We start from the raw sequence: 136,516 nt of genomic DNA on the forward strand, positions 1-136,516 counted from the left end.
CAATTTTCAACCAATGAGTTTTAATTATTGTACATATTTTTAAACCGGAATTTAAGGACAATAAACACAAGCAGAGGATGAGTCAACATGCCAGTGAGCCTCTTTTTCAATGATAGGAAGGGATTGGTCTTGTATCAATGTTTAACACAAATCTTGCCTATGGTGCCTTTCAAGGTGATAGACTCTATTGCAATGTCATACACTTTGTTTCACTTCTAATCTAATATGTTGGAGTACAGAGGCAAAACAGTAATTGTACCACTGTACAAATGCTGTCGGACTGGACAGTAGGTTGGTATGTTGTCGTAATATTGAACACCGCGACTATTAATCTCCTTGCAGTTTTTTTCTTGATTAAACGGAAGGGTTTAGCGCAGTCAGCTTTTTCTGTTCAGAATTCGGCCACTCCGTGTTCGGAGTGTAGAATTTGGGAACGGGAAACCAGAAGAGAAATAGAAACCGAAAGCGGAAATGTCACATGCATTACGTTGTATGTGGCTAATTTGATTTCAAAATTAACATTTTTGATGGCAACACTCGATTCGTTGGCTACTTGTTCTCTAATTGCCATTTCATGTTTTGTAATTTGTTGCCGTGATGTATTTTGGCAAAAATATGTGTGCATTGCTCTTGCGTTTCCCCCACGTGCTTTTTTAAAAGATATGGACAGAAGATTTACCCAAATTCAAAGAATCGGAGCGAGTTGACTCCCTCTTCGCAACTTCATGGAGAGTTGTGCGCGACAGCATCAATTTTCAGTCCTTATGGTTTTCATTCATATTTCCCCAAAAAGTATCTGCATTTGAAGTGACCCATCCTTTTCTGCAGAATCGAGGGTTCTCCGGCATAGAAGAGTAGATGGCAACTAAAATATGACGTGTGTAGCTTTGTTCCTGTAAGCTGTTCATCGTGCTGAAACTTAGCTCCCGTACGAAGAGACTTATGTTATTTCATTGATCTTTTTTTTTTTCTATTATGAGTATCTGAAATGAATTATATGATGGAAAAATGAGTGATAATTTGAGAATGTCCTTCCGCTCTCAAAATGGCATCTCTAGGCTGTCATACAGGCATGAGCTCATGTTTCCGCTCTGCAGGCAACCGCACACCGTGAGAACAATGACAAAGCAGGCTCTTCACAATGAAATTCATGCACTTTATTAAGTTTAGGAAAAATAAAAGATTTTGCAAATAAATAAGAAATAAATAAATACAGTAGAAAACACGTTTTACATTAATGGAAATAAATATATGAATTCAGAAGAAAATATGTTTCGCATGTTTGTACGAATAAATAAAATAATAGATAAATCAATAAATAAATTCATGAATATTCAAATTAATACTGAAGGCACTGTCGATGTCAGATCCATGGAGCTCATGTTCTTTTCGGCCAAAGCAAGCTGTCTGACTTTTTTTCGAGGATGAAAAGCAGGGTGCGGACAAGCTCCTTCCGCACGACTTCCCACGCGCAGAAAGAGTTCTGAGGAGAGAGGAGAGACCGTTAATATTTTCTGTATCACTGAAAACTCGAATTGGACTCAACTTAGTTAAATTGAATCAAAAAAATGAACGAGTATACGTACTTAAATGGAAGCTAGTTGTCTCGGATGAAAGATTTTAAATGTGGCCATTGAACACTCTCAAAATGCATTTTCTACACACTTGTTGTGTTTCTATACTCTTCTGCTCCTTGAAACACATTTTCTGTTAAAGTTACTACTTGTATGATACAAATATACAATTCACGTGTTACAAATTGAATTTTTAACAGACTGTGTTGAAAGCAACAGAAAATGTGTTGTCCTCATGTCTAGACACGGACGGGTGTTAAAAAATCCCACGTTAATCTGTTGAGTGAATTCGGTTTTTTCAAGTTGATCTAACGTCTCACTTTTTTCACTGTAACAAGAATGGTTTAATTGGAAATGAAGTCAAATGTTTGGTGAATGTATGATTTTGTGGTGTTCTCTTATTCTTTCGACCATACCTTCTCTTGTAAAACCGCTGCCAGTCTCTCAAAATAATCTCTGAGTGTCGCAGTTCTGGCAGAGACGTCGGCGTGGTCAGAACCGTCACTCTCTGGCTTGCTTCGTCCCACCTGAAATAATCATCCATGACCCACCGAACACAATCATTATTATTTTTATCCTTATTTCATACAGATTATAGCAGACTTAAGTGCCTATTGTATTTTCACTATCAACCTTCAAATACAATCGTGGATCTGGACCCAGATAAATTATTAAAGAGGGCAAATTTCCTATTGAACCTCAAACGAGGATTAAAAGTAAAATATATATTATGATTGCATCCAAGAAACTTGTATTATGTATTTTTTTCCTCCTCCTGCATTGGTCTCAGGAGGTTAATGGCAATTTCAAGAATGATCAAAATATGTGACGCCTACAGCTAACAAATGTAGCCTATATATATACGGAATAGCTATAGTTAATACATTTCAGTATTTTTTACATTACATTACGTTACATTACATTATTGGCATTTGGCAGACGCTCTTATCCAGAGCGACGTACAACAAAGTGCATACCCATAACCAGGGATAAGTTCGCTGAAAGACCCTAGAGGGAAGTACAATTTCAACTGCTACCTGTACAACAAAGATAAGGACAAGGGCCATTTTTTTTTTTTTTTTTTTTTTTTTTGAACAAACAAACAGAGCAAAAGTGACCAAAGTTAACTATCCAAACACTGCTTACCTAGCCAACTAAAAATACCGATACACAAAGCAAGTCACAGAGACAACAATTAAGGTTCACAGGGAGGTAGGGAGGGATGGGGAGAGGTGCTGCTTGAAGAGGTGTGTCTTCAGCTTGCGCTTGAAGGTGGGGAGAGATTCTATAGTTCTGACCTCAACGGGGAGTTCGTTCCACCACCGTGGAGCCAGAACAGACAGTAGTCGTGAGCGTGAGGTGGAGGTTCTGAGAGGGGGAGGTGCCAAGCGGCCTGTGGAGGCTGAACGAAGAGGTCTGGCAGGGGTGTAGGGTCTGATGATTTTTTGCAGATAAGCTGGGGAAGACCCTTTAACTGCTTGGAAGGCTAGCACCAATGTTTTGAATTTGATGCGAGCCATGACAGGCAGCCAGTGGAGGGAAGTAAGCAGGGGGGTGACGTGTGAGTATTTGGGAAGGTTGAAGACCAGACGAGCTGCTGCATTCTGGATGAGTTGGAGGGGTCTGATGGCGGACGCTGGGAGGCCAGCCAAGAGGGAATTGCAGTAGTCCAGGCGGGACAGAACCATCGCTTGGACCAGGAGCTGGGTCGAGTAGGGGGTAAGAAAGGGGCGGATTCTCCGTATGTTGTATAGGAAGAACCTGCAAGACCGGGTCACCGCCCCAATGTTCTCGGAAAGGGACAGTCTGCTGTCCATCACCACGCCGAGGTTCCTTGCACTGGGTGACGGCGCGAGTGTGGTATCCCCGAGAGAAATGGAGAGATCCAGATGGGGAGAGGTATTAGCAGGGATGAATATCATTTCAGTTTTACCTGGGTTGAGCTTTAGATGGTGGTTGTCCATCCAGCTCTGGATGTCCCTCAGGCAAGCAGAGATACGGGCTGAAACCTGCGTATCAGATGGCGGGAACGAGACGAAGAGTTGGGTATCGTCCGCATAGCAGTGGTAGGATAGCCCATGTGTAGTGATCACAGGGCCAAGGGAGCGAGTGTAGAGAGAAAAAAGAAGTGGGCCAAGGACTGAGCCCTGGGGAACTCCTGTGGCGAGGGACCGAGGTGTCGATACCGAACCAGCCCAGGCAACCTGGAAGGAGCGACCAGAGAGGTAGGACTCAATCCAGTCCAGGGCTGTGCCACAGATGCCCGTTGCTGACAGGGCAGACAGGAGGATGGAGTGATCCACAGTGTCGAAGGCAGCAGAGAGATCTAGAAGAATGAGGATAGAGGAGAGGGAGGCTGCTCGTGCGGCATGAAGTGACTCACTGACGGAGAGGAGCGCAGTCTCTGTCGAGTGGCCCGATCTGAAGCCAGACTGATGGGGGTCTAGCAGGTTGTTGTTAGAAAAGAAGGAAGAAAGTTGAGTAGAAGCGGCTCGTTCTATAATTTTAGAAAGGAAAGGAAGAAGAGATACCGGGCGGTAGTTCTGGATGATGGAGGGATCCAGGGTAGGCTTTTTTAGCAGCGGAGTGATGTGGGCCCTCTTGGAGGATGCCGGAAAACAGCCGGAAGACAGGGAGGAGTTGACAAGGGAGGTGACAAATGGGAGAATGTCAGGTGTGATAGTTTGGAGAAGAGAAGAGGGGATAGGGTCAAGGGCACAGGTTGTAGGGCGGTGGCAGAGCAGGAGTTGAGAAACATCAGAGTCCGTAAGGGGGGAGAAAGTGGAAAAGGAAGGGATGGGCCTAGAGGGGGGGAAGGGCACAGTGAGGGGGGCGGTGGTTGTAAAGGATCTGCGGATGACTGTGACCTTCTCATCGAAGAAATCAGCAAAGTCATCAGCAGCGAAGGAGGACTGAGGAGGAGGAGGCGGTGCGTTGAGGAGAGAGGAGAAAATGGAGAAAAGTTTCCGGGGGTTAGAAGCAGAGTTCTGAATTTGCGTTTGATAGTATTTTGCTTTGGCGGCAGTGACATCGGAAGAGAATGCCGCCAGGAGAGACTGGTAAGTCATGAGGTCGGAAGCGTCTCTGGATTTCCCCCACTTCCTCTCCGCTGCGCGGAGGCTGGCCCTGGAGGTACGGAGGGTGTCAGATATCCAAGGACTGGGAGGGGATGTGCGAGGTGGTTTTGAGACAGGGGGACAGAGAGAGTCAAAGGCGGAGGAGAGAGATGAAAGGAGGGTGGCAGATGCAGAGTCAGCGGGGAGTTTGGAGAAGGATTCGAGAGGGGGGAGTGAGGCGGTGACGGTGCTGGCAAAGGAAGAGGGTGAGAGGGAGCGGAGGTTACGGCGGGCTGAGGAAGTGTGGGTGGGAGGAGGGGGAGGAGGATGGGGAGGAAGAGGGAGGGAGAATGAGATGAAGTGGTGATCAGATGTATGCAGAGGGGTAACCGTGAAATCGGAGCATGAGCAGTTCCTTACAAAGACAAGGTCTAGGACATTGCCCGCCTTGTGGGTTGGAGGAGAGTGTTGCAGGGAGAGGCCGAAGGAGTGGATTAGCGGTAGGAAGGCAGCAGACTGGGAGGCTTCTAGGTGGATGTTGAAGTCTCCAAGGAGAATCAGTGGGGTGCCATCCTCGGGGAAGGAGCTGAGAAGGGTGTCTAGCTCATCAAGGAAGTTTCCCAGGGCCCTGGAGGATGGTAGATAACTGCAATGAAAAGGTTAGTAGGGTAGGATACTGCAACAGAATGGAATTCAAAAGTGGATATGGACAGGTCAGAGAGGGGGAGAACAGAAAATTTCCACGAGGGGGAAATTAAAAGACCAGTACCACCGCCACGGCCGGAAGGCCGGGGAGTGTGCGAGAAGGAGAAGTAGGATGAGAGGGCAGCGGGAGTGGCGGTGTTGTCAGGTGTGATCCAGGTCTCAGTTAGGGCAAGGAATTGTAGGGACTGGAGGGAGGCATGCGCAGGGATGAAGTCAGCCTTCCGAGTGGCAGACTGGCAGTTCCATAGTCCCCCTGTGACAGCAAAGTCCTCAAAGGGGGTCAGCGGGGGATAGCTGAGGTTTGAGGGGTTCCGACGGAGGCCCACGTCGCAGGGGGGGTCTTCGAGGCAGAGAGCAGACTGGGATGGGGTGAAACATAACATCACAAACGGGGATGGAGCGATGCTAGCGTCGCTCTGACACGCCTATTTAAATGGCCTACAATTGCTCACAAGCAATACCAAATCAAAGCTAATCTACTGATAAATTCCACAGCTATTTAAGTTACTTAAGACGAATGTTCAATCACTCTACGGGTATGCAACCAGTAGAAGTGATTAACAGGTAATAGACAAACAACGTGGCTCAAGCCCTAACGTATTTTAGTGGTCACTTACACATTTGTTTTTTTCAACCAGGCCGTTGATGATATTTTGGAAGTTGTTTAACTTAGATTCATCCCACTCCGTCGGTAAGTCGTGGTTTTCAAACAGGGAGTTGATGCTGTGCAGAGTTTGATAAACGGCAGTCCGGACGCTGTCGTTCTGCTGTGGTGGGGAAAGGGATCATCATGATGGAAGAGCGCGGTGCAGGTGGACTTAAATGCGACATGTTCGTTCCCTCAGCCTCAGGTGAAGGCCGCAGGTTTGAGAGCGCGCTCCTACCTCAGCGGTTCCATTGGACGCAAAAGCGGACCCTGGAAAAGTTATGAGGACATTCTCATTGATGCATTCTCCTGGGAAAGTGCCCCCCTAAAATAGAAAGATGGGGAAAGGATGACCAATAAGTCTTTCTTCATGTCAGCAAACTTCAGAGAGGATATGAAAATACATGTTTTAAAATGTACCATGTCTTTTAGAAGATTGTGGCAGGTCTGAATTCGGGTTCCATCCAGACGACAATTTATCGGCGCACTCAAAACCTGTGACACACAGAGCAGGGCGCACAGCCAGGCGATGTTCTCGGGTGTCATGTTCATGATGTGATGGAAGACCTGTATCAAAAGAATATCAACACATTCAAATATTGGGCCCTGGAAAATGAAGCGCAATGACTATGAAGCATATAAAACAATAATTCGTTACCTTTGTGGTAGACTGTCCTTGATCTTCCCGCAATGTGGTCTGACTCCCGAACTCATGTCCTCTTGCGGGTTTTGTACTTTAAAGATACATGTGTATGAAAAGTGAAAGAATTCAACACATATTTCATGAAAGTGAACGTAACTGGGAAGGTTCACCAAAGAAACCGGAGGGCATCCCTTTTCGAGTTGTTCAGTTCCTCTTCTTAAGCGTAAAATAGATAGAAGGTGCATCTGGTGCAGTTTGTTTTATTTTTGGTCATTATTTCCATGAAATATTTGATTGATAAAACGTTCTTGTGCTTCACGTAGCGGAGGGAAACTTTGTTTCATTAACTGGTTCCACTACGTAACCAGGCCGTCACTAACAGGAACCGTGTAAGCCCATGAACCGTTGGAGAAGGTTTCTCGAGTCGAATTTGAAGGGCCAAGGATCCCATGAAAGAACTGGGAGAGGTGAAGATGCACCGGAGATGATATGCTACAGTTGGAGAGATGGGTGTTTGTGGCCTATATCTAATGTCATGGCATGTAAATATGAACTATTAATGTGGTATTGTCCTTGTTTGTGCGACATTGCGATTGAAGATGTATGCTGATAAAGTCCGTTCTCCAATATCCGATACATATCATGAACCTTAAGAGAAGAAAAAACATTCTCTATTAAGGAAAGATAAATTATGATTAGACTGGACCTTTCAGCAATATGTCTGGTAGCGTATCTTACTCAACGCAAACCGAATAATGAATTGGTGTTAGTGTCCACCTCCGTTTGCGGACTTTAACCTGATGATTTGGAGAGCAGTGTGCAAGTGTCCACCGAAGGATATAAATGGTCTTTAATGATGATGAGTGTGGAGGATTGATCAGTTCCTCCGATATGTTTTCCAGTCCCATTAAACACAATATAAGATGACCCCGTCGTGTTGTCGTTGCAAAAGGAGGATGCCCCAAGTACCATAACTAGGGTTGTGCATATGTGTGACATGTCCGGTAATATATTCATGACAAAAGTTCAATTTCTGTTCATTCTAGATAATCATTCACGTAGAATATTTCACATTCCACAGAGCTGAAATACAGCTCCGTACTTTCGTTGTTTTTTCTTCGTTTTTGTCGAGGATGTGAATCATTTTGGAGGATACTATATACGCAGGAAATATGCGTTCGTGTATAATATGCAGCAAAATCCCACAGTTTGAAAAAGTATTCATAATTTATTTGCAAAACAGATTATATAAGATAATTTTCACATAAATAACAAAATAAATTAATATAAATACATAAATAAATCAGTGATCAAATAATGTTTTCCCAAAACGAATTTTGTTCAGATGCAGTCCCATGTGTTCTGTGGATCAGTCCGTGGTTCTCCGGTGAGTAGCTTCGCTCACTGTTTCTTTCTTCTTTCCAAAAACAGTTGGAGCTTCTCCAAGCTGTGACGAACTTCCTTCCTCACAACCTCCCATGCGCATGCGCTCTGGCTCTAGGAAACGTTGGATGAAAACAGGTCCAGCTTCAATATTAATGCGTAATTGAATTTATTTTTCATGAAAATAAAATGGTATTGCGCATTGACAGTTATTAGTATATATATTTGCGTAAATTACCACAGGAACAGTTAAACAGGCCACATTTCTAGGATAATGCAGTTGACATTTGTATGTTAGGATGAACATGTTTGGATACCTTTTCTTTTAAAAGCGTATTCAGCCTTTCAAAGTATGGCTTCAGCCTCCCGTTGTCGTCTGAGGGACGCGATCCATCCCCGGATGATGTAATCTTGCTTCCAACCTTCATGAAACAAAGAAGATAATGAATGCAGGAAGGCGTGTAGGATGTGTATACAATACACCGTGAGAACCGCATACTTAGGCATTGCTCCAAGTTTTCAGTTTGACGGGACAGCAGATTTTTCAAGAGCTCAAGCTTTTCAGCATCCCAAGATGTGGAAGACAGGTCATTGTGGAAGATCTCTTCCACGTCTCTCAGAGCATCATGTGCTACTGATGCAGCATCAGAATTCTGGAAAACAAATAATGGATTTGCGCAAAACAAATTACAACAATAAACAGTTTCGACAGCGGTATAATTCTTCACACACTTTCAAAATAAAATTTGTTAAAATAATAATTGTCCCAATTGAAATACAAATAAACGTACTGAGAGTCTGTGCTCCTAAGTAGCTGAGCGAATTGTGCCATTGCAACGTTTAACGCGTTAAACATCATCAATAAAAAATAGTTGTCTTCTTGAATTTCTTTTTTGGCCTATTCGTCAAAGTTAAGGATGAGTGTTGATTGAATCCTGGCTTGCATCGGATCATATTCACATAATCATATATTGCATTTATATAATTCCTGAGAATGCCAAACTACCTGAGGCTCGCTGGTGGTGTCGTAGGCACCCTCTGGAAACATGAGTTTGACGTTTTCTTTCAGGCACTCGGCTGGAAAACTTCCGCCCTGTAAGGGAATTGTGTCCATTATAGGCACAGAAAAGCTCAGAGAAGTAGAATAGAATCGAATATTAAATTGTCCTCACCATGTCGGTCAGAAGCTGAATGCACTCTGCATTTAGTTTCCCCAGTTTATACTGCGTCCATTTGCATTGCAGTGAGACGGAGTGGTCCAAGAAGAGCAGAACCGCACAGATGCTCCAGAACTTCAGCATACACATTTTCAGTGATTAAATGAGCGCTTGTGTGCAGTAGAGGAGATCAAGGAAATGCGATTGTTTCTGTTGCAACTATTGCTGATTGGCACCACATATCGAGCTCTTTTGGACATTTTTTTAACCACTTTATTTAATGCGGTTTAGTAGCTTACTGCGTAGGAACTTTGGGGTTAAAAGTGGGTTTTTATTTCATTTTTATGAATAGAGTAGTATTAATTATTTATTAAAACATTCCCGTGAGGAAATTACTTTCTCTTTTGTCTGCTGTAATGGGATTCGAATTAACGTTAGGTAACGTTTGTTTAAGTGTCAGTTGATTAAAGTGGTTAGTTTCATTACGCGAGGATTCTGATGAAGTCCTGCCCAAAATATTGTGGTAAAATGCAGACCACGCGTTAATGCTTTAAATGTCTGTTAAATCGTGATATATTTTCGATGGTAAATTTGATGTTGGAAAACTGAACAGGCCGGAACTGCTATGAACTGCCACATGTTACAAATATGAATTTATGTTATCGACTTACGAATGGGAACACAATTTCTCATAACTTGTCAAATGAAGAGGTATATTTTTTTATGAGAATTTCTCTTGAATTTGTATTTCATGCAGGTAAAGGACAACTCAGAAAGCTGTCTCTCCAACAAAAACTGTGCAGTTCATCATTAATTATGTTAATAATATTTCTACTATATATGAATAGACACACGACGTTGAACGAATCTTTAAGAATTCCTTCAAAAAGGTCATTTAAATAATCATTTCTTTTCGACGTTAAATTAGATGTTGGAAAACTGAACAGGCTGGATCTTCTATGAATTGCCAAATGTAACTCAGATGAATGTAAGTTGTCGTCTTACGAATGAGAACACAATTTCTCATAGCTCATCTATGTTTGAGGTATATTTTTATGAGATTTGTATTTAAAACAAGTATAGGACAACTTTTTCTCCAGCAGAAATTGCGCAGGTTGTCATTGTATTATCATTTTATTGATAATATTCATCCTATTTATACAGTTATTATAATAAGAAAAGTTATTTATTCTGGTGGTGTAAATTACAATGCAGATGTGCGAGGAAAAGGCCGTTTCTATTGAAGAAGGAAAGTGCCTAACATGAGTAAATACCCCCCAGGAAATTACTTTCTCTTTTGACTGCTATAATGGGATTCGAATTTACGTTAGGTAACGTTTGAGTAAGTATCAGTTGATTAAACTAATAGGTAACTAATATTACCTTAGCGTTCAGATGAAGTTCTGCCCAAAATATTGTGGTAAAATGCAGACCACACGAAAATGTTTAAACTTTTCTTGAGATTTCATATTTTGCGATCATATCACCGATCATAGATTTCAAAGACAATCAGACGCCAAGAATCAAGGCTAGATACAGAATGCGTTCTTATACCTGCACCAAGGAAGCTATTGAATTCACCTGACTAATCAGAAACGGCTGAGAAGCCAACTGTCCAATTACTTTTCGTTACGTTATTGGCATTTGGCAAACGCTCTTATCCAGAGCGACGTACAGTTGATTAGACTAAGCAGGAGACAATCCTCCCCTGGAGCAATGCAGGGTTAAGGGCCTTGCTCAAGGGCCCAACGGCTGTGCAGATATTATTGTGGCTACACCGGGATTAGAACCACCGACCTTGAGTGTCCCAGTCATTTACCTTAACCACTATGCTACAGGCCGCCCTGTTTCGTCCTTTCAATGTATGAATAAGTAATGTAATTCCCACACGGATCACCCGATATGGCTGTAAATACGCTCGAATTAAAGGTACAATTGGTAATTTCGAACATCCAATGGTAAAGAGAGGAATTGCAGTAGCAACAGCGCCCTCAAACAACAACACTGTTTATCCCTCCCCCTTCTCTGTGAACGCGCTGACGTGCCACCCCATTGGCTGTGGCAATTAGAACCAATTTTCAACCAATGAATTTTAATTATTGTACATATTTTTAAACCGGAATTTAAGGACAATAAACACAAGCAGAGGATGAGTCAACATGCCAGTGAGCCTCTTTTTCGTTGATAGGAAGGGATTGGTCTTGTATCAATGTTTTACACAAATCTTGCCTCTGGTGCCTTTAAAGGTGATAGACTCTATTGCAATCTCATATACTTTGTTTCACTTCAAATCTAATATGTTGGAGTACAGAGGCAAAAAAGTAATTGTACCACTACAAATGCTGTTGGACTGGACAGTAGGTTGGTATGTTGTCGTAATATTGAACAGCGCCACTATTAATCTCCTTGCAGTTTTTTAATTGATTAAACGGAAGGGTTTAGCGCAGTCAGCTTTTTCCATTCAGAATTCGGCCACTCCGTGTTCGGAGTGTAGAATTTGGAAACGGGAAACCAGAAGAGAAATAGAAACCGAAAGCGGAAATGTCACATGCATTACGTTGTATGTGGCTTATTTGATTTCAAAATTAACATTTTTGATGGCAACACTCGATTCGTTGGCTACTTGTTCTCTAATTGCCATTTCATGTTTTGTAATTTGTTGCCGTGAAAAAATATTTGTGCATTGCTCTTGCGTTTCCCCCACGTGCTTTTTTAAAAGATATGGACAGAAGATTTACCCAAATTCAAGGAATCGGAGCGAGTTGACTCCCTCTTCGCAACTTAATGGAGAGTTGTGCGCGACAGCATCAATTTTTAGTCCTTATGGTTTTCATTCATATTTCCCCCAAAAATATTTGCATTTGAAGTGACCCATCCTTTTCTGCATATTCGAAGAATAGACGGCATCTAAAATGTAGGTTTGTTCCTGTAAACTGTTCATCGTGCTGAAACTTAGCTCCCGTACGAAGAGACTTATGTTATTTCATTGATCTTTTTTATCGACCGCTGATTATGAGTATCTGAAATGAATTATATGATCATGACATTGGAAAAATGAGTGACAATTTGAGAATGTCTTTCTGCTCTCAAAATGGCATCTCTAGGCTGAGCTCATGTTTCCGCTCTGCAGGCAACCGCACACCGTGAGAACAATGACAAAGCCGGCTCTTCACAATGAAATTCATGCACTTTATTAAGTTTAGGAAATATAAAAGATTTTGCAAATAAATAAGAAATAAATAAATACAGTAGTACGTTTTTCATTTATGTAAATAAATATATTAATACAGAAGAAAATATATGTTTCGCATGTTTGTACGAATAAATAAAATAATACATAAATCAATAAATAAATTCATGAATATTCAGATTAATACTGAAGGCACTGTCGATATCAGATCCATGGAGCTCATGTTCTTTTCGGCCAAAGCAAGCTGTCTGACTTGTGTTCGAGGATGAAAAGCAGGGTGCGGACAAGCTCCTTCCGCACGACTTCCCACGCGCAGAAAGAGTTCTGAGGAGAGAGGAGAGACCGTTAATATTTTCTGTATCACTGAAAAACCTGAAACGTTGGATTGACGTTATTTTTCGTGTGCTCACATCTTAAAACTCGAATTGGACTCAAGTTAGTTAAATTGAATTTAAAAAATGAACGAGTATACGTACTTAAATGGAAGCTAGTTGTCTCGGATGAAAGATTTTAAATGTGGCCATTGAACACTCTCAAAATGCATTTTCTACACACTTGTTGTGTTACTATACTCTTCTGCTCCTTGAAACACATTTTGTGTTAAAGTTACTACTTGTATGATACGAATATACAATTCACGTGTTACAAATGGAATTTTTAACAGACTGTGTTGAAAGCAACAGAAAATGTGTTGTACTTATGTCTAGACACGGACGTGTGTTACAAAATCCCACGTTGTTCTGTTTTCAGAGTGAATTCGGTTTTTTCAAGTTGATCTAGCGCAGGGGTCTCCAACCCTGGTCCTGGAGGGCTACTGGGTCTGCTGGTTTTTGTTTTCACCTTAAAATCAGCACCCGTTGACACCCAGGTAACCAGGTGAGGTGAGTTAATTAATCCATTAGAGCAGTTGATCACAGTTAAGTGCAGGGTAACAAGAAAAACCAGCAGACCCAGTAGCCCTACAGAACCAGGGTTGGAGACCCCTGATCTAACGTCTCACTTTTTTCAGTGTAACAGACTGGTTTAATTGGAAATGAAGTCAAATGTTTGGTGAATGTATGATTTTGTGGTGTTCTCTTATTCTTTCGACCATACCTTCTCTTGTAAAACCGCTGCCAGTCTCTCAAAATAATTTCTGAGTGTCGCACTTCTGGCAGAGACGTCCGTGTCGTCAGAACCGTCACTCCCTGGCTTGCTTCGTCCCACCTGAAATAATCATCCATGACCCACCGAACACAATCATTATTATTTTTATCCTTATTTCATACAGATTACAGCAGACTTAAGTGCCTATTGTATTTTCACTATCAACCTTCAAATACAATCGTGGATCTGACCCAGATAAATTATTAAAGATGGCAAATTTCCTATTGAACCTCAAACGAGGACTAAAAGTAAAATATATATTGTGATTGCATCCAAGAAACTCGTATTATGTATTTTTTTCCCTCCTGCATTGGTCTCAGGAGGTTATTGGCAATTTCACGAATGATGAAAATATGTGACGGCTACAGCTGACAAATGCAGCCTAAATATATACGGAATATCTATAGTTAAAACATTTCATTATTTTTGTGGTCACTTACACATTTGTTTTTTTCAACCAGGCCGTTGATGATATTTTGGAAGTTGTTTAACTTAGATTCATCCCACTCCGTCGGTAAGTCGTGGTTTTCAAACAGGGAGTTGATGCTGTGCAGAGTTTGATAAACGGCAGTCCGGACGCTGTCGTTCTGCTGTGGTGGGGAAAGGGATCATCATGATGGAAGAGCGCGGTGCAGGTGGACTTAAATGCGACATGTTCGTTCCGTCAGCCTCAGGTGAAGGCCGCAGGTTTGAGAGCGCGCTCTTACCTCAGCGGTTCCATTGGACGCAAAAGCGGACCCTGGAAAAGTTATGAGGACATTCTCATTGATGCATTCTCCTGGGAAAGTGCCCCCCTAAAATAGAAAGATGGGGAAAGGATGACCAATAAGTCTTTCTTCATGTCAGCAAACTTCAGAGAGGATATGAAAATACATGTTTTAAAATGTACCATGTCTTTTAGAAGATTGTAGCAGGTTTGAATTCGGGTTCCATCCAGACGACAATTTATCGGCGCACTCAAAACCTGTGACACACAGAGCAGGGCGCACAGCCAGGCGCTGTTCTCGGGTGTCATGTTCATGGTGTGATGGATGACCTGTATCAAAAGAATATCGACACATTCAAATATTGGGCCCTGGAAAATGAAGCGCAATGACTATGAAGCATATTAAACAATAATTCGTTACCTTTGTGGTAGACTGTCCTTGATCTTCCCGCAATGTGGTCTGACTCCCGAATTCATGTCCTCCTGCGGTTTTTATACTTTAAAGATACATGTGTATGAAAAGTGAAAGAATTCAACACATATTTCATGAAAGTGAACGTAACTGGGAAGGTTCACCAAAGAAACCGCAGGGCATCCCTTTTCGAGTTGTTCAGTTCCCCTTCTTAACGTTAAAATAGATAGACGGTGCATCTGGTGCAGTTTGCTTTATTTTTGGTCATTATTTCCATGAAATATTTTATTGATAAAACGTTCTTGTGCTTCAGGTAGCGGAGGGAAACTTTGTTTCATTAAATGGTTCCTCTACGTAACCAGGCCGTCACCAGCAGGAACCGTGGAAGCCCAGAAAATCAATTGAGTCGGAAATGAAGGGCCAATGATACAACTAAAGAACTGGGAGAGGTGGAGATGCATCGGAGATGAAGTGCTACTGTTGGAGAGATGGGTGTTTGTGGCCTATATCTAATGCCATGGCATGTAAATATGAACTTGGTGGTATTGTCCCTTTGTCCTTTGTGGGACATTGCGATAGAATATGTATGCTGATGAAGTCAGTTTTCTCATAGCAGGTGAATATCATGAACCTTAATCGAGAAAAAATATTCTCGATTAAGGAAAGATAAATTATCATTAGGCTGGACCTTTCGGCAATATGTCTGGTAACCGCATCATTTATTCGTGTTTTCCAATCTCCACCTCTGTTTGCGGACTTGAACCTGGTGAATAGTCGGGAGAGACTTGAATTGGAGAGCAGTGTGCAAGTGTACACCGAAGGATATAAATGGTCTTGGATGATGATGTGTGGAGGATTGATCAGTGCCTCCGATATGTTTTCCAGTCCCATTAAACACAACATAAGATGACCCCGTCGTGTTGTCGTTGCAAAGGGAGGATGCCCCAAGTACCATAACCAGGGTTGTGCATATGTGTGACATGTCTGCTAATATATTCATGACAAAGGTTCAATTTCTGTTCATTCTAGATACTCATTCACGTAGAATATTTCACATTCCACAGAGCTGAAATACAGCTCCCTACTTTCGTTGTTTTTTCTTAGTTTTTGTCGAGGATGTGAATCATTTTGGAGGATACTATATACGCAGGAAATATGCATTGGTGTATAATATGCCGCAAAATCCCACAGTTTGAAAAAGTATTCATAATTTATTTGCAAAACAGATATCAGAGAATTTTCACATAAATAACAAAATAAATTAATATAAATACATAAATAAATCGGTGATCAAATAATGTTTTCCCAAAACGAATTGTGTTCAGATGCAGTCCCAAGTGTTCTGTGGATCAGTCCGTGGTTCTCCGGTGAGTAGCTCGCTCACTGTTTCTTTCTTCTTTCCAAAAACAGTTGGAGCTTCTCCAAGCTGTGACGAACTTCCTTCCTCACAACCTCCCATGCGCATGCGCTCTGGCTCTAGGAAACGTTGGATGAAAACAGGTCCAGCTTCAATATTAATGCGTAATTGAATTCATTTTTCATGAAAATAAAATGGTATTGCGCATTGACAGTTATTTGTATATATATTGGCGTAAAAAAAACAGTTAAACAGGCCACATTTCTAGGATAATGCAGTTGACATTTGTAGGTTAGGATGAACATGTTTGGATACCTTTTCTTTTAAAAGCGTATTCAGCCTTTCAAAGTATGACTTCAGCCTCCCGTTGTCGTCTGAGGGACGCGTTCCATCCCCGGTGGATGTCATCTTGCTTCCAACCTTAATGAGACAAAGAAGATAATGAAAGCAGGAAGGCGTGTTGGATGTGTATACAATACACCGTGAGGACCGCGTACTTACGCATTGCTCCAAGTTTTCAGTTTGACGAGACAGCAGATTTTTCAAGAGCTCAAGCTTTTCAGGATCCCAAGATGTGGAAGACAGGTCATTGTAGAAGATCTTTTCCACGTCTCTCAGAGCATCATATGCTACTGATGCAACAACAGAATTCTAGAAAACAAATGATGGATATGCGTAAAACAAATTACAGCTAATAAACAGTTTCGACAGCGATATAATTCTTCACACACTTTCAAAATAAAATATCCTAAGGCTTTGTTGAAATAATAATTTCTCCTAACAGAAATACAAATAAACGTACTTGGAGTCTGTGCTCCTAAGTCGCTGATTGTGGCATCGGAACGTTTTACGCGTTACACATCATCAATATAAATGGTTGCCTTCTTGAATTTGTTTTTTGGCCTATTCGTCAAAGTTAAGGATGAGTGTTGATTGAATCCTGGCTTGCATCGGATCATATTCACATAATCATATATTGCATTTATATAATTACTGAGATTGCCAAACTACCTGAGGCTCGCTCGTGGTGTCGTAGGCACCCTCTGGAAACATGAGTTTGACGTTTTCTTTCAGGCACTCGGGTGGAAAACTTCCGCCCTGTAAGGGAATTGTTTTCATTATTGGCACAGAAAAGCTCAGAGTTGACCATGAATACACAACAATATTAAATTGTCCTCACCAGGTCGGTCAGAAGCTGAATGCATTCTGCATTTAGTTTCCCCAGTTTATACTGCGTCCATTTGCATTGCAGTGAGAGGGAGTGGTCCAAGAAGAGCAGAACCGCGCAGATGCTCCAGAACTTCAGCATACACATTTTCAGTGATTAAATGAGCGCTTGTGTGTATCTGTTGCAACTGATGCCTAGTGCTGATTGGCACCATATTTATCGAGCTCTTTTGGACTTTTTTAACCACTTTCTTTAATGTGGTTTAGTAGCTTACTGCATAGGAACTTTGGGGTTAAAAGTGGGTTTTTATTTTATTTTTTTGAATAGAGTAGTATTAATTCTTTATGAAAACATTCCCGTCAGGAAATTACCTCCTCTTTTGTCTGCTATAATGGGATTCGAATTAACGTTAGGTAACGTTTGCTTAAGTGTCAGTTGATTAAAGTGGTTAGTTTCATTACGCGAGGATTCTGATGAAGTCCTGCCCAAAATATTGTGGTAAAATGCACACCACGCGTTAATGCTTTAAATGTCTGTTAAATCATGATATATTTTCGATGTTGGAAAACTGAGCAGGCCGGAACTGCTATGAACTGCCACATGTTACAAATATGAATTTATGTTATCGACTTACGAATGGGAACACAATTTCTCATAACTTGTCAAATGAAGAGGTATATTTTTTTATGAGAATTTCTTTTGAATTTGTATTTAATGCAGGTATAGGACAACTCAGAAAGCTGTCTCTCCAACAAAAACTGTGCAGTTCATCATTAATTATGTTAATAATATTTCTACTATTATTATTGTATTTTTTTGCATTTGATATGCGGAATCAAAAAGTAAAAGTAAAGTAGTTTATTCTGGTGGTCTAAATTGGAATGCAGGTGTGCGAGGAAAATGTATTTTTCTTTTGAAGGAGGAAAGTGCCCAACATGAGTAAATTCCCCCCAGGACATTTCTTTCTCTTTTGTCTGTTACAATGGAATTCGAATTAACGTTAGGTTAAGTGTCAGTTGATTAAACTTGTTAGTTTCATTTCGCGAGCATTCTGATGAAGTCCTGCCCAAAATATTGTGGTAAAATGCAGACCACACGTAAATGTTTAAACTTCTCTTGAGATTTCATATTTTGCGATCATATCCTGTAATTTCAGTAATACTCTACCCGGATGACAACGGGCTTCCTTGACTGTCATTGGCGCAACTCTGGCCCTCATTCTGACAATCTCCAATCACAGACTTCAAAGACAATCAGAAGCCAAGAATCAAGAATAGATACAGAAAGCGTTCTTATACCTGCACCAAGGAAGCTATTGAATTCATCTAATGAGAAACGGCTGAGAAGCCAACTGTCCAATGACTTTTCGTCCTTTCAATGTATAAAAAGGCTTTCCCAATCCGGTCACCGATATGACTGTAAATACTCTCAAATTAAAGGTACGATAGGTCATTTCGGACATCCAAAGGTAGAGAGAGGAATTGCAGTTGCAACAGCGCCCTCATACAACAACACTGTTTATCCCTCCCCCTTCTCTGTGAACGCGCTGACGTGTGGCAATTGACTGTGACAATTATAATTGACTGTGGCAATTATAACGAATTTTCAACCAATGAGTTTTAATTATTGTACATATTTTTAAACCGGAATTTAAGGACAGTTCACACAGGCTCTGAGTCATGTGAGTGAGCTTCTTTTTCAATGATAAGAAGGGATTTACAATGGTATTGTATCAATGTTTAACACATATTGCGTATGGTACCTTTAAAGGTAATAGACTCTATTTCAATCTCATATCCTTTTTTTTCATTTAAAATCTAATATGCTGGAGTACAGAGGCAATGCAGTAATTGTACCACTGTACAAATGCTTTCGGACTGGACTGTAGGTTGGTATGTTGTCATAATATTGAACACCGCGACTTTTAATCTCCTAGCAGTTTTATTATTTTTAAAAATCTTTTTATTATTATTTTTTTCTTGATTAAACGGAAGGGTTTAGCGCAGTCAGCTTTTTCCATTCAGAATTCGGACACTCTGTGTCTGGAGTGTAGAATTTGTAAACAGGAAACCAGAAGAGAAATGAAAACCGAAAGCGGAAATGTCACATGCATTACGTTGTATGCGGGTTATTTCACTTAAAAATGAAAAATTTTGATGGCAACAACTCAATTCGTTGGCTACTAATTCTCTAATTGCCATTTCTTGTTTTTTAATGAGTTGCCGTGAAATGTTTTGGAAAAAAAAATATGTGGGTATTGCTCTTGCGTTTCCGCCACGTGCTTTTTTAAAAGATATGGACAGAAGATTTACCCAAATTCACGGAAACGAGGCGAGTTGACTCCCTCTTCGCAACTTCATGGAGAGTTGTGCGCGACAGCATCAATTTTCAGTCCTTATGGTTTTCAATCATATTTCCCCCAAAGGTATCTGCATTTGAAGTGACCCATCCTATTCTGCAGATTCAAGGGTTCTATTTTTACGCATGGCAATAAGATTTACCGTCAAATGGGAGCTAAAATATGACTTGTGTTTTGTTCTAGTGGACTGTTCATAGTGCTGAACCTAATAGGTGACGTACAGACATATATTATTTCTTGGATATTTTCTATCGACCCCTGATGAATATCTGAAATCAATTATGTGATCATGCCATTGGAAAAATGAGTGACAATTTGAGAATGTGCTTCCGCTCTCAAAATGTTATCTCTAGCCTGTACTCCAAGCATGAGCTCATGTTTCCGCTCTGCAGGCAACCGCACACCGTGAGAACAATGACAAAGCCGGCTCTTCACAATGAAATTCATGCACTTTATTAAGTTTAGTAAATATAAAAGATTTTGCAAATAAATAATAAATAAATAAATACTGTCGAAAACACGTTTTACATTAATGTAAATAAATACATGAAAACTGAAGAAAATATATGTTTCGCATGTTTGTACGAATAAATAAAATAATACATAAATCTATAAATAAATTCATAAATATTCAAATGAATACTGAAGGCACTGTCGATGTCAGATCCATGGAGCTCATGTTCTTTTCGGCCAAAGCAAGCTGTCTGACTTGTGTTCGAGGATGAAAAGCAGGGTGCGGACAAGCTCCTTCCGCACGACTTCCCACGCGCAGAAAGAGTTCTGAGGAGAGAGGAGAGACCGTTAATATTTTCTGTATCCCTGAAAAACCTCAAACGTTGGATTGACGTTATTTTTCGTGTGCTCACATCTACAAACTCGAATTGGACTCAACTTAGTTAAATTGAATTAAAAAAATGAACGAGTATACGTACTTAAATGTATCCAAGTTGTCTCGGGTGAAAGATTTTAAATGTGGCCATTGAACTCTCTCAAAATGCATTTTCGACACACTTGTGTTACTGTACTCTTCTGCTCCTTGAAACACATTTTGTGTTAAAGTTACTACTTGTATGATATAAATATACAATTAACGTGTTACCAATATAATTTTTAACAGACTGTGTTGAAAGCAACAGAAAATGTGTTGTCCTTATAACTTGACGTGGACGTGTGTTACAAAAATTACACACGCTGATCTGTTTTCAGAGTGTTTACGTTTTTTTCAAGGTGATCTAACGTCTCACTTTTTTCACTGTAACAAGACTGGTTTAATTGGAAATGATGTCAAATGTTTGGTGAATGTATGATTTTGAGCATACCTTCTCTTGTAAAACCGCTGTCAGTCTCTCAAAATAGTTTTTGAGTGTCGCAGTTCTGGCAGAGACGTCGGTGTGGTCAGAACCGTCACTCTCTGGCTTGCTTCGTTCCAGCTGAATTAGCATCCACGACCCACCGAACAGACGCATTATTTTTTTTTATCGTTTTTTAATTCAGATAACAGCAGACTTAACTGCCTGTTGTATTTTCACCATCAAACTTCAAATACAATCGTGGATCTGACCCAGATAAACTATTAAAGATGGCAAATTTCCTATTTTACCTCAAATTAAAACTGAAAAAAAAAAAAATATATATATATATGTTGACTGCATCCAAAACTTGTTTTATGTAAAATACTCTTTTTTTTCTCCTGCATGGGTCTCAGGAGGTTCATGGCAATTTCACGAATATGTGACGCCTACAGCTGACAAATGTAGCCTAAACATATACGGAATAGCTATAATTAATACATTTCAGTATTTTAGTGGGCACTTACACATTTGTTTTTCTCAACAAGGTCGTTGATGATATTTTGAAAGTCGTCTAACTTCATTTCATCCCACTCCGTCGGTAAGTCGTGGTTTTCAAACAGGGAGTTGATGCTGTGCAGAGTCTGATAAACGGCAGTCCGGACGCTGTCGTTCTGCTGTGGTGGGGAAAGCGATCATCATGATGGAAGAGCGCGGTGCAGGTGGACTTAAATGCGACGTTCCGTCAGCCTCAGGTGAAGGCCGCAGGTTTGAGAGAGCGCTCTTACCTCAGCGGTTCCATTGGACGCAAAAGCGGACCCTGGAAAAGTTATGAGGACATTCTCATTGATGCATTCTCCTGGGAAAGTGCCCCCCTAAAATAGAAAGATGAGGAAAGGATGACCAATAAGTCTTTCTTCACGTCAGCGTGGTTAAGAGAGGATATGAGAATACATGTTTTAAAATGTACCATGTCTTTTAGAAGATTGTAGCACGTCTTAATACGGGTTCCATCCAGACGACAATTTATCGGCGCACTCAAAACCTGTGATACACAGAGCAGGGCGCACAGCCAGGCGCTGTTCTCGGGTGTCATGTTCATGGTGTGATGGATGACCTGTAGCCAAAGAATACTGACACATTCAAACATTTGTCCTTTGAAAAAAGCGCAATGAATATGATCATTAAACAATGATTCGTTACCTTTGTGATAGACTGTCCTTGATCTTCCCGCAATGTGGTCTGACTCCCGAACTCATGTCCTCCTGCGGTTTTTATACGATAAAGATACATGTGTATGAAAAGTGAAAATTATTCGCCAAATATGTAACCTAAGTGAACGAATCTGGGAAAGTTCACCAGAGAAGAAACCGCAGGGATTCCGTTTTCGAGTCCCCCTCCACATCCTTTTGATATATACAAGACGCATCTGAGGGAGTTTTTTTTTAAATTCATTTATTTTCTCGGTACTTCCATGGAATAATTCCATGAGGAAGGCCTATCCTTTTGGGCCCATGCCATGATATCCCCAACCAGGGTTATTGCCGCTTGAAGACCGGCAGGTTAAATCCACAGACTGCGATGAACGCCGCGCTTCGGAACTCACTTTCATGTCATTGTCATTTGGACGCCTCCGCTTGGCGCGATTACCGAAGGGCGCGCGCCTCAGGAAACGTCCCACAGTTGCATTTTCCAGTGACGTAATTGAGGTGCGACTTCAGAGAGAACGTTATCTCCTATTTTGTTGCCCAATAATAATGTTGTCTAATGCATATTTCGCTCGCAACGTGTGAAGGTAAACATCAGTAGAGTCTCCCTGTACCAATGGACACCTGTGTTGAAATATGGTACTGGAGCCTTGATTTGATCCCATGGGTGAATTGGCACCGATTGATCCTGGCGCTGTTTTTAACCTGAATAAATTCTAAGGAATTGCACTCTTGGAAAGAGTTGGACCTTTCACCAACATGTCTGGTAGCGTATCTTAGACTCAACGAAGACCGCGTCATTCATTCGTGTTTTCCAATGTCCACCTCTGTTTGCGGACTTGAACCTGATGAGAAGTCTGCAGAGACTTGAATAGGAGAGCAGTGTGCAAGTGTACACCGAAGGTTATAAATGGTCTTGGATGATGATGTGTGGAGGATTGATCAGTGCCTCCGATATGTTTTCCAGTCCCATTAAACACAACGTAAGATGACCCCGTCGTGTTGTCGTTGCAAAGGCAGGATGCCCCAAGTACCATAACCAGGGTTGTGCATATCTGTGACATGTCTGGTAATATATTCATGACAAAAGTTTCATTTCTGTTCATTCTAGATAATCATTCACGTAGAATATTTCACATTCCACAGAGCTGAAATACAGCTGCGTACTTTTGTTGTTTTTTCTTCGTTTCTGTCGAGGATGTGAATCATTTTGGAGGATACTATATACACAGGAAATATGCATTAGTTTATAATATGCCGCAAAATCCCACAGTTAGAAAAAAGTATTCAAAATTTATTTGCAAAATGAGTTGTATAAGAGCATTTTCACATAAATAACAAAATAAATTTATATAAATACATAAATAAATCAGTGATCAAATAATGTTTTCCCAAAACGGATTTTGTTCAGATGCAGTCCCATATGTTCTGTGGATCAGTCCGTGGTTCTCCGGTGAGTAGCTTCGCTCACTGTTTCTTTCTTCTTTCCAAAAACTGTTGGAGCTTCTCCAAGCTGTGACGAACTTCCTTCCTCACAACCTCCCATGCGCATGCGCTCTGGCCCTAGGGAACGTTGGATGAAAACAAGTCCAGCTTCAATATTAATGCGTAATTGAATTTATTCATTCACTCATTCATTCATTCATTTTCCGAACCCGCTTATCCTGAACAGGGTCGCAGGGGGTTGGACCACCATCCGTGCCGCCCGTAAATGAATTTTTTTCTCATTAAAATAATATGGTCTTGCGCATTGACAGTTATTGGTATAGTTGCATACAAATTTGCATAAGAAGAGTTAAACATGCCTCATTTCAAGGATTTTACAGTTTACATTTCGAGTTGTGTGTCAGGCTGAACATGGTTGGATACCTTTTCTTTTAAAAGCGTATTCAGCCTTTCAAAGTATGACTTCAGCCTCCCGTTGTCGTCTGAGGGACGCGTTCCATCCCCGGATGATGTAATCTTGCTTCCAACCTTCATGAAACAAAGAAGATAATGAATGCAGGAAGGCGTATAGAATGTGTATACAATACACCTTGAGAACCGCAAACTTACGCATTGCTCCAAGTTTTCAGTTTGACGGGACAGCAGATTTTTCAAGAGCTCAAGCTTTTCAGGATCCCAAGTTGTGGAAGACAGGTCATTGTGGAAGATCTTTTCCACGTCTCTCAGAGCATCATAAGCTACTGATGCAGCATCAGAATTCTGGAAAACAAATGATGGATTTGCGTAAACCAAATTACAGCAATTAACAGTTTCGACAGTGGTATAATTCTTCACACACTTTCAAAATAAAATAGCCTAAGGCTTTGTTAAAATAATAATTGTCCCAACTGAAATACAAATAAACGTACTTGGAGTCTGTGGTCCTAAGTAGCTTCGCGAATTGTGCCATTGCAACGTTTAACGCGTTAAACATCATCAATAAAAAATAGTTGCCTTCTTGAATTTCTTTTTTGGCCTATTCGTCAAAGTTAAGCATGAGTGTTGATTGAATCCTGGCTTGCATCGGATCATATTCACATAATCATATATTGCATTTATATAATTACTGAGATTGCCAAACTACCTGAGGCTCGCTCGTGGTGTCGTAGGCACCCTCTGGAAACATGAGTTTGACGTTTTCTTTCAGGCACTCGGCTGGAAAACTTCCGCCCTGTAAGGGAATTGTGTCCATTATAGGCACAGAAAAGCTCAGAGAAGTCCATTGAGACAATAGAATATTAAATTGTCCTCACCATGTCGGTCAGAAGCTGAATGCATTCTGCATTTAGTTTCCCCAGTTTATACTGCGTCCATTTGCATTGCAGTGAGACGGAGTGGTCCAAGAAGAGCAGAACCGCGCAGATGCTCCAGAACTTCAGCAAACACATTTTCAGTGATTAAATGAGCGCCTTTGTGCAGTAGAGCAGATCAATGAAATGCGATCGTTTCTGTTGCAACTGATGCCTAGTGCTGATTGGCACCATATTTATCGAGCTCTTTTGGACTTTTTTAACCACTTTCTTTAATGTGGTTTAGTAGCTTACTGCGTAGGAACTTTGGGGTTAAAAGTGGAAAATTCTTAATTTTTAAAAAATGAATAGAGTCGTATTAATTATTTATTAAAACATTCCCGTGAGGAAATTACTTTCTCTTTTGTCTGCTATAATGGGATTCGAATTAACGTTAGGTAACGTTTGCTTAAGTGTCAGTTGATTAAAGTGGTTAGTTTCATTACGCGAGGATTCTGATGAAGTCCTGCCCAAAATATTGTGGTAAAATGCAGACCACGCGTCACTGCTTTAAATGTCTGTTAAATAATGATCTTTTTTCGATATTAAATTTGATGTTGGAAAACTGAACAGGCCGGATCTGCTATGAACTGCCACATGTAACTAATATGAATTTATGTTATCGACTTACGAATGGGAACACAATTTCTCATAACTTTTCAAATTAAGAGGTATATTATTTTATGAGAATTTCTTTTGAATTTGTATTTAATGCACGTATAGGACAACTCAGAAAGCTGTCTCTCCAACACAAACTGTGTAGTTTATCATTAATTCTGTTAATATTACGTTGAATGAATTTTCAAGAATCCCTTTGAATTCCTTCAATAAGGTCATTTAAATAATCATTTCTTTTCGACGTTAAATTAGATGTTGGAAAACTGAACAGCCTGGATCTTCTATGAATTGCCAAATGTAACTCATATGAATGCAAGTTATCGTCTTACGAATGAGAACACAATTTCTCATAGCTTGTATATGTTGGAAGTATATTTTTATGAGATCTGTATTTAAAACAAGTATAGGACAACTATTCTATTGAAGAAGGAAAGTGCCCAACATGAGTAAATTCCCCCAAGGAAATTACTTTCTCTTTTGACTGCTATAATTGGATTCAAATTAACTTTAGGTAACGTTTGATTCAGTGTCAGTTGATTGAAGTTGTTAGTTTCATTACGCGAGAATTCTGATGAAGTCCTACCCAAAATATTGTGGTAAAATGCAGACCACGCGTAAATGTTTAAACTTCTCTTGAGATTTCATATTTTGCGATCATATCCTGTAATTTGAGTAATACTCTACCCGGATGACAACGGGCTTCCTTGACTGTCATTGGCACAACTCTGGACCTCATTCTGATAATCTCCGATCACAGACCTCAAAGGCAATCAGAACCCAAGAATCAAGGCTAGATACAGAAAGCGTTCTTATGACTGCACCAAGGAAGCTATTGAATTCACCTGACTGATCAGAAACGGCTGAGAAGCCAACTGTTCAACAATTACTTTTCGGCCTTTCAATGTATGAAAAAGGCATGTAATTCCCACACTGATCACCCGATATGGCTGTAAATACGCTCAAATTAAAGGTACAATTGGTAATTTCGGACATCCAATGGTAAAGAGAGGAATTGCAGTAGCAACAGCGCCCTCAGAAAACAACACTGATTATCCCTGCCCCTTCTCTATGAACGCGCTGAAGTGCCACCCCATTGGCTGTGGCAATTAAAAACCAATTTTCAACCATTCAACCATTCATTCATTAATTCATTCATTCATCATCCTAACCCACTTATCCTGAACAGGGTCGCAGGGGGGCTGCCTATCCCAGCATGCATTGGGGGAAGGGCAGGAATACACCCTGGACAGGTCGCCAGTCCATTGCAGGGCACACACACACACCATTCACTCACACACTCATACCCACGGGCAATTTAGACTCTCCAATCAGCCTAACCTGCATGTCTTTGGACTGTGGGAGGAAACCCACGTGAACACGCGGAGAACATGCAAACTCCACACAGAGAGGCCCCGGGCGACGGGGATTTGAACCCAGGACCTACTTGCTGTGAGGCGGCAGTGCTACCCATTGCGCCAATTTTCAACCAATGACTTTTAATTATTGTACTTATTTTTAAACCGGAATTTAAGCACAATAAACACAAGCAGAGGGTGAGTCAACATATGTTGAGGAAATATTTTTTGTCTCTTTTCCTCCTCGTCCCTTTTACGTGGGTGAATTTGTATTGGCAGCAATGATGTTGAAGAAATATTCAGAGTCAATAGTTGCTCATTAAAAAATCTTTAGTTTAAAATAAAACAGATTAATCTGGGGAGTCTGTGTTCTCTGTGCAAGAACACCTGATTATGTGTCCTCTGCACTTTCATAAAACAAACTGTACTTTGCAGCTCAATGTGTTTTAACAGACACACAGTGAGGACTGACTTAATCATTTTAACATCATTAAAAATGATTCTTCAAACATTACGGTGTATCATTGTAGTACTAAACAGCATTTGAAATATAGTATATAGATATATAGTAACATTTAGGAAAAGGAATTTTTGCACATGATTCTATATTCTAACCATTTCACAGTTTTAATGAAAGTATTTAAATCAAACTTCATCATTCCTGGTTTTCAATAAGGGCCTTTTGATCAAAGTTCAACACATGCCAGTGGCCTCTTTTTAAGTGATAGGAAGGGATTGGTCTTGTATCAATGTTTAACACAAATCATGCCTATGGTGCGTTTAAAGGTGATAGACTCTTGCAATCTCATATATTTTGTTTCATTTAAAATCAAATATGCTGGAGTACAGAGGCAAAACAGTAATTGTACCACTGTACAAATGCTGTCGGACTGGACAGTAGGTTGGTATGTTGTCGTAATATTGAACACCGCCACTATTAATCTCCTTGCAGTTTTTTTCTTGATTAAACGGAAGGGTTTAGCGCAGTCAGCTTTTTCCATTCAGAATTCGGTCACTCTCTGTTCGGAGGGTAGAATTTGGAAACGGGAAACCAGAAGAGAAATAGAAACCGAAAGCGGAAATGTCACATGCATTACGGTGTATGTGGCTTATTTGACTTCAAAATTCACATTTTTGACGGCAACACTCGATTCGTTGGCTACTTGTTCTCTAATTGCCATTTCATGTTTTGTAATTTGTTGCCGTGATGTATTTTGGAAAAAATATTTGTGCATTGCTCTTGCATTTCCCCCACGTGCCTTTTTCAAAGATATGGGCAGAAGGTTTACCCAAATTCAAGGAAACGGAGCGAGTTGACTCCCTCTTCGCAACTTCATGGAGAGTTGTGCGCGACAGCAACAATTTTCAGTCCTTATGGTTTTCATTCATATTTCCCCAAAAAATATCTGCATTTGAAGTCACCCATCCTTTTCTGCAGATTCGAGGGTTCTCTATGCCAATCTTCTTCCCATAGAGAAACCTCTGAGAATAGATGGCAGCTAAAATGGCAGCTAAAATATGACGTGTGTAGCTTTGTTCCTGTAAACTGTTCGTCGTGCTGGAACTTAGCTCCCGTATGAAGAGACTTATGTTATTTCATTGATCTTTTTTATCGACCGCTGATTATGAGTATCTGAAATGAATTGTATGATCATGACATTGAAAAAAATGAGTGTCAATTTGAGAATGTCCTTCCGCTCTCAAAATGGCATCTCTAGGCTGAGCTCATGTTTCCGCTCTGCAGGCAACCGCACACCGTGAGAACAATGACAAAGCAGGCTCTTCACAATGAAATTCATGCACTTTATTAAGTTTAGTAAATATAAAAGATTTTAAATTAAATAATAAATAAATAAATAAATAAATAAATAAATAAATAAATAAATAAATACAGTAGAAAACACGTTTTACATTCATGTAAAAAAATATATGAATACAGAAAAAATATGTTTCGCATGTTTGTACGAATAAATAAAATACATAAATCTATAAATAAATTCATAAATATTCAGATTAATACTGAAGGCACTGTCGATGTCAGATCCATGGAGCTCATGTTCTTTTCGGCCAAAGCAAGCTGTCTGACTTGTGTTCGAGGATGAAAAGCAGGGTGCGGACAAGCTCCTTCCGCACGACTTCCCACGCGCAGAAAGAGTTCTGAGGAGAGAGGAGAGACCGTTAATATTTTCTGTCTCACTGAAAAACCTGAAACGTTGGATTGACGTTATTTTTCGTGTGCTCACTAAAAACTCGAATTGGACTCAACTTAGTTAAATTGAATTTAAAAAATGAACGAGTATACGTACTTAAATGTATCCTAGTTGTCTCGGGTGAAAGATTTTAAATGTGGCCATTGAACACTCTCAAAATGTATTTTCTACACACTTGTTGTGTTACTATACTCTTCTGCTCCTTGAAACACATTTTGTGTTAAAGTTACTACTTGTATGATACCAATATACAATACACGTGTTACAAATGGAATTTTTAACAGACTGTGTTGAATGTGTTGTCCTTATGTCTAGACACGGACGTGTGTTACAAAAATTACACAGTCTGATCTGTTTTCAGAGTGAATTCGGTTTTTTCAAGTTGATCTAACGTCTCACTTTTTTCACTGTAACAAGACTGGTTTAATTGGAAATGAAGTCAAATGTTTGGTGAATGTATGATTTTGTGGTGGTTTCTTATTCTTTCGACCATACCTTCTCTTGTAAAACCGCTGCCAGTCTCTCAAAATAATTTCTGAGTGTCGCAGTTCTGGCAGAGACGTCGGTGTGGTCAGAACCGTCACTCTCTGGCTTGCTTCGTCCCACCTGAAATAATCATCCATGACCCACCGAACACAATTATTATTTTTATCCTTATTTCATACAGATTACAGCAGACTTAAGTGCCTATTGTATTTTCACTATCAACCTTCAAATACAATCGTGGATCTGGACCCAGATAAATGATTAAAGATGGCAAATTTCTTATTGAATCTCAAACGAGGATTAAAGTAAAATATATATTTTAATTGCATCCAAGACACTTGTATTATCTAAAATACTTTTTTTCCCCTCCTGCATTGGTCTCAGGAGGTTAATGACAATTTCACGAATGATCAAAATATGTGACGCCTACAGCTGACAAATGTAGCCTCAATATATACGGAATAGCTATAGTTAATACATTTCAGTATTTTATTGGTCACTTACACATTTGTTTTTTTCAACCAGGCCGTTGATGATATTTTGGAAGTTGTTTAATTTAGATTCATCCCACTCCGTCGGTAAGTCGTGGTTTTCAAACAGGGAGTTGATGCTGTGCAGAGTTTGATAAACGGCAGTCCGGACGCTGTCGTTCTGCTGTGGTGGGGAAAGGGATCATCATGATGGAAGAGCGCGGTGCAGGTGGACTTAAATGCGACATGTTCGTTCACTCAGCCTCAGGTGAAGGCCGCAGGTTTGAGAGCGCGCTCTTACCTCAGCGGTTCCATTGGACGCAAAAGCGGACCCTGGAAAAGTTATGAGGACATTCTCATTGATGCATTCTCCTGGGAAAGTGCCCCCCTAAAATAGAAAGACGGGGAAAGGATGACCAATAAGTCTTTCTTCATGTCAGCAAACTTCAGAGAGGATATGAAAATACATGTTTTAAAATGTACCATGTCTTTTAGAAGATTGTAGCAGGTCTGAATTCGGGTTCCATCCAGACGACAATTTATTGGCGCACTCAAAACCTGTGACACACAGAGCAGGGCGCACAGCCAGGCGCTGTTCTCGGGTGTCATGTTCATGGTGTGATGGATGACCTGTATCAAAAGAATATCGTCACATTCAAATATTGGGCCCTGGAAAATTAAGCGCAATGACTATGAAGCATAAAAAACAATAATTCGTTACCTTTGTGGTAGACTGTCCTTGATCTTCCCGCAATGTGGTCTGACTCCCGAATTCATGTCCTCCTGCGGTTTTTATACTTTAAAGATACATGTGTATGAAAAGTGAAAGAATTGAAAACATATTTCATGAAAGTGAACGTAACTGGGAAGGTTCACCAAAGAAACCGCAGGGCATCCCTTTTCGAGTTGTTCAGTTCCCCTTCTTAACGTTAAAATAGATAGACGGTGCATCTGGTGCAGTTTGCTTTATTTTTGGTCATTATTTCCATGAAATATTTTATTGATAAAACGTTCTTGTGCTTCAGGTAGCGGAGGGAAACTTTGTTTCATTAAATGGTTCCTCTACGTAACCAGGCCGTCACTAACAGGAACCGTGTAAGCCCATGAACCGTTGGAGAAGATTTCTCGAGTCGAATTTGAAGGGCCAAGGATCTGGGAGAGGTGGAGATGCATCGGAGATGATATGCTACAGTTGGAGAGATGGGTGTTTGCGGCCTATATCTAATGTCATGGCATGTAAATATGAACTATAAATGTGGTATTGTCCTTGTTTGTGCGACATTGCGAATGAAGATGTATGCTGATGAAGCCCGTTCTCCAATATCCGATAAATACCATGAACCTTAAGAGAAGAAAAAACATTCTCGATTAAGGAAAGATAATTTATCATTAGACTGGACCTTTCAGCAATATGTCTGGTAGCGAATCTTACGCAACGAAAACCCGCATAATGAATTAATGTTTTCCAATGTCTACCTCCGTTTGCGGACTTGCGGAAAATTACTAGCCAAAGATGTAACCAAAGTGAGCGAATCAGGGAAAGTTAAGCAAAGAAGAAACCGCAGGGATTCCGTTTTCGAGTTTTTCAATTCCCCTTCTTAACCGTAAAACAGATAGAAGGTGCATCTGGTGCAGTTTGTTTTATTTTTGGTAATTATTTCTACGAAATATTTAATTCATAAAACGTTCTTGTGCTTCACTTAGCGGAGGGAAAGTTTAATGAAATGGTTCCTCTACGTAACCAGGCCGTCACCAACAGGAACCGTGGAAGCCCAGAAAATCTATTGATTCGGAAATGAAGGGCCAAGGATACCACTAAAGAACTGGGAGAGGTGGAGATGCATCGCAGAGGAAGTGCTACTGTTGGAGAGATGGGTGTTTGTGGCCTATATCTAATGCCATGGCAAGAAAATATAGGCCACAAACACCCATCTCTCCAACAGTAGCACTGATAAAGCCAGTATGCTGATATAGCCAGTTTTCTAATATCCGGTGAATATCATGAACCTTTAGAGAAGAAACGATATTCTCGATTCAGGAAAGATAAATTATCATTAGGTTGGACCTTTCGGCAATGTCTGGTAACCGCATCATTTATTCGTGTTTTCCAATGTCCACCTCTGTTTGCAGACTTGAACCTGATGAATGGTCGGGAGAGACTTGAATTGGAGAGCAGTGTGCAAGTGTACACCCAAGGATATAAATGGTCTTGAATGATGATGTGTGGAGGATTGATCAGTGCCTCCGATATGTTTTCCAGTCCCATTAAACACAACATAAGATGACCCCGTCGTGTTGTCGTTGCAAAGGGAGGATGCCCCAAGTACCATAACCTGGGTTGTGCATATGTGTGACATGTCTGGTAAAACATTCATGACAAAAGTTTCATTTCTGTTCATTCTAGATAATCATTCACGTAGAATATTTCACATTCCACAGAGCTGAAATACAGCTCCGTACTTTCGTTGTTTTTTCTTAGTTTTTGTCGAGGATGTGAATCATTTTGGAGGATACTATATACGCAGGAAATATGCGTTCGTGTATAATATGCAGCAAAATCCCACAGTTTGAAAAGGTATTCATAATTTATTTGCAAAACAGATTATATAAGATAATTTTCACATAAATAACAAAATAAATTAATATAAATACATAAATAAATCAGTGATCAAATAATGTTTTCCCAAAACGAATTTTGTTCAGATGCAGTCCCATGTGTTCTGTGGATCAGTCCGTGGTTCTCCGGTGAGTAACTTCGCTCACTGTTTCTTTCTTCTTTCCAAAAACTGTTGGAGCTTCTCCAAGCTGTGACGAACTTCCTTCCTCACAACCTCCCATGCGCATGCGCTCTGGCTCTAGGAAACGTTGGACGAAAACAAGTCCAGCTTCAATATTAATGCGTAATTGAATTCATTTTTCATGAAAATAAAATGGTATTGCGCATTGACAGTTATTAGTATATATACATGCGTACATTTCCACAGGAACAGTTAAACAGGCCACATTTCTAGGATAATGCAGTTGATATTTGTGTGTTAGGATGAACATGTTTGGATACCTTTTCTTTTAAAAGCGTATTCAGTCTTTCAAAGTATGGCTTCAGCCTCCCGTTGTCGTCTGAGGGACGCGTTCCATCCCCGGTGGATGCCATCTTGCTTCCAACCTTAATGAAACAAAGAAGATAATGAAAGCAGGAAGGCGTGTAGGATGTGTATACTATACACCGTGAGGACCGCGTACTTACGCATTGCTCCAAGTTTTCAGTTTGACGGGACAGCAGATTTTTCAAGAGCTCAAGCTTTTCAGGATCCCAAGTTGTGGAAGACAGGTCATTGTAGAAAATCTTTTCCAGGTCTCTCAGAGCATCATATGCTACTGATGCAGCATCAGAATTCTGGAAAACAAATGATGGATATGCGTAAAACAAATGACAGCTAATGAACAGTTTCGACAGCGGTATAATTCTTCACGCACTTTCAAAATAAAATGCCTAAGGCTTTGTTAAAATAATTTGTCCTACCTGAAATACAAATATACGTACTTAGAGTCTGTGCTCCTAAGTAGCTTAGCGAATGGTGCCATCGGAACGTTTTACGCGTTAAACATCATCAATATGAATGGTTGCCTTCTTGAATTAGTTTTTTGGCCTATTCGTCAAAGTTAAGGATGAGTGTTGATTGAATCCTGCCTTGCATCGGATCATATTCACATAATCATATATTGCATTTATATAATTACTGAGATTGCCAAACTACCTGAGGCTCGCTCGTGGTGTCGTAGGCACCCTCTGGAAACATGAGTTTGACGTTTTCTTTCAGGCACTCGGCTGGAAAACTTCCGCCCTGTAAGGGAATTGTGTCCATTATAGGCACAGAAAAGCTCAGAGAAGTCCATTGAGACAATAGAATATTAAATTGTCCTCACCATGTCGGTCAGAAGCTGAATGCATTCTGCATTTAGTTTCCCCAGTTTATACTGCGTCCATTTGCATTGCAGTGAGAGGGAGTGGTCCAAGAAGAGCAGAACCGCGCAGATGCTCCAGAACTTCAGCATACACATTTTCAGTGATTAAATGAGCGCTTGTGTGTATCTGTTGCAACTGATGCCTAGTGCTGATTGGCACCATATTTATCGAGCTCTTTTGGACTTTTTTTAACCACTTTCTTTAATGTGGTTTAGTAGCTTACTGCGTGGGATCTTTGGGGTTAAAAGTGGAAAATACTTTTTTTATTTTTTATGAATAGAGTCGTATTAATTATTTATTAAAACATTCCCGTGAGGAAATTACTTTCTCTTTTGTCTGCTATAATGGGATTCGAATTAACGTTAGGTAACGTTTGCTTAAGTGTCAGTTGATTAAAGTGGTGAGTTTCATTACGCGAGGATTCTGATGAAGTCCTGCCCAAAATATTGTGTTAAAATGCAGACCACGCGTTAGTGCTTTAAATGCCTGTTAAATCATGATATATTTTCGATGTTAAATTTGATGTTGGAAAACTGAACAGGCCGGATCTTCTATGAGTTCACAAATGTAACTCATATGTATGTACGTTATCGTCTTACGAATGAGAACACAATTTCTCATAACTTGTGTATGTCTGAGGTATATTTTTCTGAGATTTGTATTTAAAACAAGTATTGGACAACTCCGAAAGCTTTTTCCCCAGCAGACATTGTGCAGGTTATCATGATATTTTCATTATATTAAAAATATTCATACTATTTATACAGTTATTAAAATAAGAAAGGTTATTTATTCTGGTGGTGTAAATTAGAATGCAGAATATTTCTACTATTATTATTATATTTCTTTTTGCACAAATGGTTGCATTTGATATGCGGAATCAAAAAGTAAAAGTAAAGTAGTTTATTCTGGTGGTCTAATTTGGAATGCAGGTGTGCGAGGAAAATGTATTTTTCTATTGAAGAAGGAAAGTGCCCAACATGAGTAAATTCCCCCCAGGACATTTCTTTCTCTTTTGACTGCTATAATGGGATTCGAATTAACGTTAGGTTAAGTGTCAGTTGATTAAAGTGGTTAGTTTCATTACGCGAGGATTCTGATGAAGTCCTGCCCAAAATATTGTGGTAAAATGCGGACCACGCGTAAATGTTTAAACTTCTCTTGAGATTTTGTATTTTGCGATCATATCCTGTAATTTGAGTAATACTCTACCCGGATGACAACGGGCTTCCTTGACTGTCATTGGCACAACTCTGGCCCTCATTCTGACAATCTCCAATCACAGACCTCAAAGACAATCAGAAGCCGAGAATCAAGGCTAGATACAGAAAGCGTTCTTATAACTGCACCAAGGAAGCTATTGAATTCACCCGACTAATCAGAAACGGCTGAGAAGCCAACTGTTCAACAATTACTTTTCGGCCTTTCAATGTATGAAAAAGGCATATAATTCCCACACTGATCACCCGATATGGCTGTAAATACGTTGAAATTAAAGGTACAATTGGTAATTTCGGACATCCAATGGTAAAGAGAGGAATTGCAGTAGCAACAGCGCCCTCAGAAAACAACACTGATTATCCCTGCCCCTTCTCTATGAACGCGCTGACGTGCCACCCAATTGGCTGTGGCAATTAGAACCAATTTTCAACCAATGGGTTTTAATTATTGTACATATTTTTAAACCGGAATTTAAGGACAATAAACACAAGCAGAGGATGAGTCAACATGCCAGTGAGCCTCTTTTTCAATGATAGGAAGGGATTGGTCTTGTATCAATGTTTAACACAAATCTTGCCTATGGTGCCTTTCAAGGTGATAGACTCTATTGCAATGTCATACACTTTGTTTCACTTCTAATCTAATATGTTGGAGTACAGAGGCAAAACAGTAATTGTACCACTGTACAAATGCTGTCGGACTGGATAGTAGGTTGGTATGTTGTCGTAATATTGAACACCGCCACTATTAATCTCCTTGCAGTTTTTTTCTTGATTAAACGGAAGGGTTTAGCGCAGTCAGCTTTTTCCGTTCAGAATTCGGCCACTCCGAGTTCGGAGTGTAGAATTTGGGAACGGGAAACCAGAAGAGAAATAGAAACCGAAAGCGGAAATGTCACATGCATTAAGTTGTATGTGGCTAATTTGATTTCAAAATTAACATTTTTGATGGCAACACTCGATTCGTTGGCTACTTCTTTAATTGCCATTTCATGTTTTGTAATTTGTTGCCGTGATGTATTTTGGAAAAAAATATTTGTGCATTGCTCTTGCGTTTCCCCCACGTGCTTTAAAAAAAATATGGACAGAAGATTTACCCAAATTCAAGGAATCGGAGCGAGTTGACTCCCTCTTCGCAACTTCATGGAGAGTTGTGCACGACAGCATCAATTTTCAGTCCTTATGGTTTTCATTCATATTTCCCCAAAAAGTATCTGCATTTGAATATCTGCAGAATCGAGGGTTCTCCGGCATAGAAGAGTAGATGGCAACTAAAATATGACGTGTGTAGCTTTGTTCCTGTAAACTGTTCATCGTGCTGAAACTTAGCTCCCGTACGAAGAGACTTATGTTATTTCATTGATCTTTTTTTTTCTATTATGACTATCTGAAATGAATTATATAATGGAAAAATGAGTGATAATTTGAGAATGTCCTTCCGCTCTCAAAATGGCATCTCTAGGCTGTCATACAGGCATGAGCTCATGTTTCCGCTCTGCAGGCAACCGCACACCGTGAGAACAATGACAAAGCAGGCTCTTCACAATGAAATTCATGCACTTTATTAAGTTTAGGAAATATAAAAGATTTTGCAAATAAATAAGAAATAAATAGATACAGTAGAAAACACGTTTTACATTAATGGAAATAAATATATGAATTCAGAAGAAAATATGTTTCGCGTGTTTGTACGAATAAATAAAATAATACATAAATCAATAAATAAATTCATGAATATTCAAATTAATACTGAAGGCACTGTCGATGTCAGATCCATGGAGCTCATGTTCTTTTCGGCCAAAGCAAGCTGTCTGACTTTTTTTCGAGGATGAAAAGCAGGGTGCGGACAAGCTCCTTCCGCACGACTTCCCACGTGCAGAAAGAGTTCTGAGGAGAGAGGAGAGACCGTTAATATTTTCTGTATCACTGAAAACTCGAATTGGACTCAACTTAGTTAAATTGAATCAAAAAAATGAACGAGTATACGTACTTAAATGGAACCTAGTTGTCTCGGATGAAAGATTTTAAATGTGGCCATTGAACACTCTCAAAATGCATTTTCTACACACTTGTTGTGTTACTATACTCTTCTGCTCCTTGAAACACATTTTGTGTTAAAGTTACTACTTGTATGATACCAATATACAATACACGTGTTACAAATGGAATTTTTAACAGACTGTGTTGAAAGCAACAGCAAATGTGTTGTCCTTATGTCTAGACACGGACGTGTGTTAAAAAATCCCACGTTGATCTGTTGAGTGAATTGGTTTTTTCAAGTTGATCTAACGTCTCACTTTTTTCACTGTAACAAGACTGGTTTAATTGGGAATGAAGTCAAATGTTTGGTGAATGTATGATTTTGTGGTGGTTTCTTATTCTTTCGACCATACCTTCTCTTGTAAAACCGCTGCCAGTCTCTCAAAATAATCTCTGAGTGTCGCAGTTCTGGCAGAGACGTCGGTGTGGTCAGAACCGTCACTCTCTGGCTTGCTTCGTCCCACCTGAAATAATCATCCATGACCCACCGAACACAATCATTATTATTTTTATCCTTATTTCATACAGATTACAGCAGACTTAAGTGCCTATTGTATTTTCACTATCAACCTTCAAATACAATCGTGGATCTGGACCCAGATAAATTATTAAAGATGGCAAATTTCCTATTGAACCTCAAACGAGGACTAAAAGTAAAATATATATTATGATTGCATCCAAGATACTTGTATTATGTATTTTTTTCCTCCTCCTGCATTGGTCTCAGGAGGTTAATGGCAATTTCACCATCCATCCATCCATCCATCGTCACCCGCTTATCCGGAGTCGGGTCGCGGGGGCAGTAGGCAAAGCCGGGTATTCCAGGCGTCCCTCTCCCCAGCAACGCATTCTAGCTCCTCCTGGGGGATCCCGAGGCGTTCCCTGGCCAGGAGAGATATATAATCTCTCCAGCGGGCTCTGGGTCTCCCTCGGGGTCTCCGCCCAGTTGGACGAGCCCGGAAAACCTCCAAAGGGAGGCGCCCGGGAGGCATCCTGATCAGATGCCCGAACCACCTCAATTGGCTCCTTTCGACGCGAAGGAGCAGCGGCTCTACTCCGAGCTCCCTCCGGATGTCCGAGCTCCTCACCCTATCTCTAAGGCTGAGCCCGGCCACCCTACGGAGGAAGCTCATTTCGGCCGCTTGTATACGCGATCTCGTTCTTTCGGTCACTACCCAAAGCTCGTGACCATAGGTGAGGGTTGGGACGTAGATCGACCAGTAAATCGAGAGCTTCGCCTTCCGGCTCAGCTCCTTCTTCACCACAACGGTCCGGTGCAACGCCCGCATTACTGCTGACGCTGCACCGATCCGCCTGTCGATCTCACGCTCCCTTCTACCCTCACTCGTGAACAAGACCCCGAGATACTTGAACTCCTTCACTTGGGGCAAAGACTCGTTCCCAACCCGGAGGGAGCAATCCACCGTTTTCCGGCAGAGAACCATGGCCTCGGACTTGGAGGTGCTGACTCTCATCCCGGCCGCTTCACACTCGGCTGCAAACCGCTCCAGTGCGTGCTGAAGGTCACGAATGATCAAAATATGTGACGCCTACAGCTAACAAATGTAGCCTCAATATATACGGAATAGCTATAGTTAATACATTTCAGTATTTTAGTGGTCACTTACACATTTGTTTTTTTCAACCAGGCCGTTGATGATATTTTGGAAGTTGTTTAACTTAGATTCATCCCACTCCGTCGGTAAGTCGTGGTTTTCAAACAGGGAGTTGATGCTGTGCAGAGTTTGATAAACGGCAGTCCGGACGCTGTCGTTCTGCTGTGGTGGGGAAAGGGATCATCATGATGGAAGAGCGCGGTGCAGGTGGACTTAAATGCGACATGTTCGTTCCCTCAGCCTCAGGTGAAGGCCGCAGGTTTGAGAGCGCGCTTTTACCTCAGCGGTTCCATTGGACGCAAAAGCGGACCCTGGAAAAGTTATGAGGACATTCTCATTGATGCATTCTCCTGGGAAAGTGCCCCCCTAAAATAGAAAGACGGGGAAAGGAGGACCAATAAGTCTTTCTTCATGTCAGCAAACTTCAGGGAGGATATGAAAATACATGTTTTAAAATGTACCATGTCTTTTAGAAGATTGTAGCAGGTCTGAATTCGGGTTCCATCCAGACGACAATTTATCGGCGCACTCAAAACCTGTGACACACAGAGCAGGGCGCATAGCCAGGCGCTGTTCTCGGGTGTCATGTTCATGATGTGATGGATGACCTGTATCAAAAGAATATCGTCACATTCAAATATTGGGCCCTGGAAAATGAAGCGCAATGACTATGAAGCATATTAAACAATAATTCGTTACCTTTGTGGTAGACTGTCCTTGATCTTCCCGCAATGTGGTCTGACTCCCGAATTCATGTCCTCCTGCGGTTTTTATACTTTAAAGATACATGTGTATGAAAAGTGAAAGAATTGAACACATATTTCATGAAAGTGAACGTAACTGGGAAGGTTCACCAAAGAAACCGCAGGGCATCCCTTTTCGAGTTGTTCAGTTCCCCTTCTTAACGTTAAAATAGATAGACGGTGCATCTGGTGCAGTTTGCTTTATTTTTGGTCATTATTTCCATGAAATATTTTATTGATAAAACGTTCTTGTGCTTCAGGTAGCGGAGGGAAACTTTGTTTCATTAAATGGTTCCTCTACGTAACCAGGCCGTCACTAACAGGAACCGTGTAAGCCCATGAACCGTTGAAGAAGATTTCTCGAGTCGAATTTGAAGGGCCAAGGATCCCATTAAAGAACTGGGAGAGGTGAAGATGCATCGGAGATGATATGCTACAGTTGGAGAGATGGGTGTTTGTGGCCTATATCTAATGTCATGGCATGTAAATATGAACTATAAATGTGGTATTGTCCTTGTTTGTGCGAAACTGCGATTGAAGATGTATGCTGATGAAGCCCGTTCTCCAATATCCGATAAATACCATGAACCTTAAGAGAAGAAAAAACATTCTCGATTAAGGAAAGATAATTTATCATTAGACTGGACCTTTCAGCAATATGTCTCGTAGCGAATCTTACTCAACGAAAACCCGCATAATTAATTAGTGTTTTCCAATGTCTACCTCCGCTTGCGGAAAATTACTAGCCTAAGATGTAACCAAAGTGAGCGAATCAGGGAAAGTAAAGCGAAGAAGAAACCGCAGGGATTCCGTTTTCGAGTTTTTCAACTGAACTTCTTAACCGTAAAACAGATAGAAGGTGCATCTGGTGCAGTTTGTTTTATTTTTGGCAATTATTTCTACGAAATATTTAATTCATAAAACGTTCTTGTGCTTCACTTAGCGGAGGGAAAGTTTAATGAAATGGTTCCTCTACGTAACCAGGCCGTCACCAACAGGAACCGTGGAAGCCCAGAAAATCTATTGATTCGGAAATGAAGGGCCAAGGATACCACTAAAGAAGTGGGAGAGGTGGAGATGCATCGGAGATGAAGTGCTACTGTTGGAGAGATGGGTGTTTGTGGCCTATATCTAATGCCATGGCAAGAAAATATAGGCCACAAACACCCATCTCTCCAACAGTAGCACTGATAAAGCCAGTATGCTGATATAGCCAGTTTTCTAATATCCGGTGAATATCATGAACCTTTAGAGAAGAAACGATATTCTCGATTCAGGAAAGATAAATTATCATTAGGTTGGACCTTTCGGCAATGTCTGGTAACCGCATCATTTATTCGTGTTTTCCAATGTCCACCTCTGTTTGCGGACTTGAACCTGATGAATCGTCGGGAGAGACTTGAATTGGAGAGCAGTGTGCAAGTGTACACCCAAGGATATAAATGATCTTGGATGATGATGTGTGGAGGATTGATCAGTGCCTCCGATATGATTTCCAGTCCCATTAAACACAACATAAGATGACCCCGTCGTGTTGTCGTTGCAAAGGGAGGATGCCCCAAGTACCATAACCAGGGTTGTGCATATGTGTGACATGTCTGGTAATATATTCATGACAAAAGTTTCATTTCTGTTCATTCTAGATAATCATTCACGTAGAATATTTCACATTCCACAGAGCGGAAATACAGCTCCGGAATTTCGTGGTTTTTTCTTAGTTTTTGTCGAGGATGTGAATCATTTTGGAGGATACTATATACGCAGGAAATATGCATTCGTGTATAATATGCAGCAAAATCCCACAGTTTGAAAAAGTATTCAAAATTTATTAGCAAAATAGATTATATAAGATCATTTTCAAATAAATAACAAAATTAATTAATATAAATACATAAATAAATCAGTGATCAAATAATGTTTTCCCAAAACGAATTTTGTTCAGATGCAGTCCCATGTGTTCTGTGGATCAGTCCGTGGTTCTCCGGTGAGTAGCTTCGCTCACTGTTTCTTTCTTCTTTCCAAAAACTGTTGGAGCTTCTCCAAGCTGTGACGAACTTCCTTCCTCACAACCTCCCATGCGCATGCGCTCTGGCCCTAGGAAACGTTGGATGAAAACAGGTCCAGCTTCAATATTAATGCGTAATTGAATTCATTTTTCATGAAAATAAAATGGTATTGCGCATTGACAGTTATTAGTATATATATTTGCGTAAATTTCCACAGGAACAGTTAAACAGGCCACATTTCTAGGATAATGCAGTTGACATTTGTATGTTAGGATGAACATGTTTGGATACCTTTTCTTTTAAAAGCGTATTCAGTCTTTCAAAGTATGGCTTCAGCCTCCCGTTGTCGTCTGAGGGACGCGTTCCATCCCCGGTGGATGCCATCTTGCTTCCAACCTTAATGAAACAAAGAAGATAATGAAAGCAGGAAGGCGTGTAGGATGTGTATACAATACACCGTGAGGACCGCGTACTTACGCATTGCTCCAAGTTTTCAGTTTGACGAGACAGCAGATTTTTCAAGAGCTCAAGCTTTTCAGGATCCCAAGATGTGGAAGACAGGTCATTGTAGAAGATCTTTTCCACGTCTCTCAGAGCATCATATGCTACTGATGCAACATCAGAATTCTGGAAAACAAATGATGGATATGCGTAAAACAAATAACAGCTAATAAACAGTTTCGACAGCGGTATAATTCTTCACGCACTTTCAAAATAAAATATCCTAAGGCTTTGTTGAAATAATAATTTCTCCTAACTGAAATACAAATAAACGTACTTGGACTCTGTGCTCCTAAGTCGCTGATTGTGGCATCGGAACGTTTTACGCGTTACACATCATCAATATAAATGGTTGCCTTCTTGAATTTGTTTTTTGGCCTATTCGTCAAAGGTAAGGATGAGTGTTGATTGAATCCTGGCTTGCATCGGATCATATTCACGTAATCAAATATTGCATTTATATAATTCCTGAGATTGCCAAACTACCTGAGGCTCGCTCGTGGTGTCGTAGGCACCCTCTGGAAACATGAGTTTGATGTTTTCTTTCAGGCACTCGGCTGGAAAACTTCCGCCCTGTAAGGGAATTGTGTCCATTATAGGCACAGAAAAGCTCAGAGAAGTCCATTGCGACAATAGAATATAAAATTGTCCTCACCATGTCGGTCAGAAGCTGAATGCATTCTGCATTTAGTTTCCCCAGTTTATACTGCGTCCATTTGCATTGCAGTGAGAGGGAGTGGTCCAAGAAGAGCAGAACCGCGCAGATGCTCCAGAACTTCAGCATACACATTTTCAGTGATTAAATGAGCGCTTGTGTGCAGTAGAGCAGATCAATGAAATGCGATTGTATCTGTTGCAACTGATGCCTAGTGCTGATTGGCACCATATTTATCGAGCTCTTTTGGACTTTTTTAACCACTTTCTTTAATGTGGTTTAGTAGCTTACTGCATAGGAACTTTGGGCTTAAAAGTGGGTTTTTATTTTATTTTTTTGAATAGAGTAGTATTAATTCTTTATGAAAACATTCCCGTCAGGAAATTACCTCCTCTTTTGTCTGCTATAATGGGATTCGAATTAACGTCAGGTAACGTTTGCTTAAGTGTCAGTTGATTAAAGTGGTTAGTTTCATTACGCGAGGATTCTGATGAAGTCCTGCCCAAAATATTGTGGTAAAATGCAGACCACGCGTTAATGCTTTAAATGTCTGTTAAATAATGATCTATTTTCGATGTTAAATTTGATTTTGGAAAACTGAACAGGCCGGAACTGCTATGAACTGCCACATGTTACACATATGAATTTATGTTTTCGACTTACGAATGACAACACAATTTCTTATAACTTGTCAAATGAAGAGGTATATTTTTTTATCAGAATTTCTTTTGAATTTGTATTTAATGCAGGTATAGGACAACTCAGAAAGCTGTCTCTCCAACAAAAACTGTGCAGTTCATCATTAATTATGTTAATAATATTTCTACAATTATTATTATTGTATTTTTTTGCACTAATGGTTGTATTTGATAAGCGGAATCAAAAAACGTAGAGTCGTTTATTCTGGTGGTCTAAAATGGAATGCAGAATATTTCTACTATTATTATTATATTTCTTTTTGCACAAATGGTTGCATTTGATATGCGGAATCAAAAAGTAAAAGTAAAGTAGTTTATTCTGGTGGTCTAAATTGGAATGCAGGTGTGTAAAATGTATTTTTCTTTTGAAGGAGGAAAGTGCCCAACATGAGTAAATTCCCCCCAGGACATTTCTTTCTCTTTTGTCTGTTATAATGGAATTCGAATTAACGGTAGGTTAAGTGTCAGTTGATGAAAGTGGTTAGTTTCATTTTGTGAGCATTCTGATGAAGTCCTGCCCAAAATATTGTGGTAAAATGCAGACCACACGTAAATGTTTAAACTTCTCTTGAGATTTCATATTTTGCGATCATATCCTGTAATTTCAGTAATACTCTACCCGGATGACAACTGTCATTGGCGCAACTCTGGCCCTCATTCTGACAATCTCCGATCACAGACTTCAAAGACAATCAGAAGCCAAGAATCAAGAATAGATACAGAAAGCGTTCTTATACCTGCACCAAGGAAGCTATTGAATTCTCCTAATGAGAAACGGCTGAGAAGCCAACTGTCCAATGACTTTTCGTCCCTTCAATGTATAAAAAGGCATTCCCAAACCGATCACCCGATATGACTGTAAATACTCTCAAATTAAAGGTACGATAGGTAATTTCGGACATCCAAAGGTAGAGAGAGGAATTGCAGTTGCAACAGCGCCCTCATACAACAACACTGTTTATCCCTCCCCCTTCTCTGTGAACGCGCTGACGTGTGGCAATTGACTGTGACAATTATAATTGACTGTGGCAATTATAACGAATTTTCAACCAATGAGTTTTAATTATTGTACATATTTTTAAACCGGAATTTAAGGACAGTTCACACAGGCTCTGAGTCATGTCAGTGAGCTTCTTTTTCAATGATAAGAAGGGATTTACAATGGTATTGTATCAATGTTTAACACATATTGCGTATGGTACCTTTAAAGGTAAAAGACTCTATTTCAATCTCATGTACTTTTTTTCATTTAAAATCTAATATGCTGGAGTACAGAGGCAATGCAGTAATTGTACCACTGTACAAATGCTTTCGGACTGGACTGTAGGTTGGTATGTTGTCATAATATTGAACACCGCGACTTTTAATCTCCTAGCAGTTTTATTATTTTTAAAAATCATTTTATTATTATTTTTTTCTTGATTAAACGGAAGGGTTTAGCGCAGTCAGCTTTTTCCATTTGGAATTCGGCCACTCTGTGTCTGGAGTGTAGAATTTGTAAACAGGAAACCAGAAGAGAAATGGAAACCGAAAGCGGAAATGTCACATGCATTACGTTGTATGCGGGTTATTTCACTTAAAAATGAAAAATTTTGATGGCAACACTCAATTCGTTGGCTACTTCTTCTCTAATTGCCATTTCTTGTTTTGTAATGAGTTGCCGTGAAATGTTTTGGAAAAAAAAAATGTGGGTATTGCTCTTGCGTTTCCCCCACGTGCTTTTTTAAAAGATATGGACAGAAGATTTACCCAAATTCACGGAAACGAGGCGAGTTGACTCCCTCTTCGCAACTTCATGGAGAGTTGTGCGCGACAGCATCAATTTTCAGTCTATATGGTTTTCAATCATATTTCCCGCAAAGGTATCTGCATTTGAAGTGACCCATCCTATTCTGCAGATTCAAGGGTTCTATTTTTACGCATGGCAATAAGATTTACCGTCAAATGGGAGCTAAAATATGACTTGTGTTTTGTTCTAGTGGACTGTTCATAGTGCTGAACCTAATAGGTCACGTACAGACTTATATTATTTCATGGTTATTTTCTATCGACCCCTGATAAATATCTGAAATTAATTATGTGATCATGCCATTGGAAAAATGAGTGACAATTTGAGAATGTGCTTCCGCTCTCAAAATGTTATCTCTAGCCTGTCCTCCAAGCATGAGCTCATGTTTCCGCTCTGCAGTAAACCGCACACCGTGAGAACAATGACAAAGAAGGCTCTTCACAATGAAATTCATGCACTTTATTAAGTTTAGTAAATATAAAAGATTTTGCAAATAAATAAGAAATAAATAAATACAGTAGAAAACACGTTTTACATTTATGTAAATAAATACATGAAAACTGAAGAAAATATATGTTTCGCATGTTTGTACGAATAAATAAAAGAATACATTAATCAATAAATAAATTCATAAATATTCAAATTAATACTGAAGGCACTGTCGATGTCAGATCCATGGAGCTCATGTTCTTTTCGGCCAAAGCAAGCTGTCTGACTTGTGTTCGAGGATGAAAAGCAGGGTGCGGACAAGCTCGTTCCGCACGACTTCCCACGCGCAGAAAGAGTTCTGAGGAGAGAGGAGAGACCGTTAATATTTTCTGTATCCCTGAAAAACCTCAAACGTTGGATTGACGTTATTTTTCGTGTGCTCACATCTAAAAACTCGAATTGGACTCAACTTAGTTAAATTGAATTTATAAAATGAACGAGTATACGTACTTAAATGTATCCAAGTTGTCTCGGGTGAAAGATTTTAAATGTGGCCATTGAACTCTCTCAAAATGCATTTTCGACACTCTTGTGTTACTGTACTCTTCTGCTCCTTGAAACACATTTTGTGTTAAAGTTACTCCGTGTATGATATAAATATACAATTAACGTGTTACCAATATAATTTTTAACAGACTGTGTTGAAAGCAACAGAAAATGTGTTGTCCTTATAACTAGACGTGGACGTGTGTTAGAAAAATTACACACGCTGATCTGTTTTCAGAGTGTTTACGTTTTTTTCAAGGTGATCTAACGTCTCACTTTTTTCAGTGTAACAAGACTGGTTTAATTGGAAATGATGTCAAATGTTTGGTGAATGTATGATTTTGAGCATACCTTCTCTTGTAAAACCGCTGTCAGTCTCTCAAAATAGTTTTTGAGTGTCGCAGTTCTGGCAGAGACGTCGGTGTGGTCAGAACCGTCACTCTCTGGCTTGCTTCGTTCCAGCTGAAATTAGCATCCACGACCCACCGAAAAGACGCATTATTTTTTTTATCCTTATTTAATTCAGATAACAGCAGACTTTACTGCCTATTGTATTTTCACCACCTAACTTCAAATACAATCGTGGATCTGACCCAGATAAATTATTAAAGATGGCAAATTTCCTATTTAACCTCAAATGAAAACTGAAAAAAAAAAATATATATATATGTTGACTGCATCCAAAAACTTGTATTATGTAAAATACTCTTTTTTTTTTCTCCTGCATGGGTCTCAGGAGGTTCATGGCAATTTCACGAATATGTGACGCCTACAGCTGACAAATGTAGCCTAAACATATACGGAATAGCTATAATTAATACATTTCAGTATTTTAGTGGGCACTTACACATTTGTTTTTCTCAACCAGGTCGTTGATGATATTTTGAAAGTCGTCTAACTTCATTTCATCCCACTCCGTCGGTAAGTCGTGGTTTTCAAACAGGGAGTTGATGCTGTGCAGAGTCTGATAAACGGCAGTCCGGACGCTGTCGTTCTGCTGTGGTGGGGAAAGGGATCATCATGATGGAAGAGCGCGGTGCAGGTGGACTTAACTGCGACATGTTCGTTCCGTCAGCCTCAGGTGAAGGCCGCAGGTTTGAGAGCGCGCTCTTACCTCAGCGGTTCCATTGGACGCAAAAGCGGACCCTGGAAAAGTTATGAGGACATTCTCATTGATGCATTCTCGTGGGAAAGTGCCCCCCTAAAATAGAAAGACGGGGCAAGGATGACCAATAACTCTTTCTTCACGTCAGCGTGGTTAAGAGAGGATATGAGAATACGTGTTTTAAAATGTACCATGTCTTTTAGAAGATTGTAGCAGGTCTGAATTCGGGTTCCATCCAGACGACAATTTATCGGCGCACTCAAAACCTGTGACACACAGAGCAGGGCGCACAGCCAGGCGATGTTCTCGGGTGTCATGTTCATGATGTGATGGATGACCTGTATCAAAAGAATATCGACACATTCAAATATTTGGCCCTGGAAAATGAAGCGCAATGACTACGAAGCATATTAAACAATAATTCGTTACCTTTGTGGTAGACTGTCCTTGATCTTCCCGCAATGTGGTCTGACTCCCGAACTCATGTCCTGCTGCGGTTTTTATACTTTAAAGACACATGTGTATGAAAAGTGAAAATTACTAGCCAAAGATGTAACCAAAGTGAACGAATCAGGGAAAGTTTATCAAAGAAGAAACCGCAGGGATTCCGTTTTCGAGTTTTTCCAATTCCACTTCTTAACCGTAAAACAGATAGACGATGCATATGGTGCAGTTTGTTTTATTTTTGGTAATTATTTCCATGAAATATTTAATTCATAAAACGTTCTTGTGCTTCACTTAGCGGAGGGAAAGTTTAATGAAATGGTTCCTCTACGTAACCAGGCCGTCACCAACAGGAACCGTGGAAGCCCAGAAAAATCTGTCGAGTCGGAAATGAAGGGCCAAGGATACCACTAAAGAACTGGGAGAGGTGGACATGCATCGGAGATGAAGTGCTACTGTTGGAGAGATGGGTGTTTGTGGCCTATATCTAATGTCATGGCATGAAAATATAGGCCACAAACACCCATCTCTCCAACAGTAGCACTGATAAAGCCTGTATGCTGATAAAGCCAGTTTTCTAATATCCGGTGAATATCATGAACCTTAAGAGAAGAAACGATATTCTCGATTCAGGAAAGATAAATTATCATTTGGCTGGACCTTTCGGCAATATGTCTGGTAAGGGATTTTACTCAACGACAACCGCATCATTTATTCGTGTTTTCCAACGTCCACCTCTGTTTGCGGACTTGAACCTGATGAATTGTCGGGAGAGACTTGAATTGGAGAGCAGTGTGCAAGTGTACACCCAAGGATATAAATGGTCTTGGATGATGATGTGTGGAGGATTGATCAGTGCCTCCGATATGTTTTCCAGTCCCATTAAACACAACATAAGATGACCCCGTCGTGTTGTCGTTGCAAAGGGAGGATGCCCCAAGTACCATAACCAGGGTTGTGCATATGTTTGACATGTCTGCTAATATATTCATGACAAAAGTTTCATTTCTGTTCATTCTAGATAATCATTCACGTAGAATATTTCACATTCCACAGAGCTGAAATACAGCTCCGTACTTTCGTTGTTTTTTCTTACTTTTTGTCGAGGATGTGAATCATTTTGGAGGATACAATAGAAGCAGGAAATATGCATTAGTGTATAATATGCAGCAAAATCGCACAGTTTGAAAAAGTATTCAAAATTTATTAGCAAAATAGATTATATGAGATAATTTTCAAATAAATAACAAAATTAATTAATATAAATACATAAATAAATCAGTGATCAAATAATGTTTTCCCAAAACGAATTTTGTTCAGATGCAGTCCCATGTGTTCTGTGGATCAGTCCGTGGTTCTCCGGTGAGTAGCTTCGCTCACTGTTTCTTTCTTCTTTCCAAAAACTGTTGGAGCTTCTCCAAGCTGTGACGAACTTCCTTCCTCACAACCTCCCATGCGCATGCGCTCTGGCTCTAGGAAACGTTTGATGAAACCAGGTCCAGCTTCAATATTAATGCGTAATTCAATTCATTTTTCATGAAAATAAAAGTTATTAGTATATATATTTGCGTAAATTTCCACAGGAACAGTTAAACAGGCCACATTTCTAGGATAATGCAGTTGACATTTGTATGTTAGGATGAACATGTTTGGATACCTTTTCTTTTAAAAGCGTATTCAGTCTTTCAAAGTATGACTTCAGCCTCCCGTTGTCGTCTGAGGGACGCGTTCCATCCCCGGTGGATGTCATCTTGCTTCCAACCTTAATGAAACAAAGAAGATAATGAAAGCAGGAAGGCGTGTAGGATGTGTATACAATACACCGTGAGGACCGCGTACTTACGCATTGCTCCAAGTTTTCAGTTTGACGGGACAGCAGATTTTTCAAGAGCTCAAGCTTTTCAGGATCCCAAGTTGTGGAAGACAGGTCATTGTAGAAGATCTTTTCCACGTCTCTCAGAGCATCATATGCTACTGATGCAGCATCAGAATTCTGGAAAACAAATGATGGATATGCGTAAAGCAAATTACAGCTAATAAACAGTTTCGACAGCGGTATAATTCTTCACGCACTTTCAAAATAAAATAGCCTAAGGCTTTGTTAAAATAATTTGTCCTAACTGAAATACAAATATACGTACTTAGAGTCTGTGCTCCTAAGTAGCTTAGCGAATGGTGCCATCGGAACGTTGTACGCGTTAAACATCATCAATATAAATGGTTGCCTTCTTGAATTAGTTTTTTGGCCTATTCGTCAAAGTTAAGGATGAGTGTTGATTGAATCCTGGCTTGCATCGGATCATATTCACATAATCATATATTGCATTTATATAATTCCTGAGATTGCCAAACTACCTGAGGCTCGCTCGTGGTGTCGTAGGCACCCTCTGGAAACATGAGTTTGACGTTTTCTTTCAGGCACTCGGCTGGAAAACTTCCGCCCTGTAAGGGAATTGTGTCCATTATAGGCACAGAAAAGCTCAGAGAAGTCCATTGAGACAATAGAATATTAAATTGTCCTCACCATGTCGGTCAGAAGCTGAATGCATTCTGCATTTAGTTTCCCCAGTTTATACTGCGTCCATTTGCATTGCAGTGAGAGGGAGTGGTCCAAGAAGAGCAGAACCGCGCAGATGCTCCAGAACTTCAGCATACACATTTTCAGTGATTAAAAAAGCGCTTGTGTGTATCTGTTGCAACAGATGACTAGTGCTGATTGGCACCATATTTATCGAGCTCTTTTGGACTTTTTTTAACCACTTTCTTGAATGTGGTTTAGTAGCTTACTGCGTGGGATCTTTGGGGTTAAAAGTGGAAAATACTTTTTTTATTTTTTATGAATAGAGTAGTATTAATTATTTATTAAAACATTCCCGTGAGGAAATTACTTTCTCTTTTGTCTGCTATAATGGGATTCGAATTAACGTTAGGTAACGTTTGCTTAAGTGTCAGTTGATTAAAGTGGTTAGTTTCATTACGCGAGGATTCTGATGAAGTCCTGCCCAAAATATTGTGTTAAAATGCAGACCACGCGTTAGTGCTTTAAATGTCTGTTAAATCATGATATATTTTCGATGTTAAATTTGATGTTGGAAAACTGAACAGGCCCCATCTGCTATGAACTGCCATATGTAACTAATATGAATTTATGTTATCGACTTACGAATGGGAACACAATTTCTCATAACTTGTCAAATTAAGAGGTATATATTTTTTATGAGAATTTCTTTTGAATTTGTGTTTAATGCAGGTATAGGACAACTCAGAAAGCTCTCTTTCCAGCAAAAACTGTGCAGTTCATCATTAATTATGTGAATAATATTTCTACTATATCTGATATATTTTTAAGAATCCCTTTGAATTCCTTCAATAAGGGCATTTAAATAATCATTTCTTTTCGACGTTAAATTAGATGTTGGAAAACTGAACAGGCCGGATCTTCTATGAATTCACAAATGTAACTCATATGTATGTAAGTTATCGTCTTACGAATGAGAACACAATTTCTCATAACTTGTGTATGTCTGAGGTATATTTTTCTGAGATTTGTATTTAAAACAAGTATTGGACAACTCCGAAAGCTTTTTCCCCAGCAGACATTGTGCAGGTTATCATGATATTGTCATTATATTAAAAATATTCATACTATTTATACATTTATTAAAATAAGAAAAGTTATTTATTCTGGTGGTGTAAATTAGAATGCAGAATATTTCTACTATTATTATTATATTTATTTTTGCACAAATGGTTGCATTTGATATGCGGAATCAAAAAGTAAAAGTAAAGTAGTTTATTCTGGTGGTCTAAATTGGAATGCAGGTGTGCGAGGAAAATGTATTTTTCTATTGAAGAAGGAAAGTGCCCAACATGAGTAAATTCCCCCCAGGACATTTCTTTCTCTTTTGACTGCTATAATGGGATTCGAATTAACGTTAGGTTAAGTGTCAGTTGATTGAAGTGGTTAGTTTCATTACGCGAGGATTCTGATGAAGTCCTGCCCAAAATATTGTGGTAAAATGCGGACCACGCGTAAATGTTTAAACTTCTCTTGAGATTTCGTATTTTGCGATCATATCCTGTAATTTGAGTAATACTCTACCCGGATGACAACGGGCTTCCTTGACTGTCATTGGCACAACTCTGGCCCTCATTCTGACAATCTCCAATCACAGACCTCAAAGACAATCAAAAGCCGAGAATCAAGGCTAGATACAGAAAGCGTTCTTATAACTGCACCAAGGAAGCTATTGAATTCACCAGACTAATCAGAAACGGCTGAGAAGCCAACTGTTCAACAATTACTTTTCGGCCTTTCAATGTATGAAAAAGGCATGTAATTCCCACACTGATCACCCGATATGGCTGTAAATACGCTGAAATTAAAGGTACAATTGGTAATTTCGGACATCCAATGGTAAAGAGAGGAATTGCAGTAGCAACAGCGCCCTCAAAAAACAACACTGACTATCCCTGCCCCTTCTCTATGAACGCGCTGACGTGCCACCCCATTGGCTGTGGCAATTAGAACCAATTTTCAACCATTCAACCATTCATTCATTCATTCATTCATTCATTCATTCATTCATTCATTATCCTAACCGGCTTATCCTGAACAGGGTCGCAGGGGGGCTGGAGCCTATCCCAGCATACATTGGGCGAATGGCAGGAATACACCCTGGACAGGTCGCCAGTCCATCGCAGGGCACACACACACTATTCACTCACACACTCATACCCACAGGCAATTTAGACTCTTCAATCAGCCTAACCTGCATGTCTTTGGACTGTGGGAGGAAACCCACGTGAACACCGGGAGAAAATGCAAACTCCACACAGAGAGGCCCCGGCCGACGGGGATTCGAACCCAGGACCTCCTTGCTGTGAGGCGGCAGTGCTACCCATTGCGCAAATTTTCAACCAATGAGTTTTAATTATTGTACTTATTTTTAAACCGGAATTTAAGCACAATAAACACGGAGGGTCAACATATGTTGAGGAAATATTTTTTGTCTCTTTTCCTCCTCGTCCCTTTTACGTGGGTGAATTTGTATTGGCAACAATGATGTTGAAGAAATATTCAGAGTCAATAGTTGCTCATTAAAAAATATTTAGTTTAAAATAAAACAGATTAATCTGGGGAGTCTGTGTTCTCTGTGCAAGAACACCTGATTATGTGTCCTCTGCACTTTCATAAAACAAACTGTACTTTGCAGCTCAATGTGTTTTAACAGACACACAGTGAGGACTGACTTAATCATTTTAACATCATTAAAAATGATTCTTCAAACATTATGGTGTATCATTGTAGTACTAAACAGCATTTGAAATATAGTATATAGATATATAGTAACATTTAGGAAAAGGTATTTTTGCACATGATTCTATATTCTAACCATTTCACAGTTTTAATGAAAGTATTTAAATCAAACTTCATCATTCCTGGTTTTCAATAAGGGCATTTTGATCAAACTTCAACACATGCCAGTGAGCCTCTTTTTAAGTGATAGGAAGGGATTGGTCTTGTATCAATGTTTAACACAAATCATGCCTAAGGTGATAGACTATTTCAATCTCATATATATCCTGCTTTTTCTTGAGAGTTAAATGTTGTTTGATTCTTACTAACTACTACTTATCAAGGTTTTGTACAGTACTAGTCCGATTAATACACTTACTGTCTGTCTAACTAACTAACTAACAATCACTTTTATTGGGGAGTTTAGAAATATTCACGAAACTAACTCACTAACGCTATCTCATAGTATTTCTGCTCTGTTCTATAACTCCGCCTCCCTATGCTATCCCTGATTACTCGTTTAGTTTCAGCGAAGTGTTCGCACCTGTCTCTAACTATCACTACGTCTTCTAACTAAGCAAATGTCTACTCCCTAATCCGGAACCGTATGTTTTGCATGTTTTGTTTCGTGCATCCAGTCCGCGTTTTCGTCTCCCTCCCGTTATTATGTCATTACCCTATTGTGTTTCCCCACCTGTTGTCCATTTGTTTAGCCCACCTTTTCCTCTGCCCCGCCTAGATTGTCACCTTCCCTCTTGTATTTAAACCTCAGTCTCAGTATGCTTCGTTGTCAGAACGTTGATCTTGATAAGTGCCGATTGTTTGTAAGCCTTGTTATAGGGATTCTTGAAAGACACCCCTTTGCCTTGACTTCGACTTTGCTTTTGCCCTGCTGTACCTTCGCCCTGTGATTTTCTGGATTTTGACCTCTCGCTTGTTTTTTCGACTATTCTTTTGCTTTTCGTATTTGGCTGTGTTTTGGATCTCTTGGCTTGTGACTACTGGACATTAAAACTACTCTTTTGGATTATCCTGTGGTCTGCGTCTGGGTTCCCTGGACCGTACATAACAAATATTTGTGCATTGCTCTTGCGTTTCCCCCACGTGCTTTTTTAAAAGATATGGACAGAAGGTTTGCCCAAATTGAAGGAATCGGAGCGAGTTGACTCCCTCTTCGCAACTTCATGGAGAGTTGTGCGCGACAGCATCAATTTTCCCTATGGTTTTCATTCATATTTCCCCAAAAAGTATCTGCATTTGAAGTGACCCATCCTTTTCTGCAGAATCCAGGGTTCTCCGGCATAGAAGAGTAGATGGCAACTAAAATATGACGTGTGTAACTTTGTTCCTGTAAACTGTTCATCGTGCTGAAACTTAGCTCCCGTACGAAGAGACTTATGTTATTTCATTGATCTTTTTTTTTTTTTTTTCTATTATGAGTATCTGAAATGAATTATATGATGGAAAAATGAGTGATAATTTGAGAATGTCCTTCCGCTCTCAAAATGGCATCTCTAGGCTGTCATACAGGCATGAGCTCATGTTTCCGCTCTGCAGGCAACCGCACACCGTGAGAACAATGACAAAGCAGGCTCTTCACAATGAAATTCATGCACTTTATTAAGTTTAGGAAATATAAAAGATTTTGCAAATAAATAATAAATAAATAAATACAGTAGAAAACACGTTTTACATTAATGGAAATAAATATATGAATTCAGAAGAAAATATGTTTCGCGTGTTTGTACGAATACATAAAATAATACATAAATCAATAAATAAATTCATGAATATTCAAATTAATACTGAAGGCACTGTCGATGTCAGATCCATGGAGCTCATGTTCTTTTCGGCCAAAGCAAGCTGTCTGACTTTTGTTCGAGGATGAAAAGCAGGGTGCGGACAAGCTCCTTCCGCACGACTTCCCACGCGCAGAAAGAGTTCTGAGGAGAGAGGAGAGACCGTTCATATTTTCTGTATCACTGAAAACTCGAATTGGACTCAACTTAGTTAAATTGAATCAAAAAAATGAACGAGTTTACGTACTTAAATGGAAACTAGTTGTCTCGGATGAAAGATTTTAAATGTGGCCATTGAACACTCTCAAAATGCATTTTCTACACACTTGTTGTGTTACTATACTCTTCTGCTCCTTGAAACACATTTTGTGTTAAAGTTACTACTTGTATGATACAAATATACAATTCACGTGTTACAAATTGAATTTTGAACAGACTGTGTTGAAAGCAACAGAAAATGTGTTGTCCTTATGTCTAGACACGGACGTGTGTTAAAAAATCCCACGTTGATCTGTTGAGTGAATTTTGGTTTTTTCAGGTTGAGCTAACGTCTCACTTTTTTCACTGTAACAAGAATGGTTTAATTTAAAATGAAGTCAAATGTTTGGTGAATGTATGATTTTGTGGTGTTCTCTTATTCTTTCGACCATACCTTCTCTTGTAAAACCGCTGCCAGTCTCTCAAAATAATCTCTGAGTGTCGCAGTTCTGGCAGAGACGTCGGTGTGGTCAGAACCGTCACTCTCTGGCTTGCTTCGTCCCACCTGAAATAATCATCCATGACCCACCGAACACAATTATTATTTTTATCCTTATTTCATACAGATTACAGCAGACTTAAGTGCCTATTGTATTTTCACTATCAACCTTCAAATACAATGGTGGATCTGGATCCAGATAAATTATTAAAGATGGCAAATTTCCTCTTGAACCTCAAACGAGGACTAAAAGTAAAATATATATTATGATTGCATCCAAGAAACGTGTATTATGTATTTTTTTCCTCCTCCTGCATTGGTCTCAGGAGGTTAATGGCAATTTCACGAATGATCAAAATATGTGACGCCTACAGCTAACAAATGTAGCCTCAATATATACGGAATAGCTATAGTTAATACATTTCAGTATTTTAGTGGTCACTTACACATTTTTTTTTTTCAACCAGGCCGTTGATGATATTTTGGAAGTTGTTTAACTTAGACTCATCCCACTCAGTCGGTAAATCGTGGTTTTCAAACAGGGAGTTGATGCTGTGCAGAGTTTGATAAACGGCAGTCCGGACGCTGTCGTTCTGCTGTGGTGGGGAAAGGGATCATCATGATGGAAGAGCGCGGTACAGGTGGACTTAAATGCGACATGTTCGTTCCCTCAGCCTCAGGTGAAGGCCGCAGGTTTGAGAGCGCGCTCTTACCTCAGCGGTTCCATTGGACGCAAAAGCGGACCCTGGAAAAGTTATGAGGACATTCTCATTGATGCATTCTCCTGGGAAAGTGCCCCCCTAAAATAGAAAGATGGGGAAAGGATGACCAATAAGTCTTTCTTCATGTCAGCAAACTTCAGAGAGGATATGAAAATACATGTTTTAAAATGTACCATGTCTTTTAGAAGATTGTGGCAGGTCTGAATTCGGGTTCCATCCAGACGACAATTTATCGGCGCACTCAAAACATGTGACACACAGAGCAGGGCGCACAGGCAGCCGATGTTCTCGGGTGTCATGTTCATGGTGTGATGGATGACCTGTATCAAAAGAATATCGACACATTCAAATATTGGGCCCTGGAAAATGAAGCGTAATGACTATGAAGCATATTAAACAATAATTCGTTACCTTTGTGGTAGACTGTCCTTGATCTTCCCGCAATGTGGTCTGACTCCCGAATTCATGTCCTCCTGCGGTTTTTATACTTTAAAGATACATGTGTATGAAAAGTGAAAATTACTAGCCAAAGATGTAACCAAAGTGAACGAATCAGGGAAATTTAAGCAAAGAAGAAACCGCAGGGATTCCGTTTTCGAGTTTTTCAATTCCCCTTCTTGACTGTAAAACAGATAGAAGGTGCATCTGGTGCAGTTTACGTTTTATTTTTGGTAATTATTTTCGATTAAATATTTAATTCATAAAACGTTCTTGTGCTTCACTTAGCTGAGGGAAACCAGGCCGTCACCAACAGGAACCGTGGAAGCCCAGAAAAATCTCTCGAGTCGGAAATGAAGGGCCAAGGATACCACTAAAGAACTGGGAGAGGTGGAGATGCATCGGAGATGAAGTGCTACTGTTGGAGAGATGGGTGTTTGTGGCCTATATCGAATGCCATGGCATGAAAATATAGGCCACAAACACCCATCTCTCCAACAGTAGCACTGATAAAGCCAGTATGCTGATAAAGCCAGTTTTCTAATATCCGGTGAATATCATGAACCTTAAGAGAAGAAACGATATTCTCGATTCAGGAAAGATAAATTATCATTAGGCTGGACCTTTCGGCAATATGTCTGGTAAGGGATTTTACTCAACGAAAACCGCATCATTTATTCGTGTTTTCCAATGTCCACCTCTGTTTGCAGACTTGAACCTGATGAATGGTCGGGAGAGACTTGAATTGGAGAGCAGTGTGCAAGTGTACACCCAAGGATATAAATGATCTTGGATGATGATGTGTGGAGGATTGATCAGTGCCTCCGATATGTTTTCCAGTCCCATTAAACACAACGTAAGATGACCCCGTCGTGTTGTCGTTGCAAAGGGAGGATGCCCCAAGTACCATAACCAGGGTTGTGCATATGTGTGACATGTCTGGTAATATATTCATGACAAAAGTTTCATTTCTGTTCATTCTAGATAATCATTCACGTAGAATATTTCACATTCCACAGAGCTGAAATACAGCTCCGTACTTTAGTTGTTTTTTCTTCGTTTTTGTCGAGGATGTGAATCATTTTGGAGGATACTATATACGCAGGAAATATGCGTTCGTGTATAATATGCAGCAAAATCCCACAGTTTGAAAAAGTATTCAAAATTTATTTGCAAAACATATTATATAAGATAATTTTCACATAAATAACAAAAGAAATTAATATAAATACATAAATAAATCAGTGATCAAATAATGTTTTCCCAAAACGAATTTTGTTCAGATGCAGCCCCATGTGTTCTGTGGATCAGTCCGTGGTTCTCCGGTGAGTAGCTTCGCTCACTGTTTCTTTCTTCTTTCCAAAAACTGTTGGAGCTTCTCCAAGCTGTGACGAACTTCCTTCCTCACAACCTCCCATGCGCATGCGCTCTGGCCCGAGGGAACGTTGGATGAAAACAGGTCCAGCTTCAATATTAATGCGTAATTGAATTCATTTTTCATGAAAATAAAATGGTATTGCGCATTGACAGTTATTAGTATATATATTTGCGTAAATTTCCACAGGAACAGTTAAACAGGCCACATTTCTAGGATAATGCAGTTGACATTTGTATGTTAGGATGAACATGTTTGGATACCTTTTCTTTTAAAAGCGTATTCAGTCTTTCAAAGTATGGCTTCAGCCTCCCGTTGTCGTCTGAGGGACGCGTTCCATCCCCGGTGGATGTCATCTTGCTTCCATCCTTATTGAGACAAAGAAGATAATGAAAGCAGGAAGGCGTGTAGGATGTGTATACAATACACCGTGAGGACCGCGTACTTACGCATTGCTCTAAGTTTTCAGTTTGACGGGACAGCAGATTTTTCAAGAGCTCGAGCTTTTCAGTATCCCAAGATGTGGAAGACATGTCATTATGGAAGATCTTTTCCACGTCTCTCAGAGCATCATATGCTACTGATGCAGCATCAGAATTCTGGAAAACAAATGATGGATATGCGTAAAACAAATGACAGCTAATAAACAGTTTCGACAGCGGTCTGTGCTCCTAAGTAGCTTAGCGAATGGTGTCATCGGGACGTTTTACGCGTTAAACATCATCAATATAAATGGTTGCCTTCTTGAATTTGTTTTTTGGCCTATTCGTCAACATTAAGGATGAGTGTTGATTGAATCCTGGCTTGCATCGGATCATATTCACATAATCATATATTGCATTTATATAATTCCTGAGATTGCCAAACTACCTGAGGCTCGCTCGTGGTGTCGTAGGCACCCTCTGGAAACATGAGTTTGATGTTTTCTTTCAGGCACTCGGCTGGAAAACTTCCGCCCTGTAAGGGAATTGTGTCCATTATAGGCACAGAAAAGCTCAGAGAAGTCCATTGAGACAATAGAATATTAAATTGTCCTCACCATGTCGGTCAGAAGCTGAATGCATTCTGCATTTAGTTTCCCCAGTTTATACTGCGTCCATTTGCATTGCAGTGAGAGGGAGTGGTCCAAGAAGAGCAGAACCGCGCAGATGCTCCAGAACTTCAGCATACACATTTTCAGTGATTAAATGAGCGCTTGTGTGTATCTGTTGCAACTGATGCCTAGTGCTGATTGGCACCATATTTATCGAGCTCTTTTGGACTTTTTTTAACCACTTTCTTTAATGTGGTTTAGTAGCTTACTGCGTGGGATCTTTGGGGTTAAAAGTGGAAAATACTTTTTTTATTTTTTATGAATAGAGTCGTATTAATTATTTATTAAAACATTCCCGTGAGGAAATTACTTTCTCTTTTGTCTGCTATAATGGGATTCGAATTAACGTTAGGTAACGTTTGCTTAAGTGTCAGTTGATTAAAGTGGTTAGTTTCATTACGCGAGGATTCTGATGAAGTCCTGCCCAAAATATTGTGTTAAAATGCACACCACGCGTTAGTGCTTTAAATGTCTGTTAAATCATGATATATTTTCGATGTTAAATTTGATGTTGGAAAACTGAACAGGCCCCATCTGCTATGAACTGCCATATGTAACTAATATGAATTTATGTTATCGACTTACCAATGGGAACACAATTTCTCATAACTTGTCAAATTAAGAGGTATATATTTTTTATGATAATTTCTTTTGAATTTGTATTTAATGCAGGTATAGGACAACTCAGAAAGCTGTCTCTCCAGCAAAAACTGTGCAGTTCATCATTAATTATGTGAATAATTTTTCTACTATATATGAATAGACACGCGACGTTGAATTAATTTTTAAGAATCCCTTTGAATTCCTTCAATAAGGTCATTTAAATAATCATTTCTTTTCGACGTTAAATTAGATGTTGGAAAACTGAACAGGCCGGATCTTCTATGAATTCACAAATGTAACTCATATGTATGTAAGTTTTCGTCTTACGAATGAGAACACAATTTCTCATAACTTGTGTATGTCTGAGGTATATTTTTCTGAGATTTGTATTTAAAACAAGTATTGGACAACTCCGAAAGCTTTTTCCCCAGCAGACATTGTGCAGGTTATCATGATATTGTCATTATATTAAAAATATTCATACTATTTATACAGTTATTAAAATAAGAAAGGTTATTTATTCTGGTGGTGTAAATTAGAATGCAGAATATTTCTACTATTATTATTATATTTCATTTTGGACAAATGGTTGCATTTGATATGCGGAATCAAAAAGTAAAAGTAAAGTAGTTTATTCTGGTGGTCTAAATTGGAATGCAGGTGTGCGAGGAAAATGTATTTTTCTATTGAAGAAGGAAAGTGCCCAACATGAGTAAATTCCCCCCAGGACATTTCTTTCTCTTTTGACTGCTATAATGGGATTCGAATTAACGTTAGGTTAAGTGTCTGTTGATTAAAATGGTTAGTTTCATTACGCGAGGATTCTGATGAAGTCCTGCCCAAAATATTGTGGTAAAATGCGGACCACGCGTAAATGTTTAAACTTCTCTTGAGATTTCATATTTTGCGATCATATCCTGTAATTTGAGTAATACTCTACCCGGATGACAACGGGCTTCCTTGACTGTCATTGGCACAACTCTGGCCCTCATTCTGACAATCTCCAATCACAGACCTCAAAGACAATCAGAAGCCGAGAATCAAGGCTAGATACAGAAAGCGTTCTTATAACTGCACCAAGGAAGCTCTTGAATTCACCGGACTAATCAGAAACGGCTGAGAAGCCAACTGTTCAACAATTACTTTTCGGCCTTTCAATGTATGAAAAAGGCATGTAATTCCCACACTGATCACCCGATATGGCTGTAAATACGCTGAAATTAAAGGTACAATTGGTAATTTCGGACATCCAATGGTAAAGAGAGGAATTGCAGTAGCAACAGCGCCCTCAGAAAACAACACTGATTATCCCTGCCCTTCTCTATGAACGCGCTGACGTGCCACCCCATTGGCTGTGGCAATTAGAACCAATTTTCAACCATTCAGCCATTCATTCATTCATTCATTCATTATCCTAACCGGCTTATCCTGAACAGGGTCGCAGGGGGGCTGGAGCCTATCCCAGCATACATTGGGCGAATGGCAGGAATACACCCTGGACAGGTCGCCAGTCCATCGCAGGGCACACACACACTATTCACTCACACACTCATACCCACAGGCAATTTAGACTCTTCAATCAGCCTAACCTGCATGTCTTTGGACTGTGGGAGGAAACCCACGTGAACACCGGGAGAAAATGCAAACTCCACACAGAGAGGCCCCGGCCGACGGGGATTCGAACCCAGGACCTCCTTGCTGTGAGGCGGCAGTGCTACCCATTGCGCAAATTTTCAACCAATGAGTTTTAATTATTGTATTTATTTTTAAACCGGAATTTAAGCACAATAAACACAAGCAGAGGGTGAGTCAACATATGTTGAGGAAATATTTTTTGTCTCTTTTCCTCCTCGTCCCTTTTACGTGGGTGAATTTGTATTGGCAACAATGATGTTGAAGAAATATTCAGAGCCAATAGTTGCTCATTAAAAAATCTTTAGTTTAAAATAAAACAGATTCATCTGGGGAGTCTGTGTTCTCTGTGCAAGAACACCTGATTATGTGTCCTCTGCACTTTCATAAAACAAACTGTACTTTGCAGCTCAATGTGTTTTAACAGACACACAGTGGGGACTGACTTAATCATTTTAACATCATTAAAAATGATTCTTCAAACATTACGGTGTATCATTGTAGTACTAAACAGCATTTGAAATATCCATCCATCCATCCATTATCTGAACCCGCTTATCCTGATCAGGGTCGCAGGGGGGCTGGAGCCTATCCCAGCATACATTGGGCGAAAGGCAGGAATACACCCTGGACAGGTCGCCAGTCTACCTCAGGGCACACACACCATTCACTCACACACTCATACCCACGGGCAATTTAGACTCTCCAATCAGCCTAACGTGCATGTCTTTGGACTGTGGGAGGAAACCGGAGTACCCGGAGGAAACCCACGCAGACACGGGGAGAACATGCAAACTCCGCACAGAGAGGCCCCGGCCGACGGGGATTCGAACCCAGGACCTCCTTGCTGTGAGGCAGCAGTGCTACCCACTGCACCATCCGTGCCGCCTTGCATTTGAAATATAGTATATAGATATATAGTAACATTTAGGAAAAGGTATTTTTGCACATGATTCTATATTCTAACCATTTCACTGTTTTAATGAAAGTATTTAAATCAAACTTCATCATTCCTGCTTTTCAATAAGGGCCTTTTGATCAAACTTCAACACATGCCAGTGAGCCTCTTTTTTAGTGATAGGAAGGGATTGGTCTTGTATCAATGTTTAACGCAAATCATGCCTATGGTGCCTTTAAAGGTGATAGACTATTTCAATCTCATATATTTTGTTTCATTTAAAATCAAATATGCTGGAGTACAGAGGCAAAACAGTAATTGTACCACTGTACAAATGCTGTCGGACTGGACAGTAGGTTGGTATGTTGTCGTAATATTGAACACCGCCACTATTAATCTCCTTGCAGTTTTTTTCTTGATTAAACGGAAGGGTTTAGCGCAGTCAGCTTTTTCCATTCAGAATTCGGCCACTCCGTGTTCGGAGGGTAGAATTTGGAAACGGGAAACCTAAAGAGAAATAGAAACCGAAAGCGGAAATGTCACTTACATTACGTTGTATGTGGCTTATTTGACTTCAAAATTAACATTTTTGATGACAACTCGATTCGTTGGCTACTTGTTCTCTAATTGCCATTTCATGTTTTGTAATTTGTTGCCGTGATGTATTTTGGAGAAAATATTTGTGCATTGCTCTTGCGTTTCCCCCACGTGCTTTTTTAAAAGATATGGACAGAAGATTTACCCAAATTCAAGGAATCGGAGCGAGTTGACTCCCTCTTCGCAACTTCATGGAGAGTTGTGCGCGACAGCATCAATTTTCAGTCCTTATGGTTTTCATTCATATTTCCCCAAAAAGTATCTGCATTTGAATATCTGCAGAATCGAGGGTTCTCCGGCATAGAAGAGTAGATGGCAACTAAAATATGACGTGTGTAGCTTTGTTCCTGTAAACTGTTCATCGTGCTGAAACTTAGCTCCCGTACGAAGAGACTTATGTTATTTCATTGATCTTTTTTTTTTTTCTATTATGAGTATCTGAAATGAATTATATGATGGAAAAATGAGTGACAATTTGAGAATGTCCTTCCGCTCTCAAAATGGCATCTCTAGGCTGTCATACAGGCATGAGCTCATGTTTCCGCTCTGCAGGCAACCGCACTCCGTGAGAACAATGACAAAGCAGGCTCTTCACAATGAAATTCATGCACTTTATTAACTTTTGTAAATATAAAAGATTTTGCAAATAAATAAGAAATAAATAAATACAGTAGAAAACACGTTTTACATTAATGGAAATAAATATATGAATTCAGAAGAAAATATGTTTCGCGTGTTTGTACGAATAAATAAAATAATACATAAATCAATAAATAAATTCATGAATATTCAAATTAATACTGAAGGCACTGTCGATGTCAGATCCATGGAGCTCATGTTCTTTTCGGCCAAAGCAAGCTGTCTGACTTTTGTTCGAGGATGAAAAGCAGGGTGCGGACAAGCTCCTTCCGCACGACTTCCCACGCGCAGAAAGAGTTCTGAGGAGAGAGGAGAGACCGTTAATATTTTCTGTGTCACTGAAAACTCGAATTGGACTAAACTTAGTTAAATTGAATCAAAAAATGAACCAGTATACGTACTTAAATGGAAGCTAGTTGTCTCGGTTGAAAGATTTTAAATGTGGCCATTGAACACTCTCAAAATGCATTTTCTACACACTTGTTGTGTTACTATACTCTTCTGCTCTTTGAAACACATTTTGTGTTAAAGTTACTACTTGTATGATACAAATATACAATTCACGTGTTACAAATTGAATTTTTAACAGACTGTGTTGAAAGCAACAGAAAATGTGTTGTCCCTATGTCTAGACACGGACGTGTGTTAAAAAATCCCACGTTGATCTGTTGAGTGAATTCGGTTTTTTCAAGTTGATCTAACGTCTCACTTTTTTCACTGTAACAAGAATGGTTTAATTGGAAATGAAGTCAAATGTTTGGTGAATGTATGATTTTGTGGTGTTCTCTTATTCTTTCGACCATACCTTCTCTTGTAAAACCGCTGCCAGTCTCTCAAAATAATTTCTGAGTGTCGCACTTCTGGCAGAGACGTCGGTGTCGTCAGAACCGTCACTCTCTGGCTTGCTTCGTCCCACCTGAAATAATCATCCATGACCCACCGAACACAATCATTATTATTTTTATCCTTATTTCATACAGATTACAGCAGACTTAAGTGCCTATTGTATTTTCACTATCAACCTTCAAATACAATCGTGGATCTGGACCCAGATAAATTATTAAAGATGGCAAATTTCCTATTGAACCTCAAACGAGGACTAAAAGTAAAATATATATTATGATTGCATCCAAGAAACTCGTATTATGTATTTTTTTCCTCCTCCTCCATTGGTCTCAGGAGGTTAATGGCAATTTCACGAATAATGAAAATATGTGACGCCTACAGCTAACAAATGTAGCCTCAATATATACGGAATAGCTATAGTTAATACATTTCAGTATTTTAGTGGTCACTTACACATTTGTTTTTTTCAACCAGGCCGTTGATGATATTTTGGAAGTTGTTTAACTTAGATTCATCCCACTCCGTCGGTAAGTCGTGGTTTTCAAACAGGGAGTTGATGCTGTGCAGAGTTTGATAAACGGCAGTCCGGACGCTGTCGTTCTGCTGTGGTGGGGAAAGGGATCATCATGATGGAAGAGCGCGGTGCAGGTGGACTTAAATGCGACATGTTCGTTCCCTCAGCCTCAGGTGAAGGCCGCAGGTTTGAGAGCGCGCTCTTACCTCAGCGGTTCCATTGGACGCAAAAGCGGACCCTGGAAAAGTTATGAGGACATTCTCATTGATGCATTCTCCTGGGAAAGTGCCCCCCTAAAATAGAAAGATGGGGAAAGGATGACCAATAAGTCTTTCTTCATGTCAGCAAACTTCAGAGAGGATATGAAAATACATGTTTTAAAATGTACCATGTCTTTTAGAAGATTGTGGCAGGTCTGAATTCGGGTTCCATCCAGACGACAATTTATCGGCGCACTCAAAACCTGTGACACACAGAGCAGGGCGCACAGGCAGGCGATGTTCTCGGGTGTCATGTTCATGATGTGATGGAAGACCTGTATCAAAAGAATATCGACACATTCAAATATTGGGCCCTGGAAAATGAAGCGCAATGACTATGAAGCATATTAAACAATAATTCGTTACCTTTGTGGTAGACTGTCCTTGATCTTCCCGCAATGTGGTCTGACTCCCGAACTCATGTCCTCCTGCGGGTTTTATACTTTAAAGATACATGTGTATGAAAAGTGAAAGAATTGAACACATATTTCATGAAAGTGAACGTAACTGGGAAGGTTCACCAAAGAAACCGCAGGGCATCCCTTTTCGAGTTGTTCTGTTCCTCTTCTTAAGCTTAAAATAGATAGAAGGTGCATCTGGTGCAGTTTACGTTTTATTTTTGGTAATTATTTTCGATTAAATATTTAATTCATAAAACGTTCTTGTGCTTCACGTAGCGGAGGGAAACTTTATTTCATTAACTGGTTCCTCTACGTAACCAGGCCGTCACTAACAGGAACCGTGTAAGCCCATGAACCGTTGGAGAAGGTTTCTCGAGTCGAATTTGAAGGGCCAAGGATCCCATGAAAGAACTGGGAGAGGTGAAGATGCACCGGAGATGATATGCTACAGTTGGAGAGATGGGTGTTTGTGGCCTATATCTAATGTCATGGCATGTAAATATGAACTATAAATGTGGTATTGTCCTTGTTTGTGCGACATTGCGATTGAAGATGTATGCTGATAAAGTCCGTTCTCCAATATCCGATACATATCATGAACCTTAAGAGAAGAAAAAACATTCTCTATTAAGGAAAGATAATTTATCATTAGACTGGACCTTTCAGCAATATGTCTGGTAGCGAATCTTACTCAACGAAAACCCGCATAATTAATTAGTGTTTTCCAATGTCTACCTCCGTTTGCGGACTTGCGGAAAATAACTAGCCAAAGATGTAACCAAAGTGAACGAATCAGGGAAAGTTTACCAAAGAGGAAACCGCAGGGATTCCGTTTTCGAGTTTTTCAATTCCCCTTCTTAACCGTAAAACAGATAGAAGATGCATCTGGTGCAGTTTGTTTTATTTTTTGGTAATTATTAACATGAAATATTTAATTCATAAAACGTTCTTGTGCTTCACTTAGCGGAGGGAAAGTTTAATGAAATGGTTCCTCTACGTAACCAGGCCGTCACCAACAGAAACCGTGGAAGCCTAGAAAAATCTCTCTAGTCGGAAATGAAGGGCCAAGGATACCACTAAAGAACTGGGAGAGGTGGAGATGCATCGGAGATGAAGTGCTACTGTTGGAGAGATGGGTGTTTGTGGCCTATATCTAATGCCATGGCATGAAAATATAGGCCACAAACACCCATCTCTCCAACAGTAGCACTGATAAAGCCAGTATGCTGATAAAGCCAGTTTTCTAATACCCGGTGAATATCATGAACCTTAAGAGAAGAAACGATATTCGATGGTTGTTTGTGGCCTATATCTAATGCCATGGCGTGAAAATATGAACTATACATGTGGTATTGTCCTTGTTTGTGGGACGTTGCGATTGAAAATGTATGCTGATTAAGCCAGTTTTCTAATATCCGGTGAATATCATGAACCTTAAGAGAAAAATAATATTCTCGATTAAGGAAAGATAAATTGTCATTAGACTGGACCTTTCAGCAATATGGTGACCGCATCATTTATTCATGTTTTCCAATGTCCACCTCTGTTTGTGGACTTGAACCTGATGAATAGTATAGAGAGACTTGAATTGGAGAGCAGTGTGCAAGTGTACACCGAAGGATATAAATGGTCTTGGATGATGATGTGTTGAGGATTGATCAGTGCCTCCGATATGTTTTCCAGTCCCATTAAACACAACATAAGATGACCCCGTCGTGTTGTCGTTGCAAAGGGAGGATGCCCCAAGTAAAATAACCAGGGTTGTGCATATGTGTGACATGTCTGGTAATATATTCATGACAAAAGTTCAATTTCTGTTCATTCTAGACAATCATTCAAGTAGAATATTTCACATTCCACAGAGCTGAAATACACCTCCGTACTTTCGTTGTTTTTTCTTAGTTTTTGCCGAGGATGTGAATCATTTTGGAGGATACTACATACGCAGGAAATATGCATTAGTGTGTAATAGCAGCAAAATCCCAGTTTGAAAAAGTATTCATAATTTATTTGCAAAACAGATATCAGATAATTTTCACATAAATAACAAAATTAATTAATATAAATACATAAATAAATCGGTGATCATGATCAGTGAATAATGTTTTCCCAAAACGAATTTTGTTCAGATGCAGTCCCATGTGTTCTGTGGATCAGTCCATGGTTCTCCGGTGAGTAGCTTCGCTCACTGTTTGTTTCTTCTTTCCAAAAACTGTTGGAGCTTCTCCAAGCTGTGACGAACTTCCTTCCTCACAACCTCCCACGCGCATGCGCTCTGGCTCTAGGAAACGTTTGATGAAAACAGGTCCAGCTTCAATATTAATGCGTAATTGAATTTATTTTTCATGAAAATAAAATGGTATTGCGCATTGACAGTTATTAGTATATATATTTGCGTAAATTACAACAGGAACAGTTAAACAGGCCACATTTCTAGGAAAATGCCGTTGACATTTGTATGTTAGGATGAACATGTTTGGATACCTTTTCTTTTAAAAGCGTATTCAGTCTTTCAAAGTATGGCTTCAGCCTCCCGTTGTCGTCTGAGGGACGCGATCCATCCCCGGATGATGTAATCTTGCTTCCAACCTTCATGAAAGAAAGAAGATAATGAAAGCAGGAAGGCGTGTAGGATGTGTATACAATACACCGTGAGAACCGCATACTTACGCATTGCTCCAAGTTTTCAGTTTGACGGGACAGCAGATTTTTCAAAAGCTCAAGCTTTTCAGGATCCCAAGATGTGGAAGACAGGTCATTGTGGAAGATCTTTTCCACGTCTCTCAGAGCATCATGTGCTACTGTTGCAGCATCAGATTTCTGGAAAACAAATAATGGATTTGCGCAAAACAAATTACAACAATAAACAGTTTCGACAGCGGTATAATTCTTCACACACTTTCAAAATAAAATTTGTTAAAATAATAATTGTCCCAATTGAAATACAAATAAACGTTATGAGAGTCTGTGCTCCTAAGTAGCTGAGCGAATTGTGCCATTGCAACGTTTAACGCGTTAAACATCATCAATATAAATGGTTGCCTTCTTGAATTAGTTTTTTGGCCTATTCGTCAACATTAAGGATGAGTGTTGATTGAATCCTGGCTTGCATCGGATCATATTCACATAATCATATATTGCATTTATATAATTCCTGAGATTGCCAAACTACCTGAGGCTCGCTCGTGGTGTCGTAGGCACCCTCTGGAAACATGAGTTTGACGTTTTCTTTCAGGCACTCGGCTGGAAAACTTCCGCCCTGTAAGGGAATTGTGTCCATTATAGGCACAGAAAAGCTCAGAGAAGTCCATTGAGACAATAGAATATTAAATTGTACTCACCATGTCGGTCAGAAGCTGAATGCATTCTGCATTTAGTTTCCCCAGTTTATACTGCGTCCATTTGCATTGCAGTGAGACGGAGTGGTCCAAGAAGAGCAGAACCGCACAGATGCTCCAGAACTTCAGCATACACATTTTCAGTGATTAAATGAGCGCTTGTGTGCAGTAGAGGAGATCAAGGAAATGCGATTGTTTCTGTTGCAACTATTGCTGATTGGCACCACATATATCGAGCTCTTTTGGACACTTTAACCACTTTATTTAATGCGGTTTAGTAGCTTACTGCGTAGGAACTTTGGGGTTAAAAGTGGGTTTTTATTTCATTTTTATGAATAGAGTAGTATTAATTATTTATTAATACATTCCCGTGAGGAAATTACTTTCTCTTTTGTCTGCTATAATGGGATTCGAATTAACGTTAGGTAACGTTTGTTTAAGTGTCAGTTGATTAAAGTGGTTAGTTTAATTACGCGAGGATTCTGATGAAGTCCTGCCCAAAATATTGTGGTAAAATGCAGACCACGCGTTAGTGCTTTAAATGTCTGTTAAATCGTGATATATTTTCGATGTTAAATTTGATGTTGGAAAACTGAGCAGGCCGGAACTGCTATGAACTGCCACATGTTACAAATATGAATTTATGTTATCGACTTACGAATGGGAACACAATTTCTCATAACTTGTCAAATGAAGAGGTATATTTTTTTATGAGAATTTCTCTTGAATTTGTATTTCATGCAGGTATAGGACAACTCAGAAAGCTGTCTCTCCAACAAAAACTGTGCAGTTCATCATTAATTATGTTAATAATATTTCTACTATATATGAATAGACACACGACGTTGAACGAATCTTTAAGAATTCCTTCAAAAAGGTCATTTAAATAATCATTTATTTTCGACGTTAAATTAGATGTTGGAAAACTGAACAGGCTGGATCTTCTATGAATTGCCAAATGTAGCTCAGATGAATGTAAGTTGTCGTCTTACGAATGAGAACACAATTTCTCATAGCTTATCTATGTTTGAGGTATATTTTTATGAGATTTGTATTTAAAACAAGTATAGGACAACTCAGGAAGCTTTTTCTCCAGCAGAAATTGCGCAGGTTGTCATTGTATTATCATTTTATTAATAATATTCATCCTATTTATACAGTTTTTATAATAAGAAAAGTTATTTATTCTGGTGGTGTAAATTACAATGCAGATGTGCGAGTAAAAAGGTAAAATGCACACCACACGAAAATGTTTAAACTTTTCTTGAGATTTCATATTTTGCGATCATATCACCGATCATAGATTTCAAAGACAATCAGACGCCAAGAATCAAGGCTAGATACAGAATGCGTTCTTATACCTGCACCAAGGAAGCTATTGAATTCACCTGACTAATCAGAAACGGCTGAGAAGCCAACTGTCCAATTACTTTTCGTTACGTTATTGGCATTTGGCAAACGCTCTTATCCAGAGCGACGTACAGTTGATTAGACTAAGCAGGAGACAATCCTCCCCTGGAGCAATGCAGGGTTAAGGGCCTTGCTCAAGGGCTGTGCAGATATTATTGTGGCTACACCGGGATTAGAACCACCGACCTTGAGTGTCCCAGTCATTTACCTTAACCACTATGCTACAGGCCGCCCTGTTTCGTCCTTTCAATGTATGAATAAGTAATGTAATTCCCACACGGATCACCCGATATGGCTGTAAATACGCTCGAATTAAAGGTACAATTGGTAATTTCGAACATCCAATGGTAAAGAGAGGAATTGCAGTAGCAACAGCGTCCTCAAACAACAACACTGTTTATCCCTCCCCCTTCTCTGTGAACGCGCTGACGTGCCACCCCATTGGCTGTGGCAATTAGAACCAATTTTCAACCAATGAATTTTAATTATTGTACATATTTTTTAACCGGAATTTAAGGACAATAAACACAAGCAGAGGATGAGTCAACATGCCAGTGAGCCTCTTTTTCGTTGATAGGAAGGGATTGGTCTTGTATCAATGTTTTACACAAATCTTGCCTCTGGTGCCTTTAAAGGTGATAGACTCTATTGCAATCTCATATACTTTGTTTCACTTCAAATCTAATATGTTGGAGTACAGAGGCAAAACAGTAATTGTACCACTACAAATGCTGTTGGACTGGACAGTAGGTTGGTATGTTGTCGTAAAATTGAACAGCGCCACTATTAATCTCCTTGCAGTTTTTTTCTTGATTAAACGGAAGGGTTTAGCGCAGTCAGCTTTTTCCATTCAGAATTCGGCCACTCCGTGTTCGGAGTGTAGAATTTGGAAACGGGAAACCAGAAGAGAAATAGAAACCGAAAGCGGAAATGTCACCGGCATTACGTTGTATGTGGCTTATTTGATTTCAAAATTAACATTTTTGATGGCAACACTCGATTCGTTGGCTACTTGTTCTCTAATTGCCATTTCATGTTTTGTAATTTGTTGCCGTGAAAAAATATTTGTGCATTGCTCTTGCGTTTCCCCCACGTGCTTTTTTAAAAGATATGGACAGAAGATTTACCCAAATTCAAGGAATCGGAGCGAGTTGACTCCCTCTTCGCAACTTCATGGAGAGTTGTGCGCGACAGCATCAATTTTTAGTCCTGATGGTTTTCATTCATATTTCGCCAAAAAATATATGCATTTGAAGTGACCCATCCTTTTCTGCATATTCGAAGAATAGACGGCATCTAAAATGTATAGGTTTGTTCCTGTAAACTGTTCATCGTTCATCTGAAACTTAGCTCCCGTAGGAAGAGACTTATGTTATTTCATTGATCTTTTTTATCGACCGCTGATTATGAGTATCTGAAATGAATTATATGATCATGACATTGGAAAAATGAGTGACAATTTGAGAATGTCCTTCCGCTCTCAAAATGGCATCTCTAGGCTGTCATACAGGCATGAGCTCATGTTTCCGCTCTGCAGGACACCGCACTCCGTGAGAACAATGACAAAGCAGGCTCTTCACAATGAAATTCATGCACTTTATTAACTTTTGTAAATATAAAAGATTTTGCAAATAAATAAGAAATAAATAAATACAGTAGAAAACACGTTTTTCATTTATGTAAATAAATATATGAATACAGAGGAAAATATATGTTCCGCCTGTTTTTACGAATAAATAAAATAATACATAAATCAATAAATAAATTCATAAATATTCAGATTAATACTGAAGGCACTGTCGATATCAGATCCATGGAGCTCATGTTCTTTTCGGCCAAAGCAAGCTGTCTGACTTGTGTTCGAGGATGAAAAGCAGGGTGCGGACAAGCTCCTTCCGCACGACTTCCCACGCGCAGAAAGAGTTCTGAGGAGAGAGGAGAGACCGTTAATATTTCTGTATCACTGAAAAACCTCAAACGTTGGATTGACGTTATTTTTCGTGTGCTCACATCTAAAAACTCGAATTGGACTCAACTTAGTTAAATTGAATCAAAAAAATGAACGAGTATACGTACTTAAATGGAAGCTAGTTGTCTCGGATGAAAGATTTTAAATGTGGCCATTGAACACTCTTAAAATGCATTTTCTACACACTTGTTGTGTTACTATACTCTTCTGCTCCTTGAAACACATTTTGTGTTAAAGTTACTACTTGTATGATACCAATATGCAATACACGTGTTACAAATGGAATTTTTAACAGACTGTGTTGAAAGCAACAGAAAATGTGTTGTCCTTATGTCTAGACACGGACGTGTGTTACAAAAATTACACAGTCTGATCTGTTTTCAGAGTGAATTGGTTTTTTCAAGTTGATCTAACGTCTCACTTTTTTCACTGTAACAAGAATGGTTTAATTGGAAATGAAGTCAAATGTTTGGTGAATGTATGATTTTGAGCATACCTTCTCTTGTAAAACCGCTGTCAGTCTCTCAAAATAGTTTTTGAGTGTCGCAGTTCTGGCAGAGACGTCGGTGTGGTCAGAACCGTCACTCTCTGTCTTGCTTCGTTCCATCTGAAATAATCATCCATGACCCACCGAACACAATCATTATTATTTTTATCCTTATTTCATACAGATTACAGCAGACTTAAGTGCCTATTGTATTTTCACTATCAACCTTCAAATACAATCGTGGATCTGGACCCAGATAAATTATTAAAGATGGCAAATTTCCTATTGAACCTCAAACGAGGACTAAAAGTAAAATATAAATTATGATTGCATCCAAGAAACTTGTATTATGTATTTTTTTCCTCCTCCTGCATTGGTCTCAGGAGGTTAATGGCAATTTCACGAATGATCAAAATATGTGACACCTACAGCTAACAAATGTAGCCTCAATATATACGGAATAGCTATAGTTAATACATTTCAGTATTTTAGTGGTCACTTACACATTTGTTTTTTTCAACCAGGCCGTTGATGATATTTTGGAAGTTGTTTAACTTAGATTCATCCCACTCCGTCGGTAAGTCGTGGTTTTCAAACAGGGAGTTGATGCTGTGCAGAGTTTGATAAACGGCAGTCCGGACGCTGTCGTTCTGCTGTGGTGGGGAAAGGGATCATCATGATGGAAGAGCGCGGTGCAGGTGGACTTAAATGCGACATGTTCGTTCCCTCAGCCTCAGGTGAAGGCCGCAGGTTTGAGAGCGCGCTCTTACCTCAGCGGTTCCATTGGACGCAAAAGCGGACCCTGGAAAAGTTATGAGGACATTCTCATTGATGCATTCTCCTGGGAAAGAGCCCCCCTAAAATAGAAAGATGGGGAAAGGATGACCAATAAGTCCTTCTTCATGTCAGCAAACTTCAGAGAGGATATGAAAATACATGTGTACATGAAAATGTACCATGTCTTTTAGAAGATTGTGGCAGGTCTGAATTCGGGTTCCATCCAGACGACAATTTATCGGCGCACTCAAAACCTGTGACACACAGAGCAGGGCGCACAGGCAGGCAATGTTCTCGGGTGTCATGTTCATGATGTGATGGAAGACCTGTATCAAAAGAATATCGACACATTCAAATATTGGGCCCTGGAAAATGAAGCGCAATGACTATGAAGCATATTAAACAATAATTCGTTACCTTTGTGGTAGACGTCCTTGATCTTCCCGCAATGTGGTCTGACTCCCGAACTCATGTCCTCCTGCGGGTTTTATACTTTAAAGATGCATGTGTATGAAAAGTGAAAGAATTCAACACATATTTCATGAAAGTGAACGTAACTGGGAAGGTTCACCAAAGAAACCGCAGGGCATCCCTTTTCGAGTTGTTCAGTTCCTCTTCTTAAGCGTAAAATAGATAGAAGGTGCATCTGGTGCAGTTTGTTTTATTTTTGGTCATTATTTCCATGAAATATTTGATTGATAAAACGTTCTTGTGCTTCACGTAGCGGAGGGAAACTTTGTTTCATTAACTGGTTCCTCTACGTAACCAGGCCGTCACTAACAGGAACCGTGTAAGCCCATGAACCGTTGGAGAAGGTTTCTCGAGTCGAATTTGAAGGGCCAAGGATCCCATTAAAGAACTGGGAGAGGTGAAGATGCATCGGAGATGATATGCTACAGTTGGAGAGATGGGTGTTTGCGGCCTATATCTAATGTCATGGCATGTAAATATGAACTATAAATGTGGTATTGTCCTTGTTTGTGCGACATTGCGATTGAAGATGTATGCTGATAAAGTCCGTTCTCCAATATCCGATACATATCATGAACCTTAAGAGAAGAAAAAACATTCTCTATTAAGGAAAGATAAATTATAATTAGACTGGACCTTTCAGCAATATGTCTGGTAGCGTATCTTACTCAACGAAAACCGAATAATTAATTAGTGTTAGTGTCCACCTCCGTTTGCGGACTTTAACCTGATGATTTGGAGAGCAGTGTGCAAGTGTACACCGAAGGATATAAATGGTCTTTAATGATGATGAGTGTGGAGGATTGATCAGTTCCTCCGATATGTTTCCCAGTCCCATTAAACACAATATAAGATGACCCCGTCGTGTTGTCGTTGCAAAAGGAGGATGCCCCAAGTACCATAACCAGGGTTGTGCACATCTGTGACATGTCCGGTATTATATTCATGACTTGAGAAGAGTTAAATTTCTGTTCATTCTACATAATCATTCACGTAGAATATTTCACATTCCACAGAGCTGAAATACAGCTCCGTACTTTCATTGTTTTTTCTTACTTTTTGTCGAGGATGTGAATCATTTTGGAGGATACAATAGAAGCAGGAAATATGCATTAGTGTATAATATGCAGCAAAATCGCACAGTTTGAAAAAGTATTCAAAATTTATTAGCAAAATAGATTATATAAGATAATTTTCAAATAAATAACAAAATTAATTAATATAAATACATAAATAAATCAGTGATCAAACAGACATATCAAAAGTCATATGTTAAATTGAGAAAAAAAAAAAAAACATCAGCTTGGTAAGACAATACATAAAGCAACAAAAACAGCAGATAGATCACAACAAAGATTGTCTAGTTGTTGTTGTTGTCCCTAGTCCAAGAAATTATCCTGGATGAGAAAGAGTTCCAAGATTGTACAGTCACTGGTTGTGCCTTATTAAGTCGCGCAGTTGTATGTTCAAGGTTGACAATGTTGACAAGGCTATGGATCCAAAAAGATTTCATACACATATCCGGCGTAAACCAGTTTTTTAAAATAGTTTTTTTTGCAGAGGTAAACCCTGAGAATACCATTTTGAACTGAATTTGCTTTAGATTGATCTCAGAATTATCATTAAGGAGACAAAAACCAGGATTAGGAACATAACAAATATCAAGTATATCCGCTAAAACTGAGTTTACATGAAACCAGAACTTAGAGATAACTGGACAATCCCAAAACATGTGTAAGAATGTTCCGGGTGAAGCAGTGTTACATATATGACAGTTGTTAGTAACTTGCAATTTCATCTGGAATCTCTTATAGGGTGTGATGTAGGCTCTGTGTATGGTTTTGAAGTGAATTAGTTGGTGAGCTAGGTTCTTAGAAGTCATACTTAAATTGCACCATATTCTCTCCCAATCTAAGTTTATATTCCAACTCCCCAGCTCCCTGTTCCATATGGATTCAATTGGTAAAGCCTTGGCCCTGTGCTGAATCAGTGTACTATATATTAAAGAGACAGAAGATCTGCCCAGTAATGGTGCAATCCATTGTAACATGGGATGTGAGGGGAGAGGAGAATTCCAGGGAACTCCATATGTTTTTAAGGCAGATCTTAGCTGAAAGTAAACAAAATAAGAGGATGCAGGAAGAGAAAAGCGTGTTCTTAAGTCTTGTATGTGACAAAGACCTTGAGTGTCATATATATCACCTAATGTATTCACTCCAAGAGATGACCAAGATGGTTGATGAAATGGCTTGTTACCGCATAATAACCTCGGGTTATGCCATAGTGGAGTGTTCTGACAGAATTTAGAAGGTGCGCCCATCCAACGTTCTGCTTTCGTCCACACCTGTATAGAGTTTGCAATGATGGGCCCAAAGTTATTTTTAATTGTTTTGTTTGTTCGCTAGAGAATAGGATGTCTTGCAGCTTGTGTGGTAATATTTTAGCAGATTCAATCAATTTCCATGCAGTGGTAGACTGTGGGTCAACCCATGTGCTGAGTGCTCTGATCTGAAAAGACCAATAGTAAAGTTCAAAGTTTGGTAATGCCAAACCACCCAGCAGTTTGGGTCGTTGCAGTGTAGTCAAACGAACCCTAGGCCGTCTCCCATCCCAAATAAAACTAGAAATCATGGAGTGAATGTCTTTAAAGTAATTTGGAGGGGGACAGAGTGGTAACATAAAGAAAAGGAAATTGAGACGGGGCAATATGTTCATTTTAACTGTATTAATTCTACCTTGAAGAGACGTTTTTAGATTCTTCCATCTATGGATGTCTGATTTTATTTTGCTTAGCATAATGTTGAAGTTGTCTCTGTTAATTTTATGTATATTTTTATAGATTGTAATGCCCAGATATGTAAAAGAGCATTTGGTCTGAATATAGGTGGGAATAGGAGTATTTGTGTGTATATTATTTAGATGCATAAGTGCAGATTTTGTCCAATTAATTTTGTAGCCTGACAGGCTGCTGAAATTATCAAATTCCTTAATGACTGGGTGAATAGAGGTGTCAAAGTTATCTAAGAACAAAATTATATCATCCGCATATAGAGATATAATATGATTGTGATGACCAATTTTCATAGGGGAAGCTGTAGATTGCCTAATGGCTTGTGCCAAAGGTTCCAGAGAAAGACAAAATAAAAGTGGCGAGAGTGGACACCCCTGTCTTGTTCCACGCTGTAGGGTAAATGGAGAAGATATTATGTCCCCTGTTAGAACACTTGCTAAAGGGGAGTGGTATAGCGCCTTGACCATTGTTATAAAATTATGTCTGAAACCAAAACGTTGTAATACTGCCCACATATATTTCCACTCTATCCTATCAAAGGCTTTCTCTGCGTCAAGTGAAAACACAGCACAAGGATTTGGGTGTGTCTCTGCCATATCTATAATGTGTAGCAGCCTTCTTATGTTATCAGATGCATAGCGTCCCTTGATAAAGCCTGTTTGGTCTTCATTGACTAGAGATTGAATAACTTTTTCCAGGCGCAGAGCAAGTACTTTGGCATATATCTTAAGATCACTCGTAAGTAAGGATATTGGTCTAAAACTAGAGCACTCAAAGGGATCTTTTCCTTTTTTCAAGAGTAAGATGATGAGTGCTGTTTTTTGGTCTCTATGAAATGTCCCACTCTTGATTGCAAAGTTAAATGAATCAAGCATGAGTGTGCCCACAATGTCCCAAAGTTCTACATAAAGCTCTGGTGGGAGGCCATCCAAGCCAGGCGATTTGCCTTTATTGAGACATTTCAAAGCTCTATGTAGTTCATCCAGCTTTAACGCGGCTTCCAGATCATCTTGGTCTGTTTGTTCGAGGCAGGGAAGCTCCAATTTGTCAAGAAAATGCTTACAAGTAGCATCGTCATAAGCAATCTCTGATTTGTATAGATTTTCATAAAATGTTAAAAATGTATTATTGATGGCCTGCGGATTGGTTGTAATTTTGCCATCAGGTTTATTTATTGCTGGGATGTGAGCTTTTGTTTCACATTCCTTAAGCATAAGAGCCAGCAGATGACTAGGCCTCTCTGATTCAAAGTAGTACTTTTGTCTAGTTCTATGCAGGATAAATTCGGCCTTTGATACAGCCAGTGTATTGTATTCATCTTTCAAAGATGTCAGCAGTTTAGTCTGATCATCTGAGAAGCTATGTTTTTGTAAGTTCTCTAACGATTCTATTTTGTTTTCAAGATTTGTGATCTGGGAAGCTTTTGTTTTAGCTAGAGTCGAGGAGAATGAAATACAGAAACCACGAATAAAGCACTTTGTGGCCTCCCATAAAACTTGTGGATTGGAACATTCCTTTGAGTTAATATCAAGAAAATCTTTTAATTGAACTTTGAGTGAACTAAGAAATCCAGAGTTAGTTAGTAAAGATGTATTTAAACGCCACCTGGGGGCCTTTGTCTTAATGTTGGGCAGATCGACGTTGCATAATAATGCAGAGTGATCAGATAGTAGAATTGGTGAGATAGTAATGGACGTATGTCCGGCAATTAAGGTTGAGCTAAGAAAAATATAATCTATCCGGGAGAATGTTTTATGTCTACTGGAGAAAAATGTGTAATCCCTAGCAGTAGCATTCTGCATACGCCAAATATCAACAAGATTTAAATCTGTGATAAGTGTATTCAATAGGCTAGATGATGGATTGACTATTGCATCTGAATTAGATTTATCAAGAGATGGATTAAGAACTGCATTGAAATCACCTCCCACCACTAAAGAACAGTCATTTTGTTCTAATAATGTGTTTCCAATGTAAGCAAAGAAGTCTCTGTCAGGTTCATTTGGACAGTATATGGATGTGAACGCCAATTTATGATTGAGTATGCTAACACGGGCAAAAGCAAGTCTTCCATTCTCATCATTACCAGTGATATTTACATCGCAGGACATTTTCCGGTTAAGAAGGATACATACTCCCTTGGTCTTGTTTAGGGCGCACGATGATACAATTAATCTGTAATGTTTATTTTGAAATCATGCCACATCGCATTGTTTTAGGTGCGTTTCTTGGATCAGGGCAATGTCCACCTTTTTACGATGAAGATACTCAAGAACACGAGTTCGTTTGATCGCGGAGTTTAGGCCATTCACATTGAATGATAATATATTCAATGACTGCGTCGACATATTATACGGCTAAGTTCTGTCTTAAAATATAAACGTGTATAAGATAGAACATATGCGTGCGATCGTCCTGCCAATTACTGTACCGATGCCCCAATGCTGATGTTCTAACAAAGAATATGACTATGTCTGTAACGGGGAAGGGGTGGGAAAAACTATATACAAAAACAAACACAGACCGCACAGACGAAAAACCGTAGGTCTGTAAAAACATAAGCATTGTCTGATTCGTGACCAATCCACACCAACCCATAGCTATAGTAACAGATAAGCCCACACAGTCATAACAAAAAAGATATATCACCTCTCGAACTGGTGGAGCTAGGCTAATTTAGCATGCTAGTGTTAAATCAGACTGGAAGCAACTAGTAGCCTAGCTAATCTTACGTTCCAAATATTCCAAAATACCTTATAGTAAGGATCCTGCGACTGTCTATTGCTACAACTTGTATATGTTAGGTCATGAACGTTCATTCCTTCATAACCACTAAGTTGCCTTCTCTGGCATGTGGAGGATCCCCGTGGTTCTTCTCTATGGTCGGATTTGAGGTTGTGGCAGTAGCTCCACCATCGCGCCGTACCGGTGTAGAGGTGGATCTCCGTGGAAGAGAGTTGATGAAATCTTCGGCGGCTTGAGGGGAGTCGAACATCTTCTTTTCACCTTTATACTGTAGTTTAATCCGCGCAGGGTAGATGAGAAATGGCTCCAGGCCCATGTCTTTAGCTTTCTTCATGGTAGAGCTAAAGCTCTTTCTCCTTGCTGTTGTCGCTGGACTGTAATCTGGGAAGAACAGGAGCGTGCTAGCTGTTGGTGCCGAAGCGGTTGAAGACTGGCGGGTGGCTCCGTTGGAAGCGTGCTTCACTGGATAAACTTGACGTGCCCCGTTAAGGATAGCCGATCTGTCTTGCCAACGCAGTAATTTGAAGATGAGGGTGCGTGGCTTGTTGGAGTTAGCCTCTCCTCCATTATACACACGATGAGCCCGCTCAATGTCAATGTTTCGGTCCACCAATGAAGGGATCCACTTGGGGAGATTATCTTTGAGGTAGCCGATTGCATCCGAACCCTCCACTGTTTCTGGTAAGCCAACCAGCCTTACGTTATTTCTTCGCTCCCGGTCCTCCAGATCTGTTAATTTTGTAGTGAGCTGTTCTAGCTGTGTTCTTAGCTCGATAACCGATCGCCTATCCTCTCGTGCAGCTACCTGAACAGACTCCATGCGGTCTTGGGTCCTTTTAGTAGATTGGGCTACATTTTCAAGTTCACTGCTAATCTCCTTCACAGTTTCATTAGCTTTTTTAATTTCCATTCGTAAATCACGCAGTGCTGGGACCAGGATAGAGTCAACAGCTTCCCTGACAGCGGAGGCTACCACCACATCTAGACCACGTTGTTGTTCTTGGAGGGCTAGCTTTATGCCATTAGCTATAGCTGCATCGAGTTCTTCCTTGGAGATGGCAGAATCCTTGAATTTTTTCTTTAAAGGCGATTGTTCATTATCCCTTTTCCGTGTTTCTTTGTTTGGGGAAGGATTCATGATTGAAACGATGTCGAAGTATTCGAGGTATATGATAGGATTATTGAGAAAACAAGACTAGGAGAGCAGAGCTCAAAACTATGCCAGCATCGCTGCCGATGGGTCACGTGTCTTCAATTGAATTTATTTTTCATGAAAATAAAATGTTATTGCGCATTGACAGTTATTAGTATATATGCGTAAATTTCCACAGGAACAGTTAAACAGGCCACATTTCTAGGATAATGCAGTTGACATTTGTATGTTAGGATGAACGTGTTTGGATACCTTTTCTTTTAAAAGCGTATTCAGTCTTTCAAAGTATGGCTTCAGCCTCCCGTTGTCGTCTGAGGGACGCGTTCCATCCCCGGTGGATGTCATCTTGCTTCCAACCTTAATGAGACAAAGAAGATAATGAAAGCAGGAAGGCGTGTAGGATGTGTATACAATACACCGTGAGGACCGCGTACTTACGCATTGCTCCAAGTTTTCAGTTTGACGGGACAGCAGATTTTTCAAGAGCTCAAGCTTTTCAGGATCCCAAGTTGTGGAAGACAGGTCATTGTGGAAGATCTTTTCCACGTCTCTCAGAGCATCATATGCTACTGATGCAGCATCAGAATTCTGGAAAACAAATGATGGATATGCGTAAAACAAATTACAGCTAACAGTTTCGACAGCGGTATAATTCTTCACACACTTTCAAAATAAAATAGCCTAAGGCTTTGTTGAAATAATAATTTTTCCTAACTGAAATGCAAATATACGTACTTAGAGTCTGTGCTCCTAAGTAGCTTCGCGAATTGTGTCATCGGAACGTTTTACGCGTTAAATATCATCAATATAAATGGTTGCCTTCTTGAATTTGTTTTTTGGCCTATTCGTCAAAGTTAAGGATGAGTGTTGATTGAATCCTGGCTTGCATCGGATCATATTCACAATCATATATTCCATTTATATAATTCCTGAGATTGCCAAACTACCTGAGGCTCGCTCGTGGTGTCGTAGGCACCCTCTGGAAACATGAGTTTGACGTTTTCTTTCAGGCACTCGGGTGGAAAACTTCCGCCCTGTAAGGGAATTGTGTCCATTATAGGCACAGAAAAGCTCAGAGAAGTCCATTGAGACAATATAATATTAAATTGTCCTCACCATGTCGGCCAGAAGCTGAATGCATTCTGCATTTAGTTTCCCCAGTTTATACTGCGTTCATTTGCATTGCAGTGAGAGGGAGTGGTCCAAGAAGAGCAGAACCGCGCAGATGCTCCAGAACTTCAGCATACACATTTTCAGTGATTAAATGAGCGCTTGTGTGCAGTAGAGGAGATCAAGGAAATGCGATTGTTTCTGTTGCAACTATTGCTGATTGGCACCATATTTATCGAGCTCTTTTGGACTTTTTTTTAACCACTTTCTTTAATGCGGGTTAGTAGCTTACTGCGTAGGAACTTTGGGGTTAAAAGTGGGTTTTTATTTCATTTTTATGAATAGAGTAGTATTAATTATTTATTAAAACATTCCCGTCAGGAAATTACTTTCTCTTTTGTCTGCTACAATGGGATTCGAATTAACGTTAGGTAACGTTTGCTTAAGTGTCAGTTTATTAAAGTGGTTGGTTTCATTACGCGATGATTCTGATGAAGTCCTGCCCAAAATATTGTGGTAAAATGCAGACCACGCGTTAGTGCTTTAAATCTCTGTTAAATATATTTTCGATGTTAAATTTGATGTTGGAAAACTGAACAGGCAGGATCTGCTATGAACTGCCACATGTAACTGATATGAATTTATGTTATCGACTTACGAATGGGAACACAATTTCTCATAACTTGTCAAATTAAGAGGTATATATTTTTCATGAGAATTTCTTTTGAATTTGTATTTCATGCAGGTATAGGACAACTCAGAAAGCTGTCTCTCTCACAAAAACTGTGCAGTTCATCATTAATTATGTTAATAATATTTCTACTATATATGAATAGACACACGACGTTGAACGAATCTTTAAGAATTCCTTCAAAAAGGTCATTTAAATAATCATTTCTTTTCGACGTTAAATTAGATGTTGGAAAACTGAACAGGCTGGATCTTCTATGAATTGCCAAATGTAACTCAGATGAATGTAAGTTGTCGTCTTACGAATGAGAACACAATTTCTCATAGCTTATCTATGTTTGAGGTATATTTTTATGAGATTTGTATTTAAAACAAGTATAGGACAACTCAAGAAGCTTTTTCTCCAGCAGAAATTGTGCGGGTTATCATAATATTATCATTTTATTGATAATATTCATCCTATTTACAGTTATTATAATAAGAAAAGTTATTTATTCTGGTGGTGAAAATTACAATGCAGATGTGCGAGGAAAAGGCTGCTTTCTATTGAAGAAGGAAAGTGCCTAACATGAGTAAATACCCCCCAGGAAATTACTTTCTCTTTTGACTGCTATAATAGGATTCGAATAGGTAACGTTTGAGTAAGTATCAGTTGATTAAACTAATAGGTTTTATTACCCTAGAGTTCTGATGAAGTTCTGCCCAAAATATTGTGGTAAAATGCAGACCACACGAAAATGTTTAAACTTTTCTCGAGATTTCATATTTTGCGATCATATCACCGATCATAGATTTCAAAGACAATCAGACGCCAAGAATCAAGGCTAGATACAGAATGCGTTCTTATACATGCACCAAGGAAGCTATTGAATTCACCTGACTAATCAGAAACGGCTGAGAAGCCAACTGTCCAATTACTTTTCGTTACGTTATTGGCATTTGGCAGACGCTCTTATCCAGAGCGACGTACAGTTGATTAGACTAAGCAGGAGACAATCCTCCCCTGGAGCAATGCAGGGTTAAGGGCCTTGCTCAAGGGCCAAACGGCTGTGCAGATATTATTGTGGCTACACCGGGATTAGAACCACCGACCTTGAGTGTCCCAGTCATTTACCTTAACCACTACGCTACAGGCCGCCCTGTTTCGTCCTTTCAATTCCCACACGGATCACCCGATATGGCTGTAAGTACGCCCGAATTAAAGGTACAATTGGTAATTTCGAACATCCAATGGTAAAGAGGGGAATTGCAGTAGCAACAGCGCCCTCAAACAACAACACTGTTTATCCCTCCCCCTTCTCTGTGAACACGCTGACGTGCCACCCCATTGGCTGTGGCAATTAGAACCAATTTTCAACCAATGAATTTTAATTATTGTACATATTTTTAAACCGGAATTTAAGGACAATATACACAAGCAGAGGATGAGTCAACATGCCAGTGAGCCTCTTTTTCAATGATAGGAAGGGATTGGTCTTGTATCAATGTTTTACACAAATCTTGCCTATGGTGCCTTTAAAGGTGATAGACTCTATTGCAATCTCATATACTTTGTTTCACTTCAAATCTAATATGTTGGAGTACAGAGGCAAAACAGTAATTGTACCACTGTACAAATGCTGTCGGACTGGATAGTAGGTTGGTATGTTGTCGTAATATTGAACACCGCGACTATTAATCTCCTTGCAGTTTTTTTCTTGATTAAACGGAAGGGTTTAGCGCAGTCAGCTTTTTCCATTCAGAATTCGGCCACTCCGTGTTCGGAGGGTAGAATTTGGGAACGGGAAACCAGAAGAGAAATAGAAACCGAAAGCGGAAATGTCACATGCATTACGTTGTATGTGGCTTATTTGACTTCAAAATTAACATTTTTGATGGCAACCCTCGATTCGTTGGCTACTTGTTCTCTAATTGCCATTTCATGTTTTGTAATTTGTTGCCGTGAAAAAATATTTGTGCATTGCTCTTGCGTTTCCCCCACGTGCTTTTTTAAAAGATATGGACATAAGATTTACCCAAATTCAAGGAATCGGAGGGAGTTGACTCCCTCTTCGCAACTTCATGGAGAGTTGTGCGCGACAGCATCAATTTTTAGTCCTTATGGTTTTCATTCATATTTCCCCCAAAAATATTTGCATTTGAAGTGACCCTTCTGCATATTCGAAGAATAGACGGCATCTAAAATCTATAGGTTTGTTCCTGTAAACTGTTCATCGTGCTGAAACTTAGCTCCCCTATGAAGAGACTTATGTTATTTCATTGATCTTTTTTATCGACCGCTGATTATGAGTATCTGAAATTAATTATATGATCATGACATTGGAAAAATGAGTGACAATTTGAGAATGTCCTTCCGCTCTCAAAATAGCATCTCTAGGCTGTCATGCAGGCATGAGCTCATGTTTCCGCTCTGCAGGCAACCGCACTCCGTGAGAACAATGACAAAGCCGGCTCTTCACAATGAAATCCATGCACTTTATTAAGTTTAGGAAATATAAAAGATTTTGCAAATAAATAAGAAATAAATAAATACAGTAGAAAACACTTATCATTTATGTTAATAAATATATGAATACAGAAGAAAATATATGTTTCGCATGTTTGTACGAATAAAGAAAATAATACATAAATCAATAAATAAATTCATAAATATTCAGATTAATACTGAAGGCACTGTCGATTCCATGGAGCTCATGTTCTTTTCGGCCAAAGCAAGCTGTCTGACTTGTGTTCGAGGATGAAAAGCAGGGTGCGGACAAGCTCGTTCCGCACGACTTCCCACGCGCAGAAAGAGTTCTGAGGAGAGAGGAGAGACCGTTAATATTTCCTGTATCGCTGAAAAACCAGAAACGTTGGATTGACGTTATTTTTCGTGTGCTCACATCTAAAAACTCGAATTGGACTCAACTTAGTTAAATTGAATTTAAAAAATGAACGAGTATACGTACTTAAATGTATCCAAGTTGTCTCGGGTGAAAGATTTTAAATGTGGCCATTGAACTCAAATGCATTTTCGACACACTTGTGTTACTGTACTCTTCTGCTCCTTGAAACACATTTTGTGTTAAAGTTACTACGTGTATGATATAAATATACAATTAACGTGTTACCAATATAATTTTTAACAGACTGTGTTGAAAGCAACAGAAAATGTGTTGTCCTTATAACTAGACGTGGACGTGTGTTACAAAAATTACACACGCTGATCTGTTTTCAGAGTCAATACGTTTTTTTCAAGTTGATCTAACGTCTCACTTTTTTCAGTGTAACAAGACTGGTTTAATTGGAAATTATGTCAAATGTTTGGTGAATGTATGGTTTTGTGGTGTTTTTTTATTCTTTCGACCATACCTTCTCTTGTAAAACCGCTGTCAGTCTCTCAAAATAGTTTTTGAGTGTCGCAGTTCTGGCAGAGACGTCGGTGTGGTCAGAACCGTCACTCTCTGGCTTGCTTCGTTCCATCTGAAATAATCATCCATGACCCACCGAACAGACGCATTATTTTTTTTATCCTTATTTAATCCAGATTACAGCAGATTTATCTGCCAATTGTATTTTCACCATCTAACTTCAAATACAATCGTGGGTCTGACCCAGATAAATTATTAAAGATTTCCTATTTTACCTCCAAAGAGGACTGAAAATAAAAAAATATATATGTTGACTGCATCCAAAACTTGTATTATGTAAAATACTCTTCTTTTTTTTTTCTCCTGCATTGGTGGAGGTTCATGGCAATTTCACGAATGTGTGACGCCTACAGCTGACAAATGTAGCCTAAACATATACGGAATAGCTATAATTAATACATTTCAGTATTTTAGTGGGCACTTACACATTTGTTTTTCTCAACAAGGTCGTTGATGATATTTTGAAAGTCGTCTAACTTCATTTCATCCCACTCCGTCGGTAAATCGTGGTTTTCAAACAGGGAGTTGATGCTGTGCAGAGTCTGATAAACGGCAGTCCGGACGCTGTCGTTCTGCTGTGGTGGGGAAAGGGATCATCATGATGAAAGAGCGCGGTGCAGGTGGACTTAAATGCGACATGTTCGTTCCTTCAGCCTCAGGTGAAGGCCGCAGGTTTGAGAGCGCGCTCTTACCTCAGCGGTTCCATTGGACGACGCAAAAGCGGACCCTGGAAAAGAAGATTGTAGCAGGTCTTAATACGGGTTCCATCCAGACGACAATTTATCGGCGCACTCAAAACCTGTGACACACAGAGCAGGGCGCACAGGCAGGCGATGTTCTCGGGTGTCATGTTCATGGTGTGATGGATGACCTGTAGCAAAAGAATACTGACACATTCAAACATTTGTCCTTTGAAAAAAGCGCAATGAATATGAAGCGCATTAAACAACGATTCGTTACCTTTGTGATAGACTGTCCTTGATCTTCCCGCAATGTGGTCTGACTCCCGAACTCATGTCCTCCTGCGGTTTTTATACGATAAAGATGCATGTGTATGAAAAGTGAAAATTATTCGCCAAATAGGTAACCTAAGTGAACGAATCTGGGAAAGTTCACCAGAGAAGAAACCACAGGGATTCCGTTTTCGAGTCCCCCTCCACATCCTTTTGATATATACAAGACGCATCTGAGGGAGTTTTTTTTTTAATTCATTTATTTTCTCGGTACTTCCATGGAATAATTCATTGATGAAATGCCCTCGTGCTTCATAATAAGCAGACCAGAACGGAGAGAGAGATGCATCGTCGATGCTATGTACTCCACTTGGAGAGATTTGTGTCGACATATCCAATGCAATGGAATTTTAATATGAACTGAATGTGGTATTGACTTTGTTTCTGGAACACTTGGAACAAACGAACAGGCTAAATACTCCATTAAGAACAGTGCAACTGGAGATCCAGAAACTGATACGGCCCTCCTTGCCCACGCTTGACTTGAGCCCTCAGATTTAAGCCCTCGGTGAGGAAGGCCTCTCCTTTTGGGCCCATGCCATGATATCCCCAACCAGGGTTATTGCCGCTTGAAGACCGGCAGGTTAAATCCACAGACTGCGATGAACGCCGCGCTTCGGAACTCACTTTCATGTCATTGTCATTTGGACGCCTCTGGTTGTCTCATGCATATTTCGCTAGCAACGTGTGAAAGTAAACATCAGTAGAGTCTCCCTGTACCAATGGACACCAGTGTTGAAATATGGTACTGGAGCCTTGATTTGATCCCATGGGTGAATTGGCACCGATTGATCCTGGCGCTGTTTTTAACCTGAATAAATTCTAAGGAATTGCACTCTTGGAAAGAGTTGGACCTTTCACCAACATGTCTGGTAGCGTATCTTAGACTCAACGAAGACCGCGTCATTCATTCCTGTTTTCCAATGTCCACCTCTGTTTGCGGACTTGAACCTGATGAGAAGTCTGCAGAGACTTGAATTGGAGAGCAGTGTACAAGTGTACACCGAAGGTTATAAATGATCTTGGATGATGATGTGTGGAGGATTGATCAGTGACTCCGATATGTTTTCCAGTCCCATTAAACACAACGTAAGATGACCCCGTCGTGTTGTCGTTGCAAAGGGAGGATGCCCCAAGTACCATAACCAGGGTTGTGCATATGTGTGACATGTCTGGTAATATATTCATGACAAAAGTTCAATTTCTGTTCATTCTAGATAATCATTCACGTAGAATAGTTCACATTCCACAGAGCTGAAATACAGCTCCGTACTTTTGTTGTTTTTTCTTCGTTTCTGTCGAGGATGTGAATAATTTTGGAGGATACTATATACACAGGAAATATGCATTAGTTTATAATATGCAGCAAAATCCCACAGTTAGAAAAAAGTATTCAAAATTTATTTGCAAAATGAGTTGTATAAGAGCATTTTCACATAAATAACAAAATAAATTTATATAAATACATAAATAAATCAGTGATCAAATAATGTTTTCCCAAAACGGATTTTGTTCAGATGCAGTCCCATATGTTCTGTGGATCAGTCCGTGGTTCTCCGGTGAGTAGCTTCGCTCACTGTTTCTTTCTTCTTTCCAAAAACTGTTGGAGCTTCTCCAAGCTGTGACGAACTTCCTTCCTCACAACCTCCCATGCGCATGCGCTCTGGCCCTAGGGAACGTTGGATGAAAACAAGTCCAGCTTCAATATTAATGCGTAATTGAATTTATTCATTCACTCATTCATTCATTCATTTTCCGAACCCGCTTATCCTGAACAGGGTCGCAGGGGGTTGGACCACCATCCGTGCCGCCCGTAAATGAATTATTTTCTCATTAAAATAATATGGTCTTGCGCATTGACAGTTATTGGTATAGTTGCATACAAATTTGCATAAGAAGAGTTAAACATGCCTCATTTCAAGGATTTTACAGTTGACATTTCGAGTTGTGTGTCAGGCTGAACATGGTTGGATACCTTTTCTTTTAAAAGCGTATTCAGCCTTTCAAAGTATGACTTCAGCCTCCCGTTGTCGTCTGAGGGACGCGTTCCATCCCCGGATGATGTAATCTTGCTTCCAACCTTCATGAAACAAAGAAGATAATGAATGCAGGAAGGCGTATAGAATGTGTATACAATACACCGTGAGAACCGCAAACTTACGCATTGCTCCAAGTTTTCAGTTTGACGGGACAGCAGATTTTTCAAGAGCTCAAGCTTTTCAGGATCCCAAGATGTGGAAGACAGGTCATTGTGGAAGATCTTTTCCACGTCTCTCAGAGCATCATATGCTACTGATGCAGCATCAGAATTCTGGAAAACAAATGATGGATTTGCGTAAACCAAATTACAGCAATTAACAGTTTCGACAGTGGTATAATTCTTCACACAATTTCAAAATAAAATAGCCTAAGGCTTTGTTAAAATAATAATTGTCCCAACTGAAATACAAATAAACGTACTTGGAGTCTGTGGTCCTAAGTAGCTTCGCGAATTGTGCCATTGCAACGTTTAACGCGTTAAACATCATCAATAAAAAATAGTTGCCTTCTTGAATTTCTTTTTTGGCCTATTCGTCAAAGTTAAGCATGAGTGTTGATTGAATCCTGGCTTGCATCGGATCATATTCACATAATCATATATTGCATTTATATAATTACTGAGATTGCCAAACTACCTGAGGCTCGCTCGTGGTGTCGTAGGCACCCTCTGGAAACATGAGTTTGACGTTTTCTTTCAGGCACTCGGCTGGAAAACTTCCGCCCTGTAAGGGAATTGTGTCCATTATAGGCACAGAAAAGCTCAGAGAAGTCCATTGAGACAATAGAATATTAAATTGTCCTCACCATGTCGGTCAGAAGCTGAATGCATTCTGCATTTAGTTTCCCCAGTTTATACTGCGTCCATTTGCATTGCAGTGAGACGGAGTGGTCCAAGAAGAGCAGAACCGCGCAGATGCTCCAGAACTTCAGCAAACACATTTTCAGTGATTAAATGAGCGCCTTTGTGCAGTAGAGCAGATCAATGAAATGCGATCGTTTCTGTTGCAACTGATGCCTAGTGCTGATTGGCACCATATTTATCGAGCTCTTTTGGACTTTTTTAACCACTTTCTTTAATGTGGTTTAGTAGCTTACTGCGTAGGAACTTTGGGGTTAAAAGTGGAAAATTCTTAATTTTTAAAAAATGAATAGAGTAGTATTAATTATTTATTAAAACATTCCCGTGAGGAAATTACTTTCTCTTTTGTCTGCTATAATGGGATTCGAATTAACGTTAGGTAACGTTTGCTTAAGTGTCAGTTGATTAAAGTGGTTAGTTTCATTACGCGAGGATTCTGATGAAGTCCTGCCCAAAATATTGTGGTAAAATGCAGACCACGCGTTACTGCTTTAAATGTCTGTTAAATAATGATCTTTTTTCGATATTAAATTTGATGTTGGAAAACTGAACAGGCCGGATCTGCTATGAACTGCCACATGTAACTAATATGAATTTATGTTATCGACTTACGAATGGGAACACAATTTCTCATAACTTTTCAAATTAAGAGGTATATTATTTTATGAGAATTTCTTTTGAATTTGTATTTAATGCACGTATAGGACAACTCAGAAAGCGGTCTCTCCAACAAAAACTGTGTAGTTTATCATTAATTCTGTTAATATTTCTACAATATATGAATAGACACACGACGTTGAATGAATTTTCAAGAATCCCTTTGAATTCCTTCAATAAGGTCATTTAAATAATCATTTCTTTTCGACGTTAAATTAGATGTTGGAAAACTGAACAGCCTGGATCTTCTATGAATTGCCAAATGTAACTCATATGAATGCAAGTTATCGTCTTACGAATGAGAACACAATTTCTCATAGCTTGTATATGTTGGAAGTATATTTTTATGAGATCTGTATTTAAAACAAGTATAGGACAACTATTCTATTGAAGAAGGAAAGTGCCCAACATGAGTAAATTCCCCCCAGGAAATTACTTTCTCTTTTGACTGCTATAATTGGATTCAAATTAACTTTAGGTAACGTTTGATTCAGTGTCAGTTGATTGAAGTGGTTAGTTTCATTACGCGATGATTCTGATGAAGTCCTACCCAAAATATTGTGGTAAAATGCAGACCACGCGTAAATGTTTAAACTTCTCTTGAGATTTCATATTTTGCGATCATATCTTGTAATTTGAGTAATACTCTACCCGGATGACAACGGGCTTCCTTGACTGTCATTGGCACAACTCTGGCCCTCATTCTGACAATCTCCGATCACAGACCTCAAAGGCAATCAGAACCCAAGAATCAAGGCTAGATACAGAAAGCGTTCTTATGACTGCACCAAGGAAGTTATTGAATTCACCTGACTGATCAGAAACGGCTGAGAAGCCAACTGTTCAACAATTACTTTTCGGCCTTTCAATGTATGAAAAAGGCATGTAATTCCCACATTGATCACCCGATATGGCTGTAAATACGCTGAAATTAAAGGTACAATTGGTAAATTCGGACATCCAATGGTAAAGAGAGGAATTGCAGTAGCAACAGCGCCCTCAGAAAACAACACTGATTATCCCTGCCCCTTCTCTATGAACGCGCTGACGTGCCACCCCATTGGCTGTGGCAATTAGAACCAATTTTCAACCATTCAGCCATTCATTCATTCATTCATTCATTCATTATCCTAACCGGCTTATCCTGAACAGGGTCGCAGCGGGGCTGGAGCCTATCCCAGCATACATTGGGCGAATGGCAGGAATACACCCTGGACAGGTCGCCAGTCCATTGCAGGGCACACACACACTATTCACTCACACACTCATACCCACAGGCAATTTAGACTCTTCAATCAGCCTAACCTGCATGTCTTTGGACTGTGGGAGGAAACCCACGTGAACACCGGGAGAAAATGCAAACTCCACACAGAGAGGCCCCGGCCGACGGGGATTCGAACCCAGGACCTCCTTGTTGTGAGGCGGCAGTGCTACCCATTGCGCAAATTTTCAACCAATGAGTTTTAATTATTGTACTTATTTTTAAACCGGAATTTAAGCACAATAAACACAAGCAGGGGGTCAACATATGTTGAGGAAATATTTTTTGTCTCTTTTCCTCCTCGTCCCTTTTACGTGGGTGAATTTGTATTGGCAACAATGATGTTGAAGAAATATTCAGAGTCAATATTTGCTCATTAAAAAATGTTCAGTTTAAAATAAAACAGATTAATCTGGGGAGTCTGTGTTCTCTGTGCAAGAACACCTGATTATGTGTCCTCTGCACTTTCATAAAACAAACTGTACTTTGCAGCTCAATGTGTTTTAACAGACACACAGTGAGGACTGACTTAATCATTTTAACATCATTAAAAATGATTCTTCAAACATTATGTTGTATCATTGTAGTACTAATCAGCATTTGAAATATAGTATATAGATATATAGTAACATTTAGGAAAAGGTATTTTTGCACATGATTCTATATTCTAACCATTTCACAGTTTTAATGAAAGTATTTAAATCAAACTTCATCATTCCTGGTTTTCAATAAGGGCCTTTTGATCAAACTTCAACACATGCCAGTGAGCCTCTTTTTAAGTGATAGGAAGGGATTGGTCTTGTATCAATGTTTAACGCAAATCATGCCTATGGTGCCTTTAAAGGTGATAGACTATTTCAATCTCATATATTTTGTTTCATTTAAAATCAAATATGCTGGAGTACAGAGGCAAAACAGTAATTGTACCACTGTACAAATGCTGTCGGACTGGACAGTAGGTTGGTATGTTGTCGTAATATTGAACACCGCCACTATTAATCTCCTTGCAGTTTTTTTCTTGATTAAACGGAAGGGTTTAGCGCAGTCAGCTTTTTCCATTCAGAATTCGGCCACTCCGTGTTCGGATGATAGAATTTGGAAACGGGAAACCAGAAGAGAAATAGAAACCGAAAGCGGAAATGTCACATACATTACGTTGTATGTGGCTTATTTGACTTCAAAATTAACATTTTTGATGACAACTCGATTCGTTGGCTACTTGTTCTCTAATTGCCATTTTATGTTTTGTCATTTGTTGCCGTGATGTATTTTGGAGAAAATATTTGTGCATTGCTCTTTCGTTTCCCCCACGTGCTTTTTTAAAAGATATGGACAGAAGATTTACCCAAATTCAAGGAATCGGAGCGAGTTGACTCCCTCTTCGCAACTTCATGGAGAGTTGTGCGCGACAGCATCAATTTTCAGTCCTTATGGTTTTCATTCATATTTCCCCAAAACGTATCTGCATTTGAATATCTGCAGAATCGAGGGTTCTCCGGCATAGAAGAGTAGATGGCAACTAAAATATGACGTGTGTAGCTTTGTTCCTGTAAGCTGTTCGTCGTGCTGAAACTTAGCTCCCGTACGAAGAGACTAATGTTATTTCATTGATCTTTTTTTTTTTTTTTCTATTATGAGTATCTGAAATGAATTATATGATGGAAAAATGAGTGACAATTTGAGAATGTCCTTCCGCTCTCAAAATGGAATCTCTAGGCTGTCATACAGACATGAGCTCATGTTTCCGCTCTGCAGGCAACCGCACACCGTGAGAACAATGACAAAGCAGGCTCTTCACAATGAAATTCATGCACTTTATTAACTTTTGTAAATATAAAAGATTTTGCAAATAAATAAGAAATAAATTAATACAGTAGAAAACACGTTTTACATTAATGGAAATAAATATATGAATTCAGAAGAAAATATGTTTCGCGTGTTTGTACGAATAAATAAAATAATACATAAATCAATAAATAAATTCATGAATATTCAAATTAATACTGAAGGCACTGTCGATGTCAGATCCATGGAGCTCATGTTCTTTTCGGCCAAAGCAAGCTGTCTGACTTTTTTTCGAGGATGAAAAGCAGGGTGCGGACAAGCTCCTTCCGCACGACTTCCCACGCGCAGAAAGAGTTCTGAGGAGAGAGGAGAGACCGTTAATATTTTCTGTATCACTGAAAACTCGAATTGGACTCAACTTAGTTAAATTGAATCAAAAAAATGAACGAGTATACGTACTTAAATGGAACCTAGTTGTCTCGGATGAAAGATTTTAAATGTGGCCATTGAACACTCTCAAAATGCATTTTCCACACACTTGTTGTGTTACTATACTCTTCTGCTCCTTGAAACACATTTTGTGTTAAAGTTACTACTTGTATGATACAAATATACAATTCACGTGTTACAAATTGAATTTTTAACAGACTGTGTTGAAAGCAACAGAAAATGTGTTGTCCTCATGTCTAGACACGGACGTGTGTTAAAAAATCTCACGTTAATCTGTTGAGTGAATTCGGTTTTTTCAAGTTGATCTAACGTCTCACTTTTTTCACTGTAACAAGAATGGTTTAATTGGAAATGAAGTCAAATGTTTGGTGAATGTATGATTTTGTGGTGTTTTCTTATTCTTTCGACCATACCTTCTCTTGTAAAACCGCTCCCAGTCTCTCAAAATAATCTCTGAGTGTCGCAGTTCTGGCAGAGACGTCGGTGTGGTCAGAACCGTCACTCTCTGGCTTGCTTCGTCCCACCTGAAATAATCATCCATGACCCACCGAACACAATCATTATTATTTTTATCCTTATTTCATACAGATTACAGCAGACTTAAGTGCCTATTGTATTTTCACTATCAACCTTCAAATACAATCGTGGATCTGGACCCAGATAAATTATTAAAGATGGCAAATTTCCTATTGAACCTCAAACGAGGATTAAAAGTAAAATATATATTATGATTGCATCCAAGAAACTTGTATTATGTATTTTTTTCCTCCTCCTGCATTGGTCTCAGGAGGTTAATGGCAATTTCAAGAATGATTAAAATATGTGACGCCTACAGCTAACAAATGTAGCCTCAATATACACGGAATAGCTATAGTTAATACATTTCAGTATTTTAGTGGTCACTTACACATTTGTTTTTTTCAACCAGGCCGTTGATGATATTTTGGAAGTTGTTTAACTTAGATTCATCCCACTCCGTCGGTAAGTCGTGGTTTTCAAACAGGGAGTTGATGCTGTGCAGAGTTTGATAAACGGAAGTCCGGACGCTGTCGTTCTGCTGTGGTGGGGAAAGGGATGATCATGATGGAAGAGCGCGGTGCAGGTGGACTTAAATGCGACATGTTCGTTCCCTCAGCCTCAGGTGAAGGCCGCAGGTTTGAGAGCGCGCTCTTACCTCAGCGGTTCCATTGGACGCAAAAGCGGACCCTGGAAAAGTTATGAGGACATTCTCATTGATGCATTCTCCTGGGAAAGTGCCCCCCTAAAATAGAAAGATGGGGAAAGGATGACCAATAAGTCTTTCTTCATGTCAGCAAACTTCAGAGAGGATATGAAAATACATGTTTTAAAATGTACCATGTCTTTTAGAAGATTGTGGCAGGTCTGAATTCGGGTTCCATCCAGACGACAATTTATCGGCGCACTCAAAACCTGTGACACACAGAGCAGGGCGCACAGCCAGGCGCTGTTCTCGGGTGTCATGTTCATGATGTGATGGATGACCTGTATCAAAAGAATATCGACACATTCAAATATTGGGCCCTGGAAAATGAAGCGTAATGACTATGAAGCATATTAAACAATAATTCGTTACCTTTGTGGTAGACGTCCTTGATCTTCCCGCAATGTGGTCTGACTCCCGAACTCATGTCCTCCTGCGGTTTTTATACTTTAAAGACACATGTGTATGAAAAGTGAAAATTACTAGCCAAAGATGTAGTCAAAGTGAACGAATCAGGGAAAGTTAAGCAAAGAAGAAACCGCAGGGATTCCGTTTTCGAGTTTTTCAATTCCCCTTCTTAACTGTAAAACGGATAGAAGGTGCATCTGGTGCAGTTTACGTTTTATTTTTGGTAATTATTTTCGATTAAATATTTAATTCATAAAACGTTCTTGTGCTTCACTTAGCTGAGGGAAACCAGGCCGTCAACAACAGGAACCGTGGAAGCCCAGAAAAATCTCTCGAGTCGGAAATGAAGGGCCAAGGATACCACTAAAGAACTGGGAGAGGTGGAGATGCATCGGAGATGAAGTGCTACTGTTGGAGAGATGGGTGTTTGTGGCCTATATCTAATGCCATGGCATGACAATATAGGCCACAAACACCCATCTCTCCATATAATATATGGATATATGGATATCATGAACCTTAAGAGAAGAAACGATATTCTCGATTCAGGAAAGATAAATTATCATTAGGCTGGACCTTTCGGCAATATGTCTGGTAAGGGATTTTACTCAACGACAACCGCATCATTTATTCGTGTTTTCCAATGTCCTCCTCTGTTTGCAGACTTGAACCTGATGAATGGTCGGGAGAGACTTGAATTAGAGAGCAGTGTGCAAGTGTACACCCAAGGATATAAATGGTCTTGGATGATGATGTGTGGAGGATTGATCAGTGCCTCCGATATGTTTTCCAGTCCCATTAAACACAACATAAGATGACCCCGTCGTGTTGTCGTTGCAAAGGGAGGATGCCCCAAGTACCATAACCAGGGTTGTGCATATGTGTGACATGTCTGGTAATATATTCATGACAAAGGTTCAATTTCTGTTCATTCTAGATAATCATTCACGTAGAATATTTCACATTCCACAGAGCTGAAATACAGCTCCGTACTTTCGTTGTTTTTTCTTAGTTTTTGTCGAGGATGTGAATCATTTTGGAGGATACTATATACGCAGGAAATATGCGTTCGTGTATAATATGCAGCAAAATCCCACAGTTTGAAAAGGTATTCATAATTTATTTGCAAAACAGATTATATAAGATAATTTTCACATAAATAACAAAATAAATTAATATAAATAGAAAAATAAATCAGTGATCAAATAATGTTTTCCCAAAACGAATTTTGTTCAGATGCAGTCCCATGTGTTCTGTGGATCAGTCCGTGGTTCTCCGGTGAGTAGCTTCGCTCACTGTTTCTTTCTTCTTTCCAAAAACTGTTGGAGCTTCTCCAAGCTGTGACGAACTTCCTTCCTCACCACCTCCCATGCGCATGCGCTCTGGCCCTAGGAAACGTTGGATGAAAACAAGTCCAGCTTCAATATTAATGCGTAATTGAATTCAGTCATTCAGTCATTCAGTATCCTAACCCGCTTATCCTGAACAGGGTCGCAGGGGTTTAGACAACCATCCGTGCCGCCCGTAATTAAATTATTTTCTCATTAAAATAATATGGTCTTGCGCATTGACAGTTATTGGTATAGTTACATACAAATTTGCACAAGAAGAGTTAAACATGCCTCATTTCAAGGATTTTGCAGTTGACATTTCGATTTGTGTGTCAGGCTGAACATGGTTGGATACCTTTTCTTTTAAAAGCGTATTCAGCCTTTCAAAGTATGACTTCAGCCTCCCGTTGTCGTCTGAGGGACGCGTTCCATCCCCGGAGGATGTAATCTTGCTTCCAACCTTAATGAGACAAAGAAGATAATGAAAGCAGGAAGGCGTGTTGGATGTGTATACAATACACCGTGAGGACCGCGTACTTACGCATTGCTCCAAGTTTTCAGTTTGACGGGACAGCAGATTTTTCAAGAGCTCAAGCTTTTCAGCATCCCAAGTTGTGGAAGACAGGTCATTGTAGAAGATCTTTTCCACGTCTCTCAGAGCATCATATGCTACTGATGCAACATCAGAATTCTGGAAAACAAATGATGGATATGAGTAAAACAAATGACAGCTAATAAACAGTTTCGACAGCGGTATAATTCTTCACGCACTTTCAAAATAAAATAGCCTAAGGCTTTGTTAAAATAATTTGTCCTAACTGAAATACAAATATACGTACTTAGAGTCTGTGCTCCTAAGTAGCTTAGCGAATGGTGCCATCGGAACGTTTTACGCGTTAAACATCATCAATATAAATGGTTGCCTTCTTGAATTTGTTTATTGGCCTATTCGTCAAAGTTAAGGATGAGTGTTGATTGAATCCTGGCTTGCATCGGATCATATTCACATAATCATATATTCCATTTATATAATTACTGAGATTGCCAAACTACCTGAGGCTCGCTCGTGGTGTCGTAGGCACCCTCTGGAAACATGAGTTTGACGTTTTCTTTCAGGCACTCGGCTGGAAAACTTCCGCCCTGTAAGGGAATTGTGTCCATTATAGGCACAGAAAAGCTCAGAGAAGTCCATTGAGACAATAGAATATTAAATTGTCCTCACCATGTCGGTCAGAAGCTGAATGCATTCTGCATTTAGTTTCCCCAGTTTATACTGCGTCCATTTGCATTGCAGTGAGAGGGAGTGGTCCAAGAAGAGCAGAACCGCGCAGATGCTCCAGAACTTCAGCATACACATTTTCAGTGATTAAATTAGCGCTTGTGTGCAGTTGAGCAGATCAATGAAATGCGATTGTATCTGTTGCAACTGATGCCTTTGCCTAGTGCTTGGCACCATATTTATCGAGCTCTTTTGGACTTTTTTAACCACTTTCTTTAATGTGGTTTAGTAGCTTACTGCGTGGGATCTTTGGGGTTAAAAGTGGAAAATACTTTTTTTATTTTTTATGAATAGAGTAGTATTAATTATTAATTAAAACATTCCCGTGAGGAAATTACTTTCTCTTTTGTCTGCTATAATGGGATTCTAATTAACGTTAGGTAACGTTTGCTTAAGTGTCAGTTGATTAAAGTGGTTAGTTTCATTACGCGAGGATTCTGATGAAGTCCTGCCCAAAATATTGTGTTAAAATGCACACCACGCGTTAGTGCTTTAAATGTCTGTTAAATCATGATATATTTTCGATGTTAAATTTGATGTTGGAAAACTGAACAGGCCCCATCTGCTATGAACTGCCATATGTAACTAATATGAATTTATGTTACCGACTTACGAATGGGAACACAATTTCTCATAACTTGTCAAATTAAGAGGTATATATTTTTCAGGAGAATTTCTTTTGAATTTGTATTTAATGCAGGTATAGGACAACTCAGAAAGCTGTCTCTCCAGCAAAAACTGTGCAGTTCATCATTAATTATGTGAATAATATTTCTACTATATATGAATAGACACCCGACGTTGAATTAATTTGTAAGAATCCCTTTGAATTCCTTCAATAAGGTCATTTAAATAATCATTTCTTTTCGACGTTAAATTAGATGTTGGAAAACTGAACAGGCCGGATCTTCTATGAATTCACAAATGTAACTCATATGTATGTACGTTATCGTCTTACGAATGAGAACACAATTTCTCATAACTTGTGTATGTCTGAGGTATATTTTTCTGAGATTTGTATTTAAAACAACTATTGGACAACTCCGAAAGCTTTTTCCCCAGCAGACATTGTGCAGGTTATCATGATATTGTCATTATATTAAAAATATTCATACTATTTATACAGTTATTAAAATAAGAAAAGTTATTTATTCTGGTGGTGTAAATTAGAATGCAGAATATTTCTACTATTATTATTATATTTCTTTTTGCACAAATGGTTGCATTTGATATGCGGAATCAAAAAGTAAAAGTAAAGTAGTTTATTCTGGTGGTCTAAATTGGAATGCAGGTGTGCGAGGAAAATGTATTTTTCTATTGAAGAAGGAAAGTGCCCAACATGAGTAAATTCCCCCCAGGACATTTCTTTCTCTTTTGACTGCTATAATGGGATTCGAATTAACGTTAGGTTAAGTGTCAGTTGATTAAAGTGGTTAGTTTCATTACGCGAGGATTCTGATGAAGTCCTACCCAAAATATTTTGGTAAAATGCGGACCACGCGTAAATGTTTAAACTTCTCTTGAGATTTCGTATTTTGCGATCATATCCTGTAATTTGAGTAATACTCTACCCGGATGACAACGGGCTTCCTTGACTGTCATTGGCACAACTCTGGCCCTCATTCTGACAATCTCCAATCACAGACCTCAAAGACAATCAGAAGCCGAGAATCAAGGCTAGATACAGAAAGCGTTCTTATAACTGCACCAAGGAAGCTATTGAATTCACCGGACTAATCAGAAACGGCTGAGAAGCCAACTGTTCAACAATTACTTTTCGGCCTTTCAATGTATGAAAAAGGCATGTAATTCCCACACTGATCACCCGATATGGCTGTAAATACGCTCAAATTAAAGGTACAATTGGTAATTTCGGACATCCAATGGTAAAGAGAGGAATTGCAGTAGCAACAGCGCCCTCAAAAAACAACACTGATTATCCCTGCCCCTTCTCTATGAACGCGCTGACGTGCCACCCCATTGGCTGTGGCAATTAGAACCAATTTTCAACCATTCAGCCATTCATTCATTCATTCATTCATTCATTATCCTAACCGGCTTATCCTGAACAGGGTCGCAGGGGGGCTGGAGCCTATCCCAGCATACATTGGGCGAATGGCAGGAATACACCCTGGATAGGTCGCCAGTCCATCGCAGGGCACACACACACTATTCACTCACACACTCATACCCACAGGCAATTTAGACTCTTCAATCAGCCTAACCTGCATGTCTTTGGACTTTGGGAGGAAACCCACGTGAACACGCGGAGAAAATGCAAACTCCACACAGAGAGGCCCCGGCCGACGGGGATTCGAACCCAGGACCTCCTTGCTGTGAGGCGGCAGTGCTACCCACTGTGCCAATTTTCAACCAATGAGTTTTAATTATTGTACTTATTTTTTAACCGGAATTTAAGCACAATAAACACAAGCAGAGGGTGAGTCAACATATGTTGAGGAAATATTTTTTGTCTCTTTTCCTCCTCGTCCCTTTTACGTGGGTGAATTTGTATTGGCAACAATGATGTTGAAGAAATATTCAGAGTCAATAGTTGCTCATTAAAAAATCTTTAGTTTAAAATAAAACAGATTTATCTGGGGAGTCTGTGTTCTCTGTGCAAGAAGCTCCCAGAGACCAGAGAATTCCAAAGTAACAGTAGGAAGTATCCTAGTCTTTATACATTATAGCTAACCAATCATTTGTCATATAACATCACATTTTCTGTCACTCTATGAAAGCTGAGCTGTCTTAACATTTCGCCTCAATAATGATGCAGGCAAATTGGCTGGTGATCACTAATTCAAAACATTTCTCTGCAAAGACCCACATTGCTTGACCTGCATCACTCAGTCAAAACAGGCCGTATCCAATGGCATGGTTTTTAAACACCCGATTAAGTGTTCTCTGCACTTTCATTAAACAAACTGTACTTTGCAGCTCAATGTGTTTTAACAGACACACAGATCTAATTACTCATGATGACTGACTTAATCATTTTAACATCATCAAAAATGAATCTTCAAACATTATGGCTTATCATTGTAGTACTAAACAGCATTTGAAATATAGTATATAGATATATAGTAACATTTAGGAAAAGGTATTTTTGCACATGATTCTATATTCTAACCATTTCACAGTTTTATTGAAAGTATTTAAATCAAACTTCATCATTCCTGGTTTTCAATAAGGGCATTTTGATCAAACTTCAACACATGCCAGTGAGCCTCTTTTTAAGTGATAGGAAGGGATTGGTCTTGTATCAATGTTTAACGCAAATCATGCCTATGGTGCCTTTAAAGGTGATAGACTATTTCAATCTCATATATTTTGTTTCATTTAAAATCAAATATGCTGGAGTACAGAGGCAAAACAGTAATTGTACCACTGTACAAATGCTGTCGGACTGGACAGTAGGTTGGTATGTTGTCGTAATATTGAACACCGCCACTATTAATCTCCTTGCAGTTTTTTTCTTGATTAAACGGAAGGGTTTAGCGCAGTCAGCTTTTTCCATTCAGAATTCGGCCACTCGGTGTTCGGAGTGTAGAATTTGGAAACGGGAAACCAGAAGAGAAATAGAAACCGAAAGCGGAAATGTCACATGCATTACGTTGTATGTGGGTTATTTCACTTTAATAATGAAATGATTTCAATTCGTTCGCTACTTGTTCTCTAATTGCCATTTCTTGTTTTGTAATGAGTTGCCGTGATATGTTTTGGAAAAAAAATGTGTGGGTATTGCTCTTGCCTTTCCCCCACGTGCTTTTTTAAAAGATATGGACAGAAGAGTTACCCAAATTCACGGAATCGGAGCGAGTTGACTCCCTCTTCGCAACTTCACGGAGAGTTGTGCGCGACAGCATCAATTTTCAGTGCTTATGGTTTTCATTCATATTTCCCCCAAAGGCAGCCGCACACCGTGAAAACAATGACAAAGCCGGCTCTTCACAATGAAATTCATGCACTTCATTAAGTTTAGTAAATATAAAAGATTTTGCAAATAAATAATAAATAAATAAATAAATACAGTAGAAAACACGCTGTTAATTTATGTAAATAAACATACGAATACAGAAGAAAATACGGTGTGCATTTGCCTGCAGAGCGGAAACATGAGCTCATGCCTGTACAAAGCTACACACGTCATATTTCAGCTGCCATTTGAAGGTCAATCTCATTGGCATAGAGAACCGTCGAATTTGCAGAATAGGATGGGTCACTTCAAATGCCGATACTTTTTGGGGAAATATGAATGAAAACCACAAGGTCTGAAAATTGATGCTGTCGCGCATAACGTGCGAAGAAGGGAAGTTGCGAAGAGTGAGTCAACTCGCTCCGTCTCTTTGAATTTGGGTAAATCTTCTGTCCATATCTTTTAAAAAAGCTTATGGGGGAAACGCAAGAGCAATCCACAAATATTTTTTTTCGCAAATATATCACGGCAACACATATAAATACTATTAATATAATTCATGATATACTACACAGTTTTTGTTGGAGAAACAGCTTTCTCAGTTGTCCTACACCTGCATTAAATATAAATTCAAATTCAAAAGAAATTCTCTTTAAAAAATATACCTCTTAATTTTAAAGGGTATGAGAAATTGTGTTCCCATTCGTAAGTCGATAACATAAATTCATATTATAATTACATGTGGCATTTCATAGCAGATCCGGCCTGTTCAGTTTTCCAACATCAAATTTAACATCGAAAATATATAATTATTTAACAGACTAAAAGCATTAACGCGTGGTCTGCATTTTACCACAATATTTTGGGCAGGACTTCATCAGAATCCTTGCGTAATGAAACTAACCACTTTAATCAACTGACACTTAAGCAAACGTTTTTTAAAAATTAAGTATTTTCCACTTTTAACCCCAAAGATCCTTCGTAGTAAACTACTAAACCACAGGAAAGAAAGTGGTTAAAAAAAGTCCGAAATAGCTCGATAAATATGGTGCCAATCAGCACTAGGCATCAGTTGCAACAGATACAATCGCATTTCATTGATCTTCTCTACTGCACACAAGCGCTCATTTAATCACTGAAAATGTGTTTGCTGAAGTTCTGGAGAATATGCGCGGTTCTGCTCTTCTTGGACCACTCCGTCTCACTGCAATGCAAATGGACGCAGTATAAACTGGGGAAACTAAATGCAGAGTGCATTCAGCTTCTGACCGACATGGTGAGGACAATTTAATATTCTATTGTCTCAATGGACTTCTCTGAGCTTTTCTGTGCCTATAATGGACACAATTCCCTTACAGGGCGGAAGTTTTCCACTCCAGTGCCTGAAAGAAAACGTCAAACTCATGTTTCCAGAGGGTGCCTACGACACCACGAGCGAGTCTCAGGTAATTTGGCAATAATAAATGCAATATATGATAATTTGAATATGATCTGATGCAAGCCAGGATTCAATCAACGCTCATTCTTGACTTTGACGAAGAGGCTAACAAATAAATTCAAGAAGGCAACTATTTTTTATTGATGATGTTTAACGGGTAAAACTTCGCGAAAAAATCGCGAAGCTACTTAGGTGCACAGACACTAAGTACATTTTCATTTGGGAAAAAATCTTATTTTAACAAAGCCTTAGGCTATTTTATTTTGAAAGTGCGTGAAGAATTATACCGCTGTCGAAACTGTTCGTGAGCAATGAGTAATTTGTTTTAGGCATATCCATCAATTGTTTTCTAGAATTCTGATGCTGCATCAGTAGCATATGATGCTCTGAGAGACGTGGAAAAGATCTTCTACAATGACCTGTCTTCCACATCTTGGGATCCTGAAAAGCTCGAGCTCTTGAAAAATCTGCTGTCCCGTCAAACTGAAAACTTGGAGCAATGCGTAAGTACGCGGTCCTCACGGTGTATTGTATACACATCCTATACGCCTTCCTGCTTTCATTATCTTCTTTGTCTCATTAAGGTTGGAAGCAAGATGACATCCACCGGGGATGGAACGCGTCCCTCAGACGACAACGGGAGGCTGAAGTCATACTTTGAAAGACTGAATACGCTTTTAAAAGAAAAGGTATCCAAACATGTTCATCCTAACATACAAATGTCAACTGCACTATCCTAGAAATGTGGCCTGTTTAACTGTTCCTGTGAAAATTTACGCAAATATATATAGTAATAACTGTCAATGCGCAATACCATTTTATTTTCATGAAAAATAAATTCAATTAGGCTTTAATATTGAAGCTGGACCTGTTTTCATCAAACTTTTCTTAGAGCCAGAGCGCATGCGCATGGGAGGTTGTGAGGAAGGAAGTTCGTCACAGCTTGGAGAAGCTCCAACAGTTTTTGGAAAGAAGAAAAAAACAGTGAGCGAAGCTACTCACCGGAGAACCACGGACTGATCCACAGAACACATGGGACTGCATCTGAACAAAATCCGTATTCGGAAACCATTATTTGATCACTGATTAATTTATGTATTTATATTAATTTATTTTGTTATTTATTTGAAAATTATCTTATATAAACTATTTTGCTAATACATTTTGAATACTTTTTCAAACTGTGCGATTTTGCTGCATATTATACACTAATGCATATTTCCTGCTTCTATTGTATCCTCCAAAATGATTCACATCCTCGACAAAAAGTAAGAAAAAACAACGAAAGTACGGAGCTGTATTTCCGCTCTGTGGAATGTGAAATATTCTACGTGAATGATTATCTAGAATGAACAGAAATGAAACTTTTGTCATGAATATATTACCAGACATGCACAACCCTGGTTATGGTACTTGGGGCATCCTCCCTTTGCAACGACAACACGACGGGGTCATCTTACGTTGTGTTTAATGGGACTGGAAAACATATCGGAGGCACTGATCAATCCTCCACAAATCATCCAAGACCATTTATATCCTTCGGTGTACACTTGCACACTGCTCTCCAATTCAAGTCTCTCCCGACCATTCATCAGGTTAAAGTCCGCAAACAGAGGTGGACACTAACACTAATTAATTATTCGGTTTTCGTACGCTACCAGACATATTGCTGAAAGGTCCAGTCTAATTATAATTTATCTTTCCTTAATAGAGAATGTTTTTTCTTCTCTTAAGGTTCATGATATGTATCGGATATTGGAGAACGGACTTTATCAGCATACATCTTCAATCGCAATGTCGCACAAACAAGGACAATACCACATTCATAGTTCATATTTACATGCCATGACATTAGATATAGGCCACAAACACCCATCTCTCCAACTGTAGCATATCATCTCCGGTGCATCTTCACCTCTCCCAGTTCTTTCATGGCATCCATGACCCACCGAACACAATCATTATTATTTTTATCCTTATTTCATACAGATTACAGCAGACTTAAGTGCCTATTGTATTTTCACTATCAACCTTCAAATACAATCGTGGATCTGACCCAGATAAATTATTAAAGATGGCAAATTTCCTATTGAACCTCAAACGAGGATTTTTTTCCCTCCTGCATTGGTCTCAGGAGGTTAATGGCAATTTCACGAATGATGAAAATATGTGACGCCTACAGCTAACAAATGTAGCCTCAATATATACGGAATAGCTATAGTTAATACATTTCAGTATTTTATTGGTCAATTACACATTTGTTTTTCTCTACCAGGCCGTTGATGATATTTTGGAAGTTGTTTAACTTAGATTCATCCCACTCCGTCGGTAAGTCGTGGTTTTCAAACAGGGAGTTGATGCTGTGCAGAGTCTGATAAACGGCAGTCCGGACGCTGTCGTTCTGCTGTGGTGGGGAAAGGGATCATCATGATGGAAGAGCGCGGTGCAGGTGGACTTAAATGCGACATGTTCGTTCCCTCAGCCTCAGGTGAAGGCCGCAGGTTTGAGAGCGCGCTCTTACCTCAGCGGTTCCATTGGACGCAAAAGCGGACCCTGGAAAAGTTATGAGGACATTCTCATTGATGCATTCTCCTGGGAAAGTGCCCCCCTAAAATAGAAAGATGGGGAAAGGATGACCAATAAGTCTTTCTTCATGTCAGCAAACTTCAGAGAGGATATGAAAATACATGTTTTAAAATGTACCATGTCTTTTAGAAGATTGTGGCAGGTCTGAATTCGGGTTCCATCCAGACGACAATTTATCGGCGCACTCAAAACCTGTGACACACAGAGCAGGGCGCACAGGCAGGCGATGTTCTCGGGTGTCATGTTCATGATGTGATGGATGACCTGTATCAAAAGAATATCGACACATTCAAATATTGGGCCCTGGAAAATGAAGCGCAATGACTATGAAGCATATTTAACAATAATTTGTTACCTTTGTGGTAGACGTCCTTGATCTTCCCGCAATGTGGTCTGACTCCCGAACTCATGTCCTCCTGCGGTTTTTATACTTTAAAGACACATGTGTATGAAAAGTGAAAATTACTTGCCAAAGATGTAACCAAAGTGAACGAATCAGGGAAAGTTAAGCAAAGAAGAAACCGCAGGGATTCCGTTTTCGAGTTTTTCAATTCCCCTTCTTGACTGTAAAACAGATAGAAGGTGCATCTGGTGCAGTTTACGTTTTATTTTTGGTAATTATTTTCGATTAAATATTTAATTAGCTGAGGGAAACCAGGCTGTCAAACATTAAATGAAGGGCCAAGGATACCACTAAAGAACTGGGAGAGGTGGAGATGCATCGGAGATGAAGTGCTACTGTTGGAGAGATGGGTGCCTATATCTAATGCCATGGCATGAAAATATAGGCCACAAACACCCATCTCTCCAACAGTAGCACTGATAAAGCCAGTATGCTGATAAAGTCAGTTTTCTAATATCCGGTGAATATCATGAACCTTAAGAGAAGAAACGATATTCTCGATTCAGGAAAGATAAATTATCATTAGGCTGGACCTTTCGGCAATATGTCTGGTAACCGCATCATATATTCGTGTTTTCCAATGTCCACCTCTGTTTGCAGACTTGAACCTGATGAATAGTCGGGAGAGACTTGAATTGGAGAGCAGTGTGCAAGTGTACACCGAAAGATATAAATGGTCTTGGATGATGATGTTTAATGAAATGGTTCCTCTACGTAACCAGGCCGTCACCAACAGGAACCGTGGAAGCCCAGAAAAATCTATTGAGTCGGAAATGAAGGGCCAATGATACCACTAAAGAACTGGGAGAGGTGGAGATGCATCGGAGATGAAGTGCTACTGTTGGAGAGATGGGTGTTTGTGGCCTATATCTAATGCCATGGCATGTAAATATAAACTTGGTGGTATTGTCCCTTTGTCCTTTGTGGGACATTGCGATAGAATATGTATGCTGATGAAGCCAGTTTTCTCATAGCAGGTGAATATCATGAACCTTTAGAGAAGAAAAAATATTCTCGATTAAGGAAAGATAAATTATCATTAGGCTGGACCTTTCGGCAATATGTCTGGTAACCGCATCATTTATTCGTGTTTTCCAATGTCCACCTCTGTTTGCAGACTTGAACCTGATGAATAGTATAGAGAGACTTGAATTGGAGAGCAGTGTGCAAGTGTACACCGAAGGATATAAATGGTCTTGGATGATGTGTGGAGGATTGATCAGTGCCTCTGATATGTTTTCCAGTCCCATTAAACACAACGTAAGATGACCCCGTCGTGTTGTCGTTGCAAAGGGAGGATGCCCCAAGTACCATAACCAGGGTTGTGCATATGTGTGACATGTCTGGTAATATATTCATGACAAAAGTTTCATTTCTGTTCATTCTAGATACTCATTCACGTAGAATATTTCACATTCCACAGAGCTGAAATACAGCTCCGTACTTTCGTTGTTTTTTCTTAGTTTTTGTCGAGGATGTGAATCATTTTGGAGGATACTATATACGCAGGAAATATGCGTTCGTGTATAATATGCAGCAAAATCCCACAGTTTGAAAAAGTATTTATAATTTATTTGCAAAACAGAAAACAGAAAATAACAAAATAAATTAATATAAATACATAAATAAATCAGTGATCAAATAATGTTTTCCCAAAACGAATTGTGTTCAGATGCAGTCCCATGTGTTCTGTGGATCAGTCCGTGGTTCTCCGGTGAGTAGCTTCGCTCACTGTTTCTTTCTTCTTTCCAAAAACTGTTGGAGCTTCTCCAAGCTGTGACGAACTTCCTTCCTCACAACCTCCCATGCGCATGCGCTCTGGTTCTAGGAAACGTTGGATGAAAACAGGTCCAGCTTCAATATTAATGCGTAATTGAATTCATTTTTCAAGAAAATAAAATGGTATTGCACATTGACAGTTATTAGTATATATATTTGCGTAAATTTCCACAGGAACAGTTAAACAGGCCACATTTCTAGGATAATGCAGTTGACATTTGTATGTTAGGATGAACATGTTTGGATACCTTTTCTTTTAAAAGCGTATTCAGTCTTTCAAAGTATGGCTTCAGCCTCCCGTTGTCGTCTGAGGGACGAATTCCATCCCCGGTGGATGCCATCTTGCTTCCAACCTAAATGAAACAAAGAAGATAATGAAAGCAGGAAGGCGTGTAGGATGTGTATACAATACACCGTGAGGACCGCGTACTTACGCATTGCTCTAAGTTTTCAGTTTGACGGGACAGCAGATTTTTCAAGAGCTCAAGCTTTTCAGGATCCCAAGTTGTGGAAGACAGGTCATTGTAGAAGATCTTTTCCACGTCTCTCAGAGCATCATATGCTACTGATGCAGCATCAGAATTCTGGAAAACAAATGATGGATATGCGTAAAGCAAATTACAGCTAATCAACAGTTTCGACAACGGTATTATTCTTCACGCACTTTCAAAATAAAATAGCCTAAGGCTTTGTTAAAATAATTTGTCCTAACTGAAATACAAATATACGTACTTAGAGTCTGTGCTCCTAAGTAGCTTAGCGAATGGTGCCATCGGAACGTTTTACGCGTTAAACATCATCAATATAAATGGTTGCCTTCTTGAATTAGTTTTTTGGCCTATTCGTCAAAGTTAAGGATGAGTGTTGATTGAATCCTGGCTTGCATCGGATCATATTCACATAATCATATATTGCATTTATATAATTCCTGAGATTGCCAAACTACCTGAGGCTCGCTCGTGGTGTCGTAGGCACCCTCTGGAAACATGAGTTTGACGTTTTCTTTCAGGCACTCGGCTGGAAAACTTCCGCCCTGTAAGGGAATTGTGTCCATTATAGGCACAGAAAAGCTCAGAGAAGTCCATTGAGACAATAGAATATTAAATTGTCCTCACCATGTCGGTCAGAAGCTGAATGCATTCTGCATTTAGTTTCCCCAGTTTATACTGCGTCCATTTGCATTGCAGTGAGAGGGAGTGGTCCAAGAAGAGCAGAACCGCGCAGATGCTCCAGAACTTCAGCATACACATTTTCAGTGATTAAATGAGCGCTTGTGTGTATCTGTTGCAACTGATGCCTAGTGCTGATTGGCACCATATTTATCGAGCTCTTTTGGACTTTATTAAACCACTTTCTTTAATGTGGTTTAGTAGCTTACTGCGTGGGATCTTTGGGGTTAAAAGTTATTTTTATTTTTTATGAATAGAGTCGTATTAATTATTTATTAAAACATTCCCGTGAGGAAATTACTTTCTCTTTTGTCTGCTATAATGGGATTCGAATTAACGTTAGGTAACGTTTGCTTAAGTGTCAGTTGATTAAAGTGGTTAGTTTCATTACGCGAGGATTCTGATGAAGTCCTGCCCAAAATATTGTGTTAAAATGCAGACCACGCGTTAGTGCTTTAAATGTCTGTTAAATCATGATATATTTTCGATGTTAAATTTGATGTTGGAAAACTGAACAGGCCCCATCTGCTATGAACTGCCATATGTAACTAATATGAATTTATGTTATCGACTAACCAATGGGAACACAATTTCTCATAACTTGTCAAATTAAGAGGTATATATTTTTTATGAGAATTTCTTTTGAATTTGTATTTAATGCAGGTATAGGACAACTCAGAAAGCTGTCTCTCCAGCAAAAGCTGTGCAGTTCATCATTAATTATGTGAATAATATTTCTACTATATATGAATAGACACCCGACGTTGAATTAATTTTTAAGAATCCCTTTGAATTCCTTCAATAAGGTCATTTAAATAATCATTTCTTTTCGACGTTAAATTAGATGTTGGGAAAACTGAACAGGCCGGATCTTCTATGAGTTCACAAATGTAACTCATATGTATGTACGTTATCGTCTTACGAATGAGAACACAATTTCTCAGAACTTGTGTATGTCTGAGGTATATTTTTCTGAGATTTGTATTTAAAACAAGTATTGGACAACTCCGAAAGCTTTTTCCCCAGCAGACATTGTGCAGGTTATCAGGATATTGTCATTATATTAAAAATATTCATACTATTTATACAGTTATTAAAATAAGAAAGGTTATTTATTCTGGTGGTGTAAATTAGAATGCAGAATATTTCTACTATTATTATTATATTTCTTTTTGCACAAATGGTTGCATTTGATATGCGGAATCAAAAAGTAAAAGTAAAGTAGTTTATTCTGGTGGTCTAAATTGGAATGCAGGTGTGCGAGGAAAATGTATTTTTCTATTGAAGAAGGAAAGTGCCCAACATGAGTAAATTCCCCCCAGGACATTTCTTTCTCTTTTGACTGCTATAATGGGATTCGAATTAACGTTAGGTTAAGTGTCAGTTGATTGAAGTGGTTAGTTTCATTACGCGAGGATTCTGATGAAGTCCTGCCCAAAATATTGTGGTAAAATGCGGACCACGCGTAAATGTTTAAACTTCTCTTGAGATTTCATATTTTGCGATCATATCCTGTAATTTGAGTAATACTCTACCCGGATGACAACGGGCTTCCTTGACTGTCATTGGCACAACTCTGGCCCTCATTCTGACAATCTCCAATCACAGACCTCAAAGACAATCAGAAGCCGAGAATCAAGGCTAGATACAGAAAGCGTTCTTATAACTGCACCAAGGAAGCTATTGAATTCACCTGACTAATCAGAAACGGCTGAGAAGCCAACTGTTCAACAATTGCTTTTCGGCCTTTCAATGTATGAAAAAGGCATGTAATTCCCACACTGATCACCCGATATGGCTGTAAATACGCTCAAATTAAAGGTACAATTGGTAATTTCGGACATCCAATGTTAAAGAGAGGAATTGCAGTAGCAACAGCGCCCTCAGAAAACAACACTCATTATCCCTGCCCCTTCTCTATGAACGCGCTGACGTGCCACCCCATTGGCTGTGGCAATTAGAACCAATTTTCAACCATTCAGCCATTCATTCATTCATTCATTCATTATCCTAACCGGCTTATCCTGAACAGGGTCGCAGGGGGGCTGGAGCCTATCCCAGCATACATTGGGCGAATGGCAGGAATACACCCTGGACAGGTCGCCAGTCCATCGCAGGGCACACACACACTATTCACTCACACACTCATACCCACAGGCAATTTAGACTCTTCAATCAGCATAACCTGCATGTCTTTGGACTGTGGGAGGAAACCCACGTGAACACCGGGAGAAAATGCAAACTCCACACAGAGAGGCCCCGGCCGACAGGGATTCGAACCCAGGACCTTTTTTGCTGTGAGGCGGCAGTGCTACCCATTGCGCAAATTTTCAACCAATGAGTTTTAATTATTGTACTTATTTTTAAACCGGAATTTAAGCACAATAAACACAAGCAGAGGGTGAGTCAACATATGTTGAGGAAATATTTTTTGTCTCTTTTCCTCCTCGTCCCTTTTACGTGGGTGAATTTGTATTGGCAACAATGATGTTGAAGAAATATTCAGAGTCAATAGTTGCTCATTAAAAAATATTTAGTTTAAAATAAAACAGATTAATCTGGGGAGTCTGTGTTCTCTGTGCAAGAACACCTGATTATGTGTCCTCTGCACTTTCATAAAACAAACTGTACTTTGCAGCTCAATGTGTTTTAACAGACACACAGTGAGGACTGACTTAATCATTTTAACATCATTAAAAATGATTCTTCAAGCATTATGGTGTATCATTGTAGTACTAAACAGCATTTGAAATATAGTATATAGATATATAGTAACATTTAGGAAAAGGTATTTTTGCACATGATTCTATATTCTAACCATTTCACAGTTTTAATGAAAGTATTTAAATCAAACTTCATCATTCCTGGTTTTCAATAAGGGCCTTTTGATCAAACTTCAACACATGCCAGTGAGCCTCTTTTTAAGTGATAGGAAGGGATTGGTCTTGTATCAATGTTTAACACAAATCATGCCTATGGTGCCTTTAACCCATTTAATCCCACCGGTCACAATAGTGACCGAAAAAAACTTCATCAGTCATAAGACTCTAAAAATATCACTGAATGATGTATCAATGCAGTTCCAACAAATATTGAAAGAACAAAGGGTCACAATGAAATGTGTGCAGTGTCACATGTTCACTGTAATTTGTCACATGACCAGAGCTGTTTACTTCCTGTTTACACCATGATAAGAGGACGGCAGCATCAAACCTCTCAAAGAATAGGTTAGTAAAGTATGTTAACATCAAGATAGGGATAAGATTTTTGGTAGACATCATGATTGAGGTGTCTAGTATTGATATTTGTATTTTAATTTGCTCAATTTTGTTCAGTGTGGTCACAGAATGAGTACAAATTTCAACGGCAACAATAGTGACCGGTGGGATAACAGTGTCTCTTGGTATACACATAATTATACCTATACATACAGTAGTTATTGAGTTATTGTACTACCCAACTTTCTACTGTGTTCTTTCTCTTAGTTTAACTATGTCTGAAATCCTGGATTTGTTGGATTGAGAAAGATGCAGTCCTCAGTGATTGCGATAGTGATGGGTCAGATGGGGACTATGGGGGGGATGCAGGCCATTTGCCAGCCAGGCTGTTGAATGCGCATGCTGAAGTTATGCACACAGATCATGAGTGGAATAACATTGCCAATGAAGATGACCTCCCCTTCACCACACCCCCTACCCCTCACCCTCCCCTCTCCCCCACCCACCACCCTTGCTCCCCTACCCTCCTCCATAACAATGAAGAACTACAAGTTTCTAGCCACCAGCGGGGCCAGCCAGAAGACCCAAGAGCCTCTAGCCACCAGCGGGGCCAGCCAGAAGACCTAAGAGCCTCTAGCCGCCAGCGGGGCCAGCCAGAAGACCTAAGAGCCTCTAGCCACCAGCGGGGCCAGCCAGAAGACCTAAGAGCCTCTAGCCGCCAGAAGGGCCAGCCAGAAGAGCCAAGGGAAAAGCTAAAGGTGGGCAAAAATAAAGATAAAGTGTTCAAACATTCAAAGAGGCCAACCACTGCTGTTATTCCAGAACACATAGTATACAGCCCGAATGCTGCAGAATGTGTAAAACAAAGCTGCCCCAACCCAATGGATGTTTTCCTACTAATGTACCCACCCACCCTAAGAGAAATGACCATTGAAATGTCCAATCTCTCCTCAACCCAGACCAAGGGCAAGCAACTGAATCTCAGTATGGATGAGCTCCTTACCTTTTATGGGATCCTTTTCACAAGTGGGTACAGCTCTGTTCCAAGAAGACACATGTACTGGTCAAGTGACAATGATGTGCACAATGAAAGCATTTCAGGTGCAATGCGGAGAAATCGCTTTGACAAAATAATGGCCTCAATTCATGTGGTTGACAACACAAAGATCACTGATGACCCATTTTTCAAGGTTAGACCCATCTTCTCTGAACTGAATCAGTCATACAAAATCATGCCATTTCAGGAATGGCTGTCAGTGGATGAGAGCATGGTCCCATACTTTGGCCGACATGGATGTAAGCAATTTATAAGAGGTAAACCAATCCGGTTTGGTTCCAAGCTATGGAGCCTCGCTTCATCTAGTGGTTACATGTATCACATGGAACCATATGGTGGATCCCACACTCTCCTCCCTGAAACAGAGATGGATCAGGGACCCAGCGTTGTTCTTGGTCTTTCAGAGCAAGCTCAGGTGACAACCTCTTCACATCACTTGCACTCCTTGATGAGATGACAAAAATACGATATGGGAGCTCTGGAACAATGAGGCAGAATCGCCTGTTTGATGTCCCTTTCATGCCACAGATGGACTTCATGAAGTTACCTTGGGGAACCGCTGAGGTTCTGACCCAAGGAGAGAAGCTGCTGGTCCGGTGGAAAGACAATAACATTGTCACAGTGGCAACAAACGTGGAAGAGAAATACAGTGAGGTCACTGTCAAGAGATGGAACAAGGAGCGGCATGCCTTTGATAAAGTCCAACAACCAAAATGCATCACCAAATACAATGAGTCCATGGGTGGTGTAGACCTTCACGACCAACAAGTTTCAAGATACCATATCTCAATCAGGTCTAAGAAGTGGTGGTGGCCCATCTTTGCATGGTCTCTCAACAGTGCACTTGTAAACAGCCATCTCTTTTACAGAGATGTTATGGGAGGGACCATTGACCTGCTCAATATTTATATAAGGCTTATTGATGTTTAAAATATTCACACTACAATGTGATGGAGCATTTTAGTGGCAATGCTGGGACTGCCAGTGTCAGAGTTTAATTTGTGTTAAAGAATAGTATTTAATCTATAAGGAATTTAATAACTGCTTAAGAGGAATAAGGTAAGTCAATCTATAAATGTAGATACAACACGTTATCCCACCGGTCACAATTGTGACCAACCATAAAATACACTTTTTCACCCACTTCTCAGTGGAAATTTTAAAAAAATAAGATTGATTATTTCAAAGGGTTGCTAATGACACCTGATTTGGATATTTTCATGTTTGGGAAAAATTCGGGATTAAACGGGTTAAAGGAGATAGACTATTTCAATCTCATATATTTTGTTTCATTTAAAATCAAATATGCTGGAGTACAGAGGCAAAACAGTAATTGTACCACTGTACAAATGCTGTCGGACTGGACAGTAGGTTGGTATGTTGTCGTAATATTGAACACCGCCACTATTAATCTCCTTGCAGTTTTTTTCTTGATTAAACGGAAGGGTTTAGCGCGGTCAGCTTTTTCCATTCAGAATTCGGAGTGTAGAATTTGGAAACGGGAAACCAGAAGAGAAATAGAAACCGAAAGCGGAAATGTCACATACATTACGTTGTATGTGGCTTATTTGACTTCAAAATTAACATTTTTGATGACAACTCGATTCGTTGGCTACTTGTTCTCTAATTGCCATTTCATGTTTTGTAATTTGTTGCCGTGATGTATTTTGGAGAAAATATTTGTGCATTGCTCTTGCGTTTCCCCCACGTGCTTTTTTAAAAGATATGGACAGAAGATTTACCCAAATTCAAAGAATCGGAGCGAGTTGACTCCCTCTTCGCAACTTCATGGAGAGTTGTGCGCGACAGCATCAATTTTCAGTCCTTATGGTTTTCATTCATATTTCCCCAAAAAGTATCTGCATTTGAAGTGACCCATCCTTTTCTGCAGAATCGAGGGTTCTCCGGCATAGAAGAGTAGATGGCAACTAAAATATGACGTGTGTAGCTTTGTTCCTGTAAACTGTTCATCGTGCTGAAACTTAGCTCCCGTACGAAGAGACTTATGTTATTTCATTGATCTTTTTTTTTTTTTTTCAATTATGAGTATCTGAAATGAATTATATGATGGAAAAATGAGTGACAATTTGAGAATGTCCTTCCGCTCTCAAAATGGCATCTCTAGGCTGTCATACAGGCATGAGCTCATGTTTCCGCTCTGCAGGCAACCGCACACCGTGAGAACAATGACAAAGCAGGCTCTTCACAATGAAATTCATGCACTTTATTAAGTTTAGGAAAAATAAAAGATTTTGCAAATAAATAAGAAATAAATAAATACAGTAGAAAACACGTTTTACATTAATGGAAATAAATATATGAATTCAGAAGAAAATATGTTTCGCGTGTTTGTACGAATACATAAAATAATACATAAATCAATAAATAAATTCATGAATATTCAAATTAATACTGAAGGCACTGTCGATGTCGGATCCATGGAGCTCATGTTCTTTTCGGCCAAAGCAAGCTGTCTGACTTGTGTTCGAGGATGAAAAGCAGGGTGCGGACAAGCTCCTTCCGCACGACTTCCCACGCGCAGAAAGAGTTCTGAGGAGAGAGGAGAGACCGTTCATATTTTCTGTATCACTGAAAACTCGAATTGGACTCAACTTAGTTAAATTGAATCAAAAAAATGAACGAGTATACGTACTTAAATGGAACCTAGTTGTCTCGGATGAAAGATTTTAAATGTGGCCATTGAACACTCTCAAAATGCATTTTCTACACACTTGTTGTGTTACTATACTCTTCTGCTCCTTGAAACACATTTTGTGTTAAAGTTACTACTTGTATGATACAAATATACAATTCACGTGTTACAAATGGAATTTTTAACAGACTGTGTTGAAAGCAACAGAAAATGTGTTGTCCTTATCTAGACACGGACGTGTGTTAAAAAATCCCACGTTGATCTGTTGAGTGAATTCGGTTTTTTCAAGTTGATCTAACGTCTCACTTTTTTCACTGTAACAAGAATGGTTTAATTGGAAATGAAGTCAAATGTTTGGTGAATGTATGATTTTGTGGTGTTCTCTTATTCTTTCGACCATACCTTCTCTTGTAAAACCGCTGCCAGTCTCTCAAAATAATCTCTGAGTGTAGCAGTTCTGGCAGAGACGTCGGTGTGGTCAGAACCGTCACTCTCTGGCTTGCTTCGTCCCACCTGAAATAATCATCCATGACCCACCGAACACAATCATTATTATTTTTATCCTTATTTCATACAGATTACAGCAGACTTAAGTGCCTATTGTATTTTCACTATCAACCTTCAAATACAATCGTGGATCTGGACCCAGATAAATTATTAAAGATGGCAAATTTCCTATTGAACCTCAAACGAGGACTAAAAGTAAAATATATATTATGATTGCATCCAAGAAACTTGTATTATGTATTTTTTTTCCTCCTCCTGCATTGGTCTCAGGAGGTTAATGGCAATTTCACGAATGATCAAAATATGTGACGCCTACAGCTAACAAATGTAGCCTCAATATATACGGAATAGCTATAGTTAATACATTTCAGTATTTTAGTGGTCACTTACACATTTGTTTTTTTCAACCAGGCCGTTGATGATATTTTGGAAGTTGTTTAACTTAGATTCATCCCACTCCGTCGGTAAGTCGTGGTTTTCAAACAGGGAGTTGATGCTGTGCAGAGTTTGATAAACGGCAGTCCGGACGCTGTCGTTCTGCTGTGGTGGGGAAAGGGATCATCATCATGGAAGAGCGCGGTGCAGGTGGACTTAAATGCGACATGTTCGTTCCCTCAGCCTCAGGTGAAGGCCGCAGGTTTCAGAGCGCGCTCTTACCTCAGCGGTTCCATTGGACGCAAAAGCGGACCCTGGAAAAGTTATGAGGACATTCTCATTGATACATTCTCCTGGGAAAGTGCCCCCCTAAAATAGAAAGATGGGGAAAGGATGACCAATAAGTCTTTCTTCATGTCAGCAAATTTCAGAGAGGATATGAAAATACATGTTTTAAAATGTACCATGTCTTTTAGAAGATTGTGGCAGGTCTGAATTCGGGTTCCATCCAGACGACAATTTATCGGCGCACTCAAAACCTGTGACACACAGAGCAGGGCGCACAGGCAGGCGATGTTCTCGGGTGTCATGTTCATGATGTGATGGATGACCTGTATCAAAAGAATATCGACACATTCAAATATTGGGCCCTGGAAAATGAAGCGTAATGACTATGAAGCATATTAAACAATAATTCGTTACCTTTGTGGTAGACTGTCCTTGATCTTCCCGCAATGTGGTCTGACTCCCGAACTCATGTCCTCCTGCGGTTTTTATACTTTAAAGACACATGTGTATGAAAAGTGAAAATTACTAGCCAAAGATGTAACCAAAGTGAACGAATCAGGGAAAGTTAAGCAAAGAAGAAACCGCAGGGATTCCGTTTTCGAGTTTTTCAATTCCCCTTCTTAACTGTAAAACAGATAGAAGGTGCATCTGGTGCAGTTTACGTTTTATTTTTGGTAATTATTTTCGATTAAATATTTAATTCATAAAACGTTCTTGTGCTTCACTTAGCTGAGGGAAACCAGGCCGTCAACAACAGGAACCGTGGAAGCCCAGAAAAATCTCTCGAGTCGGAAATGAAGGGCCAAGGATACCACTAAAGAACTGGGAGAGGTGGAGATGCATCGGAGATGAAGTGCTACTGTTGGAGAGATGGGTGTTTGTGGCCTATATCTAATGCCATGGCATGAAAATATAGGCCACAAACACCCATCTCTCCAACAGTAGCACTGATAAAGCCAGTATGCTGATAAAGCCAGTTTTCTAATATCCGGTGAATATCATGAACCTTAAGAGAAGAAACGATATTCTCGATTCAGGAAAGATAAATTATCATTAGGCTGGACCTTTCGGCAATATGTCTGGTAAGGGATTTTACTCAACGAAAACCGCATCATTTATTCGTGTTTTCCAATGTCCACCTCTGTTTGCAGACTTGAACCTGATGAATGGTCGGGAGAGACTTGAATTGGAGAGCAGTGTGCAAGTGTACACCCAAGGATATAAATGATCTTGGATGATGATGTGTGGAGGATTGATCAGTGCCTCCGATATGTTTTCCAGTCCCATTAAACACAACATAAGATGACCCCGTCGTGTTGTCGTTGCAAAGGGAGGATGCCCCAAGTACCATAACCAGGGTTGTGCATATCTGTGACATGTCTGCTAATATATTCATGACAAAAGTTTCATTTCTGTTCATTCTAGATAATCATTCACGTAGAATATTTCACATTCCACAGAGCTGAAATACAGGTCCGTACTTTCGTTGTTTTTTCTTCGTTTTTGTCGAGGATGTGAATCATTTTGGAGGATACTATATACGCAGGAAATATGCGTTCGTGTATAATATGCAGCAAAATTCCACAGTTTGAAAAAGTATTCAAAATTTATTTGCAAAACAGATTATATAAGATAATTTTCACATAAATAACAAAATAAATTAATATAAATACATAAATAAATCAGTGATCAAATAATGTTTTCCCAAAACGAATTTTGTTCAGATGCAGTCCCATGTGTTCTGTGGATCAGTCCGTGGTTCTCCGGTGAGTAGCTTCGCTCACTGTTTCTTTCTTCTTTCCAAAAACTGTTGGAGCTTCTCCAAGCTGTGACGAACTTCCTTCCTCACAACCTCCCATGCGCATGCGCTCTGGCCCTAGGGAACGTTGGATGAAAACAGGTCCAGCTTCAATATTAATGCGTAATTGAATTCATTTTTCATGAAAATAAAATGGTATTGCGCATTGACAGTTATTAGTATATATATTTGCGTACATTTCCACAGGAACAGTTAAACAGGCCACATTTCTAGGATAATGCAGTTGACATTTGTATGTTAGGATGAACATGTTTGGATACCTTTTCTTTTAAAAGCGTATTCAGTCTTTCAAAGTATGGCTTCAGCCTCCCGTTGTCGTCTGAGGGACGCGTTCCATCCCCGGTGGATGTCATCTTGCTTCCATCCTTAATGAGACAAAGAAGATAATGAAAGCAGGAAGGCGTGTAGGATGTGTATACAATACACCGTGAGGACCGCGTACTTACGCATTGCTCTAAGTTTTCAGTTTGACGGGACAGCAGATTTTTCAAGAGCTCGAGCTTTTCAGGATCCCAAGATGTGGAAGACATGTCATTGTGGAAGATCTTTTCCACGTCTCTCAGAGCATCATATGCTACTGATGCAGCATCAGAATTCTGGAAAACAAATGATGGATATGCGTAAAAAAAATGACAGCTAATAAACAGTTTCGACAGCGGTCTGTGCTCCTAAGTAGCTTAGCGAATGGTGCCATCGGAACGTTTTACGCGTTAAACATCATCAATATAAATGGTTGCCTTCTTGAATTAGTTTTTTGGCCTATTCGTCAAAGTTAAGGATGAGTGTTGATTGAATCCTGGCTTGCATCGGATCATATTCACATAATCATATATTGCATTTATATAATTCCTGAGATTGCCAAACTACCTGAGGCTCGCTCGTGGTGTCGTAGGCACCCTCTGGAAACATGAGTTTGATGTTTTCTTTCAGGCACTCGGCTGGAAAACTTCCGCCCTGTAAGGGAATTGTGTCCATTATAGGCACAGAAAAGCTCAGAGAAGTCCATTGAGACAATAGAATATAAAATTGTCCTCACCATGTCGGTCAGAAGCTGAATGCATTCTGCATTTAGTTTCCCCAGTTTATACTGCGTCCATTTGCATTGCAGTGAGAGGGAGTGGTTCAAGAAGAGCAGAACCGCGCAGATGCTCCAGAACTTCAGCATACACATTTTCAGTGATTAAATTAGCGCTTGTGTGCAGTTGAGCAGATCAATGAAATGCGATTGTATCTGTTGCAACTGATGCCTATGCCTAGTGCTTGGCACCATATTTATCGAGCTCTTTTGGACTTTTTTAACCACTTTCTTTAATGTGGTTTAGTAGCTTACTGCGTGGGATCTTTGGGGTTAAAAGTGGAAAATACTTTTTTTATTTTTTATGAATAGAGTAGTATTAATTATTAATTAAAACATTCCCGTGAGGAAATTACTTTCTCTTTTGTCTGCTATAATGGGATTCGAATTAACGTTAGGTAACGTTTGCTTAAGTGTCAGTTGATTAAAGTGGTTAGTTTCATTACGCGAGGATTCTGATGAAGTCCTGCCCAAAATATTGTGGTAAAATGCAGACCACGCGTTACTGCTTTAAATGTCTGTTAAATCATGATATATTTTCGATGTTAAATTTGATGTTGGAAAACTGAACAGGCCCCATCTGCTATGAACTGCCATATGTAACTAATATGAATTTATGTTATCGACTTACGAATGGGAACACAATTTCTCATAACTTGTCAAATTAAGAGGTATATATTTTTTATGATAATTTCTTTTGAATTTGTATTTAATGCAGGTATAGGACAACTCAGAAAGCTGTCTCTCCAGCAAAAACTCTGCAGTTCATCATTAATTATGTGAATAATATTTCTACTATATATGAATAGACACCCGACGTTGAATTAATGTGTAAGAATCCCTTTGAATTCCTTCAATAAGGTCATTTAAATAATCATTTCTTTTCGACGTTAAATTAGATGTTGGAAAACTGAACAGGCCGGATCTTCTATGAATTCACAAATGTAACTCATATGTATGTACGTTATCGTCTTACGAATGAGAACACAATTTCTCATAACTTGTGTATGTCTGAGGTATATTTTTCTGAGATTTGTATTTAAAACAACTATTGGACAACCCCGAAAGCTTTTTCCCCAGCAGACATTGTGCAGGTTATCATGATATTGTCATTATATTAAAAATATTCATACTATTTATACAGTTATTAAAATAAGAAAAGTTATTTATTCTGGTGGTGTAAATTAGAATGCAGAATATTTCTACTATTATTATTATATTTCTTTTTGCACAAATGGTTGCATTTGATATGCGGAATCAAAAAGTAAAAGTAAAGTAGTTTATTCTGGTGGTCTAAATTGGAATGCAGGTGTGCGAGGAAAATGTATTTTTCTATTGAAGAAGGAAAGTGCCCAACATGAGTAAATTCCCCCCAGGACATTTCTTTCTCTTTTGACTGCTATAATGGGATTCGAATTAACGTTAGGTTAAGTGTCAGTTGATTAAAGTGGTTAGTTTCATTACGCGAGGATTCTGATGAAGTCCTGCCCAAAATAGTGTGGTAAAATGCGGGCCACGCGTAAATGTTTAAACTTCTCTTGAGATTTCATATTTTGCGATCATATCCTGTAATTTGAGTAATACTCTACCCGGATGACAACGGGCTTCCTTGACTGTCATTGGCACAACTCTGGCCCTCATTCTGTCAATCTCCGATCACAGACCTCAAAGGCAATCAGAAGCCAAGAATCAAGGCTCGATACAGAAAGCGTTCTTATAACTGCACGAAGGAAGCTATTGAATTCACCTGACTGATCAGAAACGGCTGAGAAGCCAACTGTTCAACAATTACTTTTCAGCCTTTCAATGTATGAAAAAGGCATGTAATTCCCACACTGATCACCCGATATGGCTGTAAATACGCTCAAATTAAAGGTACAATTGGTAATTTCGGACATCCAATGGTAAAGAGAGGAATTGCAGTAGCAACAGCGCCCTCAAGCAACAACACTCATTATCCCTGCCCCTTCTCTATGAACGCGCTGACGTGCCACCCAATTGGCTGTGGCAATTAGAACCAATTTTCAACCAATGGGTTTTAATTATTGTACATATTTTTAAACCGGAATTTAAGGACAATAAACACAAGCAGAGGATGAGTCAACAGGCCAGTGAGCCTCTTTTTCAATGATAGGAAGGGATTGGTCTTGTATCAATGTTTAACACAAATCTTGCCTATGGTGCCTTTCAAGGTGATAGACTCTATTGCAATGTCATACGCTTTGTTTCACTTCTAATCTAATATGTTGGAGTACAGAGGCAAAACAGTAATTGTACCACTGTACAAATGCTGTCGGACTGGATAGTAGGTTGGTATGTTGTCGTAATATTGAACACCGCCACTATTAATCTCCTTGCAGTTTTTTTCTTGATTAAACGGAAGCGCAGTCAGCTTTTTCCGTTCAGAATTCGGCCACTCCGAGTTCGGAGTGTAGAATTTGGGAACGGGAAACCAGAAGAGAAATAGAAACCGAAAGCGGAAATGTCACATGCATTACGTTGTATGTGGCTAATTTGATTTCAAAATTAACATTTTTGATGGCAACACTCGATTCGTTGGCTACTTCTTTAATTGCCATTTCATGTTTTGTAATTTGTTGCCGTGATGTATTTTGGAAAACAATATTTGTGCATTGCTCTTGCGTTTCCCCCACGTGCTTTAAAAAAAATATGGACAGAAGATTTACCCAAATTCAAGGAATCGGAGCGAGTTGACTCCCTCTTCGCAACTTCATGAAGAGTTGTGCACGACAGCATCAATTTTCAGTCCTTATGGTTTTCATTCATATTTCCCCAAAAAGTATCTGCATTTGAATATCTGCAGAATCGAGGGTTCTCCGGCATAGAAGAGTAGATGGCAACTAAAATATGACGTGTGTAGCTTTGTTCCTGTAAACTGTTCATCGTGCTGAAACTTAGCTCCCGTACGAAGAGACTTATGTTATTTCATTGATCTTTTTTTTTCTATTATGACTATCTGAAATGAATTATATAATGGAAAAATGAGTGATAATTTGAGAATGTCCTTCCGCTCTCAAAATGGCATCTCTAGGCTGTCATACAGGCATGAGCTCATGTTTCCGCTCTGCAGGCAACCGCACACCGTGAGAACAATGACAAAGCAGGCTCTTCACAATGAAATTCATGCACTTTATTAAGTTTAGGAAATATAAAAGATTTTGCAAATAAATAAGAAATAAATAGATACAGTAGAAAACACGTTTTACATTAATGGAAATAAATATATGAATTCAGAAGAAAATATGTTTCGCGTGTTTGTACGAATAAATAAAATAATACATAAATCAATAAATAAATTCATGAATATTCAAATTAATACTGAAGGCACTGTCGATGTCAGATCCATGGAGCTCATGTTCTTTTCGGCCAAAGCAAGCTGTCTGACTTTTTTTCGAGGATGAAAAGCAAGGTGCGGACAAGCTCCTTCCGCACGACTTCCCACGTGCAGAAAGAGTTCTGAGGAGAGAGGAGAGACCGTTAATATTTTCTGTATCACTGAAAACTCGAATTGGACTCAACTTAGTTAAATTGAATCAAAAAAATGAACGAGTATACGTACTTAAATGGAACCTAGTTGTCTCGGATGAAAGATTTTAAATGTGGCCATTGAACACTCTCAAAATGCATTTTCTACACACTTGTTGTGTTACTATACTCTTCTGCTCCTTGAAACACATTTTGTGTTAAAGTTACTACTTGTATGATACAAATATACAATTCACGTGTTACAAATGGAATTTTTAACAGACTGTGTTGAAAGCAACAGAAAATGTGTTGTCCTTATGTCTAGACACGGACGTGTGTTAAAAAATCCCACGTTGATCTGTTGAGTGAATTCGGTTTTTTCAAGTTGATCTAACGTCTCACTTTTTTCACTGTAACAAGAATGGTTTAATTGGAAATGAAGTCAAATGTTTGGTGAATGTATGATTTTGTGGTGTTCTCTTATTCTTTCGACCATACCTTCTCTTGTAAAACCGCTGCCAGTCTCTCAAAATAATCTCTGAGTGTCGCAGTTCTGGCAGAGACGTCGGTGTGGTCAGAACCGTTACTCTCTGGCTTGCTTCGTCCCACCTGAAATAATCATCCATGACCCACCGAACACAATTATTATTTTTATCCTTATTTCATACAGATTACAGCAGACTTAAGTGCCTATTGTATTTTCACTATCAACCTTCAAATACAATCGTGGATCTGGACCCATATAAATTATTAAAGATGGCTAATTTCCTATTGAACCTCAAACGACGACTAAAAGTAAAATATATATTATGATTGCATCCAAGAAACTTGTATTACGTATTTTGTTCCTCCTCCTGCATTGGTCTCAGGAGGTTAATGGCAATTTCAAGAATGATCAAAATATGTGACGCCTACAGCTAACAAATGTAGCCTCAATATATACGGAATAGCTATAGTTAATACATTTCAGTATTTTAGTGGTCACTTACGCATTTGTTTTTTTCAACCAGGCCGTTGATGATATTTTGGAAGTTGTTTAACTTAGATTCATCCCACTCCGTCGGTAAGTCGTGGTTTTCAAACAGGGAGTTGATGCTGTGCAGAGTTTGATAAACGGCAGTCCGGACGCTGTCGTTCTGCTGTGGTGGGGAAAGGGATCATCATCATGGAAGAGCGCGGTGCAGGTGGACTTAAATGCGACATGTTCGTTCCCTCAGCCTCAGGTGAAGGCCGCAGGTTTCAGAGCGCGCTCTTACCTCAGCGGTTCCATTGGACGCAAAAGCGGACCCTGGAAAAGTTATGAGGACATTCTCATTGATGCATTCTCCTGGGAAAGAGCCCCCCTAAAATAGAAAGATGGGGAAATGATGACCAATAAGTCTTTCTTCATGTCAGCAAACTTCAGAGAGGATATGAAAATACATGTTTTAAAATGTACCATGTCTTTTAGAAGATTGTGGCAGGTCTGAATTCGGGTTCCATCCAGACGACAATTTATCGGCGCACTCAAAACCTGTGACACACAGAGCAGGGCGCACAGCCAGGCGATGTTCTCGGGTGTCATGTTCATGATGTGATGGATGACCTGTCTCAAAATAATATCGGCACATTCAAATATTGGGCACTGGAAAATGAAGCGCAATGACTATGAAGCATATTAAAGAATAATTTGTTTCCTTTTTGGTAGACTGTCCTTGATCTTCCCGCAATGTGGTCTGACTCCCGAATTCATGTCCTCCTGCCGGTTTTGTACTATAAAGATACATGTGTATGAAAAGTGAAAGAATTCAACACATATTTCATGAAAGTGAACGTAACTGTGAAGGTTCACCAAAGAAACCGCAGGGCATCCCTTTTCGAGTTGTTCAGTTCCTCTTCTTAAGCGTAAAATAGATAGAGGGTGCATCTGGTGCAGTTTATGTTTTATTTTTGGTAATTATTTCCATGAAATATTTGATTGATAAAACGTTCTTGTGCTTCACGTAGCGGAGGGAAACTTTGTTTCATTAACTGGTTCCACTACGTAACCAGGCCGTCACTAACAGGAACCGTGTAAGCCCATGAACCGTTGGAGAAGGTTTCTCGAGTCGAATTTGAAGGGCCAAGGATCCCATGAAAGAACTGGGAGAGGTGAAGATGCACCGGAGATGATATGCTACAGTTGGAGAGATGGGTGTTTGTGGCCTATATCTAATGTCATGGCATGTAAATATGAACTATAAATGTGGTATTGTCCTTGTTTGTGCGACATTGAAGATGTATGCTGATAAAGTGCAATATCCGATACATTTCATGAACCTTAAGAGAAGAAAAAACATTCTCTATTAAGGAAAGATAAATTATAATTAGACTGGACCTTTCAGCAATATGTCTGGTAGCGTATCTTACTCAACGAAAATCGAATAATTAATTAGTGTTAGCGTCCACCTCCGTTTGCGGACTTTAACCTGATGATTTGGAGAGCAGTGTGCGAGTGTACACCGAAGGATATAAATGGTCTTTAATGATGATGAGTGTGGAGGATTGATGAGTTCCTCCGATATGTTTTCCAGTCCCAACACAATATAAGATGACCCCGTCGTGTTGTCGTTGCAAAAGGAGGATGCCCCAAGTCCCATAACCAGGGTTGTGCATAACTGACCTAGTAATATATTCATGACTTGAGAACAGTTCAATTTCTGTTCATTCTTGATAATCATTCACGTAGAATATTTCACATTCCACAGAGCTGAAATACAGCTCCGTACTTTCGTTGTTTTTTCTTACTTTTTGTCGAGGATGTGAATCATTTTGGAGGATACAATAGAAGCAGGAAATATGCATTAGTGTATAATATGCAGCAAAATCGCACAGTTTGAAAAAGTATTCAAAATTTATTAGCAAAATAGATTATATGAGATAATTTTCAAATAAATAACAAAATTAATTAATATAAATACATAAATAAATCAGTGATCAAATAATGTTTTCCCAAAACGAATTTTGTTCAGATGCAGTCCCATGTGTTCTGTGGATCAGTCCGTGGTTCTCCGGTGAGTAGCTTCGCTCACTGTTTCTTTCTTCTTTCCAAAAACTGTTGGAGCTTCTCCAAGCTGTGACGAACTTCCTTCCTCACAACCTCCCATGCGCATGCGCTCTGGCTCTAGGAAACGTTTGATGAAACCAGGTCCAGCTTCAATATTAATGCGTAATTCAATTCATTTTTCATGAAAATAAAAGTTATTAGTATATATATTTGCGTAAATTTCCACAGGAACAGTTAAACAGGCCACATTTCTAGGATAATGCAGTTGACATTTGTATGTTAGGATGAACATGTTTGGATACCTTTTCTTTTAAAAGCGTATTCAGTCTTTCAAAGTATGACTTCAGCCTCCCGTTGTCGTCTGAGGGACGCGTTCCATCCCCGGTGGATGTCATCTTGCTTCCAACCTTAATGAAACAAAGAAGATAATGAAAGCAGGAAGGCGTGTAGGATGTGTATACAATACACCGTGAGGACCGCGTACTTACGCATTGCTCCAAGTTTTCAGTTTGACGGGACAGCAGATTTTTCAAGAGCTCAAGCTTTTCAGGATCCCAAGTTGTGGAAGACAGGTCATTGTAGAAGATCTTTTCCACGTCTCTGAGAGCATCATATGCTACTGATGCGGCATCAGAATTCTGGAAAACAAATGATGGATATGCGTAAAGCAAATTACAGCTAATCAACAGTTTCGACAGCGGTATTATTCTTCACGCACTTTCAAAATAAAATAGCCTAAGGCTTTGTTAAAATAATTTGTCCTAACTGAAATACAAATATACGTACTTAGAGTCTGTGCTCCTAAGTAGCTTAGCGAATGGTGCCATCGGAACGTTTTACGCGTTAAACATCATCAATATAAATGATTACCTTCTTGAATTTGTTATTTGGCCTATTCCTCAAAGTTAAGGATGAGTGTTGATTGAATCCTGGCTTGCATCGGATCATATTCACATAATCAAATATTGCATTTATATAATTCCTGAGATTGCCAAACTACCTGAGGCTCGCTCGTGGTGTCGTAGGCACCCTCTGGAAACATGAGTTTGACGTTTTCTTTCAGGCATTCGGGTGGAAAACTTCCGCCCTGTAAGGGAATTGTTTTCATTATAGGCACAGAAAAGCTCAGAGTTGACCATGAATACACAACAATATTAAATTGTCCTCACCATGTCGGTCAGAAGCTGAATGCATTCTGCATTTAGTTTCCCCAGTTTATACTGCGTCCATTTGCATTGCAGTGAGACGGAGTGGTCCAAGAAGAGCAGAACCGCGCAGATGCTCCAGAACTTAAGCATGCACATTTTCAGTGATTAAATGAGCGCTTTTTTGCAGTAGAGCAGATCAATGAAATGCGATCGTTTCTGTTGCAACTGATGCCTAGTGCTGATTGGCACCATATTTATCGAGCTCTTTTGGACTTTTTTAAACCACTTTCTTTAATGTGGTTTAGTAGCTTACTGCGTAGGAACTTTGGGGTTAAAAGTGGAAAATTCTTAATTTTTAAAAAATGAATAGAGTAGTATTAATTATTTATTAAAACATTCCCGTGAGGAAATTACTTTCTCTTTTGTCTGCTATAATGGGATTCGAATTAACGTTAGGTAACGTTTGCTTAAGTGTCAGTTGATTAAAGTGGTTAGTTTCATTACGCGAGGATTCTGATGAAGTCCTGCCCAAAATATTGTGGTAAAATGCAGACCACGCGTTACTGCTTTAAATGTCTGTTAAATAATGATCTTTTTTCGATATTAAATTTGATGTTGGAAAACTGAACAGGCCGGATCTGCTATGAACTGCCACATGTAACTAATATGAATTTATGTTATCGACTTACGAATGGGAACACAATTTCTCATAACTTTTCAAATTAAGAGGTATATTATTTTCTTTTGAATTTGTATTTAATGCACGTATAGGACAACTCAGAAAGCTGTCTCTCCAACAAAAACTGTGTAGTTTATCATTAATTCTGTTAATAATATTTCTCCAATATATGAATAGACACACGACGTTGAATGAATTTTCAAGAATCCCTTTGAATTCCTTCAATAAGGTCATTTAAATAATCATTTCTTTTCGACGTTAAATTAGATGTTGGAAAACTGAACAGGCCGGATCTTCTATGAATTGCCAAATGTAACTCATATGAATGCAAGTTATCGTCTTACGAATGAGAACACAATTTCTCATAGCTTGTATATGTTGGAAGTATATTTTTATGAGATCTGTATTTAAAACAAGTATAGGACAACTATTCTATTGAAGAAGGAAAGTGCCCAACATGAGTAAATTCCCCCCAGGAAATTACTTTCTCTTTTGACTGCTATAATTGGATTCAAATTAACTTTAGGTAACGTTTGATTCAGTGTCAGTTGATTGAAGTGGTTAGTTTCATTACGCGATGATTCTGATGAAGTCCTACCCAAAATATTGTGGTAAAATGCAGACCACGCGTAAATGTTTAAACTTCTCTTGAATTTTATATTTTGCGATCATATCCTGTAATTTGAGTAATACTCTACCCGGATGACAACGGGCTTCCTTGACTGTCATTGGCCCTCATTCTGACAATCTCCGATCACAGACCTCAAAGGCAATCAGAACCCAAGAATCAAGGCTAGATACAGAAAGCGTTCTTATGACTGCACCAAGGAAGTTATTGAATTCACCTGATTGATCAGAAACGGCTGAGAAGCCAACTGTTCAACAATTACTTTTCGGCCTTTCAATGTATGAAAAAGGCATGTAATTCCCACATTGATCACCCGATATGGCTGTAAATACGCTCAAATTAAAGGTACAATTGGTAAATTCGGACATCCAATGGTAAAGAGAGGAATTGCAGTAGCAACAGCACCCTCAAACAACAACACTGATGATCCCTGCCCCTTCTCTATGAACGCGCTGACGTGCCACCCCATTGGCTGTGGCAATTAGAAACAATTTTCAACCATTCAATCATTCATTCATTAATTAATTAATTCATCATCCTAACCTGCTTATCCTGAACAGGGTCGCAGGGGGGCTGTCTATCCCAGCATACATTGGGGGAAGGGCAGGAATACACCCTGGACAGGTCGCCAGTCCATTGCAGGGCACACACACACCATTCACTCACACACTCATACCCACGGGCAATTTAGACTCTCCAATCAGCCTAACCTGCATGTCTTTGGACTGTGGGAGGAAACCCACGTGAATACGCGGAGAACATGCAAACTGCGCACAGAGAGGCCCCGGGCGACGGGGATTTGAACCCAGGACCTACTTGCTGTGAGGCGGCAGTGCTACCCATTGCGCCAATTTTCAACCAATGAGTTTTAATTATTGTACTTATTTTTAAACCGGAATTTAAGCACAATAAACACAAGCAGAGGGTGAGTCAACATATGTTGAGGAAATATTTTTTGTCTCTTTTCCTCCTCGTCCCTTTTACGTGGGTGAATTTGTATTGGCAGCAATGATGTTATAGAAATATTCAGAGTCAATAGTTGCTCATTAAAAAATCATTAGTTTAAAATAAAACAGATTAATCTGGGGAGTCTGTGTCCTCTGCACTTTCATAAAACAAACTGTACTTTGCAGCTCAATGTGTTTTAACAGACACACAGTGAGGACTGACTTAATCATTTTAACATCATTAAAAATGATTCTTCAAACATTATGGTGTATCATTGTAGTACTAAACAGCATTTGAAATATAGTATATAGATATATAGTAACATTTAGGAAAAGGAATTTTTGCACATGATTCTATATTCTAACCATTTCACAGTTTTAATGAAAGTATTTAAATCAAACTTCATCATTCCTGGTTTTCAATAAGGGCCTTTTGATCAAAGTTCAACACATGCCAGTGAGCCTCTTTTTAAGTGATAGGAAGGGATTGGTGGTGCAGTGGGTAGCACTGCCGCCTCACAGCAAGGAGGTCCTGGGTTCGAATCCCCGTCGGCCGGGGCCTCTCTGTGCGGAGTTTGCATGTTCTCCCCGTGTCTGCGTGGGTTTCCTCCGGGTACTCCGGTTTCCTCCCACAGTCCAAAGACATGCAGGTTAGGCTGATTGGAGAGTCTAAATTGCCCATAGGTATGAGTGTATGAGTGAATGGTGTGTGTGCCCTGCGATGGACTGGCGACCTGTCCAGGGTGTATTCCTGCCTTTCGCCCAATGTATGCTGGGATAGGCTCCAGCCCCCCTGCAACCCTGTCAGGATAAGCGGGTTAAGATAATGGATGGATGGAAGGGATTGGTCTTGTATCAATGTTTAACACAAATCATGCCTATGGTGCGTTTAAAGGTGATAGACTCTATTGCAATCTCATATATTTTGTTTCATTTGAAATTACAGTACAGTACAGAGGCAAAACAGTAATTGTACCACTGTACAAATGCTGTCGGACTGGACAGTAGGTTGGTATGTTGTCGTAATATTGAACACCGCGACTATTAATCTCCTTGCAGTTTTTTTCTTGATTAAACGGAAGGGTTTAGCGCAGTCAGCTTTTTCCGTTCTGAATTCGGCCACACTTTGGAAACGGGAAACCAGAAGATAAATAGAAACCGAAAGCGGAAATGTCACATGCATTACGGTGTATGTGGCTTATTTGACTTCAAAATTAACATTTTAGACAGCAACACTCGATTCGTTGGCTACTTGTTCTCTAATTGCCATTTCATGTTTTGTAATTTGTTGCCGTGATGTATTTTGGAAAAAGTATTTGTGCATTGCTCTTGCGTTTCCCCCACGTGACTTTTTCAAAGATATGGGCAGAAGGTTTACCCAAATTCAAGGAAACGGAGCGAGTTGACTCCCTCTTCGCAACTTCATGGAGAGTTGTGCGAAACAGCAACAATTTTCAGTCCTTATGGTTTTCATTCATATTTCCCCAAAAAATATCTGCATTTGAAGTCACCCATCCTTTTCTGCAGATTCGAGGGTTCTCTATGCCAATCTTATTGCCATAGAGAAACCTCTGAGAATAGATGGCAGCTAAAATGACAGCTAAAATATGACGTGTGTAGCTTTGTTCCTGTAAACTGTTCGTTGTGCTGGAACTTAGCTCCCGTATGAAGAGACTTTTGTTATTTCATTGATCTTTTTTATCGACCGCTGATTATGAGTATCTGAAATGAATTGTATGATCATGACATTGAAAAAAATGAGTGACAATTTGAGAATGTCCTTCTGCTCTCAAAATGGCATCTCTAGGCTGAGCTCATGTTTCCGCTCTGCAGGCAACCGCACACCGTGAGAACAATGACAAAGCAGGCTCTTCACAATGAAATTCATGCACTTTATTAAGTTTAGTAAATATAAAAGATTTTAAATTAAATAATAAATAAATAAATAAATAAATGAATAAATGAATAAATGAATAAATGAATAAATGAATAAATGAATAAATGAATAAATAAATACAGTAGAAAACACGTTTTACATTCATGTAAAAAAATATATGAATACAGAAAAAATGTTTCGCATGTTTGTACGAATAAATAAAATACATAAATCTATAAATAAATTCATAAATATTCAGATTAATACTGAAGGCACTGTCGATGTCAGATCCATGGAGCTCATGTTCTTTTCGGCCAAAGCAAGCTGTCTGACTTGTGTTCGATGATGAAAAGCAGGGTGCGGACAAGCTCCTTCCGCACGACTTCCCACGCGCAGAAAGAGTTCTGAGGAGAGAGGAGAGACCGTTAATATTTTCTGTTTGACTGAAAAACCTGAAACGTTGGATTGACGTAATTTTTCGTGTGCTCACATCTAAAAACTCGAATTGGACTCAACTTAGTTAAATTGAATTTAAAAAATGAACGAGTATACGTACTTAAATGTATCCTAGTTGTCTCGGATGAAAGATTTTAAATGTGGCCATTGAACACTCTCAAAATGCATTTTCTACACACTTGTTGTGTTACTATACTCTTCTGCTCCTTGAAACACATTTTGTGTTAAAGTTACTACTTGTATGATACCAATATACAATACACGTGTTACAAATGGAATTTTTAACAGACTGTGTTGAAAGCAACAGCAAATGTGTTGTCCTTATGTCTAGACACGGACGTGTGTTAAAAAATCCCACGTTGATCTGTTGAGTGAATTGGTTTTTTCAAGTTGATCTAACGTCTCACTTTTTTCACTGTAACAAGACTGGTTTAATTGGGAATGAAGTCAAATGTTTGGTGAATGTATGATTTTGTGGTGGTTTCTTATTCTTTCGACCATACCTTCTCTTGTAAAACCGCTGCCAGTCTCTCAAAATAATCTCTGAGTGTCGCAGTTCTGGCAGAGACGTCGGTGTGGTCAGAACCGTCACTCTCTGGCTTGCTTCGTCCCACCTGAAATAATCATCCATGACCCACCGAACACAATCATTATTATTTTTATCCTTATTTCATACAGATTACAGCAGACTTAAGTGCCTATTGTATTTTCACTATCAACCTTCAAATACAATCGTGGATCTGGACCCAGATAAATTATTAAAGATGGCAAATTTCCTATTGAACCTCAAACGAGGACTAAAAGTAAAATATATATTATGATTGCATCCAAGATACTTGTATTATGTATTTTTTTCCTCCTCCTGCATTGGTCTCAGGAGGTTAATGGCAATTTCACCATCCATCCATCCATCCATCGTCACCCGCTTATCCGGAGTCGGGTCGCGGGGGCAGTAGGCAAAGCCGGGTATTCCAGGCGTCCCTCTCCCCAGCAACGCATTCTAGCTCCTCCTGGGGGATCCCGAGGCGTTCCCTGGCCAGGAGAGATATATAATCTCTCCAGCGGGCTCTGGGTCTCCCTCGGGGTCTCCGCCCAGTTGGACGAGCCCGGAAAACCTCCAAAGGGAGGCGCCCGGGAGGCATCCTGATCAGATGCCCGAACCACCTCAATTGGCTCCTTTCGACGCGAAGGAGCAGCGGCTCTACTCCGAGCTCCCTCCGGATGTCCGAGCTCCTCACCCTATCTCTAAGGCTGAGCCCGGCCACCCTACGGAGGAAGCTCATTTCGGCCGCTTGTATACGCGATCTCGTTCTTTCGGTCACTACCCAAAGCTCGTGACCATAGGTGAGGGTTGGGACGTAGATCGACCAGTAAATCGAGAGCTTCGCCTTCCGGCTCAGCTCCTTCTTCACCACAACGGTCCGGTGCAACGCCCGCATTACTGCTGACGCTGCACCGATCCGCCTGTCGATCTCACGCTCCCTTCTACCCTCACTCGTGAACAAGACCCCGAGATACTTGAACTCCTTCACTTGGGGCAAAGACTCGTTCCCAACCCGGAGGGAGCAATCCACCGTTTTCCGGCAGAGAACCATGGCCTCGGACTTGGAGGTGCTGACTCTCATCCCGGCCGCTTCACACTCGGCTGCAAACCGCTCCAGTGCGTGCTGAAGGTCACGAATGATCAAAATATGTGACGCCTACAGCTAACAAATGTAGCCTCAATATATACGGAATAGCTATAGTTAATACATTTCAGTATTTTAGTGGTCACTTACACATTTGTTTTTTTCAACCAGGCCGTTGATGATATTTTGGAAGTTGTTTAACTTAGATTCATCCCACTCCGTCGGTAAGTCGTGGTTTTCAAACAGGGAGTTGATGCTGTGCAGAGTTTGATAAACGGCAGTCCGGACGCTGTCGTTCTGCTGTGGTGGGGAAAGGGATCATCATGATGGAAGAGCGCGGTGCAGGTGGACTTAAATGCGACATGTTCGTTCCCTCAGCCTCAGGTGAAGGCCGCAGGTTTGAGAGCGCGCTTTTACCTCAGCGGTTCCATTGGACGCAAAAGCGGACCCTGGAAAAGTTATGAGGACATTCTCATTGATGCATTCTCCTGGGAAAGTGCCCCCCTAAAATAGAAAGACGGGGAAAGGAGGACCAATAAGTCTTTCTTCATGTCAGCAAACTTCAGAGAGGATATGAAAATACATGTTTTAAAATGTACCATGTCTTTTAGAAGATTGTAGCAGGTCTGAATTCGGGTTCCATCCAGACGACAATTTATCGGCGCACTCAAAACCTGTGACACACAGAGCAGGGCGCATAGCCAGGCGCTGTTCTCGGGTGTCATGTTCATGATGTGATGGATGACCTGTATCAAAAGAATATCGTCACATTCAAATATTGGGCCCTGGAAAATGAAGCGCAATGACTATGAAGCATATTAAACAATAATTCGTTACCTTTGTGGTAGACTGTCCTTGATCTTCCCGCAATGTGGTCTGACTCCCGAATTCATGTCCTCCTGCGGTTTTTATACTTTAAAGATACATGTGTATGAAAAGTGAAAGAATTGAACACATATTTCATGAAAGTGAACGTAACTGGGAAGGTTCACCAAAGAAACCGCAGGGCATCCCTTTTCGAGTTGTTCAGTTCCCCTTCTTAACCTTAAAATAGATAGACGGTGCATCTGGTGCAGTTTGCTTTATTTTTGGTCATTATTTCCATGAAATATTTTATTGATAAAACGTTCTTGTGCTTCAGGTAGCGGAGGGAAACTTTGTTTCATTAAATGGTTCCTCTACGTAACCAGGCCGTCACTAACAGGAACCGTGTAAGCCCATGAACCGTTGAAGAAGATTTCTCGAGTCGAATTTGAAGGGCCAAGGATCCCATTAAAGAACTGGGAGAGGTGAAGATGCATCGGAGATGATATGCTACAGTTGGAGAGATGGGTGTTTGTGGCCTATATCTAATGTCATGGCATGTAAATATGAACTATAAATGTGGTATTGTCCTTGTTTGTGCGAAACTGCGATTGAAGATGTATGCTGATGAAGCCCGTTCTCCAATATCCGATAAATACCATGAACCTTAAGAGAAGAAAAAACATTCTCGATTAAGGAAAGATAATTTATCATTAGACTGGACCTTTCAGCAATATGTCTCGTAGCGAATCTTACTCAACGAAAACCCGCATAATTAATTAGTGTTTTCCAATGTCTACCTCCGCTTGCGGAAAATTACTAGCCTAAGATGTAACCAAAGTGAGCGAATCAGGGAAAGTAAAGCGAAGAAGAAACCGCAGGGATTCCGTTTTCGAGTTTTTCAACTGAACTTCTTAACCGTAAAACAGATAGAAGGTGCATCTGGTGCAGTTTGTTTTATTTTTGGCAATTATTTCTACGAAATATTTAATTCATAAAACGTTCTTGTGCTTCACTTAGCGGAGGGAAAGTTTAATGAAATGGTTCCTCTACGTAACCAGGCCGTCACCAACAGGAACCGTGGAAGCCCAGAAAATCTATTGATTCGGAAATGAAGGGCCAAGGATACCACTAAAGAAGTGGGAGAGGTGGAGATGCATCGGAGATGAAGTGCTACTGTTGGAGAGATGGGTGTTTGTGGCCTATATCTAATGCCATGGCAAGAAAATATAGGCCACAAACACCCATCTCTCCAACAGTAGCACTGATAAAGCCAGTATGCTGATATAGCCAGTTTTCTAATATCCGGTGAATATCATGAACCTTTAGAGAAGAAACGATATTCTCGATTCAGGAAAGATAAATTATCATTAGGTTGGACCTTTCGGCAATGTCTGGTAACCGCATCATTTATTC

The 136,516-nt window shown here is 39.5% G+C and overlaps 23 protein-coding genes across 23 annotated transcripts; 1 reads left to right on the forward strand and 22 right to left on the reverse strand.

The window, feature by feature from the left end:
* Positions 1-1,378: 1,378 nt before the first annotated feature.
* Positions 1,379-6,527, reverse strand: LOC133115193 (interferon alpha-4-like). Its single transcript, XM_061224982.1, has 5 exons — positions 6,402-6,527; positions 6,220-6,306; positions 5,953-6,102; positions 1,991-2,101; positions 1,379-1,483 (listed from the first exon to the last, which is right to left on the reverse strand). The coding sequence occupies exons 1-5, from the start codon at positions 6,525-6,527 to the stop codon at positions 1,379-1,381; spliced, it is 579 nt and encodes a 192-aa protein (XP_061080966.1).
* Positions 6,528-8,025: 1,498 nt separating this feature from the next.
* On the reverse strand, positions 8,026-9,314 carry LOC133114918 (interferon a3-like). The gene is made up of 5 exons (XM_061224610.1): positions 9,180-9,314; positions 9,014-9,100; positions 8,484-8,660; positions 8,325-8,429; positions 8,026-8,121 (listed from the first exon to the last, which is right to left on the reverse strand). The coding sequence occupies exons 1-5, from the start codon at positions 9,312-9,314 to the stop codon at positions 8,026-8,028; spliced, it is 600 nt and encodes a 199-aa protein (XP_061080594.1).
* Positions 9,315-12,573: 3,259 nt separating this feature from the next.
* LOC133114919 (interferon alpha-4-like) lies at positions 12,574-14,515 on the reverse strand. The gene is made up of 5 exons (XM_061224611.1): positions 14,390-14,515; positions 14,208-14,294; positions 13,941-14,090; positions 13,450-13,560; positions 12,574-12,678 (listed from the first exon to the last, which is right to left on the reverse strand). Exons 1-5 carry the CDS (start codon positions 14,513-14,515, stop codon positions 12,574-12,576), a joined length of 579 nt encoding a protein of 192 aa, XP_061080595.1.
* Positions 14,516-15,998: 1,483 nt separating this feature from the next.
* Positions 15,999-17,290, reverse strand: LOC133114920 (interferon a3-like). The gene is made up of 5 exons (XM_061224612.1): positions 17,156-17,290; positions 16,987-17,073; positions 16,477-16,626; positions 16,291-16,395; positions 15,999-16,094 (listed from the first exon to the last, which is right to left on the reverse strand). Exons 1-5 carry the CDS (start codon positions 17,288-17,290, stop codon positions 15,999-16,001), a joined length of 573 nt encoding a protein of 190 aa, XP_061080596.1.
* Positions 17,291-20,177: 2,887 nt separating this feature from the next.
* Positions 20,178-21,887, reverse strand: LOC133114922 (interferon alpha-4-like). The gene is made up of 5 exons (XM_061224613.1): positions 21,762-21,887; positions 21,580-21,666; positions 21,319-21,468; positions 20,822-20,932; positions 20,178-20,282 (listed from the first exon to the last, which is right to left on the reverse strand). Exons 1-5 carry the CDS (start codon positions 21,885-21,887, stop codon positions 20,178-20,180), a joined length of 579 nt encoding a protein of 192 aa, XP_061080597.1.
* Positions 21,888-23,466: 1,579 nt separating this feature from the next.
* On the reverse strand, positions 23,467-24,872 carry LOC133115365 (interferon a3-like). The gene is made up of 5 exons (XM_061225238.1): positions 24,738-24,872; positions 24,569-24,655; positions 24,055-24,204; positions 23,869-23,973; positions 23,467-23,562 (listed from the first exon to the last, which is right to left on the reverse strand). The coding sequence occupies exons 1-5, from the start codon at positions 24,870-24,872 to the stop codon at positions 23,467-23,469; spliced, it is 573 nt and encodes a 190-aa protein (XP_061081222.1).
* A 3,926-nt stretch (positions 24,873-28,798) lies between these two features.
* Positions 28,799-30,521, reverse strand: LOC133114923 (interferon alpha-4-like). Its single transcript, XM_061224614.1, has 5 exons — positions 30,396-30,521; positions 30,214-30,300; positions 29,947-30,096; positions 29,452-29,562; positions 28,799-28,903 (listed from the first exon to the last, which is right to left on the reverse strand). The coding sequence occupies exons 1-5, from the start codon at positions 30,519-30,521 to the stop codon at positions 28,799-28,801; spliced, it is 579 nt and encodes a 192-aa protein (XP_061080598.1).
* Positions 30,522-32,671: 2,150 nt separating this feature from the next.
* On the reverse strand, positions 32,672-33,971 carry LOC133114924 (interferon a3-like). The gene is made up of 5 exons (XM_061224615.1): positions 33,837-33,971; positions 33,668-33,754; positions 33,157-33,306; positions 32,971-33,075; positions 32,672-32,767 (listed from the first exon to the last, which is right to left on the reverse strand). The coding sequence occupies exons 1-5, from the start codon at positions 33,969-33,971 to the stop codon at positions 32,672-32,674; spliced, it is 573 nt and encodes a 190-aa protein (XP_061080599.1).
* Positions 33,972-41,493: 7,522 nt separating this feature from the next.
* LOC133114925 (interferon a3-like) lies at positions 41,494-42,792 on the reverse strand. Its single transcript, XM_061224617.1, has 5 exons — positions 42,658-42,792; positions 42,489-42,575; positions 41,979-42,128; positions 41,793-41,897; positions 41,494-41,589 (listed from the first exon to the last, which is right to left on the reverse strand). Exons 1-5 carry the CDS (start codon positions 42,790-42,792, stop codon positions 41,494-41,496), a joined length of 573 nt encoding a protein of 190 aa, XP_061080601.1.
* Positions 42,793-49,044: 6,252 nt separating this feature from the next.
* Positions 49,045-50,327, reverse strand: LOC133115377 (interferon a3-like). The gene is made up of 5 exons (XM_061225257.1): positions 50,193-50,327; positions 50,024-50,110; positions 49,512-49,661; positions 49,326-49,430; positions 49,045-49,140 (listed from the first exon to the last, which is right to left on the reverse strand). Exons 1-5 carry the CDS (start codon positions 50,325-50,327, stop codon positions 49,045-49,047), a joined length of 573 nt encoding a protein of 190 aa, XP_061081241.1.
* Positions 50,328-54,805: 4,478 nt separating this feature from the next.
* Positions 54,806-56,484, reverse strand: LOC133114926 (interferon alpha-4-like). Its single transcript, XM_061224618.1, has 5 exons — positions 56,359-56,484; positions 56,177-56,263; positions 55,910-56,059; positions 55,419-55,529; positions 54,806-54,910 (listed from the first exon to the last, which is right to left on the reverse strand). The coding sequence occupies exons 1-5, from the start codon at positions 56,482-56,484 to the stop codon at positions 54,806-54,808; spliced, it is 579 nt and encodes a 192-aa protein (XP_061080602.1).
* A 1,478-nt stretch (positions 56,485-57,962) lies between these two features.
* On the reverse strand, positions 57,963-59,172 carry LOC133114927 (interferon a3-like). The gene is made up of 5 exons (XM_061224619.1): positions 59,038-59,172; positions 58,869-58,955; positions 58,440-58,597; positions 58,263-58,358; positions 57,963-58,059 (listed from the first exon to the last, which is right to left on the reverse strand). Exons 1-5 carry the CDS (start codon positions 59,170-59,172, stop codon positions 57,963-57,965), a joined length of 573 nt encoding a protein of 190 aa, XP_061080603.1.
* A 4,482-nt stretch (positions 59,173-63,654) lies between these two features.
* On the reverse strand, positions 63,655-65,334 carry LOC133114928 (interferon alpha-4-like). The gene is made up of 5 exons (XM_061224620.1): positions 65,209-65,334; positions 65,027-65,113; positions 64,760-64,909; positions 64,266-64,376; positions 63,655-63,759 (listed from the first exon to the last, which is right to left on the reverse strand). Exons 1-5 carry the CDS (start codon positions 65,332-65,334, stop codon positions 63,655-63,657), a joined length of 579 nt encoding a protein of 192 aa, XP_061080604.1.
* A 2,332-nt stretch (positions 65,335-67,666) lies between these two features.
* Positions 67,667-68,957, reverse strand: LOC133115217 (interferon a3-like). Its single transcript, XM_061225013.1, has 5 exons — positions 68,823-68,957; positions 68,654-68,740; positions 68,152-68,301; positions 67,966-68,070; positions 67,667-67,762 (listed from the first exon to the last, which is right to left on the reverse strand). The coding sequence occupies exons 1-5, from the start codon at positions 68,955-68,957 to the stop codon at positions 67,667-67,669; spliced, it is 573 nt and encodes a 190-aa protein (XP_061080997.1).
* A 19,461-nt stretch (positions 68,958-88,418) lies between these two features.
* LOC133115115 (interferon a3-like) lies at positions 88,419-89,824 on the reverse strand. The gene is made up of 5 exons (XM_061224856.1): positions 89,690-89,824; positions 89,521-89,607; positions 89,007-89,156; positions 88,821-88,925; positions 88,419-88,514 (listed from the first exon to the last, which is right to left on the reverse strand). The coding sequence occupies exons 1-5, from the start codon at positions 89,822-89,824 to the stop codon at positions 88,419-88,421; spliced, it is 573 nt and encodes a 190-aa protein (XP_061080840.1).
* A 3,874-nt stretch (positions 89,825-93,698) lies between these two features.
* On the reverse strand, positions 93,699-95,379 carry LOC133114929 (interferon alpha-4-like). Its single transcript, XM_061224621.1, has 5 exons — positions 95,254-95,379; positions 95,072-95,158; positions 94,805-94,954; positions 94,311-94,421; positions 93,699-93,803 (listed from the first exon to the last, which is right to left on the reverse strand). The coding sequence occupies exons 1-5, from the start codon at positions 95,377-95,379 to the stop codon at positions 93,699-93,701; spliced, it is 579 nt and encodes a 192-aa protein (XP_061080605.1).
* A 1,440-nt stretch (positions 95,380-96,819) lies between these two features.
* On the reverse strand, positions 96,820-98,215 carry LOC133115116 (interferon a3-like). Its single transcript, XM_061224857.1, has 5 exons — positions 98,081-98,215; positions 97,912-97,998; positions 97,400-97,549; positions 97,214-97,318; positions 96,820-96,915 (listed from the first exon to the last, which is right to left on the reverse strand). The coding sequence occupies exons 1-5, from the start codon at positions 98,213-98,215 to the stop codon at positions 96,820-96,822; spliced, it is 573 nt and encodes a 190-aa protein (XP_061080841.1).
* A 4,982-nt stretch (positions 98,216-103,197) lies between these two features.
* LOC133115363 (interferon a3-like) lies at positions 103,198-104,482 on the forward strand. Its single transcript, XM_061225234.1, has 5 exons — positions 103,198-103,332; positions 103,415-103,501; positions 103,848-103,997; positions 104,079-104,183; positions 104,387-104,482. The coding sequence occupies exons 1-5, from the start codon at positions 103,198-103,200 to the stop codon at positions 104,480-104,482; spliced, it is 573 nt and encodes a 190-aa protein (XP_061081218.1).
* A 3,729-nt stretch (positions 104,483-108,211) lies between these two features.
* On the reverse strand, positions 108,212-109,512 carry LOC133114932 (interferon a3-like). Its single transcript, XM_061224623.1, has 5 exons — positions 109,378-109,512; positions 109,209-109,295; positions 108,697-108,846; positions 108,511-108,615; positions 108,212-108,307 (listed from the first exon to the last, which is right to left on the reverse strand). The coding sequence occupies exons 1-5, from the start codon at positions 109,510-109,512 to the stop codon at positions 108,212-108,214; spliced, it is 573 nt and encodes a 190-aa protein (XP_061080607.1).
* A 6,639-nt stretch (positions 109,513-116,151) lies between these two features.
* On the reverse strand, positions 116,152-117,831 carry LOC133115339 (interferon alpha-4-like). Its single transcript, XM_061225196.1, has 5 exons — positions 117,706-117,831; positions 117,524-117,610; positions 117,257-117,406; positions 116,762-116,851; positions 116,152-116,256 (listed from the first exon to the last, which is right to left on the reverse strand). The coding sequence occupies exons 1-5, from the start codon at positions 117,829-117,831 to the stop codon at positions 116,152-116,154; spliced, it is 558 nt and encodes a 185-aa protein (XP_061081180.1).
* Positions 117,832-119,309: 1,478 nt separating this feature from the next.
* LOC133114934 (interferon a3-like) lies at positions 119,310-120,519 on the reverse strand. The gene is made up of 5 exons (XM_061224627.1): positions 120,385-120,519; positions 120,216-120,302; positions 119,787-119,944; positions 119,609-119,705; positions 119,310-119,405 (listed from the first exon to the last, which is right to left on the reverse strand). The coding sequence occupies exons 1-5, from the start codon at positions 120,517-120,519 to the stop codon at positions 119,310-119,312; spliced, it is 573 nt and encodes a 190-aa protein (XP_061080611.1).
* A 6,436-nt stretch (positions 120,520-126,955) lies between these two features.
* Positions 126,956-128,238, reverse strand: LOC133115235 (interferon a3-like). Its single transcript, XM_061225044.1, has 5 exons — positions 128,104-128,238; positions 127,935-128,021; positions 127,423-127,572; positions 127,237-127,341; positions 126,956-127,051 (listed from the first exon to the last, which is right to left on the reverse strand). Exons 1-5 carry the CDS (start codon positions 128,236-128,238, stop codon positions 126,956-126,958), a joined length of 573 nt encoding a protein of 190 aa, XP_061081028.1.
* A 4,273-nt stretch (positions 128,239-132,511) lies between these two features.
* On the reverse strand, positions 132,512-135,021 carry LOC133114935 (interferon alpha-4-like). The gene is made up of 5 exons (XM_061224628.1): positions 134,896-135,021; positions 134,714-134,800; positions 134,447-134,596; positions 133,172-133,282; positions 132,512-132,616 (listed from the first exon to the last, which is right to left on the reverse strand). The coding sequence occupies exons 1-5, from the start codon at positions 135,019-135,021 to the stop codon at positions 132,512-132,514; spliced, it is 579 nt and encodes a 192-aa protein (XP_061080612.1).
* Between the last annotated feature and the right edge of the window lie 1,495 nt (positions 135,022-136,516).

This window comes from Conger conger, chromosome 16 (assembly GCF_963514075.1).
Source record: "Conger conger chromosome 16, fConCon1.1, whole genome shotgun sequence".
Classification (NCBI taxonomy): domain Eukaryota; kingdom Metazoa; phylum Chordata; class Actinopteri; order Anguilliformes; family Congridae; genus Conger; species Conger conger.

Coding starts and splice junctions, on each gene's coding strand:
- LOC133115193 (XM_061224982.1), bottom strand. CDS start 6,527: ATGACACCCGAGAACATCGCCTGGCTGTGCGCCCTGCTCTGTGTGTCA. Junction 6,307..6,401: donor ACAATCTTCTAAAAGACATG/GTACATTTTAAA, acceptor TTTCTATTTTAG/GGGGGCACTTTCCCAGGAGA. Junction 1,484..1,990: donor CAGCGGTTTTACAAGAGAAG/GTATGGTCGAAA, acceptor CTCTCTCCTCAG/AACTCTTTCTGCGCGTGGGA.
- LOC133114918 (XM_061224610.1), bottom strand. CDS start 9,314: ATGTGTATGCTGAAGTTCTGGAGCATCTGTGCGGTTCTGCTCTTCTTG. Junction 8,661..9,013: donor ACACCACCAGCGAGCCTCAG/GTAGTTTGGCAT, acceptor TTTGTTTTCCAG/AATTCTGATGCTGCATCAGT. Junction 8,122..8,324: donor ATACGCTTTTAAAAGAAAAG/GTATCCAAACAT, acceptor AACGTTTCCTAG/AGCCAGAGCGCATGCGCATG.
- LOC133114919 (XM_061224611.1), bottom strand. CDS start 14,515: ATGACACCCGAGAACAGCGCCTGGCTGTGCGCCCTGCTCTGTGTGTCA. Junction 14,295..14,389: donor ACAATCTTCTAAAAGACATG/GTACATTTTAAA, acceptor TTTCTATTTTAG/GGGGGCACTTTCCCAGGAGA. Junction 13,561..13,940: donor TGGTTGAAAAAAACAAATGT/GTAAGTGACCAC, acceptor TGATTATTTCAG/GTGGGACGAAGCAAGCCAGG.
- LOC133114920 (XM_061224612.1), bottom strand. CDS start 17,290: ATGTGTATGCTGAAGTTCTGGAGCATCTGCGCGGTTCTGCTCTTCTTG. Junction 16,396..16,476: donor CTGAAAACTTGGAGCAATGC/GTAAGTACGCGG, acceptor TGTCTCATTAAG/GTTGGAAGCAAGATGACATC. Junction 16,095..16,290: donor ATACGCTTTTAAAAGAAAAG/GTATCCAAACAT, acceptor AACGTTTCCTAG/AGCCAGAGCGCATGCGCATG.
- LOC133114922 (XM_061224613.1), bottom strand. CDS start 21,887: ATGACACCCGAGAACAGCGCCTGGCTGTGCGCCCTGCTCTGTGTATCA. Junction 21,469..21,579: donor CGTCCAATGGAACCGCTGAG/GTAAGAGCGCTC, acceptor TCCCCACCACAG/CAGAACGACAGCGTCCGGAC. Junction 20,933..21,318: donor TTGTTGAGAAAAACAAATGT/GTAAGTGCCCAC, acceptor ATGCTAATTCAG/CTGGAACGAAGCAAGCCAGA.
- LOC133115365 (XM_061225238.1), bottom strand. CDS start 24,872: ATGTGTTTGCTGAAGTTCTGGAGCATCTGCGCGGTTCTGCTCTTCTTG. Junction 24,656..24,737: donor TTCAGCTTCTGACCGACATG/GTGAGGACAATT, acceptor ATTCCCTTACAG/GGCGGAAGTTTTCCAGCCGA. Junction 23,974..24,054: donor CTGAAAACTTGGAGCAATGC/GTAAGTTTGCGG, acceptor TGTTTCATGAAG/GTTGGAAGCAAGATTACATC.
- LOC133114923 (XM_061224614.1), bottom strand. CDS start 30,521: ATGACACCCGAGAACAGCGCCTGGCTGTGCGCCCTGCTCTGTGTGTCA. Junction 30,301..30,395: donor ACAATCTTCTAAAAGACATG/GTACATTTTAAA, acceptor TTTCTATTTTAG/GGGGGCACTTTCCCAGGAGA. Junction 30,097..30,213: donor CGTCCAATGGAACCGCTGAG/GTAAGAGCGCGC, acceptor TCCCCACCACAG/CAGAACGACAGCGTCCGGAC.
- LOC133114924 (XM_061224615.1), bottom strand. CDS start 33,971: ATGTGTATGCTGAAGTTCTGGAGCATCTGCGCGGTTCTGCTCTTCTTG. Junction 33,755..33,836: donor TTCAGCTTCTGACCGACATG/GTGAGGACAATT, acceptor ATTCCCTTACAG/GGCGGAAGTTTTCCAGCCGA. Junction 33,076..33,156: donor CTGAAAACTTGGAGCAATGC/GTAAGTACGCGG, acceptor TGTTTCATTAAG/GTTGGAAGCAAGATGGCATC.
- LOC133114925 (XM_061224617.1), bottom strand. CDS start 42,792: ATGTGTATGCTGAAGTTCTGGAGCATCTGCGCGGTTCTGCTCTTCTTG. Junction 42,576..42,657: donor TTCAGCTTCTGACCGACATG/GTGAGGACAATT, acceptor ATTCCCTTACAG/GGCGGAAGTTTTCCAGCCGA. Junction 42,129..42,488: donor ACACCACGAGCGAGCCTCAG/GTAGTTTGGCAA, acceptor TTTGTTTTCCAG/AATTCTGATGTTGCATCAGT.
- LOC133115377 (XM_061225257.1), bottom strand. CDS start 50,327: ATGTGTATGCTGAAGTTCTGGAGCATCTGCGCGGTTCTGCTCTTCTTG. Junction 49,431..49,511: donor CTGAAAACTTGGAGCAATGC/GTAAGTACGCGG, acceptor TGTTTCATTAAG/GTTGGAAGCAAGATGACATC. Junction 49,141..49,325: donor ATACGCTTTTAAAAGAAAAG/GTATCCAAACAT, acceptor AACGTTTCCTAG/AGCCAGAGCGCATGCGCATG.
- LOC133114926 (XM_061224618.1), bottom strand. CDS start 56,484: ATGACACCCGAGAACATCGGCTGCCTGTGCGCCCTGCTCTGTGTGTCA. Junction 56,264..56,358: donor ACAATCTTCTAAAAGACATG/GTACATTTTAAA, acceptor TTTCTATTTTAG/GGGGGCACTTTCCCAGGAGA. Junction 54,911..55,418: donor CAGCGGTTTTACAAGAGAAG/GTATGGTCGAAA, acceptor CTCTCTCCTCAG/AACTCTTTCTGCGCGTGGGA.
- LOC133114927 (XM_061224619.1), bottom strand. CDS start 59,172: ATGTGTATGCTGAAGTTCTGGAGCATCTGCGCGGTTCTGCTCTTCTTG. Junction 58,359..58,439: donor TTAGAGCAATGCGTAAGTAC/GCGGTCCTCACG, acceptor TAAGGATGGAAG/CAAGATGACATCCACCGGGG. Junction 58,060..58,262: donor AATACGCTTTTAAAAGAAAA/GGTATCCAAACA, acceptor CAACGTTCCCTC/GGGCCAGAGCGCATGCGCAT.
- LOC133114928 (XM_061224620.1), bottom strand. CDS start 65,334: ATGACACCCGAGAACATCGCCTGCCTGTGCGCCCTGCTCTGTGTGTCA. Junction 65,114..65,208: donor ACAATCTTCTAAAAGACATG/GTACATTTTAAA, acceptor TTTCTATTTTAG/GGGGGCACTTTCCCAGGAGA. Junction 63,760..64,265: donor CAGCGGTTTTACAAGAGAAG/GTATGGTCGAAA, acceptor CTCTCTCCTCAG/AACTCTTTCTGCGCGTGGGA.
- LOC133115217 (XM_061225013.1), bottom strand. CDS start 68,957: ATGTGTATGCTGAAGTTCTGGAGCATCTGTGCGGTTCTGCTCTTCTTG. Junction 68,741..68,822: donor TTCAGCTTCTGACCGACATG/GTGAGTACAATT, acceptor ATTCCCTTACAG/GGCGGAAGTTTTCCAGCCGA. Junction 68,302..68,653: donor ACACCACGAGCGAGCCTCAG/GTAGTTTGGCAA, acceptor TTTGTTTTCCAG/AAATCTGATGCTGCAACAGT.
- LOC133115115 (XM_061224856.1), bottom strand. CDS start 89,824: ATGTGTTTGCTGAAGTTCTGGAGCATCTGCGCGGTTCTGCTCTTCTTG. Junction 89,608..89,689: donor TTCAGCTTCTGACCGACATG/GTGAGGACAATT, acceptor ATTCCCTTACAG/GGCGGAAGTTTTCCAGCCGA. Junction 88,926..89,006: donor CTGAAAACTTGGAGCAATGC/GTAAGTTTGCGG, acceptor TGTTTCATGAAG/GTTGGAAGCAAGATTACATC.
- LOC133114929 (XM_061224621.1), bottom strand. CDS start 95,379: ATGACACCCGAGAACAGCGCCTGGCTGTGCGCCCTGCTCTGTGTGTCA. Junction 95,159..95,253: donor ACAATCTTCTAAAAGACATG/GTACATTTTAAA, acceptor TTTCTATTTTAG/GGGGGCACTTTCCCAGGAGA. Junction 93,804..94,310: donor GAGCGGTTTTACAAGAGAAG/GTATGGTCGAAA, acceptor CTCTCTCCTCAG/AACTCTTTCTGCGCGTGGGA.
- LOC133115116 (XM_061224857.1), bottom strand. CDS start 98,215: ATGTGTATGCTGAAGTTCTGGAGCATCTGCGCGGTTCTGCTCTTCTTG. Junction 97,550..97,911: donor ACACCACGAGCGAGCCTCAG/GTAGTTTGGCAA, acceptor TTTGTTTTCCAG/AATTCTGATGTTGCATCAGT. Junction 96,916..97,213: donor ATACGCTTTTAAAAGAAAAG/GTATCCAACCAT, acceptor AACGTTTCCTAG/GGCCAGAGCGCATGCGCATG.
- LOC133115363 (XM_061225234.1), top strand. CDS start 103,198: ATGTGTTTGCTGAAGTTCTGGAGAATATGCGCGGTTCTGCTCTTCTTG. Junction 103,998..104,078: donor CTGAAAACTTGGAGCAATGC/GTAAGTACGCGG, acceptor TGTCTCATTAAG/GTTGGAAGCAAGATGACATC. Junction 104,184..104,386: donor ATACGCTTTTAAAAGAAAAG/GTATCCAAACAT, acceptor AACTTTTCTTAG/AGCCAGAGCGCATGCGCATG.
- LOC133114932 (XM_061224623.1), bottom strand. CDS start 109,512: ATGTGTATGCTGAAGTTCTGGAGCATCTGCGCGGTTCTGCTCTTCTTG. Junction 108,616..108,696: donor CTGAAAACTTAGAGCAATGC/GTAAGTACGCGG, acceptor TGTTTCATTTAG/GTTGGAAGCAAGATGGCATC. Junction 108,308..108,510: donor ATACGCTTTTAAAAGAAAAG/GTATCCAAACAT, acceptor AACGTTTCCTAG/AACCAGAGCGCATGCGCATG.
- LOC133115339 (XM_061225196.1), bottom strand. CDS start 117,831: ATGACACCCGAGAACATCGCCTGCCTGTGCGCCCTGCTCTGTGTGTCA. Junction 116,852..117,256: donor TGGTTGAAAAAAACAAATGT/GTAAGTGACCAC, acceptor AGCAAGCCAGAG/AGTGACGGTTCTGACCACAC. Junction 116,257..116,761: donor CAGCGGTTTTACAAGAGAAG/GTATGGTCGAAA, acceptor CTCTCTCCTCAG/AACTCTTTCTGCGCGTGGGA.
- LOC133114934 (XM_061224627.1), bottom strand. CDS start 120,519: ATGTGTATGCTGAAGTTCTGGAGCATCTGCGCGGTTCTGCTCTTCTTG. Junction 120,303..120,384: donor TTCAGCTTCTGACCGACATG/GTGAGGACAATT, acceptor ATTCCCTTACAG/GGCGGAAGTTTTCCAGCCGA. Junction 119,945..120,215: donor ACACCACGAGCGAGCCTCAG/GTAGTTTGGCAA, acceptor TTTGTTTTCCAG/AATTCTGATGCTGCATCAGT.
- LOC133115235 (XM_061225044.1), bottom strand. CDS start 128,238: ATGTGCATGCTTAAGTTCTGGAGCATCTGCGCGGTTCTGCTCTTCTTG. Junction 127,573..127,934: donor ACACCACGAGCGAGCCTCAG/GTAGTTTGGCAA, acceptor TTTGTTTTCCAG/AATTCTGATGCCGCATCAGT. Junction 127,342..127,422: donor CTGAAAACTTGGAGCAATGC/GTAAGTACGCGG, acceptor TGTTTCATTAAG/GTTGGAAGCAAGATGACATC.
- LOC133114935 (XM_061224628.1), bottom strand. CDS start 135,021: ATGACACCCGAGAACAGCGCCTGGCTATGCGCCCTGCTCTGTGTGTCA. Junction 134,597..134,713: donor CGTCCAATGGAACCGCTGAG/GTAAAAGCGCGC, acceptor TCCCCACCACAG/CAGAACGACAGCGTCCGGAC. Junction 132,617..133,171: donor CAGCGGTTTTACAAGAGAAG/GTATGGTCGAAA, acceptor CTCTCTCCTCAG/AACTCTTTCTGCGCGTGGGA.